Below are 144179 nucleotides of genomic sequence, written 5' to 3'. Positions count from 1 at the left end.
GTGGTGGAGGGAGTGGATGCTTGTGGACATGGTGCCAATCAAGTGGGCTGCTTTGCCCTGGATGGTGTCAAGCTTCTTGTTACTAATAACTTGTTACAGAGTCATAGAGATGTACAGCACGGAAACAAACCCTTCGGACCAACCCATCCATGCCGACCAGATATCCGAACCCAATCTAGACCTACCTGCCAGCACCCAGCCCAAATCCCTCCAAAACAAAAAGGTGATGGACATAAGGCTGGTAAAAATTCAATCCAATTCACATAACCAAGTCCCTCCTCCAATTAAGCATCTTCACTCCGGATCACTCTTTGACCTTCGAAGTCCTAATGATATTATGATCACCAGTTACTGAAATTCTCTCTGACTTTTAACTTCATTTCGTTTCCTGGGACGAGATTCATCAGAGACTCAATCCCCAGTGGGCAAGAAATGCAGAGATCAAGTAAACTCTTCTGAACACACTTCAAAAAATCATCCCCTTCTCTATCCTTGACGTTAAACACTGTATTGCTGCATATTCAGATAAATATTTTACTAATTAACTCTTCTCTATAGTTTTGGCATTTCTCAGTATTTCGTCTGCAAATCTGCTCCTCCATCTCCTTCCACTGCTGTATACCTTTAAGTAACCGTTGATCTCATTAAGGATTGGAATAGCTGGGTTAGTCTTTTCCACACTTTATTTTTCATTTAAATGTTCAAAGTAACTGATGATAACCTGGGACAGCAGAACCTTGTTGGATTTCGGACAATGGCCAGCAACACTTACTGGCGTCATTATCAGTAGTCCAGGAGTTCTGAACTCCCAGCATGGATTTTAGCTCTTTGTAAGAAACTCTCCTGTAAACGTCAATACCCTACTTTCACCTAAAACTTTGCTGTTAAAAACTCAACTTTTGCCTGCATATATCTAGTGACTCAGTGGTTAGCACTGCTGCCTCACAGTACTAGTGACCTTGGTTCAATTCCAGCCTCGGGTGACTATCTGTGTGGTGTTTGCATGTTCTTCCTGTGTCTGCATGGATTTGCTCCAGGTGCTCTGGCTTCCTCCCACAGTCTAAAGATATGGAAGTCAGGTGAATTGTCCATTGTATGGGTTAGGGGTCTGGGAGGGTTGGTGTGGACTTGTTGGGCCAAATGGCCTGTTTCCACACAGCAGGGATTCTATATTGGGAGTTTTCAAGTACATGAATTAACCTGTATGGTTTCTTACACCCAATCGAATGGATTCTGTTCTTAAATCTTCAAGAACATCCTCTTTTTCAGGTACTGCAATGTTTTGCTTAATCCAAATTGTAATCCCTCCTTCTTTTTAACCTTTTTATCTTCTCTGAATACTTATACGGAGAAAAATGAAGCATCTAATTCTTTCCCATTTCTGAGCTAAGATTATCAACACTGTCACATCACATATCCTTAAGATTATTTGTGCCTCTATTTACTTGTCATATGAATCACACTTGTGTATTTAAACACACACATTCCAAATCTAACACAGACCTTTTGTATTTTCTATAATCCTGCTTAATCCTGTATTATTTCTAACTCCCCCCTCAGTCCTTTGCATGTCTTGCTTCTGTTTTTTTTAATGCAACAGCTTAATGTGCAACTAATTAATCAATTTACATCCACCTACTCAAAACTGGTTAATCTGGCCTTAACGATAGTGACCTCTGTCCTGTTCAGCTGGGAGACACCTATTTTTAATGGAACTGTCTGCCAACTGAAGTGGTCCTAATACCCCATGAGTCAGATTCCGTCCCCCTGAACCATGCCTCTAAATAACTGACTAGCATCTCTTTAAGTTTCTATTTTTATTAGCACCGGCATTGGGAGTACGCAGAGTTTAAAATGTGTTGCTGGAAAAGCGCAGCAGGTCAGGCAGCATCCAAGGAGCAGGAGAATCGACGTTTCGGGCATGAGCCCTTCTTCAGGAATGAGGAAAGTGTGCCCAGCAGGCTAAGGTAAAAGGTAGGGAGGAGGGACTTGGGGGAGGGGCGTTGGAAATGCGATAGGTGGAAGGAGGTCAAGATGAGGGTGATAGGCCGGAGTGGGGTGGGGGCGGAGAGGTCAGGAAGAAGATTGCAGGTTAGGAAGGCAGTACTGAATTCGAGGGATTTGACTGAGACAAGGTGGGGGGAGGGGAAATGAGGAAACTGGAGAAATCTGAGTTCATTCCTTGTGGTTGGAGGGTTCCTAGGCGGAAGATGTGGCGCTCTTCCTCTAACCATCGTGTTGCCATGGTCTGGCGATGCGGGGGTCCAAGGTCCGGCACCACTTTTAAAAAAAAACAGAAAAATAAATCAAAACATAGAACATAAAGGCAGAAGAATAAAGAGAAAGTGTTCAATCGAGCTCTTCAACTCAAAGTATGTAAAACGAAGAGAAACGGGAAGAGAAAATGGAGAAAAACAAAAGTAAAGAAATACAAAGAGAATCGGAATGGAGTGGATGAGCCCCGTGCTCAGAAACCCTACCCTACTGCCATCGTCCAGCCTCCTGCTGGACCAACCTCCTGTTGCTGCCTGGCTTGCTGTGTTCCCAGCCTCCTGCTTGGATTCCAGCATCTACCTTTCCCTCACAGAATGTTCTGGGTCCTCCCTGCAACTAGAACCCTTGTACAAGAACCAAAGTGGCAACATTATTTTGAGGCTCTCTCATCGACAGTAGAACTGCCTGTCTGTGTTCCTGACGATCAAATTTCCAATCAATATTTTGCTGCATCCACAATGCAGTCCCTTCACCTCATGGTGACAGATTGGGGACTGCACCTTTTGAGGTTCTGGTTTCCTCACTGGTGTTAACGGGTAAACATCAATTTGCGAGTGCCACACTCCTGAAGAATTCCTGGGCTGCTACCAGTCCAATCCTTCCTAATAGCCATCCACTTTGAACTCGGTGAGACCATTGGGTGACCATCATATGGAACAAGCTAGAAATTTCCCAGGCAGATGGACTTGCTTCATTGAGCCTAGCTACTTCCAAAGCTCAGAGGCCAGTTCAAATTACTGCAAGTGCTTACAGAAAAACAAGGGCTTTCGGAGACATGGGACAAGTCCTGAAGTTACCACATGATGCACTAATTGCAGGCTCAAAATAGTAGCTGTCCCCTCACAACCTAATTTGAAACTTAAAATAAACTTCTTGGATCTAAGGTGATTATTTAATCTTATTGTTCTTAACACGGTCGAAACCAAACCAATTAGTTTTCTATTCACTCATCAAAGCAAGCTAACTCTTTTTCCAATTACACAGAACAAAGAAAACTTACAGCCCAGAAACAGGCCCTCCTGCTTCCAAACCACTTCACCCATGGCCACCAGTACATGGAAGTGAAGAGATAACTTGCCTTTGGTCTGCAAAATTGTTAAACCACAGGGTTAAGCTTGCAGATTGAGAGACAGTCCCTTGGCTTGAAGCATCAGAAGTGATGCTCAGCTCATCTTTGAAGACAGTCCCAGAAGATGCATAAACTAGAAGATGTCCCCACTGGCCTCCTCCCTGGCCACGTGAATTCCACAAGAGGTACATCTAACAGCTCCATTTCAAAACTATTGAGATGAATAGCAACTGATAATGGGAGGAAATTCACCCTGGGCCACAAGACTCATTCACCACCACATTTCTAAGGCAAATGGTTAATTCACCCTGAGGCTTTTGTTTCCCGTAGATGCTGAGCGTTTCCAGTATGTTTAATCTTTATTTAAATTTCCGGTGTTCCCAGTTATTTTGCTTTTTTGGTCATTTTAAATCCAAGGTTTTTGGTGGACACAATGTAGATTAGCAAGGACAGGGTAACAGTGAATAGGACTTACTTCTAGCAATAGTTTGTTTTAAACCAATGAGAATTAGTACAAGATCATTTCATGAATTGTGTTCCCTGACTATAATTGTTTGAGATCTTAATTCCTCACATTGAAGGCTGAGTAGTTCTTGCAAAGCACAGTCATATCATCTCACCTCTTGCATTTCTCGGTGTGACCTTTGCTATTGCAAATACAAAAAGACAATGTGTTAATCAGCTTCAACTTCCACTTTTCCCATTTCATGGGGTCATTTTATTCCTCAGCACCTCCCTCTGTCTCAACCGTAAAGAGGAATCTCTTTCTAACGGGTCCAAAGTGTCATCAAAGTTAAGTGAATAGACCTCACAGAGTGACTCATCGTACACAGGTACTGAGAAGGAGACATTGGAAAGACATCAGCATTGTATCTACCTTATCATGTCTGGCACTGTAATTGGAGGAATAATAAGTAAGGAATTTGAGTTGAGGGAATGGAATGCCAACTTAACAATTTCAAACAGCTGAATCCATGATCTGAAGCAATTGGTGAGGATTTTGAGTTATTGGGGGCACAGGGGAGAGAACAGCACCCTAATTCGATCAATTTCATTCCCAAGTCCTGATCTTGCAATTACCCTCAGATGCAGCTCTGTCTCTCGCTCAATGCCCCATCAAATCCTTTGATTTCACTGCTGTTTGCCTAACCCAGTCTGACTCCACATTGTTCTGCTCTAACGTGACAGTTGCGTTCCTGTGCAACCCCAAGCTGTTTAAAATCGTGTTATGGAAAATTGCTACAGAAAACCACGCTGTACAAGATCACTAATAGAAAATCACTTTACCCCTTCAGTAGAAAATTGGCGTCCGCAATTCGTCAATCGCGTAACAGCCGATTCGTGTTAACGAAATGCGCATTATACCAGAACGACTGTTGAGTTGATAACCTACGGCCCTCAATCTTGCTGGTGGTGAATACCTTATCCTTACCCCAAGGTTCTGGCTCCTGACAGTACTGTGAGGTGAAGCTCCAACCGCTGTCATGACCTGAGCTACATCGGAGTGTCATCAATAGTCAATACTATCTGAAACCTGTCACCCAGATAACAACTGATTAACCTTCTGGATCAAGGGCCCAGGGTCTGTAAAACTTCAGTGCAAAACAAAGCTTTTGAGCTGACCTGTAAAGCTTACAGGCTGACCCACAGAAAAATCTTTGTTGTGGCAAGACAATGGGAGAAGGTAAGTTAATTGTAGGTCAGCCCTATGGCCTCATTCTTTGTTGCACTGGGGTGATCTGTATTCCATGGATGGGATTCAGTGCCTTGTATCCATGACAACCTTCATGCAAACATTTCCTTTCTCTGGAGCATTGTGACTCAAGTGCGATTATATTCATCAGCCATTACTGTCAAAACCCTGTGTGGGACAAGGATGTTTGACAATTTAATTCTTAGTTGGCTGAACCTCCTGTGTATTATAATTGATAAGTAGAAAACGAAGCATTTCAGGAGATGCTTCTGCCTACATGAATTCTCAGACGTTCATGATAAGTGTTCCTTCCAGACCCGTGGGCAAATTAACTGTCAAGCTGCCTCAGTGATTCGCAGCAATGAGTCTTAATTCAACAATTTTGATTTTACACATCCAACAGACCAAATCTTGAGAGTTTTTTTTCTCTGACCCTCACCCCACCTCTAGTCCCACAGCAATGACAGGCTCTTATTGTGTAGCCATAAAATAACTACACGAACGTAAGATATGGCAGCAAGGGCAGGCCATTCGGCCCCTCAAGCCCGCCTGCCATCCAATAAGACCACGGCTGTTCTGCTGAAGATCTCAAAAACTTTCTCTTGCCAGTCCACCACAGAGTCATTCAGCATGAAAACAGACTCTTCAGTCCACCTTGTCCATGTTGACCAGGTGTCCTAAACTGAACTAGTCCTATTTGTCAGAATTTGGCCCGTATTCTTCTCAACCCTTCCTATTCATGTGGTCACCCAGATGACTTTTAAATGTTGTAATTGTAGCAACCTCCACCACATCCTCTGGCAGCTCATTCCACTGTGTGAAAACATTATCCCTTGAGTCCCTTTTAAATCTTTCCTGTCTCACCTTAAACCTATACCCTCTAGCTTTGGACTCTCCTATCCTGGGTGTAAGACCTTATCTATTTACCCTATCCATGCCCCTTGAATTATTGGGGCATGTGATTTTATAAACCTCTACAAGGTCACATCTCACCCTCCGCCCCTCCAGGGAAAACAGCCCCAGCCTGTTCAGCCTCTCCCTGTAGCTCAAATCCTTCAATCCCGCCAACATCCTTGTAAATCTTTTCAGAACACTTTCAAGGTTTCACAACATCTTTCCGATAGCAGGGAGACCAGAACAGAATTTCAGTATTCCAAAAGTGGCCTCACCAATGTCAGACTCCTCAAAATTTCAGAAATCTATTTACATTCTCTTTAAAAACTTGGCGTGATCTAACCTCCAAATCACTCTGGTATTGAGAATTTCAGACATTCCCTACCTTCTGGGAGCAGACACTCTCTCACAGTGGCTCAGTGGTTAGCACTACTGCCTCACACCTGGGTTCAATACCACTCTTGGGTGACTGTCTGTGTGGAGTTTGCACATTCTCCCTGTGTCTGCGTGGGTTTCCTTTGGGTGCTCCAGTTTCCTCCCACAGTTGAAAGATGTGCAGGTGAGGGTGGATTAGCCATGGGAAGTGCATGGTTACAGGGATAAGGTGGTCTGGGTGAGGTGCTCTGCAGAGGGTCAGTGCGAACTCAATGGGCCAAATGGCCTGCTTCCACACTGTAGGGATTCTACAATTTCAGTTGTTAATGAATACCTCCTTTTTATTCTGTCCCACTAGTGGACACTCCTCCTCTGTTAAACCCCCTCATTCTTCCTAACTCTCATTAACGAGGGCCTAACATCCATCCCAGGAAGCAGTCCAATGAATCTCATTTGAACTTTCTCCTAGACAAGTATACCCTTTCTAAAAATAGGGAGGAAAACTTTGTGCAATATTTTGTGTTCTGCCTCACTAACACCCTCTCCAATTGGTAACAAGATTTGCCTATTTTTAAGCTCCAGCCACTTAACAATGAAAGCCAAAATTCCGTTTGCCTTCTTAATGATTTGTTACACCCAAATGCTAACTTCTAGCGTCTCACGCACAGGTACACCCAGTGCTCACTGTACTGCTTTTTTTTTAAGTCAGTCTCCACGTTAATAACAGTCTGCCTTTTGATTCTTTCCTCTACAAGTCTATGACCTCATAGGTTACTATATTAAACTCCATCTGCCAGGTGTTTGCCCACTCACTCAGTCTTTTTATACCCCCTTGGTGTTCCCTTTGTTTCATTCTAACATGGCCTCCCACCTATTTTTCTATGACTGTAACTTGTTGGCATTCAAAGATGCACTGATGCTCATAATTACATCCCTCGTTGGCTGAAATCAAACTAACATTTCTCAAGTTTAAATGAGCAAGTGGAAGAGTTTTAAAAAGCATATTTAACACCAGCCCTCACCTGGGCAAGAACATCATTGACCCTGTCCTAGTTAGCCTCTGATAGAAGTATTGGAATTTTGTTTTGATGCCAATTGAGTGACATTCTATTAAATCACTTCAGAGGGCACTTATCAATTAATAGTAGGGCTCTGGGGAGTGTTGAACAGGGAGACCCCAAGGGGTGCAGGTACATAGATCCTTGAAACTGGCGTCACAGGTAGAGAGGATGGTGAAGAAGGCGTTTGGCAAGTTTGTTTTCAATGGTCAGAGCATTAAGTACAGGAGTTGAGACGTCTTGTTACACCTGTCCAAGATGTTGGCAAGGCCACATTTGGAGTAATATGTACAATTCTGGTTACTCTGCTACAGGAAGATGTTATTAAACTGGAAAGGGGTGCAAAAAAGATTTACAAGGATGTTACTGAGACTGGAGGGTTTGAGTTATAAGGAGTGGCTGGCTAGGCTGGAACCTGTTTCCCTGGAGCGTGGGAGGCTGAGGGGGTGACCTTATAGAGGTTTAGCAAACCATAAGGGGTATGGATAGGGTGAGTGGCAAAACCCTTTTCCCCAGGGTGGGGGGAGTCCAAAACCAGAGGGCATAGGTTTAAGGTGAGAAGGGGGAGATTTAAAAGGAACCTGAGGGGAATGTTTTTCACACAGAGGGCTGTGTGGGTTTGGAATGAGCTGCCAGATGAAGTGCTGGGGGCTGGTACATTTACAACATTGAAAAGGTTTGGGCAGGTACATGAATAGGAAGGGTTTCGAGGGATATGGGCCAAATGCTGGTAAATGGGATGAGTTCAGTTTAGGAAACCTGGCCAGCATAGACAAGTTGGGCTGAAGGGCCTGTTTCTGTGCTATATGACTCGATGACTCAGTGTCGTGGAATGATGTCACATATAGGTCAGACAAGATAAGGTTGTCAGATTAAAATGTGTTTTGCACATTTGATGATTAATTTTACTGACACAAAACATTTCCTTCTGGTCTCTAAAGCTGGATTCAAGCTCTCAAGTAGCATGAACATGTGCTTTCCCCAGTCTCGCTGTGACAATTTTCATGTCATGTTATTCTGTTTCTGATATGGGCAACTTTTCAAAAACGTCAATGTAGAATATAATTTGAGCATTGACTGAAAAAAAAATCAGCCTTCGATTCTAAGTTACCATTTTTTTGTCCCTTCACTCTTGGAACTGTTGACACTCATTACAGTGAGCTCCCACCATTCAGTACTTTGACTTAAATGACTCTGTTCCTTCCGTGACAACAAACCATCAAAAACAGAAAATAGAATGGAAGGAAAAAAAGCAAATTACTGCGAATGCTGGAATCTGAAACCAAAAGAGAAAATGCTGGAAAATCTCAGCAGTTCTGGCAGCATCTGTAAGGAGGGAATAGAGCTGACGTTTCGAGTCTAACTGACCCTTTGTCAAAGCTTTAAAAAAAGGGGAGAAATAGGGAGGTATTTATATGAGGCTGAGAGGAAGGGAATGGAGTAGAAATGAAATGAAGAAACACAGAGCATCGACATAGAGTTGAGGAGAAACTACTTTGCCCAAAGAGTTGTGAATCTCTGGAATTTGCTACCCCAAAGTACGGTGGATGCTGGGACAGTGAGTAAATTTATGGAGGAGTTGGACAGATTTTTAATTGGTCATGGGGTGAAGAGATACGGGGAGAAGGCAGGGAAATGGGGGTGAGGGACATAACAGCCATGATCGAATGGTGGAGCAGACTCGATGGGCCGAACGGCCTATTTCTGCCCCTGTATCTTGTGAACTTATGAACTAATTTGTCTGACATCATCAGGTGTACTGCATTTATCCCATGAGGACCTTGTCAGGAGCCAAGTTCATGTTCAGTTGATCGATAATGGGACTTAAAAGGTGTTTGCCTTGTATACAGAGGAATGAGGAGGGATGTGGTGAGGGTTTAAATATTCATGATTCAGTAGGGCAGAAAGGGAAAAACTATTCCTTCAGGCAGTGCATTATAACACAAGCAGTCAAATCTTAAAAACAGGTTGAAACCAAACAGGAAGGAAATCGTGATGCACTTGTTTCCCACAATGAGCAACAGCAAACAATCCCCAAGACACCATGGATGCTCAGCCAAGTGCTAAATTAATATCTTCTTTCTGGATTGGGGGATTAAGAGATTTGGAGTAATTTTGTGAAGAAATGGACCTGAGATGCAGATCAATGGCAATCTTATTGAATGTGGAACAGGCTTGGGATGATGAATTGATTGGTCATATGCCCCAGACAATAAGTGCTGGCAGTCTGTTCATGCAGACATCAAACACTCCCTGGGAAGATACAGTTCAGATTAGCAACAGAAAGAGTCATGGAGATGTACAGCTTCCTATACTCAATACTCTGACCAATAAAGAAAAGCATATCAAATGCCTTCTTCGCTATCATATCCACCTGCGACTCCACTTTCAAGGAGCTATGAACCTGTACTCCAAGGTCGCTTTGTTCAGCAACACTCCCTAGGACCTTACAATTCAGTGTATAAGTCCTGCCCTGATTTGCCTTTCCAAAATGCAGCACCTCGCATTTATCTAAATTAAACTCTGTCTGCCACTCCTTAGCACATTGGCCCATCTGATCAAGACCCCGTGGTGATCTTAGGTAACCTTCTTTGCTGTCCACTACACCTCTAATTTTGGTGTCATCTGCAAACTTACTAACTATACCTTTTATGCTCACACCCAAATCATTTATATAAATGATGAAAATTAGTGAACCCAGCACCGATCCTTGTGGCACTCCACTGGTCACAGGCCTCCAGTCTGAAAAACAACCCTCCACCATCACCCTCTGTCTTCTACCTTTAAGCCAGTTCTGCATCGAAATGGCTAGTTCTCCCTAGTATTCCATGAGATCTAACCTTGCTAACCAATCTACCGTGGGGAACCTTGTTGAACGCCTTACTGAAGTCCATGTAGATCATGTCCACCACTCTGCCCTCATCAATCCTCTTTGTTACTTCTTCAAAAAACTCAATCATGAAGGGTCCCCCAACATTGCCCTGGCAAGTCTCCTAAAGTCAGGGACAGCACAGGTTTGATAAAGAGTGAATCTTTTTCTGCACCTGTTCATCGCAGCAGCAAGAATTATATAAAGAATAAAGATGGCTACAATCCACCTCAAGAATATGACTCAGGCTCAAGCTCAAGTGTGGTCCTTTCTGCTTGCACCCTGCAGCCAATCCCATCTCCAAAGTACTGTACAGTACAATTACAACCCGTATATCCTAGATATTAAAGCTGCCTGAACTCGTTCACATACAACATGTACAGAGTTGACAAGGGAGACTGATTCTGAGTTTACAGTATCTCAAATCTCAATCCAAAATGACAGAGTGTATTGAATCAGCCTCTGAACCCTGTAATATAGTGAAGTGAAAGGCACTATAGTTTCAGAAGGCTATAGGCAAGTCTCCTGTTCGAAAGAGGCATCTGTTGGTAAGCTTAACCTGAGTGTCACTGCTCCTCAGACAAGGTTGCTAAGACATTGTTTTCTCAGCCAGTCATAAATCATACAGCATGGAAACAGACTCTTTGGTCTAACTAGTCCGTGCCTACCATAGTCCCAAACTAAACTAATCCCTCTTGCTTGCATGTGGCCCATATCTCTCTGAACCTTTCCTTTTCATGAACCTATCCAAATGTCCTTTAAATATTGTAACTGGACCTGCATCCACCACTTCCTCAGGAAGTTCATTCCGCACACGAATCACTCTCTGTGTGAAAACGTTGCCCCTCTTGTCCTTTTTAAATCTTTCTCTTCTCACCTTAAAAATACGCCCCCTAGTTTTGAGCCCCCCAAATCCAGGGAAAAGACCCTTGCTTTTCACATTATCTATACCCCATATGATTTTATAAATGTCTGTAGGATCACCCCTCAACCTCCCAAGCTGCAGTGAAAAAATTCCCAGCTTATTCAGCCTATCGCTTCCCAGGCAACATCCTGGTCAATTTTTTCTGAACCCTCTCCAATTTAATAACATCCTTCCTACAGCAGGGTGACCAGAACTGTACACTGAACCCACTCTATCAGCAGTGCACATACCATCCATCCAGTCCACTGACTTTCAAAACTCATTCTTGAGTAGGCTTCAACCACCAACCTGTTGGTTAACAGCCGCGTGCACTAAAGATACTATATAAAAAAAGAAAATGCACTTGATTGTGCTACGCAGAGATAAAAGTATCTTCTACAGACCTTGCCTGGGTGCAGAATTGTACTGCAGTGTCCTCGATTTGGTTTTTGTTATGAATTGTGTTAACTGCACTGAGCCAGAATGGTGTAAGAATGATACATCGAACCCAACACCCAAAGGCTAAGGGGACGAAGTGGGATCAACTGGAGTTCATGCTTTCTACAACGAAGAGCAGCCTTCAGATAGGAACAATGATTGGCTGAGCCCTGAAGGTCGTTATGTTTAAACAGTCCAGAAAAGGTTATCGCCTTTAGGTTAAGACAGCAAAGGAGGCAGTGAGAGATGAGAAAGGACAGGGAAAACCAAGTGCCAGAGAACGACTCAGAATCAATAAAAGCCACTTCTAACAGATAAAATTTATTCAACTGTCTTCAAAGTAATGGGAAGTGACAATGGAAAGGCACTAATTCGGTTCGAATCCTCAGTCACAAAGTCAGATGAATGCTGTCGGGCACAGACTTCACTTGAAGAGATTTAATTTTATCGTCAAAACATTTGAAGGCTGTTGATTAACTTTCATGAAACATTGTGTCTTCCTGAGTTAAGCAACTATATTTACACAATGTACACACGCTGACATTTCGCAGAACGGACAAAAATGAAATTACGGGTTTTTTTTTTAGTGTTCAGGCATCTTTTCAAGCTGATTGACCACACCTTCACTGACCTTCACTAGTTTCTGGCCTTTTCCCCTGAAAGGAGACTTAGTCCGACATGATTCAAGTGCAAGTTGAGCTACTGTGTGTTGGATTGAAATTCGTGAGCAGGAAGGTTATCAGTCAAAGCTCACCCTGCCCATTTTTGAACATTATGTATTCTGTGTCTTAAGCAATTTAAAACTCTCACCTATGTGTTCGAGACCCTCCTTGACATCACCCTCCATGCTCTCTGTAAACTCCTCCAGCTCTACAATTGTCCAGGAACGTTGCACTCCTCATCTTGAGCCACCTAACTTTACCGCATCCTGCCAATTTGTCAGCCACATCTGCACCTTCTGAGGGCCTGAGTTCAGGATCTCTCTCCTTAGGTTGACAAACCTCCTCAATGTTTAAGACATTTTGTTTTAGTCACTGGTTAGACATAGCCAGCACTTATTGCCCAATCCCCAGTTGTCCTGGAGAAGATGGGGGTGAGATTCCTTTTGGAAGTACTGCTGTCCATGTACAGTAGGACAATACCCTTAGGGAGGGATTCCAGGACTGTGACCCAACGACAGTGAAATATCAGCGATCTATTTCCAAGTCAGGATGATGAGTGGCTTGGAGGGAAACTTGAAGGTGGTGGTGCTCCAATGTATCTGCTGCCCTTGTCCTTCTAGATGAGTCTAGGATACCTTCTTAAAATATTTTGAGATGATCTGGTCTGGTCAGTAATGGACTTGTAATGTAGAGGTGGCACGGTAGCTCAATGGTTAGCACTGCTGCCTCACAGGGCCAGGGATCTGAATTCAATTCCAGCCTTGGGTGACTGTCTGTGTGGCATTTGCACATTCTCCTGTGTGAGTGGAAATTCCCTCTGGTTTACTCCCATAATCTAAAGATGTACAGGTTAAGGTGAATTGGCCATGCTAAATTCCCCAAGTGTTCAGGGATGTGTAGGTTAAGTGCATTAGTCAGGGGTAATTGTAGAGGTTTGGGTGGGGTACTCTTTGTTGTGCCGAAAGGCCTGTTTCCATGCTTAAGGATTCTATGTAACAGTCCCAGGTTAGGGAAATGTTTGTTTTTGCCTGTGAATTTTCATTCAACCATCTTTCCCACACTCAGGCACTGGATGTGCCAACTCCAGAGTGGGATAGAGTATCTGACAGGTCATGTAGTCTCAGCTAAAGGAACTGGTGCTAGCAGTCGTTCCATAATCACAGAGTGACCTCCATTGACACGTGGGCAAACCGTAGTGCTGCCCGGTAAACTGTCTACAAATCCCCGACCAGAATCCCGTCCCCAGGGAGGAAGCAGCTGGAGGCTGCGTCGTTGGTGGATGGAGGGGGAAACATCTCATCTGCCCATCGCTTTGAACACAACAGGTGCAGAAAGGAGCAGCCAATGGCAATCCCAAAACCACTGCACTTGGGTGCAGTGATGAGGTGGCCTTGAGGCTTATTTTACCACCAGTTCCCACACCCCCAAATGGGGTCCAACGTATTTCATTAATGTCAAGTGCTTTGGAACAACCTGAGGTCTTGGCAGGTGCTATATAAATGCAAGTCTTCCATTCTTTAGTTTGTTCATCAGTAGCGCTTGGAAAAAGAAAACCTGGTCAGGTTTGTACAGGATCCCATGTCCTATAATCCTACAATGCCCTCTGTGCCCAGTTTCTTGGAGGAACCAGTTCCGTGATCCCAACTCCCAGTCTTTAGTCGGGTTTGACAGTTCTGAATGGCTGTGCTCCTAGGAGGTTGTGTCACATGACCCTCCTTCCTCTGAAGTGCCTCATCCTCACACTCCTGGTTCAATATTCCCTGTCCTTGCAGTGTGCTGCTGTCCCACACTGAGCGACAAGGGAAGATTCCCACAAGAAAGATTCACACCCCATCATCACTGGTGCTCAGTCGGGGCTCTGTACCCACAACCTTCCTCCGATAACCTCCCTGCTGGAAGCAGTGGAAGCCAGGGATTTGGTCTCTCTGCAAAAGGCCGACTTTGATGAGGCTACCAAAGAAAAGCCAACACCACCGGGACGGGAGCCCGTTGTGGGTTAAACACGACTGGAGGGAAAAAGCCGGGACTATTTAGGGTTAATTTGATGTGACGCTATAGCATTAGGCTCGAGCTCTGAATGGTGAGGTGACATCACTGATATAGTGCATGTGCTTGATTTTATATTATCCTTCTTGTGAAAAAGAAAATCACAGAATGTCAGCATCACGAGCAATGCTGATGCTATCCCCAGACAATCTGCAAAGCTTCCTTGAGTTCTTCTTCAACTTCAAGTGATTTGGTCCAACTGACTGGCTTCCTTACCCACTTCTGAATTTTAGGGGTCGACCACTACATTATAGGATTATAGGATGTGGGATCCTTCACAAACCAGACCAAGTTATTCTCTTCCTTGGTGAACAAGCTAAAGAAAGAAAAGAAAGGAAGACTTGCATTTATGCAGCGCCTGCCACGGCCTCAGGATGTTCCAAGGTACTTGACAGTCAATTCAATATGGTGGATTTATTGGCACAATTGCATAGTAGATGTTATTGGCAGGCAATGGCCTGGTGGTGTTAAACTAGACTGTTAAAGCAGCGACCCAGATAACCTTCTAGGGACCCAGGTTCAAATCCAGCCCCGGCAGATGGTAGAATTTGAATTCAACAAACGATATTCTGGCATTAAAGAGTCTAATTATGACCATGAATCCAAAGTTAATTGTCAGAAAGCCCATCTGGGTCACTAATGTCCATTAGGGAAGGAAACTGCCATCCTTACCTGGTCTGGCCTCCATCTGACTTCAGACCCACAGCAATGTGGGTGGCACGGTGGCACAGTGGTTAGCACTGCTGCCTCACAGCGCCAGAGACCCGGGTTCAATTCCTGCCTCAGGCGACTGACTGTGTGGAGTTTGCACATTCTCCCCGTGTCTGCGTGGGTTTCCTCCGGGTGCTCTGGTTTCCTCCCACAATCCCAAGATGTGCAGGTCAGGTGAATTGGCCATGCTAAATTGCCCCTAGTGTTAGGTAAGGGGTAGATGTAGGGGTATGGGTGGGTTGCGCTTCGGCGGGTGCGGTGTGGACTTGTTGGGCCGAAGGGCCTGTTTCCACACTGTAATGTAATCTAATCTAAAAAAAACGTGATTGACTTTCAACTGCCCTTTGGGCAACTGGGGATGGTGAATAAATGCTGGCCCAGCCTGAGACACCCTCATCCCGTGACTTTGTAAAGAAAGTAAAAACAAACCTTGCGGCCAATTTCGCACACAGCCAACACCCTCAAGCAGCAATGTGATTTCAGTCAGATCCAAAGATTGACCGGTATTCATTGAGGAATACCTATAGGTGAGTTCTTTGGGGTTAACTCCTATGCCCTACTTTGAAATGATGCCCTGGGATCTTTTACATTCACATGAAAGGGTTGCTAGGTCTCAGTTAAGTGTCTCATCTGAAAAGTGGCATCTCCTGGTCATGCAGTGGGATGCTCAGATTTTACCCACAGGCTCCTGGAGCAGAACATGGATCCAAAAGTGTCATCACTTGAGAGGTGTGAGTGTTCCTCACTGACCTACAGTTACCATTTTGGGCTTTCAATTGTAATCCAACAGCCTCAAGGTCACAATTAAACTGGACTTCAAATCTCAAACTACTTGGGGTAAGACTTGAACTCACATTTTCTGGATTATTCATCTAAATCTCCAGATCAACAGTTCAATAATATAAATATATGAAGAATATGTAAGACTCTGAATAGTAACATAAAGGGTCGAAAAAACTGTGTGGTGAGCCCTATTTCCATCATTCACCTCAGATAATGAGCAGAACTCTGAAGTTTTACAATGCAGGAGGCCAGAGAAGCAAAGTGGCTGAAACAGAGGAGCTGAAACAGAGGGCGAGAAACAGAGGGGTTGAAACAGAGGGACAGAAACAGAGGGGCCAAAACAGAGGGCAAGAAACAGAGGGCGAGAAACAGAGGGGCTGAAAAAGAGGGGCTGAAACAGAGGGCGAGAAACAGAGGGCGAGAAACTGATGGTGAGAAACAGATGGTGAGAAACAGAGGGGCTGAAACAGAGGGCGCGAAACAGAGGGCGAGAAACTGATGGTGAGAAACAGATGGTGAGAAACAGACGGTGAGAAACAGAGGGGCTGAAACAGAGGGCGTGAAACAGAGGGTGAGAAACAGACAGTGAGAATCTGCTGGAGATAGTGAGGACTGCAGGTGCCGGAGAGTCAGAGTCAGTGTGGATCTGGAAAAAAGCACAGCAGGTCAAACAGCATCAGAGAAGCAGGAGTGTTGACATTTTAGGTCAGGATCTTGCCTCAGGAGGCCATTTGGCCCGTCATGTCTGAGCCAAAAATACCAAACTCATCGGAGCGAGTCTCTCCAACAGCTCCACTCATCATAGCTCCCACAGAAGTCTTTCAGCATCTACTTTCTCAAGTCCTCTCAGGATCTTATTTATTTATTTTAATTAGGTCACCTCTGACACTGCTAATCTCCAGGTGATATCGGCCTAGCCTGTCTAGCTTTCTCTTCCAGGCCCATTCACTCATTCCAGATATTAGCTTAGCAAACCTTCTCTGAACTGCTTCCAACACATTAATACCCTTCTGTACGTACAGTGACCAGTACTGTACACAATACTCCAAATATGGTCGCACCATTACTGGAATATAACCTTCCTGCTTTTTGCAGCAGAGAGCAGCGGGAGCTGGGCGGAAGTGAAGGCAGAGCACAAAGCCGGTCAGGAAGGTGAGTGATTGTTATTTGAGTGGGTGTGTTCTAAACCCCAGGTCCATACAAGGTCGGGTCTCCCTCCCTCCCTCCTCCTCTAACCTAAATTAAGAGTCTGCAGACTTGCCACAAAAAGAGGGTCTAAGGAAGTTTGGATTGAAGAGTGAGGCTTTAGCTCAGGAGTCTTTGACAAGGAGGTTGAGTGAAGTGATTACGCCACAGTTGAAGAGGGTGAAGACATGACTGCCCAGCTGGTTCAGTGCGCAACGTGCTTGATGTGGGAGGTCAATGACTCTGGTGTGTCTGGCTCGTATATGTGTGGAAAGTGTGAGCACATTCAGCTATTGACCGAGCATATTGCAGCACTGATGAAAGAACTCGAGGACCTTAGGCTTATCCGAGAGAACGAGATCTTTCTGGACAAGACCTTCAGTGAGGTTATTACACCGACCATACCAGAAGAGAGCAGACGATGAGGAAGGCAGAGAGGAGACAGGTGCAAGAGACGCCGGGGGAAGTACCTGTCAGGAACAAGTTGAATCTTTTGGAAACAGTAGAGACAGATGACACTGCCAGTCCACGAGGCAGCCAGGTCTGTCAATCAAAAGTTGGCGTGGAGGCAGAGCAGAAGAGTCGGACATCGCACAGAGCCGTGGTAATAGGGGAAGACATCGCGGACAGAGTGCAGGAAATCCTCAAGGACGAAGGTGAAGAGCCAGAGGTGGTGGTACATGTTGGCACAAATGATGTCGGGAAGAAGAGGAGGAACATACTACAGCGGGACTTTGGAGAACTAGGAAGAAGGCTAAAAAGCAGGACGTCCAAGGTGGTTATCTCCAGTTTGCTTCCAGTTCCTCGGGCTGGAGAGGCCAGAAACAGGGAGATAATGGACTTGAATGTGTGATTGGGGAACTGGTGCAGGAGGCAAGGATTTAAATTCTTGGATCACTGGGGTATGATTTGTGGTAAGCATAAATTATACAAGAGAAACGGTTTGCACCTTAATAGGTTAGGGACCAACATTCTGGCAGGCAGGTTTTTTACTGCAACACAGCTACGTTTAAACTAAGTAGCGGGAGGGAGGGGACAAGCTGGATGTTTAAAAAGGAAATTGAAGGGAAAGTAGAACAAGAGAAGTCAAGAAAGACAACTGTATCAATGAAGCAGAAAACTCGGAAAGGGATCATGCTGTAAGGTTGAGTGAAATAGGGGTTTATGGGAAGGGTGAGGGCAGTAACAAATTAAAAATACTATACATGAATGTACGAAGCATTAGAAATAAGATGGATGAGCTTGAGGCTCTTTTGGAAATTGGCAGATACGATATTGTGGGGATAACTGAGACGTGGCTTCAAGTGGACAGGGCCTGGGAAATGAATATTCAAGGCTACACGTGCTATCGTAAGGACAGACTGACGAGCAGAGGGGGTGGGATGGCCTTGTTAGTAAGGGAGGATATTCAGTCCCTTGTACGGGGGGACCTAGAGTCAGGGGATGTAGAGTCAGTGTGAATAGAGCTGCGAAATACTAAGGATAAAAAGACCCTCTTGGGAGTCATCTACAGGCCCCCAAACAGTAGTCTGGATGTCGGATGTAAGTTGAATCAGGAGCTGAAATTGGCCTGTCGCAAAGATGTTACTACAGTTGTTATGGGGGATTTCAACATACAGGTAGACTGGGAGAATCAGGATGGTATTGGACCTCAAGAAAGAGACTTTGTGGAGTGCCTCAGAGATGGATTCTTAGAGCAGCTGGTGCTGGAGCCGACCAGGGAGAAGGCAATTCTGGATCTGGTATTGTGTAACGAACCAGAATTGGTCAGGGACCTCGAAGTGAAGGAGCCATTGGGAAGTAGTGACCATAATACATTAAGCTTCAATCTGCAATTTGAGAGGGAGAGGGTACAGTCGGAAGTGACAATATTTCTGGTGAATAAAGGGAACTATGGAGCTATGAGGGAGGAGCTGGCCAAAGTTCAATGGTGCAATACCTTAGCAGGGAGGACCGTGGAGGAACAATGGCGGATATTTCTGAGTATAATGCAGAAGTTGCAGGATTAGTTCATTCCTAAAAGGAAGAAAGATCCCAGGAGGAGGCATGGGCGGCCGTGGCTGACGAGGGAAGTTAAGAAACATATAAAGTTAAAAGAGAGAAAGTATAACATAGCAAAGATAAGTGGGAAAACTGAGGACTGGGAAGCTTTTAAAGAGCAATAGAGGATGACTAAGAAGGAAATACGCAGAGGAAAAATGAGGTATGAAGGTAAACTGGCCAATAATATAAAGGAGGATAGTAAAAGCTTTTTTAGGTATGTGAAAGGCAAAAAAATGGTTAGGACTAAAATTGGGCCCTTGAAGACAGAAATAGGGGAATATATTACGGGGAACAAAGAAATGGCAGAAGAATTAAATGGGTACTTCAGATCTGTGTTCACTGGGGAAGACACAAGCAATCTCCCTGAGGAACAGTGGCTGAAGGACCTGAACTTAAGGAAATTTATATTTGCCAGGAATTGGTGTTGGAGAGACTGTTAGGTCTGAAGGTTGATAAGTCCCTGGGGCCTGATGGTCTACATCCCAGGGTACTGAAGGAGGTGGCTCGGGAAATCGTGGATGCGTTGGTGATTATTTTCCAGAGTTCGATAGATTCAGGGTCATTCCTAAGGATTGGAGGGTGGCTAATGTTATAACACTTTTCAAGAAAGGTGGGAGAGACAAAGCAGGAAATTATAGACCAGTTAGTCTGACCTCAGTGGTGGGAAAGATGCTGGAGTCTATTATAAAGGACGAAATTACAACACATCTGGATAGTTGTAACAGGATAGGACAGAGTCAGCATGGATTTATGAAGGGGAAATCATGCTTGACTAATCTTCTTGAATTTTTTGAGGATGTAACTCTGAAGATGGACGAGGGAGATCCAGTGGATGTAGTGTACCTGGACTTTCAGAAAGCTTTTGATAAAGTCCCACACAGGAGGTTAGTGAGTAAAATTAGGGCACATGGTATTGGGGGCATAGTACTAGATTGGATTGAAAATTGGTTGGCTGATAGGAAACAAAGAGTAGTGATAAACGGCTCCATTTCGGAATGGCAGGCAGTGACCAGTGGGGTACCGCAGGGATCCGTGCTGGGACCGCAGCTTTTTACAATATATGTTAATGATATAGAAGATGGTATCAGCAATAACGTTAGCAAATTTGCTGATGATACAAAACTGGGTGGCAGGGTGAAATGTGATGAGGATGTTAGGAGATTACAGGGTGACCTGGATAAGTTAGGTGAGTGGGCAGATGCATGGCAGATGCCGTTTAATGTGGATAAATGTGTGGTTATCCACTTTGGTGGAAAGAACAGGAAGGCAGATTACTACCTAAATGGAATCAATTTAGGTAAAGGGGCAGTACAGAGAGATCTGGGTGTTCTTGTACACCAGTCAATGGAAGGCAAGCATGCAGGTACAGCAGGTAGTGAAGAAGGCTAATAGCATGCTGGCCTTCATAACAAGAGGAATTAGCAAAGAGGTGCTTCTGCTCTGGTGAGGGCCCTGGTGAGACCACACCTGGAGTACTGTATGCAATTCTGGTCTCCAAATTTGAGGAAAGACATTCTGGCTATTGAGGGAGTGCAGCGTAGGTTCACGAGGTCAATTCCTGGAATGGCGGGATTACCTTACACTGAAAGACTGGAGCGACTGGGCTTGTATACCCTTGAGTTTAGAAGACTGAGAGGGGATCTGATTAAGACATATAAGATTATGAAAGGATTGGACACTCTGGCAGCAGGAAGCATGTTTCCGCTGATGGGTGAGTGCTGAACTAGAGGACACAGCTTAAAAATACGGGGTAGACCATTTAGGACAGAGATGAGGAAAAACTTCTTCACCCAGAGAGTGGTGGCTGTGTGGAATGCTCTGCTCCAGAGGGCAGTGGAGTCCCGGTCTCTGGATTCATTTAAGAAAGAGTTGGATAGAGCTCTCAAAGATAGTGGAATCAAGGGTTATGGAGATAAGGCAGGAACAGGATACTGATTAAGGATGATCAGCCATGATCATATTGAATGGTGGTGCAGGCTCGAAGGGCAGAATGGCCTACTCCTGCACCTATTATCTATTGTCTGTCTATTGTCTACTCTTGCATTTAATTCCCTTTATAATAAACTATGACATTCCATGAGCGTTCCTGATTACTTGCTGTCCTGCATTCTAACCGTCAGTGATTCATGCACTTGGACACCCAGGTCTCTCAGCATCTCAGAGCTCTGCAAACTCTCACCATTTGCTTAATGTACTTCTTTTTCATTTTTTTTTCTGTCAAAATGGACAACTACACACTTTCCCACACGATACTCCATTTGCCCAGATCGTTGCCCACTCACTGATAGCTTCTAAATGAGTAACGTGTTTTATTTGCAGTGTGTTAAAATGTCTCCTCCAAGTGTCAACACTGGCTCAGTTTTTTAACCTTCCTCTGAACAACCGAGCACAGTGAGCATCAGCAGCCAATAACATCCCTATAATCAAACATTGAAAACTTAAACCACTGAATACCACAGCTCCATATCTTGCTGGTCTTATAATAATTCTCAAGACTGAGTTCAACCCACCGCTAACCCACCACCCTCCTGAATTATTCGCGAAGGTTGCTGCTTCAGTCACATGTGGCCATCTTTCTCCCCTGGCACTGATTGCCTCTGCAAAACTGCAATGGCAGCTTTATTAGAGTCATAGAGGTGTACAGCATGGAAACAGACCCTTCAGTCCAGCTCCTCCGTGCTGACCAGATATCCTAAATTAATTCCGTCCCATTTGCCAGCACTTGGCTCATGTCCCTCTAAACCCTTCCTATTCATAAATCCATCCAGACGCCTTTCAAATGTTGAGCCTTCAACGCTTTCTCTAGAGACAAAAAAAAAACCTGGATTCCAAGGTAGACAGGCAGGAGCCTGGAAGAACACAGCAAGCCAGGCAGCAGCAGGAGGTGGAAGTGAGGACTGCAGATGCTGGAGATCCGAGCTGAAAATGTGTTGCTGGAAAAACGCAGCAGGTCAGGCAGCATCCAAGGAGCAGGAGAATCGATGTTTCGGGCATAAGCCCTTCTTCAGGAATGGGTTCGCCTGTTCCTTGGATGTTGCCTGACCTGCTGCGCTTTTCCAGCAACACATTTTCAGCATCAGGAGGTGGAGAAGTCGATGTTTCAGGTGTAATGTTTACAGTGTCACGTTTTTGCTATAAATTCTTATACTCCACAACCACCTGATGAAGGGGCAGCGCTCTGAAAGCTAGTGCTTCCAAATAAACCTGTTGGACTACAACCTGGGGTTGTGTGATTTTCTTTAAGTCTGTACACCCCAGTCCAACAGCAGGTCTCCAAATAAAGTTTCACACCATCCTTCCTATAACAGGGAGACCAGAATTGAACGCAGTGTTACAGAAGTACCTCACCAATGTCCTGTACTACTGCAACATGACCTCCCAACTCCTGTACTCAATGCGATGCGTGTGAATTGATTTACCTCAGATATCTGGACTAGGGATTGCAGCAGAATCACTGGGCAAGTGTTAGTATCCTTGAGCACTAGAAGCATGGGAAAAGCAGGCCAGTTTTTGAGAGGATCACATGTTTATTTTATGAGCACAGCAATACTTTGGATCAATTATTTATGAAGCAATTTAGTATTTGTGTTAAGCCTGTGCCAGAAGACAGTGTGGCAGCTCAGTTAACCACCAGGATGAGTGAAACAGCCACAGAGAATGATTCAATTAGGTTGGCTGTGACCAGGCAGCTTTCCTGTCCCTTCTCAAATTGGCGATATTTCCAGTTCAACAAGCTGTAGTACTCTCGTCTGGATGTGAGTATAAGAGGTACAGTTAGTAAGTTTGCAGATGACACCAAAATTGGAGGTGTAGTGGACAGCGAAGAGGGTTACCTCAGATAACAACAGGATCTTGACCAGATGGGCCAATGGGCTGAGAAGTGGCAGATGGAGTTTAATTCAGATTAATATGAGGTGCTGCATTTTGGGAAAGCAAATCTTAGCAGGACTTATACACTTAATGGTAAGGTCCTAGGGAGTGTTGCTGAACAAAGAGACATTGGAATGCAGGTTCATAGCTCCTTGCAAGTGGAGTCACAGGCTGATAGGATAGTGAAGAAGGTGTTTGGTATGCTTTCCTTTATTGGTCAGAGTATTGAGTACAGGAGTTGGGAGGTCATGTTGCGGCTGTACAGGACATTGGTTAGGCCACTATTGGAATATTGCATGCAATTCTGGTCTCCTTCCTATCGGAAAGATGTTGTGAAACTTGAAAGGGTTCAGAAAAGATTGACAAGGCTGTAGCCACGGTTGGAGGATTTGAGCTATAGGGAGAGGCTGACCAGGCTGGGGTGTCGGAGGCTGAGGGGTGACATTATAGAGGTTTATAAAATCATGAGGGGCATAGATAGGATAAATAGACAAAGTCTTTTCCCTGGGGTGGGGGAGTCCAGAACTAGAGGGCATAGGTTTAGGGTGAGAGGGGAAAGATATAAAAGAGACCAACTTTTTCACGCAGAGGGTGGTATGTGTATGGAATGAGCTGCCAGAGGAAGTGGTGGAGGCTGGTACAATTGCAACATTTAAGAGGCATCTGGATGGGTATATGAATAGGAAGGGTTTAGCATGATATGGGCTGGGTGCTGGCAGGTGGGACTGGATTGTGTTGGGATATCTGGTTGGCATGGACAAATTGGACTAAAGAGTCTGTTTTCGTGCTGTACATCTCTACGACTCTGACTCTACTGTAGGAGACATATCTCAAAGTGAGATCAGTAAGCATAGCGTTCCTTTATGGAGGTAGCTGGCTTCCTCAATCCTTGGGAAGGTGGCTGGCTGTTTGATCTATCATGTCCGCATTGGCTGCCAAGATATTGTCCGACTTCCCTACTCTTGGTCAGCGGCCTTCAGATGCAAATCCAAGCGCTTCTTAAATGTTCCAAGGTTTCACCCTCTCTATAGTCTTTCCTGGCAGTGGGTCACACATGCCCACATGCCTCTGGGCAAATAAACATTTCCTCAGAACCTCTCCAAATATTTTGCTTCTTTGATTAGATTTACGTCAATCGCTTATTGACCCCTCAACCAAGGATTTGCCCTTTTTTACCCATTTTATGATCATGATTCCTGTGCACTCCATTTGAGAAACTCTGAGTCTCCAAAATGTCTGCCTCAGACCATTTTGATCTGAAGTAGCTGTCACCATTGAAAGCTGTCCACCAGCTGGAATATAGATATACTGATTCATTAAATAGGCCAGGGAATTTGGAGAAGGAGGGAAGAGAGAAGCAGTGTTGATACATTCACGTGTTAGAAATAAGAATGTAATGGTGAGAGCAGACACTAGAAACTCTTCTTGTTACATTCAGAATTGGAAAACAACACAAGATTTTGCTATGAATTGTCTACAAATCACCCGAAATCAATAGTGCAGTAGTATATATACATGGGATTAGAGAAATTTGTCAGACAATCTGTAATGGGAGATTTTAAGTTTCTCACAGACCAAGCTAAACTGCTAAAAACCCTAAGGTTCCAAAGGTCAGTCCAAAATGGCAGGGAGGAACATGCTCCAGATGGAGTGCTTCTGCTCCGTCTATTTCCCATTTCCTCTTCTTTTTCCTTTTTTAATCTCTTTAGCTCACTCCCCCCCTGTCCTTTTTGGTGTCTTCCCTCTCTTGGTGTTTCATCACTTGCCACGTGGCAGGTCTCAGCCTGGTCTCTCGACGGGTCCTGGCCTGTTCTCTCAGCAGCTCATGGTGGGTTCCAACCTGGTCTCTGAGTGGGCCTTGGCCTGGTCTCTTGGTGGGTTTCAGCTCAGTCTCTTGGCAGCTCATGGCAGTGGTGAGAGGTGTACTTACATCTTTACACAGAGAGCGGTGGGTGTGTGGAATGCACTGCTGGCAGTGATAGTAGAGTCCGATACATTAGGGACATTTAAGCGACTCTGAGATAGGCACATGGAAGATAGGAGAAAGTGAGGACTGCAGATACTGGAGGTCAGAGCTAAAAATGTGTTGCTGGAAAAGCGCAGCGGGTCAGGCAGCATCCAAGGAGCAGGAGAATCGACGTTTCTCCTTCCTTCTTCAGGAAGGGCTCATGGAAGATAGCACAATGAAAGGTATATCTGATCTTAGAGTAGGATAAAAGGCCCAACATAGAATTTGAAAGGCCTGTACTGTGCTATTCTATATATGAATATCCTCATTATTAGTTCTTCTCACTTCACTGGGCGGCACGGTGGCACAGTGGTGAGCACTGCTGCCTCACAGCGTCAGAGACCCGGGTTCAATTCCCGCCTCAGGCGACTGACTGTGTGGAGTTTGCACGTTCTCCCCGTGTCTGCGTGGGTTTCCTCCGGGTGCTCCGGTTTCCTCCCACAGTCCAAAGATGTGCAGGGTCAGGTGAATTGGCCATGCTAAATTGCCCGTAGTGTTAGGTAAGGGGTTAATGTAGGGGAATGGGTGGGTTGCGCTTCGGCGGGGCGGTGTGGACTTGTTGGGCCGAAGGGCCTGTTTCCACACTGTAAGTCTAATCTAATCGAATCACTAAGTTTCCTATTCTCACACCCACTGGACAAACATCTGAAGGCCACAATATCCAACATGGAAATCAGAGTGGTAAGCTAGCAACTCCAACTTACAGTCTGCTCTCCATCAACCACCACCATCCCAGGGCACGCTGCATCACACAAACGCTATTCCACACAGGTTAATTGTTTTCTTAAGTGGAAGTTTGTCTTCTCTCAGTAAACACGTGCTTAGATCCCTAATTGTCAACACAATCCTGTCTCTAATTAGTTCATCCTTTAATTGTCCATATTCACTAGGTTTCTGCAAACTGAGTTAGTGATGCTACATATTGCTGTTAGACACTCCCCATCGTTTTGCCACTCCCACATTCCAATCACTTCATCTGAACCAACAACATCTTTTCTCCCCCAACACCCCTACTCCCACCATTGTATAAATGTCCCCTCTACACTTCACTTCAGCTCTGATGAAGACCCATCTCGACTCTCTCTCCATGGATGCTGCCTGACCCACTGTGATCGCCAGCCTTTTTTTTTGTTTCCAGTTCAGATTCCAGTATGTCCAGCAATTTGCTCCGAAATTGACCCATGAACTGTCTGTTAACTTGTTCTGTATTATTAAGCATGTGCCGTTCATACTTAATGTTCACTTGGGGCTCAAGAACCTTGGAGTGCAGGTTCATAGCTCCTTGAAAGTGGAGTCGCAGGTAGATAGGATAGTGAAGGAGGCGTTTGGTATGCTTTCCTTTATTGGTCAGAGTATTGAGTACAGGAGTTGGGAGGTCATATTGCGGCTGTACAGGACATTGGCTAGGCCACTGATGGAATATTGCATGCAATTCTGGTCTCCTTCCTATAGGAAAGATGTTGTGAAATTTGAAAGGGTTCAGAAAAGATTTACAAGAATGTTGCCAGGGTTGGAGGATCTGAGCTACAGGGAGAGGCTGAACAGGCTGGGGCTGTTTTCCCTGGAGCGTCGGAGGCTGAGGGGTGACCTTATCGAGGTCTATAAAATTATGAGGGGCATGGATAGGATAAATAGACAAAGTCTTTTCCTTGGGGTCGGGGAGTCCAGAACTAGAGGGCATAGGTTTAGGGTGAGAGGGGAAAGATATAAAAGTGACCTACGGGGGATCTTTTTCATGCAGAGGGTGGTATGTGAATGGAATGAGCTGCCAGAGGAAGTGGTGGAGGCTGGTACAATTACAGCATTTAAAAGGCATTTGGATGGGTATATGAATAGGAAGGATTTAGAAGGATACGGGCTGGGCGCTGGCAGGTGGGACTAGGTTGGGTTGGGATATCCGATCGGCATGGACAGGTTGGACCGAAGGGTCTGTTTCCATGCTGTACATCTCTATGACTCTTAGACGTCTGTCTTTATTTTCTGATCTTCAGTGAGATTGAGGGTGGAATATATTTTTTGATACAGTTTCTTCCCAACTGTGATGGAAGTGTAATGAATTATATATATATATATATATATTCCAGTTTGCTCAATAAATCATTGCATAATTGCGCCATCGAATTCCCATTTGTTTTCTTACATCTGCAACAGGAGCTGCAGCCGTTTTCTCTTCAGCAGCTTTTTCACGGTGACCTGCTTTTCTTTTACAGTAGCAGCTCACATTTCTGTCCGGGAGCTTTATATTTCAGCTCCGGACACTGTCTGGCACTGCACTTTGAGTGTCCAACCAAACAGCACGTTCGACGCAAGAACCTTCTGAAAGTGAAACTTAAGTCATCTGTGTCTTTGTGGAAGAGGTCACCTGAATAAAACAAACTGATGAAGGGGCAACGCTCCGAAAGCTAGTGCTTCCAATTAAACCCGTTGGACTATAACCTGGTGTGGTGTGATTTTTAATTTAATACAAACTAACTCAGACATTTTGGACAGGATTGAATCCAAAGGGACAACAGCGGTTAAAGAAGGCACCTCAACTCGACCTTTTTCATCACAATTAGAGATGGGGTAATGAATGTTGGCCTCACCATCAATGCCCACATCCTGTGAAATAACCAATAAAACAATTAATAGTGACTCAAGATGCTTGTGTTTTTACCAGCTTCACACATTCATAATACGTCTGTGCTTAAGAAACATTAAAAATCTACAGAAGATGGTGCTTATGCTATACCAGATGGACTGGTAAGTAGATTTGAATTAACATTCAGCTCACTACAGAACCAGCCACTGAATAGATTTAAGGTCCAACGTAATTTTATCAGAGTCTGCTGGAGGGGATATGTCTCACAGGATTCCAATACGTGACTGCACCAGACACTCAGCAACAGGCAACGTCTTCCGAGTAAAATCACTCTGAGCGATAAACTATGCGCATATCTGATTAAAACAAGGGACTCTACATGTCATCTCAGTGCCTAATGTCTCTCTGCCACCCCCCCCAGGATGGAATGGGGCCTGATAGGCTGTTCGGCATCTCACGTGGTCTCTCCTGCCACCAACCTGGGGAGTGACTGCACAGTAAACTGTTCAGAACTAATGAATGAAATAATCAGTGCATTTGGAGAGACCTCTATGAGGTGGCTACGAGGGATGGAGAGAGATAATCTGTGAGTCTCTTCTGTGTTCTGTGTTCCAGAGTTAACAATCTGTTTGAGCAACATCATTTATTCAAGATCATGTAAGTTTTTAACAAAAATAATCAAAGGGTCAAAATATCAGTTCATGATAGTGTGTATTTGTGTTCTGTTCATGAGCGACAGACAGTTGAAATTTACCAGCATAGTTATTATATGTAGATATAACCTTTAACTCTTTCCTGTCCTAGCATGACTCTACATGGATCTTGCCCTCATTTAAATTATTGATTGTATTGAATTGAAATTGTGCAAATCAAATCTCTCTACCATTTATTTAAATTGCTTAATTCAAAATGACTGGATGGTTTAACTTGTATTTGTGTGAAAATTACTTTGAATTAAGAGTCAGCTGTATTACAATGTGCCATTAGAATGGTTTATGATTGCCATTTATTGGTGTTCAAAGTGTGTTGGGTCTAATTCTGGACTTGTAGCAGTGAAGGATTTCTGGGACAGAATGCTGACTCTAATGGAAGCTGTAATTATAACAATAAACACACCTAAGATCTCCCCTCTTTTGGGGTTTGTTGTACGTACGATTCTAATTTTAGCTTGAAACCAGATTGCAATATTGCAAATCTACAAATGACAACTCGTTTCTTTGGGACACGAACTAAAAGGAAACAGGAGGTTTAAGTGGAATTGCTATGCCTTTGTTGAGTTGAGGAATACTATTTCTGACTGAGGAGGAAGTTGCTGTTGGAAAATCTTTATGCAACAGTGGCTAGGCTGAAGCTAAAAGCTTTGCCCTTTCTTCATGTCAGTCAGGAGCACAGCCGGTTATAAAGGACAGCCTGCACCCTTGCAGGGTTTCACAAACCAACATAAAATAAAGTGTATACCTGATTTGGTTGTAGACAGACTGAGCTTCAAGATGTAAGGATGGAACGAAATGTTCTGAGATCCAGTAGTTTAAAGAAGAGATAATCTGTCAAATTTTATTCCCTAGTCCTCCACAACCCCCTTACCAAATCCCCTTTGCTGGTTCAGAAAATGCGCATATGGGTGGCTCACCAGTAACACTCTCACCTCTGAGTCATGTTGGATCCACTCCAGAAACACAGAATCCAACGAAGACTTCGATGGGGGAGTGCTGGAGTGGAAGAGGCTCTGCATTTTGAACGTGGTCTGAACTTGAGGCTCCAGCTGCCATATCAGTGAAGAAAATGTTCCCAAAGAGCTGTCCCGCGCCAACAGTTATCACTGATGGAGGTTACCAGGTGATGATCACGTTGCAGTTTCTGCGATTCCATTTTGCACAACTCGATTGCTTTGTTCCCCAAAATATTGGCAACACTTTTTCAGGAGGGACGTGAAATTCTTTTGAACATTCCAAGATTCGGAAAGCCATGATGTGAAGGTACCGGAGTTGGACTGGGATGGACAAAGCCAGAAGTCACATGACACCAGGTTATAGTCCAGCAGGTTTTTATTTCAAATCACAAGCTTTTGGAGTCTTCAGCTGATGAAGGAGCAGCGCTCTGAAAGCTTGCGATTTCAAATCAACCTGTTGGACTATAACCTGGTGTCGTGTGACTTCTGACTTTGAAGATTAGGAAAAGCATTATGTAAACAATTCCTCAGTAAATCTTCAGTGTATGCTTCATAATGATATCCCCAAATGGTTGTTATTTAGTTTTGTATAAACGTTTCAAACAATATTTCACGGACTATGAGTGTTTTGTCCCCTCAGCGAGATAATTATTAGATGGACCCCCAGGAGCTGTTGGGATTGTTATCTGTAAAATCCTGAAATGTAGCATTGAGTCCAAAGCCGAAGGGAGGTCATGGATTTTAACCAGATGATTAGTGCAAATCAAAGGTTCAGCTCTAGGAAGCCAACAGAGCTTACAGTGTCAGGTCACATTACCAGCAGGATGTGAGCCACCTGCTGGTAAGGGGGGAGGGAATCAATGGGAGTCAATGTTTCTGACCAGAAGCCTGCTGGAGTACACGGTTTCAGGCATTAATAGAATTCAGGGCTTTGCATTACAGAACAAAGAAGGTTTACCAGGATGATGCCTGGACTGGAGGGCTTGTCCTACGAAGAGAGGTTGACTAAGCTTGGGCTTGTCTCGCTGGAGAAAAGGAGGAAGATAGGTGACCTGATCGAGGTGTACAAGTTAATGAGAGGAATAGATGGAGTCAATAGCCAGAGACTTTTCACCAGGGCAGGATTGACTGGCATGAGGGGTCATAGTTTTAAGATATTAAGAGGAAGGTATAGAAAAGACATCAGAGGTAGGTTCTTTACACAGAGAGTTGTGAATGCATAGAATGCATTACCAGCGGTGGTGGTGGAAGCAGCGTCATTAGGGACATTTAAGCGACTGCTGGACACGCACATCGACAGCAGTGAATTGAAGGGTGCGTAGGTTAGGTTAGTTTTTTTAGTTTAGGAATAATCCTCGGCCAACATTGTGGGCCGAAGGGCCTGTTCTGTTCTGTGCTGTACTTTTCCATGTTCTATGTTCTATGTTCCAGAACCGCACTTACCAACTTCATCCAGAAACCAAAGACAAGCAAGCAGATCACCAAGAATGAGGAAATCTAGGGGTGGGAGACCAATTCAAATCGGAAGTTCAAATCAAAATGATGTGCAGGACTCAGGGACCAATGGGAGTCAGACTTTAAGGTTCAGGGCCCCAATGGGAGTCAGAGTTTGAGGTTCAGGGGACCAGTGGGAGTCAGAGTTTGAAGTTCAGGGAACCCAATGGGAGTCAGGGTTTGAAGTTCATGGGATCAATAGGAGTGGGGAATATTTTATACTCACTTGTGGGACTGGTCAGCATTTATTGCCTGTCCCTAGTTGCCCTTGAGAAGGGGATTATGAGCTGAGTCTCAGAGCACCAATGGGAGTTAAAGATTAAAGAATGGTAGTGAGCCATTAAGGCCCAAGAGACAAATGAGAGTGAGGATCAAGGTAATAGTCCACTGTTATGAGAAACAATGTGATTATTTTGCTATTTGCTGCTATGCAGACAATTTAAAATGGCTGCCGAAGTTAATTTCTCCTGCTTTATTTCAACAGTTCGATAATATTTCTCAAAACTATTTCGAAGCCCCAAACATTCATTTACTTTTAGATCTGTCACTATCTTGACAGTTGTTTCATCACTTCTTTTCCATAATTTACAATGGATATTATATCCACTAAATCCTCCCAATTTAAGGACCTTATTTTCCCATTTTTCTTCTCCATGCATTGGGTTTTACATTCTGCTGCCGAAGCATTTGAAGGTGGAGGTGATGGGGAAGTTAGAAGGGGGGGGGGGGTAATCCTGTGGTTGCCGAGCAACCAGGAAGCATTTTACCCACAGTGAGGCGAAGGAATATCCATACCACATGGGAAACTCAGTAGTTTTAATTGCCCAGGTTGGTTGGTTTGCTTGTTCATTCATTCACTCTGTAGCTTTTTGAGTACAGTAACAGGGATGTGTTCTTACAGTTATACAGGGCCTTGGTGAGGCCACACCTAGAATATTGTGCACAGTTTTGGTCTCCTTTTCTAAGGAAGGATGCTCTTGCTCTCGAGGGAGTACAGCGAAGGTTTCCCAGGCTGATTCGGGAGATGGAGGGACTGACGCATAGGAGAGATTGACTGGGTCAGGATTGTTTTTGCTAGGGTTCAGACGGGTGGGGTGGGGGCGGTGGAATCTCATAGAGACCTTTAAAACTCAAACAGGACTAGACAGGGTAGATGCAGGGAGGGTGTTCCCCGTGGTGGGTGTGTCCAGAACCAGGGGTCACACTCTGAGGATTTGGGGTGGACCATTTAGGACAGAGATGAGGAAACATTTCTTCACCCAAAGCGTGGTGACCCTGTGGAATTCATGACCACAGGAAGGAGTTGATGCAAAACATTGAATGTATTCAAGGGGCGGCTAGGTATAGTACTTGGGGCAAATGGGATCAAAGGTCATGGGGAGAAAGCCGGTTTAGGCCATTGAGTAGGGCACCCAGCCATAATCATGATGAATGGGGGAGCAGGCTTCAAGGGCCGAATGGTCTCATGCTGCTCCTATCTTCAGTGATTCCATGTTTAACTGCCCAGGAGGCTGCTGTCAGATGGAGGCAGTCCCCTCAGGTCATCAAGAGCAACCACTGCAAAGGGTCATTCCCCTAACCTTGAGCCTCAACCCATGTCCAATTGAAATGCCGGCTCATTCTAAAAAGAGGAGGAAGAAGCCTTAAAGCAATTGCTGGGAGGTAGCTTTCAGGACCGTGCATGTGTTTATCCGAACATCTTAGCTGAAATGGGTACAGAAGCGGTTCCTTTAAAATCCAGCCCACGTTCTCTTGCAGGTTGCTTCTCTTGCTATGGTGCCCCACACTCTTAGTCCTTTCTCGTTGAGGCATTCTTCATTCCTACCTGAGGTTCACTAGTGAATGCTGACATGATAGTTGGATGTAGAGTGACCCAGGTAAAAACAATGACTGCAGATGCTGGAAACCAGATTCTGGATTAGTGGTGCTGGAAGAGCACAGCAGTTCAGGCAGCATCCAAGTAGCTTCGAAATCGGCATTTCGGGCAAAAGCCCTTCATCAGGAATAAAGGCAGTGAGCCTGAAGCGTGGAGAGATAAGCTAGAGGAGGGCATCAATGTGGACTTCAACAGTTTCCTCATTTCCCCTTCCCTCACCTCACCCTAGTTCTAAACTTCCAGCTCAGTAACTGTCCCCATGACTTGTCCGGACTTGTCCTACCTGCCGACCTCCTTTTCCACCTATCCACTCCACCCTCTCCTCCTTGACCTATCACCTTCATCCCCTCCCCCACTCACCCATTGTACTCTGTGCTACTTTCTCCCCACTCTCCTCTAGCTTATCTCTCCACGCTTCAGGCTCACTGCCTTTATTCCTGATGAAGGGCTTTTGCCCGAAAGGTCGATTTCGAAGCTACTTGGATGCTGCCTGAACTGTTGTGCTCTTCCAGCACCACTAACCAAAATGTGGAGTGACCCAGGCTGAACCCATTCTCACTCGACCTCCAGCCATGTATATTTTACCTCAGGAACTGGTGGACAGCAGACAGAAGTGGGATATCTTCCCCAACACCACCCCTCCTCCTGTAAAACAAGGGCAGTGAATCATCAGCCCTCCGTACCTTCACCTTGTTACCAAGATCAGCTAAAATAGCATAACTGCTACCCTGAGACCATCACCTCTGTTCAGCTCAGCGCTATAAAACCATTTCATTGATTTTGTTTCATTTGTATTGTTTCTGAGGCCATTCAAGGCTGCATCAAATTGCCACATCAGAATTGTGCCACTGATATGCTTTTTGTTATACTCCAATAAAACATTGAGCAGTTCCAAAGGGAAAGGTAATTGAAAAAAAAAGTAGATAAAATAGTATTAAAGGCAACATGGATGCGACATTGATTAAGGGGAAAAATAAGACAGTGAAAGTGCTGGGCTGAGGTAAGTTTATTGTGCACGATAGCCCCAGTTTTACAAAGACAACTCTCCTTGGTTATAATGATGACCTGGACTTAAAGGTCAGGTCAAGTGAACAAAAGAACATGATTTTAAATTCTGCAGATCGCACAAAACTTAGCAAGTCATAATTAGAGAACACTGTCTGTTCTGATATAATGAGAGAGTTCCATTCAGATTAGATTCCCTACAGTGTGGAAACAGGCCCTTCGGCCCAACAAGTCCACACCGACCCTCCGGAGAGCAGCCCACCCAGACCCATTCCTCTACATTTACCCCTGACTAATCTACCTAACACTACTGACAATTTTAGCATGGCCAATTCACCTAACCTGTACATCTTTGGATTGTGGGAGGAAATCGGACCACCCACATTCCCATGCGATCCCATAATATAAGAAAATCCCATAACATCAACACCGTATAAACCAATGGAGCTGGAATCTCATTATAGCCAGTAAGGGATGTTCGTGTTCTACAAGTAATGGTCTAAATTCTTCAATCACATTATAGCTAATTTGCATTGGAGAAATGCGTGTTATAGCAGAACTGACTGTAGTTACAAACTTGATGGACGTGCTATAAGGTAGACAGAGAGATAGCACGTTAAATTTAACAAAGTGAATTGATGCTTTAAAGAAAAAAGAATGTGAGAGAATATATAGAAACGGTACAATTTTAGACAGAGTGCAAGAGCACAAAGAGGTTTATGTACACCAATCTTTGATACTGAAGGGCAAGCTGACAGTGCTGCTCAAAAAGCACGCACCGTTCCCACTTCATAAACGACGGATTTGAGTGTAAAAGCAAGGACATTTTACTGAACCTTGAAAAGTTACTACAGGCCACAACTAAAGGCTGTATCAAATTCAGTGCGTGATACCAATCAAGGATTTAGGATCAAATCAGGTGGAAGTCAGGGACTAAAGACCAGGGAATAAGATATGAAGGCAGAAAAGGTACAGAGAACCTTTATGAGAATGGCAGGAAGTCTTGAGAGAGCATGATTGCTCCCTTCAGAGAGAGATTTGATCAAGTTGCTAAAGCCACAAAAAGCCCGATAGAGTAATTTAAGAGAAATTATTTCTACGGCCGTTTTCGTTGGAGTTTTGAAGAACAAGAGGTGCTGTTATTAAAAAATATAGGGTGCTGAGGGGACCTAATAGGGCAAATGCTGGGATAATATTTCCATTTGAGCAAGAGGTAGCAATTTAAAGATAAGAGGAGATGAGATGGAGATGAAAACTGTTTATTTTTTCTTTCAGTGGATTATAACTCTGTGGAATTCCCCATGGAGCATTGAGTCTGGATCATTGAATTTAATCATGGCTGAGTAAGATTTCTGAGAGACAAGAGAGTCAAGGGTTATGTGGTCAGGAAGACAGGAAAACGACTAAACCAAACTGGCCATGATCTTAGAGAATGTTGGAACCAACTGGAAGGGTCAAATGGGAGAAAGTGAGGACTGCAGATGCTGGAGATCAGAGTCAAGAGTGCGGTGCTGGAAAAGCACAGCAGGTCAGGCAGCATCCGAGGAGCAGGACAATCGACATTTCAGGCCTTTCATCAGGAATGATGCAGGGCTTATTCAAAGTTTGTGAGAAGATTTGTAGCTCGGGTGCTCGTTGTTGTGGTTCTGTTCGCCGAGCTGGGAATTTGTGTTGCAGGCGTTTCGTCCCCTGTCTAGGTGACATTCTGAATTAACAGTCCAGTGATAACACCCATAGGCTATCACCTCTTTTGAATCAATAAAGTCAAAAGAGACTGTGACATGAGAGCATAAAGCCTTCCTGCTTCCTGTGGTACTGAACCGTAGGAATCAGGAATGTGGCATTCTGTGTTGAATTAGTGACTCGCTCAGACAGCTGCTACAATTGACTTCTGATTGTCTAAGCCTTGGGATTATTCATTTAGCTGGTGTAACCTCTCACCTCCTCTGCTGAAAAGTCTGCATGTGTGACATTGTTCATAGAAACCAAGGGACTTCGCTGGAAAGCACTATCAGTGCTCACTCCGATCCATTACTGAAACTCACAAACAGGTGAGAATAATTGATTTCTTTAACTTCATGGCCAGAGCTTTCACTAGCGGGAGGGCACTGAAGAGAGATAAAATTACGGTGCACTGTGCACTCAAGTTTTTTTTTTCAAAATAGGGAAGGTCAAATTAAATTAGCAAATATTTAAAGTTTAAGTTCCATGGCAGCCCAGGTCATGTGTCATGTATATTGTCAAAAACGTTGCATCTCGTAAAATTTTGAAAAGGTTGTTAAACTGAAATATGAGCTTTTTCACTGTGTATGTGTGAGGTGCAGCTGTACACTTTGATTTGCCACTTAATTACATTCCTGAAGAAGGGCTCATGCCCGAAACGTCGATTCTCCTGCTCTTTGGATGCTGCCTGACCTGCTGCGCTTTTCCAGCAACACATTTTCAGCTCTGATCTGCAGTCCTCACTTTCTCCAACTTAATTACATTCCATAGTTTGAGAACAGAGTGTTTTGATGCACTTGCTAATACAACATATCAAAGGGTAACTCTCCTCGGAAACTTAATTTCAACAAATTGCCTCTTAAAGATTTTGCCTCAGGCAGTTCCATCTCTGGATGTTTACTTGGAGGGAATCACAGACAGGGACTTTGCATTCATGTTGGGTCTTTCACATGTTCAGGGCCAGTCAAATGATTACACACCCAGTTTCTTTCATTGAAGTAGCTGGCATTACACAGGCAGAAGCAGTAGATTAAACACAGCAAGATCCCATTAACAACAATAAGACAAATGCTTTCTGAATGAGTGCAGGAAGCTGAGGTTTATAGTGATTTATAAAATCACGAGGGGGCATGATTTGGAGACGCCGGTGTTGGACTGGGGTGGACAAAGTTAAAAATCACACAACACCAAGTTATAGTCCAACAGGTTTAATTGGAAGCACACTAGCTTTCGGAGCATCTCAACAGGGGGTTGTGTGAGGGGCGTGGATAGGATAAGAAGGCAAGGTTTTTTCCCCACGGTGGGGGAATTCAAAACGAGAGGACATCGGTTTAAGGTGAGAGAGGAAAGATTTAAAAGGGACCTGAGAGGCACCATTTTCACACAGAGGGTGGCACGTGTATGGGACGAACTGCCAGAAGAAGTGGGGGAGGTGAGTACAGTTACAACGTTTGAAAGGCATTTGGACAATTATATGGATAGGAAAGGTCGACAGGGGGAGGGGCCAAACACAGGCAAGTGGGACTAGTTCAGTTTTGGAAACCTGGTTGGCATGAGTTGGACTGAGATTGCTGTATGACTCTTTGACTATGTGACTCTAAATACATTTCTTTGTTTTTGTTTCAGTCAGTTTTGCTTTCTTTAGCCTGATGCTGACATTATCAATATCATGTTGTTATATATTTTGCTGTGTGTTAATGACAAAACCAACTGAGGAAATAACAAAGACCTTGTCCAAGGCTTTCTTTATTTGAAAGGCAGTTGTTTTAAAATGGCCCATTTCAATTTAAAAGTAGTTTTGATAGATTGAGGTGAATTAATTGGAGGATATGGAAAAGGCACTTGCAAAATTGGAAATATCAAAAAGTGACAGATTATTCTTGAGATGCACAACGAGTTGATCAGTGTCTGGAAAATGGAAGGCAGGATGTTGTTTCAGATGAGAGTTCATTCTTGCCTAGTTTAATAACAAGAAGGAACACTTGGCTTTGATAGGTATTCTCACTGCACTGCAGTGTATGGTCACTGTTGAAGTACAGGCAAATGGGGAAATGCGGCATTGGAAAAGCACAGCCAGTCAGGCAGCATCCAAGGAGCGGGAGAGTTGATGTTTCGAGCAAAAGCTCTTCATCAGGAATGATGAAAAGGATGTTTGTCCCCTTTCTGCTATAATGAGGGCACTGTCAATTAATGAGGCCTGGTGTTGGGGCCTGCACCCTCAGGTAACTTTCTCACAATTCTTGTTTCTTTGTAAACCTGCACCTCTCTGTTTGAGGATGGAGGAGATCATAATAACTCTGCTGTCCCCACTCTCTCCTGGGCAAACTGGGAAGTCAATTTGCACAGAGCAATATCCAGCAAAGCGGGGACACATCACTGGTTACTCCGTTTGCAAGATAATTTGCGCAGGAACGATTATTAACAAGAAAGACTCGCATTCATATCACATCTTTTTGCAGCCTCAAGGTTTCCCGAAAGTCAATACTGTACTTTTGAAGAGTTGCTACTGTTATAACAGAAGTATGAACACCTAGAGAACTCTCTGCTATAGTTCAAACGGCGTCATGGAGATTGGAATGAGTTGAGGTCCTGGTTTAACATCCAGTCAGAAATAGTGCCTCAACCATGTGGCAATCCCACGGAATTGAATGTCTAACTTTCTATGTTTATCCCCTTTCTACTACATTGAGGGAACTATCTATTCATGCTATTAGGGCCTGCGCCCTCATGTAATTTTCTCACAATTCTTGTTTCTTTGTGAATTTACACCTCTCTGTTTGAGGAGGGGGAGATCATAATAATTCTTGAATGACTACTGTTGAGCAAGGAAAACCATTAATGGTCCCTCACATTGAAAACTCCTGACACAACTTGTGCTTCAGCAAAAAAAGATTCAGCCCAGCTCTTTAGAGGTTGGCACTGCTGCCTCACAGTACCAGGGACCCAGGTTCGATTCCAGCCTCGGGCAACTGTTTGTGTGGAGTTTGCACATTCTCCCTGTGTCTGCGTGGGTTTCCTCTGGGTGCTCCAGTTTCCTCCCACAATCCAAAAGATGTCAGGTCAGGTGAATTGGCCATGCTAAGTTGCCCATAGAGTTAGGGTCTGGGTGGGATACTCTTCAGAGGGTCGGTGTGGACTTGTTGGGCCGAAGGGCCTGTTTCCACACTGTAGGGTATCTTTAAAAAAAAACACAGAAGATTCATGAATAAATTGGAGAAGATGGGACAAATGTTTCGTAAATTATTGGTGCGAAGATTAAGGATGGCATCAGTTTTTAATATGTAAGAATAAATTTGGGAAGCCTGGCTATTACATAGCAAAAGGCAGTGTAAGGTTGAGGATTATTCTGAATTAATGGACAGATTCGATAAAACTTCTGAAGAATAAAGGCTCACATTGCAACATTTTCCCAGGAAAGATTTGAAGGAAACCTGAGGAGCAATTTTTTTCACCCAGCAGGTGGTGCGTGTATGGAATGAGCTGTCAGAGGAAGTAATGGAGGCTGGTACAATTGCAACATTTTAAAAGGCATTTGGATGGGTGCATGAACAGTAATGGTTTGGAGGGATATGGGTCAAATGGTGTCAAATAAGACTAGATCAGTGTTTGTGATGAATGAGTTGGACCAAAGGGTCTGTTTCCGTGCTGCTGTACAACTGAATGACTCAAAACAGCCCCATCTTCTCCAATTTATTCATATTATTCATGAGTCTTCTGTGAATCTTCTCTGCCTTTCTCTAAAGAGCTGGGCTGAATCATTTTGTTTTGCTGAAGCACAAGTTGTGTCAGGAGTTTTCAATGTGAGGCCAAGCCAGATTTCTCACCGTGTATTACTGAAATCTCCTCGGTAACTATATCGCTCCTGTGGCATCTCTCATGTCTGATTCTCTCCTCATGCTGTTACCGGAGCAACTCAGCACTGAATGGATTCAGTCAAATCGCTGGTCTCCCTGATGCCCCCTGCATCTTTAAAAGGCTGCTGTCAGCTCAGAGAGGTCTATGTCATCCAGTTTAACCCCTCACGGGCGATATGGTTAGCACGCCCTCACACATACAACCTGAGTTATCGTTCAACCTCCCGGCCATACAAGTTTATCCATCCGAGGCTGCATTCCATCTGAACTCCCTCTCTATTTCACCATTACTCTGTTCCCAATATCCTATGGAGCCTCCCACCCTCCAGTACACTCTCCAATGAGAGAACATCACACACAGGTAAGTAATCAAACGCTTCCAAACATAAGCGAACAGAAAAAAATGCATCAAGGCTGCAGTTCACCCCACAATGCAAACCGTCACAACCAACAATTATTTAGCATTCATAATGGTCTTCTGCATCCAGCTCCCAACCACTGAAACAGCACATCCTCTCTGGTATGTACCTTCTAATGCAGCTGAACAAACTTATGCACAAAGAGAGCTTCCCAATATCCTCGACCTCCTCCTTGTCAGAGAGCTCCAGTTCCCTCAGCTCCTCAGCATCTATTTGTTGCTCCATTGCCTGCTCCAATTGTGCCGACCAGGATGACACCCCACGTTCAGTCCAGACCACACTGGAGGACTCCTCCAAGCAACAGAACAGTATCTCCTGTAGACCCATCGTCTCTCCCACATGGCCCACCCGCAACTTGTTAGGCCAACTGAGATAGTGAAGCATGACATCAATAAGGAAGGCCCTGCTATGTTTTGACCCCTGAGAACCACGCAAAATATCATCAACTCCAGTGTCATCTTTTGTGATACTCACATGACATATGTTGGCATGAGTTTCCCCTCTCCCCACAACACCCCTGGATGCTTCACAAGTGATGGACTGCAATTGGTCAGCAGATAGCTCGTTTTAACTCATGGATATTAACATCTGCCCCATTGAGATGCCAATGTTGCATTGGTAAGTGCTAAAGTCATGGTACAATTTGTCAATGCACAGCATTTAGAGCCTAACCATATTCATTCTGCATGCATTGCAAATGAAGTGATGACAGGGGACACAGCTCCTGATGGGCACCATTAGCCCTGGCCTCTACCTGGTCACCAGATAGTCCCCCAGAGCCTCTGAGTCCGCATTTGCCTTGCTTGACCTTTCCACCTATGTCCACAACCCAACAGCCCAGCCACATATGAAGACACATCATATTAAACTTCACCTCCAAATACTCTCCCATTGCCCTGACCTCAAACAGTATACACCTTGATTACACGCAGTCTGTTCTTCTGCAACACCCCAGTGGAGACCAAAGTGATGGTCACTGCTAATAGAATCATCCTTTCCATATCTTACAACGCCCTCTGATGCTGTCTATAGAACCCAATATTCCATGGGATTACCCCATTTATTGCCTATCAACCATCACTCTCCATGACCCCATCACTCTCCATTTCCCCAATCACTGTCGATGTCCCCATCGCTCTCCATGTCCCCATCTCTGTCCATGTCCCCATCTCTGTCCGTGTCCCCATCACTCTCCATGTCCCCATCACTCTCCATGTCCCCATCTCTCTCCATGTCCCCATCACTCTCCATGTCCCTATCTCTGTCCATGTCCCCATCACTCCCCATGTCCCTATCTCTGTCCATGTCCCCATCACTCTCCATGTCCCCATCTCTGTCCGTGTCCCCATCTCTGTCGGTGTCCCCATCACTCTCCATGTCCCCATCTCTGTCCATGTCCCCATCACTCTCCATGTCCCTATCTCTGTCCATTTCCCCATCACTCTCCATGTCCCCATCTCTGTCCATGTCCACATCTCTGTCAGTGTCCCCATCACTCTCCATGTCCCCATCTCTGTCCGTGTCCCCATCATTCTCCATGTCCCTATCTCTGTCCATGTCCCCATCTCTGTCCGTGTCCCCATCTCTGTCCGTGTCCCGATCACTCTCCATGTCCCCATCTCTGTCCGTGTCCCCATCACTCTCCATGTCCCCATCATTCTCCATGTCCCCATCTCTGTCCATGTCCCCATCACTCTCCATGTCCCCATCACTCTCCATGTCCCCATCATTCTCCATGTCCCCATCTCTGTCCATGTCCCCATCACTCTCCATGTCCCCATCTCTGTCCGTGTCCCCATCTCTCTCCATGTCCCCATCATTCTCCATGTCCCCATCTCTGTCCGTGTCCCCATCACTCTCCATGGCCCCATCTCTGTCGGTGTCCCCATCTCTGTCCGTGTCCCCATCACTCTCCATGTCCCCATCTCTGTCCCTGTCCCCATCTCTGTCCATGTCCCCATCACTCTCCATGTCCCCATCTCTGTCCATGTCCCCATCACTCTCCATGTCCCTATCTCTGTCCATTTCCCCATCACTCTCCGTGTCCCCATCTCTGATCATGTCCCCATCACTCTCCATGTCCCCATCACTCTCCGTGTCCCCATCTCTGATCATGTCCCCATCACTCTCCATGTCCCCATCACTCTCCATGTCCCTATCACTCTCCATGTCCCCATCTCTGTCCGTGTCCCCATCTCTGTCCATGTCCCCATCTCTGTCCGTGTCCCCATCACTCTCCATGTCCCCATCTCTGTCCGTGTCCCCATCTCTGTCCATGTCCCCATCACTCTCCATGTCCCTATCTCTGTCCATTTCCCCATCACTCTCCATGTCCCCATCTCTGTCCGTGTCCACATCTCTGTCAGTGTCCCCATCACTCTCCGTGTCCCTATCTCTGATCATGTCCCCATCACTCTCCATGTCCCCATCACTCTCCGTGTCCCCATCTCTGATCATGTCCCCATCACTCTCCATGTCCCTATCTCTGTCCGTGTCCCCATCACTCTCCATGTCCCCATCACTCTCCATGTCCCCATCACTCTCCATGTCCCTATCTCTGTCCATGTCCCCATCACTCTCCGTGTCCCCATCTCTGATCATGTCCCCATCCCTCTCCATGTCCCCATCACTCTCCATGTACCCATCACTCTCCATGCCCCATCACTCTCCATGGCCCCATCTCTCTCTGTGACCACGTCCCTCTCTGTGACCACGTCCCTCTCCGTGTCCCCATCACTCTCCATGTCCCCATCTCTGTCCATGTCCCCATCACTCTCCATGTCCACATCTCTGTCAGTGTCCCCATCACTCTCCGTGTCCCCATCTCTGATCATGTCCCCATCACTCTCCATGTCCCCATCACTCTCCGTGTCCCCATCTCTGATCATGTCCCCATCACTCTCCATGTCCCTATCTCTGTCCGTGTCCCCATCACTCTCCATGTCCCCATCACTCTCCATGTCCCCATCACTCTCCATGTCCCTATCTCTGTCCATGTCCCCATCACTCTCCGTGTCCCCATCTCTGATCATGTCCCCATCCCTCTCCATGTCCCCATCACTCTCCATGTACCCATCACTCTCCATGCCCCATCACTCTCCATGGCCCCATCTCTCTCTGTGACCACATCCCTCTCTGTGCCCCCATCTCTCTCCGTGTCCCCATCACTCTCCATGTCCCCATCTCTGTCCATGTCCCCATCACTCTCCATGTCCCCATCTCTGTCCATGTCCCCATCACTCTCCATGTCCCCATCACTCTCCATGTCCCCATCTCTGTCCATGTCCCCATCACTCTCCATGTCCCTATCTCTGTCCATTTCCCCATCACTCTCCATGTCCCCATCGCTGCCCGTGTCCCCATCTCTGTCCGTGTCCCCATCTCTGTCCATGTCCCCATCACTCTCCATGTCCCCATCTCTGTCCGTGTCCCCATCTCTGTCCGTGTCCACATCTCTGTCAGTGTCCCCATCACTCTCCGTGTCCCTATCTCTGATCATGTCCCCATCACTCTCCATGTCCCCATCACTCTCCGTGTCCCCATCTCTGATCATGTCCCCATCACTCTCCATGTCCCTATCTCTGTCCGTGTCCCCATCACTCTCCATGTCCCCATCACTCTCCATGTCCCCATCACTCTCCATGTCCCTATCTCTGTCCATGTCCCCATCACTCTCCGTGTCCCCATCTCTGATCATGTCCCCATCCCTCTCCATGTCCCCATCACTCTCCATGTACCCATCACTCTCCATGCCCCATCACTCTCCATGGCCCCATCTCTCTCTGTGACCACGTCCCTCTCTGTGACCACGTCCCTCTCCGTGTCCCCATCACTCTCCATGTCCCCATCTCTGTCCATGTCCCCATCACTCTCCATGTCCACATCTCTGTCAGTGTCCCCATCACTCTCCGTGTCCCCATCTCTGATCATGTCCCCATCACTCTCCATGTCCCCATCACTCTCCGTGTCCCCATCTCTGATCATGTCCCCATCACTCTCCATGTCCCTATCTCTGTCCGTGTCCCCATCACTCTCCATGTCCCCATCACTCTCCATGTCCCCATCACTCTCCATGTCCCTATCTCTGTCCATGTCCCCATCACTCTCCGTGTCCCCATCTCTGATCATGTCCCCATCCCTCTCCATGTCCCCATCACTCTCCATGTACCCATCACTCTCCATGCCCCATCACTCTCCATGGCCCCATCTCTCTCTGTGACCACATCCCTCTCTGTGCCCCCATCTCTCTCCGTGTCCCCATCACTCTCCATGTCCCCATCTCTGTCCATGTCCCCATCACTCTCCATGTCCCCATCTCTGTCCATGTCCCCATCACTCTCCATGTCCCTATCTCTGTCCATTTCCCCATCACTCTCCATGTCCCCATCGCTGCCCGTGTCCCCATCTCTGTCCGTGTCCCCATCTCTGTCCATGTCCCCATCACTCTCCATGTCCCCATCTCTGTCCGTGTCCCCATCACTCTCCATGTCCCTATCTCTCTCCATGTCCCCATCACTCTCCATGTCCCTATCTCTGTCCATGTCCCCATCACTCTCCATGTCCCCATCTCTGTCCGTGTCCCCATCACTCTCCATGTCCCTATCTCTCTCCATGTCCCCATCACTCTCCATGTCCCTATCTCTGTCCATGTCCCCATCACTCTCCATGTCCCCATCTCTGTCCGTGTCCCCATCACTCTCCATGTCCCTATCTCTGTCCATGGCCCCATCTCTGTCCATGTCCCCATCACTCTCCATGTCCCCATCTCTGTCCATTTCCCCATCTCTGTCCATTTCCCCATCACTCTCCATTTCCCCATCTCTGTCCATGACCCCATCTCTCTCTGTGTCCCCATTACTCTTTGTGTCCCCATCACTCTCTGTTACCCCATCACTCTCCGTGTCCCCATCATTGTCCATGTCCCCATCCCTCTCAGTTTCCCCATCTCTCTCAGTGTCCCCATCACTCTCCATGTCCCCATCACTCTCGGTGTCCACATTTCTGTCCATGTCCCCAATCACTCTCCAACTCCCCATCACTCTCCATGTCCCAATTACTCTCAGTGTCCCCATCCCTCTCCCTGTCCCCATCTCTCTCCGAGTCCCCAACTCTCTCCGTGTCCCCATCACTCTCCATGTCCCCATCTCTCTCCATGTCCCCATCTCTGTCCATGTCCCCATCTCTGTCCATGTCCCCATCACTCTCTGTGTCCCCTTCACTCTCCGTGTCCTCATCTCTCTCCATGTCCCCATCTCTGTCCATGTCCCCATCACTCCCCATGTTCCCATCACTCTCCATGTCCCCATCACTCTCCGTGTCCCCATCACTCTCCGTGTCCCCATCTCTGTCCATTTCCCCATCACTCTCCATGTCCCCATCACTCTCCATGTCCCGATCTCTGTCCATGTCCCCATCACTCTCTGTGTCCCCTTCACTCTCCGTGTCCTCATCTCTCTCCATGTCCCCATCTCTGTCCATGTCCCCATCACTCCCCATGTTCCCATCACTCTCCATGTCCCCATCACTCTCCATGTCCCCATCACTCTCCGTGTCCCCATCTCTGTCCGTGTCCCCATCACTCTCCATGTCCCCATCACTCCCCATGTTCCCATCACTCTCCATGTCCCCATCACTCTCCGTGTCCCCATCACTCTCCGTGTCCCTATCTCTGTCCATTTCCCCATCACTCTCCATGTCCCCATCACTCTCCATGTCCCGATCTCTGTCCATGACCCCATCATTCTCCATGTCCCCATCTCTGTCCATGTCCCCATCACTCTCCATGTCCCCATCTCTCTCCATGTCCCCATCACTCTCCATGTCCCGATCTCTGTCCATGTCCCCATCACTCTCCGTGTCCCCATCATTGTCCATGTCCCCATCCCTTTCAGTTTCCCCATCTCTCTCCATGTCCCCATCACTCTCCATGTCCCGATCTCTGTCCATGTCCCCATCTCTGTCCATGTCCCCATCACTCTCCATGTCCCCATCTCTCTCCATGTCCCCATCTCTCTCCATGTCCCCATCTCTCTCCGTGTCCCCATCTCTGTCCATGTCCCCAATCACTCTCCGACTCCCCATCACTCTCCATGGCCCCATCACTCTCCATGGCCCCATCTCTCTCCCTGTCTCCATCACTCTCCGAGTCCCCATCTCTCTCTGTGTCCCCATCACTCTCCATGTCCCCAACTCTATCCGAGTCCCCAACTCTCTCCGTGTCCCCATCAATCTCCGTGTCCCCATCTCTGTCCATGTCCCCATCCCACTCCATGTCCTCATCCCTCTCCCTGTCCCCATCACTCTCCATGGCCCCATCTCTCTCCGTGACCACATCCCTCTCTGTGACCCCATCTCTGTCCATGTCCCCATCCCTCTCCATGTCCCCGTCTCTCTCCGTGTCTCCATCAGTCTCCGTGTCCCCATCTCTGTCCATGCCCCCATCACTCTCCATTTCCCCAACACTCTCCGTGACCCCACCTATCTCCGTGTCCCCATTTCTGTCCACGTGCCCATCACTCTCTGTGTCCCCATCTCTCTCTGTGTCTTCTTCCCTCTCCGTTCCCCATCACTCTCCATGTCGTCATTTCTCTCCATGACGCCATCTCTCTCCGTGTCTCCATCACTCTCCGTGTCCACATCACTCTCCGTGTCCCCATCTCTCTCCGTGTCCCAATCACTCTCCGTGTCCCCATCACTCTCCGTGTCCCCATCACTCTCCGTGTCCCCATCACTCTCCGTGTCTCCATCACTCTCCGTGTCCCCATCACTCTCCGTGTCTCCATCACTCTCCGTGTCCCCATCTCTCTCCGTGTCCCCATCACTCTCCGTGTCCCCATCACTCTCCGTGTCTCCATCACTCTCCGTGTCCCCATCACTCTCCGTGTCCCCATCTCTCTCCGTGTCCCAATCACTCTCCGTGTCCCCATCACTCTCCGTGTCTCCATCACTCTCCGTGTCTCCATCACTCTCCATTTCCCCATCACTCTCCGTGTCTCCATCACTCTCCGTGTCCCCATCACTCTCCGTGTCCCCATCTCTCTCCGTGTCCCCATCTCTCTCCATGTCCCCATCTCTCTCTGTGTCCCCATTTCTCTCCGTGTCCCCATCTCTCTCCATGTCCCCATCTCTCTCTGTGTCCCCATCTCTCTCCATGTCCCCATCTCTCTCCGTGTCCCCATCTCTCTCCATGTCCCCATCTCTCTCCGTGTCCCAATCACTCTCAGTGTCCCCATCTCTCTCCATGTCCCCATCACTCTCCGTGTCCCCATCTCTCTCCGTGTCCCAATCACTCTCAGTGTCCCCATCTCTCTCCATGTCCCCATCACTCTCCGTGTCCCCATCTCTGTCCGTGTCCCCATCACTCTCCATGTCCCCATCTCTCTCCGTGTCCCCATCACTCTCCATGTCCCCATCACTCTCTGTGTCCCCATCTCTGTCCGTGTCCCCATCACTCTCCATGTCGCCATCACTCTCCATGTCCCCATCACTCTCCATGTCCCCATCTCTGTCCGTGTCCCCATCACTCTCCATGTCCCCATCACTCTCCATGTCGCCATCACTCTCCATGTCCCCATCACTCTCCGTGTCCCCATCTCTGTCCGTGACCCCATCCCTCTCCATGTTCCCATCTCTCACCGTGACCCCATCTCTCTCCATGTTCCCATCTCTCTCCGTGATCCCATGACTCTCCGTGTCCCCATCACTCTCCGTGTCTCCATCACTCTCCGTGTCCCCATCACTCTCCATGTCCCCATCACTCTCTGTGTCCTCATTTGTCTCCGTGTCCCCATCACTCTCCGTGTCCCCATCTCTCTCCATGTCCCCATCACTCTCCGTGTCCCCATCTCTCTCCATGTCCCCATCACTCTCCGTGTCCCCATCTCTCTCTGTGTCCCCATCACTCTCCGTGTCCCCATCACTCTCCGTGTCCCCATCACTCCCTGTGTCCCTATCACTCTCCGTGTCCCCATCACTCTCCGTGTCCCCATCTCTGTCCATCTCCCCAACACTGTCCATGTTCCCATCACTCTCTGTGCCCCCATCTCTCTCCGTGTCCCGATCACTCTCCGTGTCCCCATCTCTGTCCATGTCCCCATCACTCTCCATGTCCCCATCACTCTCCGTGTCTCCATCACTCTCCGTGTCTCCATCACTCTCCGTGACCCCATCCCTCTCCATGTTCCCATCTCTCTCCGTGATCCCATCACTCTCCGTGACCCAATCACTCTCCGTGTCCCCATCACTCTCCATGTCCCCATCACTCTCCGTGTCCCCATCTCTCTCCATGTCCCCATCACTCTCCGTGTCCCCATCTCTCTCTGTGTCCCCATCACTCTCCGTGTCCCCATCACTCTCCGTGTCCCCATCACTCCCTGTGTCCCTATCACTCTCCGTGTCCCCATCACTCTCCGTGTCCCCATCTCTGTCCATCTCCCCAACACTGTCCATGTTCCCATCACTCTCTGTGCCCCCATCTCTCTCCGTGTCCCGATCACTCTCCGTGTCCCCATCTCTGTCCATGTCCCCATCACTCTCCATGTCCCCATCACTCTCCGTGTCTCCATCACTCTCCGTGTCTCTATCACTCTCCGTGACCCCATCCCTCTCCATGTTCCCATCTCTCTCCGTGATCCCATCACTCTCCGTGACCCAATCACTCTCCGTGTCCCCATCACTCTCCGTGTCCCCATCACTCTCCATGTCCCCATCACTCTCCGTGTCCCCATCTCTGTCCATGTCCCCGTCTCTCTCCGTGTCTCCATCAGTCTCCGTGTCCACATCTCAGTCCGTGTCCCCATCTCTGTCCATGCCCCCATCACTCTCCATTTCCCCAACACTCTCCGTGACCCCACCTATCTCCGTGTCCCCATTTCTGTCCACGTGCCCATCACTCTCTGTGTCCCCATCTCTCTCCGTGTCTTCTTAATTCTCCGTTCCCCATCACTCTCCATGTCGTCATTTCTCTCCATGATGCCATCTCTCTCCGTGTCCCCATCACTCACCTTGGCCCCATCACTCGCCTTGGCCCCATCTATGTCCATGTCCCCCATCACTCTCCGTGTCCCCATCACTCTCCGTGTCCCCATCACTCTCCGTGTCCCCATCTCTCTCCATGTCCCCATCATTCTCCATGTCCCTATCTCCGTCCATGTCCCCATCACTCTCCATGTCCCCATCACTCTCCATGTCCCCATCACTCTCCGTGTCCCCATCTCTCTCCGTGTCCCCACACTCTCCGTGTCCCCATCACTCTCCCTTTCCCCATCACTCTCAGTATCCCCATCTCTCTCCATGTCCCCATCACTCTTCGTATCCCCATCACTCTCAGTGTCCCCATCACTCTCCGTGTCCCCATCACTCTTCGTATCCCCATCACTCTCCGTGTCTCCATCACTCTCCGTGTCCCCATCACTCTCCGTGTCTCCACCACTCTCCGTGTCTCCATCACTCTCCGTGTCTCCATCACTCTCCGTGTCTCCATCACTCTCCGTGTCCCCATCACTCTCCATGTCCCCATCACTCTCCGTGTCCCCATCTCTCTCCATGTCCCCGTCTCTCTCCGTGTCTCCATCAGTCTCCGTGTCCACATCTCAGTCCGTGTCCCCATCTCTGTCCATGCCCCCATCACTCTCCATTTCCCCAACACTCTCCGTGACCCCACCTATCTCCGTGTCCCCATTTCTGTCCACGTGCCCATCACTCTCTGTGTCCCCATCTCTCTCCGTGTCTTCTTCCCTCTCCGTTCCCCATCACTCTCCATGTCGTCATTTCTCTCCATGATGCCATCTCTCTCCGTGTCCCCATCACTCATCTTGGCCCCATCACTCGCCTTGGCCCCATCTATGTCCATGTCCCCCATCACTCTCCGTGTCCCCATCACTCTCCGTGTCCCCATCACTCTCCGTGTCCCCATCACTCTCCGTGTCCCCATCTCTCTCCATGTCCCCATCATTCTCCATGTCCCTATCTCCGTCCATGTCCCCATCACTCTCCATGTCCCCATCACTCTCCATTTCCCCATCACTCTCCGTGTCCCCATCTCTCTCCGTGTCCCCACACTCTCCGTGTCCCCATCACTCTCCCTTTCCCCATCACTCTCAGTATCCCCATCTCTCTCCATGTCCCCATCACTCTTCGTATCCCCATCACTCTCAGTGTCCCCATCACTCTCCGTGTCCCCATCACTCTTCGTATCCCCATCACTCTCCATGTCCCCATCACTCTCCATCTCCCCATCACTCTCCGTGTCCCCATCACTCTCCGTGACCCCGTCACTCTCCGTGACCCCATCTCTCTCCGTGTCCCCAACTCTCTCAGTGTCCCCTTCACTCTCCATGTCCTCATCCCTCTCCGTGCCCCATCACTCTCCATGACCCCATCACTCTCCATTTCCCCATCCCTCTCCGTGACCCCATCCCTCTCCGTGACCCCATCCCTCTCCGTGTCCACCTCTCTCTCCATATCCCTATCCCTCTCCATGTCACCATCACTGTCCGTGACCCCTTCCCTCTCTGTGTCCCCGTCTCACTCCATGTCTCCATCACTCTCCGTGTCTCCATCTCTCTCCGTGTCCTCATCACTCTCCGTGTCACCATCACTGTCCGTGTCACCATCACTGTCCGTGTCCCCATCACTCTCCGTGTCACCATCACTGTCCGTGACCCCTTCCCTCTCTGTGTCCCCGTCTCACTCCGTGTCCCTATCACTCTCCGTGTCCCCATCCCTGTCTGTGTCCCCATCCCTGTCTGTGTCCCCATCCCTGTCTGTGTCCCCATCTCTCTCCATTTCCCCAATACTTGTCAAGTCTCCATCTGCACACGTGCCTATGCTTTCTATCACCCCTCCCGCCACTGCAGACAAAGCCAGCCCTTTTTACAGTAATGCCTCCAATATATAGGATTCCCTTGCACCCTGCACCACCGGCAGGACACCCCAGAATCGTAATCACCCCAGATCCCTGACTCTGACCGGCTCTATGTGATTCCTCTGGCAGCTGGTGCTGGCCTGTTGGGGTTGACGGTTGCCCTTTTCTTGGATTCTGTTTGGATTGGTCACCTGACAGTGAGCATCCCCCAACTGGGCAGCTCATGGGAGGTAAGCCCTGGGCCTACGTGTGGACTGTGCCTGTGTCAGGCCGTACTGGGGGGACCCCCTGATAAACAGCAACCCTCCCTTGAGTGGAGTGAGGAGCAGCTGCTTCTTATTTCTCAAAGGTAACCGATGAAAGTGCCGTGTGTTTGCCAGGCTGGTGGATCCTCATCGACAAGCAGCTTGTCTGTGCAAAAAGGTTTGTCGGTATTGCAGCACCAATAACCTTTGACCTAACCTGAAGTGCCAAGAAGCTAGAAGACAAGGCAGAGATGCTGTACACATGCAGGTAGGTATGAGGTGAACTTCTATTTATTAAACCCAGGATCCTATGGGTTTCATTAACCGCTTTCTCATCTTGCACTGACACCTTCAGTAATCTATGGACACTCACCCTTAGGCCTCTACTCCTGCAGCTGTGTATTTTGAAATAATTAGTTTTTTAAAAAAATATGTTGACTCTTCTTGCACTTTCTGTCAAATGCATCACAGAGCTTGTGAATAGGATTTCATCTTGCCTTTAGTTGTTATCTATTTTGCCAGCCTGGGTCTGCGTGAGACTATGAGAAGCCAATGCATCACAGAGTTAATAGAAATGTGTGGACGTGAGAGACAGACAGAGATGTTATGTGTTAGCCAGTGAAGTATAGTACGTCAGTGAGACTGGGCTGCAATCTCCAGCCCAGCATGAGCCGCTTTTATCAACACACATTTATCCTGAAGATAGAAGATTCCCTTTCATCTCCCTGCATTTCAGCAAGTCACAGAACTGTGGATTAGATTAGATTACTTACAGTGTGGAAACAGGCCCTTCGGCCCAACAAGTCCACACCGACCCGCCGAAGCGTAACCCACCCATACCCCTACATCTACATCTACCCCTTACCTAACACTACGGGCAATTTAGCATGGCCAATTCACCTGACCTGCACATCTTTGGACTGTGGGAGGAAACCGGAGCACCCGGAGGAAACCCAAGCAGACACGGGGAGAACGTGCAAACTCCACACAGTCAGTCGCCTGAGGTGGGAATTGAACCCGGGTCTCCGGCACTGCGAGGCAGCAGTGCTAACCACTGTGCCACCGTGCCGCCCACCGTGTTGGTAGCACAACAGGCTGCCAATGAGCCCATCAGATCTGATTCTAAATCTAAGAACAAGGAGTAAAACAATTCAGTACTGAGATGAGGAAGGACTTCTTTACCCAGAGGGTTGGGAGCCTGTGTGATTCTCTCCCAGAGGAAGCTGTTGGGGCCAGTTCATTGGATATATTCAAAAGGGAGCTGGATGTGACCCCTGTGGTTAAAGAGACAGTGCGGCACAGGAATGGGCCGTTTGGCCCACTATGTTGTGCTGAACATGATGCCAAATTAAACTAGTTCTTTCTGCCTGCCCTTGTGCATTTCCCTCTATTCCTCGCCTTTTCCTGTGTTTACCTAAAAGTCCCTTAAATGCCCTTGTCATCGTCTGCCTCGACCAGCACCTCTGGCAGCGCGTTCCAGACTCCTGTCACTCTCTCGTTAACATTTTTGTCTCCTTTGAACCCTCCCCCTCTCACCTTAAATGCATGCTCCCTAGTATTTCAACTCTGGGAAAAAGATTCTGACTGTCAACCCTATCTGTGCATTTCATAATTTAATGAACTTCTATCAAGTCTCCCCTCAGCATCCACCACTCCAGAGAAAACAACCCGAGTTTTTCTAGCCTCTCCTTATAACTCATACCCTCTAATCCAGGCAGCACCGTGGTAAACCTCTTCTGTACCCTGTCCAAAGCCTCCACATCCGTCTTGTAAAGTGGCGACCAGAACTGAACACAATACTCTCAGTGTGGCCTAACCAAAGTACTTATAAATACGACATCCTTACTCTTGTATTCAATTCCCCGACTAATAAAGGCAAACATGTCATTCACCTTCTTTACCACCCTATCTACTTGCATGGCCATTTTCAAGGAGTTATGGACTTGAACCCCAAGATCCCTCTGTACATCAATGCTGTTCAGAGACTTTATGCTTTTCCTTATCATTGGATATCCCGAGGTGCAGCACCTCCCACTTACCCAGACTAAACTCCAATGGCCATTTCTCTGCCCACATTTGCAACTGATCTATATCCCACTATATCCTTTGACAACCTTCTACGCTGTCCACAATTCCACTGACCTTTGTATAGTCTGCAAGCTTACAGAGCGCTGCTCTGTCATGAGGCGACCGGACAAAAAGAGCAGCGTTCCAGAAGTTGTGATTGGAAATAAACCTTTTGGACTATGACCTGATGTTGTGTGACCTCTGACTTCACCACTGCGTGCAGAAGGTCACAAAAACCAGGAAAGAACACTTCATCCTCTTCACATTGACCGGAGAGGCAGGGAAGACGAGGATGTGAATTTGTCAGACTTCCTGGATTTCCGAGGGTACAGGGAGTAAGTGGTCACACGGATGTGGCCCTTCCATTACTTTTTGTCTTTTTTTCTTTTCTTTGTTTTTATGTGCAAGTGGCCCTTCTGGTTGTAAAGGTGGGCAGTCAGATACTCTAGAGTGCAAGGGTTTAGTGACTGGAATGAGGGCTAAGTGCATCTCATTGAGTATGAGCTTCCTGGTTGGTGCTGTTAACCTGGGCCAATTTGTCAGCCCCATCTGACAGATGTAAACTGGCGTGTCAGTGATTCTCTTCACTCTGAGCTAGCTGGGTCAGAGTCCACGTACTGTGCACGTCTAAATAAAGGGTGACTTGGTGATGGGATACCGGCCTCTGGGCAGTTATTTCAAATGGGTTCATTCGCTTGATGCCCAGCTGCCGTGTAAAAATAGATAGTTCGCCCTCTTGGGGGTCAATACGCAGCAGCAACCTATATGCAGAAAAATGTTAGATGGCTGCACGCCTGACATATATCATCACCTCAACAGGGACACACAGGCATCTTTGAAGAATGGACCCTGTTTGCAGGTTAATGAGGGGAACTCATCACTGACCCAGGTAGTGACTCCCTGACCACAGAGGAGCCAGTGGCTCAACAGAGAGAGACTCATAGCCACGAGAAATATCACACAGCACACCATTGGTAACCTCATAGAATCCTTACAGTGGGGAAACAGGCCATTAAGTCCACACTGACCCTCTGAAAAGTATCCCACCCAGACCCATTACACTACATTGCCAATGACTAATGTACCTAACCTACACATCCCTGTAGGGCAATTTAGCATGGCCAATTCAACTGGCCTGCACATTTTTGGACTGTGAGAGGAAACCAGAACACTCAGAGGGAGCCCACACAGACACAGGGAGTACATACAAACTCCACACAGCTGGTCGCCCCAAGGGTGGGATCGAACCCAGGTCCCTGGTGCTGTGAGGCAGCAGTGCTAACCACTGAATCACCCTGCCGCCTCACTTGATGTGCTGGCTGCACTGTCTGAAACCCTTTACCAGTGCGCATTTTACTGCGTCTTCCATCACATGACGTGAGGTGTGCTGGCTAACTCAGATGCACGTTCAACCCTCTTTGAGTGTGCAGCAAGTCAGCAACCCCTCTGTGATGTGCTGCCTCCTAAAATGATTGAACTGAGGAGTCATCAGCACCATGCTTGTGAGTTTCCTGCCTCAGGAGTGACCATGACTGGCACAATCAGGAATCATGAGGCCATTCTGAAACTGACATAAATCCAGTTTTCTCATCCCTCCAATTATGGAGCATGTATGTTATGCTTTTCATAGAATCCCTACAGAATGGAAGCAGACAATTTGGCCCATCGAGTCTGCGCTGACCCTCTGAAGAGCATCCCACCCAGATCCACACCCCTATCCCTGCCTTTTTCATGGCTAATCCATCTATCCCTTGACTCTATGAGCCTATCTACCTAACCTTCACATCTTTAGGTTGCAGGAGGAAACCGGAGCACCCGGAGGGAACCCACGCAGACCTGGGGAGAATGTGCAAACTCCACACAGACAGTCGCCTGAGGCTGGAATTGAACCCGGGACTCTGGCGCTGTGAGGCACCAGTTTTAACCACTGAGCCACATTTTTGTTTGTAACTGACCTTAATCACCATCTCTGATTTGGATTCTTGACCCTCCCACCCCCACCCCAGTCTCTATGTTTCTGTTAACACTATAGCTCCATTGCCTGTCCTCATTCATGGATTGCCATTTAATTCTGTACTTTAAATTTGATCTGTCATGTGTTTGACACTTTCACCAGTCTACCCATGTTCCCTTGAGGGCTGTTCTCAGCTTCCTCACTGTTCACCCCACATTTCCTACAAACCTCACGAACAAACTCAAAACCCCCTTTAATTTTCTGTAGCAGCGAGGATTGTGGACTCAATATGAATATTTAATATTGCACAAGGGAAGGTGCACTTCCAACTCACAATGTCAACAGATTTGACTGAAAGGTCAGTGAACATTACTGCCCTCACCTTTGGTCCTTTGAGTGATATGAGAATTAGTACAAAGAGCTTAAACACAGAGCATGGGTTTCAGAGAAATTAATACAACTGTCACTCAAATCTTATATTTTTTCTAATAATTTAATACAATCTTATTTGTTGTTTGTACTGACAAGAAGCTCCATCCATCTAAGGATTCCACTTATGGCTTTTTATTTCAATTTTTTCCTTCGGGAAATTTGAAAACATTCTTTGCACTCAGACTGCCTCCTTCCTCAAAAGTTTACCCAGTCAAATAAAAACAGCTAGAATCGCCAGATAGAATTGAGTGATTCAGTGGGAATGAATAGAACTCATAGTATTAAAACCCATTATTGTCTGACAGTGATTCAGATCTGAATCATATTTTCAAGCTCACAATGAGAATCCTGGCTCCATCAGGATTTCTGCTTTGCAATGCCTTTACTGAGCTGCTCTGTTGAATGCTGATTGACGTTATGTCTGCTCTTGCTTTAATCTCATAAAAGGAATGCACATTTCTGTAGCCCACTTTAAGACTTCTGGATGTCCAAAAGCCAACATTGCATCCATTGAAGTTCTTGACAGAATGAGATACAATTTAAATGCAATGACTCATGAGTAATAGTGTGTAGGTGGGAGTTGTTGAGTGTCAACAAATCTGAGCTGCGTGACTTTCATTCACAGGATGATCTGTCATTTTGTCACCCAACAGAAACATACATATGGTTCCCGCTTCTCAGGTGCTAGCTGTGACTCAGTGGTAGCACCTGCCACCGTGAAATCAATACGTTCTGCAGGCAGTCTAGGCTGTTGTGTAAGTAATCCAGTCTATCACTCGGAAGATTGTTGCACAGACATCCGTAAAATGAGGGATGCAATCTTACAGGGGTCTGATTGACGTGAGATTTGAGTCCTGGAGAAGGATTACACCTGAAATGTCAACTTCTCCAGCTCCTGTTACTCCCAGGCTTGTTGTGTTCTTCTTGCATGTCTACCTTGGATTCCAGCAGTGTTGTTTGTCTCAGTGCTGAGATTGATGGCAGAATCGGGAGAGAGGTCTAGCGAGATTGGGATTAACTCGCTTTTATGCTTTTGCTACATGGTGAGGCATGTGACAGCCAGTCAGCAACACGCTGCCAATTAATGCGAATTACAGCTTGGTAAATGCCTTATTAATCTCACAACTCATTCCATTCATCCTCACCTTCACGTCTCCCCAAACAAGTTAGACCTTGAGAATTCTCCACCTCAAGGTCACAGTTGATGTGTCATGTACCTGATGGCTGCACCAAACAGCCTCTCCGAGCTCAATCAATGGCCCACAGCCAACAAATCCCTTTGCTTTCCCTCCCAGAGCCTTGACTCCCTCACTCCTTTGGCACCAATCCCCTACCGTGCCTCTTTACACTGTCTTTCACAATCACTGATGGAACACCCAGAACTTTATTCACCCCAGAGCCCTGACCAACGTCAAGGAATTGTACCTGGACAGGAGGGATCAGATCCCGCACCACTGCCTTTGCCGCTCCCTGCCCAATACACCAGACTGCTGCTGCTTGTCCCCAGGACTGACAGTTGCCTGCTCCCAGGCTGTAGTCAAATGTATTTCCTGACAGTGCCTGGGCAGCTTGATGACCTTGGCCATGCCCATGTGCCATCCCTCATCCAGGGCTTGGCCATGCCCATGTGCCATTCCTCATCCAGGGATATTGGCGTCCAAGGTTTCCCAACCCCACATGACCCTCTTGGCTCTTCTCGGGTCCAGTTACAGGATGCTCAGGAAGCAAAGGGCTCACTTTGGAAAGCTACTGCCAGGTCACTTTATTCACCAGGACATGGAAGGAGCTGGCCGAGGAGGCTGGTACGATGACTACATTTAAAAGGCCTCTAGATGGCCACATGAATAGGAAGGGGTTTGGAGGGATATGAGTCAAGTGCTGGCAAATAGGACTAGATTAATTTCGAATATCTGGTCAGCATGGACAAGTTGGGCTGAAAGGTCTGTTTCTGCACTGTATAACTCTGTGACTCTATGACAGGGACATAGTTCAAAGACTTGGGGCCAGGCTGCATCTCTGGGCCACTCGCTCTCCTAGCATTTGCTCACTCAGTACCTGCCTGCTCACAGTCTTGTTATGTCATGCCTCTAGCATCTCTTCATCCATTCACAAGGCACATAGGGTGAGTGTGCAGCACGGTGACTCAGTGGTTAGCACTGCTGAACACAGCGCTAGGAACCCGGGTTCGAGTCCAGCCTCAGACTGTCTGTGTGGAGTTTGCACATTCTCCCCGTGTCTCTGTGTTCCTCCCACAGTCCAAAGATGTGCAGGTCAGTTGAATCAGCCATGCTAAATCACCATAGCATTCAGCGATGTGTAGGTTAGGTGCATTAGTCAGGGGTAAATGTAGAGTAATAGGATAGGGGAATGAGAATGGGTGGATTACACTTCGGGGAGTCAGTGTGGTCTTGCTAGGCCGAAGGGCCTGCTTCCACACTGTAGGGATTCTATCTATGTGTCAAATGTTGCTCAGAGATGAATTGCACCATGGTTTGCAAATCTGGCATTGGTAGCTCAGATGCAAAAGCAAGTGTCAGTGACATAAAAGGAGGTGGATGCTTGTTATCATTTATGATACTTCCGAGAGACGGGGATAACATCGCTGCAACATATGTCGTGTAAATATGACGATGTTTCAGACAGAGCCAAAGGTTATCCGTACAGCCGTATTAACAAGCTCTTTTGTATTGACAAAAACAGACAGCTTATTGGACAAGTTGGTGTGGATATGTCCCAATTGCGTTTGCACATCACGCTGTACAGAACGCACTGAGATGCCAATCTCACACCCACTGTGTTGTGGCAAACACTTCACAGCACTTAACGGCTGTGCCTGGGAGTGAATGGGGGTGGTCCTCAGTCAAGCTGATGGGAGGGGTGGGGGTGATGGCGGGGGCCGGGTTGGGGAGGTGTTGGCGGGGGGGAATGTCACTTTCAGTCAGCGGGTTGCGATCCCATCAGAGTACAGGGTATGGCCATGGTCATCAATCTGCCCTGGCACGGTGCCAGAGACCCAGTTCAAGGGTTACATCTGACTGCAGCCTGGGAGCAGGCAACTGTCAGTCCTGGGGACAAGCAGCAGCAGTCTGGTGTATTGGGCAGAGAGCTGCAAAAGCAGTGGTGCGGGATCTGATCCCTCCTGTCCAGGTACAATTCCTTGACGTTGGTCAGGGCTCTGGGGTGAATAAAGTTCTGGGTGTTCCATCAGTGATTGTGAAAGACAGTGTAAAGAGGCACGGTAGGGGATTGATGCCAAAGGAGTGAGTGAGTCAAGGCTCTGGGATGGAAAGCAGAGGGATTTGTAGCAATGGGAATAAGGGCAGTGGACCGTCCAGGTGGGTGGAGGGGGCAGTGGTAAATACAACAGTATCACAGGGTATAGTAGGCTATTGGAAAAGCATTATTGACAGCATTGAGTAGCATAGTTCAGGTGTAATATCAGGGTTCAGGAGACTGACAGGACAGTTGGAAGTGGAGTTAAACATAGTTGGTTCTCAATGAGAGAAGTAGAGGTGGGAATGGGCTATGAAGGTTGTAGCAATGTAAAACATTCCCTGCCACCATGTGCCATTCTCTCGAGCTGAACTGGAACTGGAAAATGGCAGAAACAATCTCCAACCGGAACAGATTCAGTGTCACTTTGATGGCAAAAAGTGTGGGGTCAATGTTGCTGGACACCAGGATAGTGAGGGAGCAAAGACATGAAGCCTTCATTTTCAATTGCCCGCTACATTTCATTTGCAAACATCCCGATTTGCAATGCATTTAGGGTAAATGTGCTGATGGATCAAATACTGTTCAAAGGTGAATTGCACTAAGGTTTTGGTGCTTGCAATTCTAGCATTACAAGCAGGAGGCTGGAAGAACACAGCAAGCCAGGGAGCATCAGGAGGTGGAGATATCAACGTTTCAGGTATATAACCCTTCTTCAATTCTAACACTGGCAGTTCAGATGCAAACGTTAGTGGCGATGACATAAGAGGAGGTGACTGCTGGGCAAAGTAACCCAAAGGTTGTGGTACTTCCAAGTGGTGAGTGCAACAATACTGCATCATCTGTCATATAAGTATGACAATGGACTCAAATGATTGCAATAGGAAGTGGAATGGTTAATGTGGGTCTGAGATAGGAAGGTGGTCAGGCCACAGTAGGCACTCCCTTTTTGACGAACTATGTTGGATACAGTGCTGGCAAAGCACCTTCACCAAATTGGTGCGGATATTCTGAACCAGCCCATGTCGGAGCAGAAGATAGGGCTCTCGGAGAAACGCTGCACCGCTTGGATCTGAATGGCCCTCCAGTATAGTCTGGGCAGTGAGCGCTGCACTCTGCTCAGTTGGAGCAGCTACTGAAGTGACGTGAGCAGTCCTCTCAGGAAGAGCATGAGGACACTGAGAACGCTGAAGCTCTCTTTGTGGATTGGGTACCCCAAACTGGACAGAACCTGATTGACACCAGGTTCCAGTAGACAGGAACTGGGTGCAGCAAAGTATTTTTAAAATTCACTCGCAGGATGAGGGCATCAATTGGTTAAGTCAGCATTTACCATCCATCCCTAATTGCTCAGAAGGCAGTATAGAATCATTGCTGTGGGTCTGGAGTCACATGGAGGCCAGACCAGGTGAGGATGGCAGTGTCCTTCCCTAAAGGGCCTTAGTGACTCAGATGGGTTTTTAACCAACAATTGACAATGGATTCATGGTCATCATTAGAATCTTACTTCCAGATTTTACTGAGTTCAAATTCCACCCTCTGCCATGGTGGAATTCCAACCTGGGTCCCCAGAACATTGTCTGGGTCTCCGAATTAACAGTCCAGTGAAAATACCACTAGGTCATTACCTTTCCTATAATCATGGATTAGAAAATACCCATTGGTGTTGGCATTCTGAGGGAGAACTGCAAGCTCAGTTGCTTTTATTTGTGTGTTTGCTTTTGGTAGCTATTATTTGAAAGCTTATGTTTGGAATTGTCAAATGGTTGCTAGCTAGTGATGTTCCCCCACTGGACAATGAGAAAGTGAGGGTCTCCAGTACGCAGTGGGGACAGTGTGGTGGTGACTTAAAGAGTATTTCAATTGGCTGTAGCTAAGGAGAGGTAAATTGTGTGATCTGGTGGTTAAATTGTGACTTGGGTGAGAGATAGGTGTCATGGACCAGACCAAATCCCCTCAAAATAAATTATGAAGATAGCCTAGACCCTAACTTTTTCTTATTTTAAAGGCAAGTGTTAGGCTTTGTGTTCTGAGTGCAATTTAGTCAAACTACCAGATTTGAAGCAAAACACACTTTATTCATAAACTGTAGCTAAAATACAACAAAGTAAAAAAGAAATTGGAATAATTAACTCTGTTGGAAAACTTAACAGAATGAAGACTATTTAACTACTAAACATGAACTGTTCCTATATTGTAACAACTCGTAAATACACCTTTGACAAAGGCAAATTCTGTAAAATAGATTGTCTCACATGCAATTGTCTCCAGAAGGAAAAACGTCAAGAAAAGTCTCTGAGAGACAGAGTAGCGGGGAGAGATGCACTGCAGCTTCCAAATGCAACTTCCAGACCCCAGCAACAATTGCTTCTGAAAAACTAAAACTGAACATTCTGGTTCTGTGGGAGCTTGACACCACCCATTCAGGCTGCCTCTATTGTTCCAACATTTAAAAAAAAAACAAGTATAAGAAGCTACTTGATTGGCTTTGGGGCAGACAGCCCGGCATTCTCTGTCACAATCTTTTCTCATCAAACAAACTGGACGAAATGCACTTCTTCAAGCCGCAGTATTGTCACAAATTGGATTTAGACTCTCTACCAGGGAGATTTTTTGCCACACCGATCACAGTTAGCAAGGGGCTGTTGATGGGCCCTCTTCCTGTCTGTCCAGTTTTCTCATGACCCTTTCTCTGTTTTTTTTTAAATTTGACAGTCTATACTGGATCATCCACTTCAGAGATAGGGCTCCCACAAGTTACCTCAAATCACCGATCAATTCTGCTTCCTAATTGAGTTTATTGGCTCAACCAAATTACCTCAGGTCATAAATTGGCAGCACACCATCAGGAAACACTGCAATGACAATTTTTGTCTCTATTTAATTCATTTTCAAACTGCTACATTTACAGTTGCCTGCAAACATTCGCACTTGATGTTTTGGTACACCTGTTAAATTTAGATCACTCAACAATGGTGTTCTTCCTCAGAGTAAAGTAGATGACAAGTGTTTTGATTGCTTCCTTTAATGTGACATTTCCCTCTTCACTGCCCTGCCTGACTAGGCTTTCACCAGTTTCGTGCAGTAGTGTACTCACCTGCTCACCTTCACAGCAAAGTGATATCTGGCAAATCCCTTAGCAACAATTCAATCACGGCTTTGGCCTACAATCTGTTCTCAGCTTTCACTTGCTGCCACCATGCAGAATACTTACAGAGTCTGCCAAATCAAGGAGAGCACTAACTTTATTGGAACATACTGTAACCTAGGCCGCATCTTCCCACGCGATTGTACAAGAAAGCGAGCAAGATCACATGTTGTTGCATGACTTCCTGCATTGACGGACGCAGCACCTGATTAGCAGGACTGCACAGCTGGAAGTGGCTCCTTATTTAACTTTCTGAATTTGCACATCCACAAATTTCTCCGCCATTGCTGGCCATCCTTTCACTGATTTCATTGATGTGAGCAGTCTTGGGAACTCTAGAAACCTGGATAGTAAGCTCTAGAATTCCTCACCGTCTCTTCTCCATTGAGACATTTGTTAATGGCTACCTACTTGAGCAAGCTATTGGCCACCTTTCCCCATATCTGCTGATGTGGCTCAGCTTCAAGGGTGAGGTGAAGTATTCTGTGGAAGCATCTTTGGACATTTTACTATTTTGAGGGTACGACACAAAGGCAATCAGCTTCTGTTATAACTTGATTTTTGGATGGAAAAATATCTGCCAATATTTCACTAAATTGTTTATGCTGGGTTGTGTTCTTCTTTCGTGTTCAACTTGATCTCTCACTTCACTCTAGCTGCTATCATCTTCCTGAACTATTCCCTCCCCTCCACCTTTCATTCATTACTCACCATCCCTTGACATTTCTATCCTTACTCTGAAATCTTCCCTCTCATCACTCCGACAATCACCATTGAAGCGTACTTGATGGTAACAGGTCTCCTCACTGACTGATGTATGTAACTTGGTCATCGAGCCTCTGACTCTGGCTCTCCCTCGAGACAGCACACCCCTCTCCTTCTTATCCTTCCTTCCAGCCTGCCACAAGAACAATTCCATTGAGCTGCCACACATGGTGGCAATCCTCTGTAGCAGCAACAAAGTGTTACTGATGGCACAAGACCATCTTTAACCAGCGTTGTAAATGATGTCAGAAGTCACATGAACACCAGGTTATAGGCCAATGAAATCGCAAGCTTTCGGAGTGCTGCTTGTTCACCAGCTGAAGAACTGTAGGATTCCTGATTGCATGGTGAGTGGGGGATCAGCGTTGGTGGGTTAGGCCCAGTGTTCAAGCGTTGGCATCTAAAGAGTAGCGACCCCCACGTTGATGGGTCTAGCCCAGGCACCAGGGAGGTGAAGGAGAAGGTGAGGCAGAGCAGTTATCGTTGGCGAGCTGGTCCAGAGCTCAGGACACTACTTCATTTATCCTTTTTATTCTTAATCTATTAAACATGGAGCCAGATTGTGTTGATGTTTGAGGTTTTTCATACAATGCCTCCAGCACTGATGACCGTACTTTGAAACGACTTTGATCTTTACCTCTTGAGTTCCTTCTGTAGATCTCTCTGCCTCTCTCTCTCTGTTTCCTCCTTTAAGAAGTTCTGTTAAATCTTTGGCCAAGCTATTGGTGACCACTGAAGGTCACCTTCTGTGGTTTGCTACCATGTTTTGTCTAATGATGCCCCTGTGAAGCATCACGGGACTGTTTATTCCCTCAAAGGTACCATATTAATGCAAGTTGTTGTTGATTTCCAATGCCTCCTCCAATAAACATACAGCCGCTCCATCTCCAACACCTCTGTGCTTCCCTGCAACAGGGCAGATTGAAAATGTGTTCACCTGATCAACTAAGTACCTTGGGTGAGGCTGGCTCTGAAAGACAATGTTTCACAGAGGGGCAGGCTCTTCGGCCCAACAAGTCCACACCAGCTTTCTGAAGAGTATCCCACCCAAACCCATTCCCCTACCTTATTATTCTACATTCACCCCTAACTAACACTACGGGGCAATTTAGCATGGCCAATTCGCCTGACCTGCACATCTTCGGACTGTGGGATGACATCAGAGCACCCGAAGGAAACCCATGCAGACATGAGGAGAATGTGCAAATTCCACACAGACAGTCGCGTGAAGCTAGGATCGAACCCGGGTCCCCAGCACTGTGAGGCAGCAGTGCTAACCACTGAGCCCTTGTGTCGCCTTTTGAGTATTTTACTGTATTATTCACTGTTAAACACAAGTGACCAATAAATAAATCATTTGTTCGTCATTGTTAACTCTGTCTTTAGCATTCTGAGCATATCATCTTTGGATTTTAGATTTCCAGCACCTACCTGAGTTTTCTTTAGTTTCGGTACATTCATGCACACTCCTGAACTCTGAGTCATCAGTCGAAAGCTCAATTATCTGTTGATGTATTTTTCCCGATGAAGCATCTTTACCTGCTGGTAAACACAAATCCTGACAGGAAATCTCTAAGGAGCCATCCTCAGTGACCCACACTGACATCTGCTGCATGGATGGATGCCTGTCAGAGATGGAAAGGCATGCATTAACTCTGACAAGGTAAGGACATGCTGCAAGCTATCATTATAAAAACCCATTCTCATTTACTGTTGAAATCAAGTCAACACGACTGAGTATTGCATGTCATGTGGGTCACTGAGTTTTAATTATGTCACCAGGTAGTTGGATAATTCCCAGCCTCCCACCACTGATGGCCAGAGATTCTGAATCTTCACTGAATTTAAAATACTTGTCCTTCAAAAGCTTTGAGATCCATCCATGACCAAGACTGCACCTACCTCTCTTATCTCCTTCATTGTCACAATATCTTTCCTGAACTCTTCCAAAGTTTCAAAACATCCTTCCGATTGGAGGGAGACCAGATAATATTACAAAAGTGGCCTAACCTGTACAGCCTCAACATGACATCCCAGCTCCTATACTCAGTGCACTGACCAATATCTTTGGGATATTTTTGCTCTTCTGATGTTACATTCTTTAGCATCCCCAGTTTGATTTCTTCCAGCATTGATGGTCATACTTTGAACAACTTTGATCTTTATCTCTTGAGTTCCTTCTGTAGATCTCTCTGCCTCTCTCTCTCTCTCTCTGTTTCCTCCTTTAAGAAGTTCTGTTAAATCTTTGGCCAAGCTATTGGTGACCACTGAAGGTCACCTTCTGTGGTTTGCTGCCATGTTTTGTTTAATGATGCCTCTGTGAAGCATCACAGGATTGTTTATTCCCTCAAAGGTACCATATTAATGCAAGTTGTTGTTGATTTCCCATGCCTCCTCCAATAAACATACAGCAGCTCCATCTCCAACACCTCTGTGCTTCCTTGCAACATGGCAAATTGAAAATGTGTTGACCTGATATACTAAGTACCTTTGTTGAGGCTAGCTCTGAAAGACAGTGTTTCACAGAGGGGCAGGTGAATAGGAAACATTGCAGCAGATTCATGCACCACATGTTAGCATTGTAGGCTGGGACAGCATTTCTTGCCTGACCCGAACTGCACTGGAGAAGTGGACGGTTAGGATTTGGCGCTCTCACTGCCGCGCCTAGGTTTGATCCCCAATCACGGAACGTTTCATTCCCTGGAAGTGGAGTCTCAGGAAGCAGGATAGCGAAGGAGCCGTTTGTAATGCTTCCCTTTATTGGTCAGTGCATTGAGTATAGAAGTTGGGAGGTCATGTTGCGGCTGTACAGGACATTGATTAGGTCACTTTGATAATATTGTCTAGTCTCCCTCCTATCGGAAAGATGTTGCGAAACTTTGGAAGAGTTCAGGAAAGATTTACAAGGATGTTGCCAGTGTTGGAGGACTTGAGCTAAAGGGAGAGGTTGAATAAACTGGGGCTGTTTTCCCTACAGTGTTGGAGGCTGGGGAGTGACCTCATAGAGGTTTATAAGATCATGAGGGGCATGGATGGAGTAAATAGACAAGGTCTTTTCCCTGGGGTGTGGAAATCCATAACGAGAGGGAACAGGTTTAAGGTGAGGGGAAACATTTAAAAGGGATCTAAGGGGCAACTTTTTCACACAAACGGTGGTACATGTATGGAATGAGCTGCCAGAGGAAGTGGTGGAGGCTGGTACAATTGCATCATTTAAAAGGCATCTGGATGGGTTTATGAATAGGAAGGGTTTGGAGGGTTTGGAGGCTGTCCTAGCCTCAGGTGCTGGTAGGTGAGACTAGATTTGGTTAGGATATCTGGTTGGATATCTAGTTGGACTGAAGGGTCTGTTTCCGTGCTGTACATCTCTATGTCTCCATGCTGCAGTTCGTGTGGTGTAGGTAGACTCGCAGAATATTTACCAGTGACCCTGAAGGAACAGCGATATATTTCCAAGTCAGTGTGGTGAGTAGCTTGATGGGGAACTTGCAGGGGGTGGTGTTTCCATGTATCTGCTGCCCTTGTCCTTCTTAGTAACAGATGCAGCATGGTTTCTCAGTGGTTAGCACTGCTGCCTCAGAGCGCCATGGACCCAGGTTCGATTCCAGCCTCAGGTGACTGTCTGTGTGGAGTTTGCACATTCTCCCCGTGTCTGTGTGGGTTTCCTCTGGGTGCTCTGGTTTCCTCAATGTGCGGATTAGGGTGAATTGGCTATGCTCAATTGCCCCGTAGTGTTCAGCAATGTGTAGGTGAGGTGCATTAGTCAGGGGTAAATCTAGAGTAATAAGATAGGGAATAGATCTGGGTGGGTTACTCTTTGTAGGGTCAGTGTGGGCTTGTTTGGCTGAAGGGACTGTTTCCACCCTGTAGGGATTCTAATTCTAATTGTAATTCAAAAAATAATGCCATGGGTTTGGAAGGTGGTGTCTCGGGAACCTTGATGAGTTACTGCATTACATATTGTAGATGGTTCTCTCTGTCACTGATGAAACAAAATGATATTTAAATGAGGTGGATGGGGTGCCAATTCTCCAGGTTCTAAAATATCCCCTTAAATGGCTGCCATTACAACTATATTGGTCCATCTTTAGTCTAATTTGCCAACTCACTTTAGCTAAGCCTGCTTTCATGCACTCTGGCAAGAACTGGATTGGCTGAAGACTGGAATCCGTGATGCCAGGGACCACGAGACAGGGCCCAAGATTGACTTTCCACTCAGTATTTCTGACTGACAGTAGACGCTTACCCTTCAGTCTTGCCTTTTGCACTGATGTGATGGGTGTCCCCTTCGTTTGAGGGAAACATTGAGTGGTCGGCAGGCAAGCTAAGTAGGTGTCAGGAGTGAGACAGAAGGTTGTGAAGGTGGAGGAAGGCCTTAGAATGATGCAAACAATGAAATATAGAATCATACAGCATGGAAACAGACCCCTCGGTCCAACCCGTCCATGCCGAACATAGTCCCAACTAAACTAGTCACACCTGCCTGGCCCATAGCCCTCCAAACCCTTCCTATTCATATACTCATCCAAATGCCTCTTAAATGCTGTCATTGTACCAGCCTCCACCACTTCCTCTAGCAGCTCATTCCATACACACACCACCCTCTGCGTGAAAAACATGCCCCTTAGGTCTCTTTTATATCTCTCCCCTCTCACCCTAAATCTATGCCCTCTAGTTCTGGACTCCCACACCCCAGGGAAAAGACTTTGTCTATTTATCCTATCCATGCCCCTCATGATTTTATAAATCTCTATAAGGTCACCCCTCATCCTCTGATGCTCCAGGGAAAACAGGCCCAGCCTATTCAACCTCTCCCTGTAGCTCAAATCCTCCAACATGATGTGAGTCTTTACAATGTCTGCTGTGACTATTTACATGGTAATACTGTACATCAACAGATGGTGAGCTGCAGACAAACACACTAAGCTTATTATAGGTTTCCCATGTGATATTTGACACTGTGCACTCCCAGAGCTCCTCTGAATAAATTTCGGATCATTGTCCTGACAATTGTGATGATCCACAATCATCACAACTTTTCATTCCTGCTGTAACCTCTTTTTCTCTCCTACTCTGCAGTTTCCTCTCCAAATTCATTGCTGTCATCTTTCCAACAGAAAAAGTTTGGTTCATACTTTCAGATTGTTTGAAAAATTGACCTTCTTAGTTGCAGCACCGCGCATGGTGCAAAACGAATGTTTAGCTGACAGCCAAGGGTCCTTTAATCAGGGAGCAAAGAGTCCGTGTATTTCCTAAGGGGTGGAAAAATGTAGCACACTTTGAGACAGGGCATCTTAGGTGGTTAATAGTGTGAGTGAAGTGACTGGAGATTAACAGTCATGTGGTGAAACCAACCAGCAATATTCTAATAAGAGTCAGCAAGCCGCCCAATGAAACTTGGCTGGATTTCCAGTCATGTCAATGGCTGTCTTTGCTCAAGCAGTGACTCTTAAACCATCCAATCTTTCCAGGTACCACTCTATCATTAATCATGTTGGGTAGTCTTATGGTGATTGGTGTTGTGGTTTATTTGCGATGACTGTGTTAGTGTGCGTTTTTCTGTCTTGATGTGGAGGTGCCGGTGTTCGACTGGGGTGGACAAGGTTAAAAGTCACACAACACCAGGTTATAGTCCGACAGGCTTATTTGGAAGCACTAGCTTTCGGAGCGCCGCTCCTTCATCAGGTAGCGAGTGGGGCAGGATCATAGGACACAGAATTTACAGCACAAGATCAGAGTGGCGTGCAACTGATACGACGTTTTGAACAAACCTAGATTGCTGTTAAATATTTCATTTTTTAGAATGGGTTGCAGGTACCAATTCATTAATAATTAAATAGCAGAGCTTCTTTCCAGTCACATTCCCGAGATAACTTAAGGCTCTATTGAAAAATAAAAGTGACATCTCAGCTCAGACATAATGTGACTTGAAAAAAGTTCTGGGACTTACAAAACCTGCAACCCATTCTAAAAGATCAAAGACTTACCAGCAATCCAGGCTTGTTCAATATATTGTGTCAGTTATATGACATTATGATCTTGTGCTATAAATTCTGTGGCATATGATCCTGCCCCAGTAGCTACCTGATGCTGGAGCAGCACTCTGAAAGCTTCTACGTTCAAATAAACTTGTGGGATTATAACCTGGTGTTGTGTGATTTTTAGCTTTATCTGTATTGATGTGGAGGTGCCAGTGTTGGACTGGGGTGGACAACGTCAGAAGTCACACAATGCCAGGTTATAGTCCAACAGGTTTCTTTGAAATCACAAGCTTTTGGAGCACTGCTCCTGTCTCAGGTGACTTCAACGAAACCTGTTGGACCATTACCTGATGTCATGTGACTTCTGACTTTATCTGTATGAGTATGTGTTGACAATGGTTTGTGGTCAGATATATTCACAATGAAGTGTTTTGTAGTGGATTGGCATTGAATTGTGCTGGGCTACATTGGTTGATCATCGAACAATGTGAGTCAATGATAAATATGCCCTCAGTGTGGAGCTGCAGTGAGGGTATGCATTTCCACGGCTAAGAGCCATGACCTGAGGCTGCTTTGCCCCCTCCCCGTAGCTCCAGGGTGGCATGACCAAGTGTTGCTCCCTCACTGGATTGAAGCCTTGCTGTTCTGGATGACTAACTTGTGCCTTGAGCATCTCTTAAACTCCCAAATGTACAGCACCACTCGGAATGAGAAAAGGATTTGGCATATTCCAGGCTCAAATTGGAGATACTCTGTAATTTATGTCTGCATTTACGTTTCAGAAGCTAGAAGATTGATATCAGCTGGAGAGAGAGAGATAAAGCAACAATTAGCTCTCAAGACCCCTGCACCAAACCACAACCAGGATGGAGAAAAAGGTAAGCGTGTAGCTGCTATGATATTGATGTGTTCTTCTGAGGGATTGATTCAGGGGTAACACGGTGGCTCAGTGGTTAGCACTGCTGCCTCACAGCGCCAGGGACCTGGGTTCGATGCCAGCCTCGGGTGACTGTGTATGCAGAGTTTGACCATTCTCTCCTGTGGGATTCCTCCCAGTGCTCCCATTTCTTCCCACAGTCCAAAGGTCAAGTGGATTCACCCATGTTGAATGGAAGGGAATAGGTCCGGGTGGAATGGCCTTCAGAGGGTTGGTGCAGACTCAATGGGCTGATTGGCCTCTATGAGCTCTGTAAGGAATCTATGTTAGAATTAACACATGCAAGACTGAGCACTTCCATGAGAGAACAGTAAGAATGGCCTCCAAACCTGTCAAAGTATCATTCCTTCTACTCCACACTGTACCCACAGCCTCCAAAGTTCTCTGTCTTACTCTAGTTTTTGCCCCCTGTGCTGAAGGCAGGTGTGATAGGAGGTGCTTTCCATGCTTTGTAGTAAGGGCCTGTTGGCACCTGGTTGAGACCTGCTGCATTTTGCAGCTCAGGTGCTCAGCTCACCCACTGTCAACCTGTCATGGGATGATGGCAGGGCTGTTTGCTGGTTCTGAGAGGGTGACGGTTCATTGGCCTGGACCAGCCAGCTGACGGAGCTGGGGTTGGAGGTGAAAGTGGGGATGGGTGAGCAACAGTTCACGGAAACTGACACTTCCTACCACAGCCTTGCACCCTCCTCTCACCTCCGTCCCAAGGCCCCAAACAATCCTTCCAGATCCGGTAGAGATTCACCTGCACTTCACCTAACCTTCATTCTGCTATTGTATCAGCTGCTCCTGATGTGGTCTCCTCTATATCGGGGAGACCAAACGCAGACGCGGGGACTGGTTTGTGGACCGTCTGCGCTCTGTACACATCAACCAACCCAACCTTCTAGTTGCCACCCATTTTAATCCCACTCCCTCAGGCGGCATCTCCATCCTTAGGCTCCTGCACTGTCAGAGTGTGGCCAAACGTAAACTGGAGGAACAGCACCTGATATTTCGACGGGAGATCTTACAATCCAGTGGTCTCAGTTTTGACTTTGCCAGCTTTAAAATCCCTTCTCCTCCCCCAGCCTTATCCCATGTCCAGCCCCTTCCCTCGCCTCCCAGACCTGGCCCTAACCAGTCCATCTTCCCACTCACCTATCCACCCCCACCCCTCCCCCGACCAATCACAATAAAACCCTACTTGCATCTACCTACCACCAGCCCACCTACACTTCCCCCAGCCCCACCTCCCCCACCCCCCACCCCCCATTTACATCTGGGCTCCCCTCCCCCTCCACATCCTGACAAAGGGTTACGGCCTGAAACGTTGACTCTCCTGCTCCTCGGATGCTCTCTGTCCTGCTGTGCTTTTCCAGCTCCCATTCTGATTCCAGCATCTGCAATGCTCGCTCTCTCCAAGTCATTCACGACCCAATGCCCGGTGAAGTGTCAGCTGTGTCTCAGTCACAGAACCCTTGGAGTATTAAAGCAGGCCATTCGGCCCATCGAGTCCACAACGAAGAGCAGTCCTCTCACCTCCCTTTCAGAAAGTGATGGATCCAACCTCCACTCCAGCCTCTTGGACAGCCAGCACAGTACAGCAGGCTGCAAAGACGAGAGATGGTATCTCCTAGGTGAGAGATTACACCGGGTTGGCTGTGGGCTCTCTAATATAGTTGTGAAACATCCCGTTGTAACCCTAAAAATGAAAGATTATATCTCCTCGAGCGACTGATCAACATCCAAATCACATTCGCTGTCACTGGAAAGGTTACAGTAGTGACTTAGCATGATAAGTACTCCATAGGGTGTGAGGTCCTCTGGGAAATTCCAGAGCATGAAAACTTCCACGTGAGTGGAATCCTTTCTTGAAGCTGCAAACTGCAACTGGAGTTAGAGCAGGATGTAAAATACAGGTGACCTGGACACCAGGTGTCAGTATAGCATTGATGCTGACATTGTCCGTGCGTTCCGAATGTTCTTCAGTGTAGGATGAAGGGAACAGGGAGGGATGTGGTGAAGATGGTTGTGCGTGTGAGAAGGAAGCCATGATGCGGAGGTGCCAGTGTTGGACTGGGGTGAACGAGATCAGAAGTCACACAATACCAGGTTATCGTCCAACAAAGTTTATTTGGAACCACAAGCTTTCGAAGCGCTGCCCCTATGTCAGGTGAAGTCAACTGAGGAAGGAGCAGCGCTCCGAAAGCTTGTGGTTCCAAATAAAGCTGTTGGACTATAACTTTGTGTCATGTGACTTCTGATCTCATGAGGGAGCATGAGAAGCTGTGTGGAATCCATGGGATATGAGCTGATTCTCTTAAAGCCTGCACATAGTCTCCCCAGACGGATCTTCTCCAGTTGTTGTACCCTCCCTCCCTCTCATCCTTCGATTCCCTGATGACCACTAATGTGCTTCTCCCTCCAAGTACAATGTGATCAGTCGCAGACAGCTGTGGTGTGTGTCAGTCCCATCTGGAGAACAAGACAAAATCTCCACTTGTTCCTTCAATGTTTTCTCTGAGCGTCACTGGTGAGGCAACTGGGAAGGGTCCGAGCTGAGAACACACTGACTGCGTATAAGTAAAGCTAACCCTTGATACTGAGCAAATGTGCAGCCGCATGTCAGTTACAAAGGGACCACACAATACAACAAGTGGATTGTCCACAGAAGCAACAGATGGAAGCTTCTAGGGTCCTGCATGTCAAGGGCTTTGGTAAGATGTGCGGCAGAGTACAGTCTATTTCTCAGCTACCTTCCCCCCCCCCAAGCCCCAACCCCCTCCCATTTATCTCTCAGCCCTCCAGCCCACAAACATCGATGATGAGGTTATGCCTGAAACATCGACTCTCCTGCTCCTCGGATGCTGCCTAACCTGCTGTGCTTTTCGAGCACCACACTCTCGACTCTGACCTCCAGCATCACGTTTTTCTATTTCACAGTCATCCTACTCCACCTTTTATGCTTTTGAAAAAGCGGCATGTTGAAATTCTCGCTAGGCAGTGGCGAGATGTCACATGATTGGGATTACTGCTTGTTATTATTTATAATTCATTAAAATCATCATTATTGTCTGATGTACCAAAATACAGTGAAAAGTGTTGTTTCCACAAAGAGTTGCCACTCTCCGGCACCATCTTGGGTTTCTGTTTACATTGCATGTTATGACTGCAATAGCTTTGATACATTTGGCAGAGCAGGACATCTTTTCCGTTTTCTTCTCCATACCCAATTGGTGTTTGTGTAAACGTTCACTCGGCCGTGAACTCTTTGACCTTCCTTCCTGACCCGATGCTCCTCCGGGCGCTGCAGTTGGGCGTTGGCTTGGGAACCGTGACTCCTCCACTGCTTGCTCCTCCTGTAGCTGTGTCCCCACTGTGTCCTCGCCTCGCCTCTGTAAGATGCGGCACCCCAGCCCTTCCACCTTACCAAACACCTCGAGCTCGGGAAACCCTGGCGAGGAAACCAGAGCGGGCGCCTGATGAATTCCGTTTGCCACTTGCCCCAAGCGACCTCCATGCCAAAGGTCACATGGGGCACCAGCCACACGCCCTTTTTGTCCATGTACATTGACACCTTCCAACCCACCAGGACCACTATCCCAATGCAGTGCACTCTGGAAGCTCCCCTGGAACTGCAGGGACACTTTAAGCACAGGTCTCACATCCTGGGCCAGGTTACATCTCAGGGCTGCTGTCCTGAGGTCACAACGATCAAGGGTCGTGTGCAGGCTGGTGACCTCCTGGCATTGCCCTGTCTGCTTGTCAGGGGGGCTAGCATTGAGGGTCCTCACTGTCCCAAGGATGCTGGGCCTAGATCTCCATGGCAACTACCACCCTATCCCTGGAGACAGTCGCATGAACCGCTGCACTGCTGCAGCTCCGAGGCACTGAGGGCCATTGATTGGGGGTGATGGAGAACAGGGAATGTAGGAACCCGAGGATTCTGGGCCTGGATCTCCATGGCAACCACCACTCTGTCCCTGGAGACAGTCACATGACTCGCTGCACTGCTGCAGATCCTGGGCGCTGAGGGCCATGCCCTCCCCCACTCCTTCCCGCCGATCCTGTGTCTCCCTGTGCCCATGGATGAAGGTCCTGATTCCCGATTCCAGAGGGTCCTCTCCGAACCCGGGCCTGAGCGGGTTCCTGGTCTCTGCCAGCTCTCTGCGTGCCAGAGGCCTGGGGCACAACTTCCTCCGTTGGCTGCGGAGCTGTGGGCAGTGAGGGGTCAGCTAGATTGAGATCCCACACTCTCTCCCCCCAAGGAGGTGTCAGTACCTGGGCTGGTGAGGGGTGCAGGAGGTAACCTTGACGATGCTTCCCATGAAGCCTCAGTGCTCTGGACCTGAGAGGTGGAGTTTGAGGCTGCAGAGGCCAAAGCTGGCTCATGGAGATCGCAAAACAATATTGAAAGAAGGCTTCAAGGTCAGTGATTGGATGTGCTGTGCAATAACTGGGACTGATACCGTGCAGGAAGACTGTGTGGGAGTTGCAGTGGACTGAAGAGTGGTACTTACTCGGTATTTTTGCCAATGGGGTGTATGTGTCCATTATTTCCCATCCCTTCAGATGGTGACAGTGAGCTGCTCCCTTGGGATGGTATGGAGCTGGCGGGACATGGATTTTTCCACAACTCTTCTGCCTGGTCTCCTCCTGCGAGGGCCGGGATCCCCGCCCTTTAGGGAGTCAGGACCTGGGTATTGGTCATTCCCTTGAGTCCGTCAGGCTGTCTCTGCCTTTTGTGTGGGCTGCTTTCTCCTGTGTGGGGAGGGGGTGATTATAATGGGTGACGTGGCCGTTAGTGCTGGTACAGATGTGCTGCAGGACAGAGTAGACAGTAGGAGAACGTGAGGACTGCAGATGCCGGAGTTAGAGTCAAAAAAGTGTGGTGCTTGGAAAGCACAGGAGGTCAGGCAGCATCCGAAGAGCAGGAAACATCGACTCTCCTGCCCCTTGGATGCTGCCTGACCGAGTAGATAGTATAGGATAATTGATGTGGGACACAGGGTGCAAAGAGCGACTGTGACAAGATGTTGCTGGCAGTAGAATAAGACCATAAGACATTGGAGCAGAAATTAGGCCAATCAGCCCATCGAGTCTGCTCTACTATTCAATCATGACTGATAACTTTCTCAACCCCATTCTCCCACTGTCTTCTTGTAACCCTTGATCCCCTTGACACTCAAGAGCCTATCTATCTCCATCTTAAATATACTCAATGACCTGTCCTCCACAGCCTTCCATAGAAGTAAATTCCATAGATTCCCCACTCTCTGACTTACCTTGGTTCAAAAAGGTCTTCCCTTTACTCTAAGGCTGTGCCGTCAGGTCCTGGTCTCTCCTACCAATGGAAACATCTTCCCAGCATCCACTCTATCCAGGCCATTCAGCATGGCCAATCCACCTAACCTGCACATCTCTCGACTGTGGGAGAAAACCCACACAGACACGGGGAGAATGTGCAAACTCCACATAGTTACTTGCCCGAGGATGGAATCAAATCTGGGCCCCCAAGCTGTGAGGCAGCAGTGCTAACCACTGAGCACCTTGCCCTCCGACATGATGTCACTGAGATCTCTACTGGCAACCTCAAATGACACAGTGATGTAAATGTTTAGGGCTGTAGTGACTTTGATGGCCAACAGACCAGCATAGAGTGGCTTCCATCAGCAGGAAGTGGGGCCTGTTGAAAGGAACTCAGTTCAATTGCAGAAGCTCCTCTGATAAAACTACCCCTCAGAGACAGCCAGGAGGTGAGTCTTGACCCTGTCGACTGGGAATTAGAATGAAGAGTGAGTCAGCAATGGTGTATAATGGTCCAGGGTGATTGAGTGATGTGAAGGTTTACCTGGTCTGACACAGTTAGAGTTTATAGCCAGCTGCCTTATGACCAGGCCCAGCTCAGTGACAAGTTTGTAATTATTTCTATCAAGGAGATAGCACAGTAAGGAATATGGAATCACTCCCACATTACCACATAAACTTGCATATAATTGTAATTTCGGTATAAATCAACATTTCTTCATTATTACTGAACTGAACATTTTCATGCATGTACCTACATTACTTGGTTCATTGCTTAGTTTCCTCTTCTTTTAGAAGACCATAGAATCCCCACAGTGTAGAAACAGGCCATTTGGCCCAACATTGATGCTCTGAAGGCTATCACGCCCAGACCCTATTACTCTACATTTACCCCTGACTAATGTACCTACCTTGCACACCCCTGAATACTATAGGGCAACTTAGCACTGGCGCCCATCAGAAAAGGCAGGAAATGGATTTGAACTGGATTTAGAAAGCAGGTTTTGAATCATACATAGGCTCAGAGGATTGACTTTTAATGAATGGGAGGTCACCTTAGTCCTTCGCGAACCACAAAGCTGCTCTCTCATTAGAGAGACAATTGGACGTGGTCTGACCTGAGGTCACCATGTCTCAGGTATGGGGAGAGATTGAGAATCATGGTAACCTCACCTGGGGCAGGAAGTGAACCTGTGCTATTGTGTTACTATGCATTACAGACCAGCTAATTGAGCTAACCAACCCAGCCAGACCATTCTTGACTTAATATCGAGTTTAACATTTTACAGCCCTCTGGAGTAAATATTGAGTTCAACACCTTCAGGTTGTGAATCCTCTCCCACTCCTTCCTTTTGTTTTAGTTTTACTTGTTATATTCTCTGTCCTCTCTCCCCTCCCCCCCTACCCCCCACCCCAGTGGGCCTGTCTGTCCTTCCCAGTCTGGCAGTTAGACACACCATCGTTCTGCCATTCTCACATTCCACTCACTCAATCTGAACTATCAACATCCTTTCTCCCCAGCACCCTACGCCCCTCCACCCCCCACACCTCCCCCCCCCCCCCAACACCCATAACATAAACACTGCCCCCTCCCCACTTCACGTCTGCTCTGATGAAGAGTCATCTCAACTCGAAACGTTAGCTTGCTCTCTCTCCATGGATGCTGCCTGACCCACTGTGATTATCCAGCATTTGTTGTTTTCAGGACAAATTCCAACATCTGCAATAATTTGCTCTGACTTATTTTATTCCTCCTGAGGTTAGGACAAAGAGTGTGGAATTACCCTTCTCAATTTCAATCAGTAGCTCCTGTGGCCTGGATTCAGTCCAGATTTTCAGCCACTATTTCTCGCCTCTCCCTTCCCGGATCAGGTTCCTCAAAGCAAATTGCATAGTGTACTTTCGGACATTTTAGTTGCAGTCAATGTACTGTCTGTATGAGGACATGCAAAAGGACTACAGCAAGCTTTGTTTTAACTGGCATCTTATCAACTGGCAGTCTTGATAAACCAGCAAAAGAAAAACCCTCAAATACCCCTGAGAACAAAAAATGCCGAAGATCACATCAGCTCAGCCAACATCCACAGAGAGAGAGAGAGAGAGAGAGAGCAAGCGAGTAACTGAGTTCCTTCCAGGTCTAGATGATTCCTAGTCAGAGCTGACATGGCGTGTGGAGGGTGCACCGTTTATGCAATGGGTGGAGGGTAGAGTGCTGACAGAGAGGGGCAGAACAATGGTGTGTGTACCTACCAGACTGGAAAAAGACAAAGAAAAAAAACTGCAGATTCTGGAATCCAAGGTAGACAGGCCGAAGGCTGGAAGAACCCAGCAAGCATCAGGAGGTGGAGAGGTCGATGTTTCGGGTGTAACCCTTCTTCAGGACTGGAAAGAGTAGACAGTCCCTCTGGGGTGGGGGGAGGGGAGAAAGGACGTAGTGACGGAGAATGTAACAAGTAAAGTTAAAAGAGAGGGGAGGAGTGGGCGTGGGCTCACAATCGGAAGGTGTTGAACTCAATGTTAAGTCCAGAAGGCTGGAAAGTGCCTAGTCTGAAGATGAGATGTTCCTCCTCCAGTTTGCACTGTGATTTTGAGACTTTATAAAGCTCTGGTTAGGCCCCACTTAGAATACTGTGTCCAATTCTGGGCCCTACACCTCAGGAAGGATATACTGGCAATGGAGGGTGTCCAGTGGAGATTGACACAGATGATCCCTGAAATGGTAGATCTACCATATGATGAACGGCTGAGGATCCTGGGATTGTACTCATTAGAGTTTCGAAGGTTGAGGAGAGATCTAATAGAAACTTAAAAGATAATGCATGACTTAGAAAAGGTGGACACTGGGAAATGAGGGGACAATTCTTCAGCCAGTGAATGGTAGGCCTGTGGAATTCACTGTCATGGAGCACAGTGGAGGCTGGGACGTTAAATGCCTTCAAGGCAGAGGTTGATAAATTCTTAATCTCACAAGGAATTAAGGGATAAGGGGAGAATGCGGGTACGTAGCATTGAAAATCTCATCAGCCATGATTAAATGGCGGAGTGGACTCGATGGGCCGAATGGCCTTACTTCCACTCCTATGTCTTATGGTCTTATGGTGATTCCCTGGAGCAATGCAGCATGCCGAGGGCAGGCAAGCAGTAATTTCCTCCTCAATTGCCACAATCTACCGTGCTATCGAAGTCTAATAAAATCTAATTGTGATAGGCACAGCTCCTGCATTATGTTTCTGTTACATACCCTGTGTTTTTATGTTGATTTTTGGAGGTGGGTTTTTATAATAGAGTTTTTGAGGGATGTTGTTGCCTGGAAGATTAACTTGGTCAGGGATTACTTGCGGTAATGCATATCTCTTGGTTATCCAGAATATTTGATCAACTCACATGCTGCAGTTCCAATAGGTCTGATAAAAAGTTTGTTGACTATCATTGTACAGTCTTGTGAATGAATGAAAGACAGTCTGATGGTCTTGTCTGGAAACACTAAATGGATTGGATCTCTCTGATTACTGTTTAAATCAATCTCTCCACTTGTATTTTTCATCCCAGACTGAAACAAGTTCACCACAGAAACAGAGTGTCAAGAATCGCTCCAAATCCACCGACGAGGTTCTACAAGCCAAGAAGGTGCTGCTGCGTGAAACATCTCCCAGTTGCATTCAGCGTCTCTCTTTGTGTAGCGGCCAGTGATTTTCATTATGGAAATTCAGATCTGCCTCTTCCTATATTGTCAAAAAGTGTGGCACTGAAAAAGCGCAGCCGGCCAGGGGGTATCCGAGGAGCAGTAGAGTCGACATTTCAAGCATAAACCCTTCTTCAGGAATGTGCACGAGGGGCATCACCTTCCCAATGAAGTGCTTATGCTCAAAACATCGACTCTCCTGCTCCTCGGATGCCCCTGATCCGGCCGTGATTTTCCAGCGCCACACTCTCCCCTCGGACTCAACAACATCTGCAATCCTCATTTTCTTCATATTTTGCCACAGGATCATAGAGTTGTACAGAACAGAAACAGACCCTCTGGTCCAACTCGTCCATGCCGACCAGATATCCCAAACCAATCTAGTTCCACCTGCCAGCACCCGGCCCATATCCCTCTAAACCCGTCCTATTTATGTACCCATCCAAATGCCTTTTAAATGCAGTAATTGTACCAACCTCCACCACGTCCTCTGGCAACTTGTTCCATATACGCACCATCATCTACATGGAGGTTATCCACCAGCTCCCTTTTCAATCTTTCCCCTTTCACCCTAAACCTATCCCCTCTAGTTTGGACCTCCCCCCACCCTGGGAAAAAAAGACCTTGTCTATTTGCCCTATCCGTGCCACTCATGATTTTATAAACCTCTATAAGATTGATCTTCAACCTTTGACCCTCCAGGGAAAACAGCCCCAGCCTATCCAGCCTCTCCCGATAGATCAAACTCTCCAACCCTGACAACATCCTTGTAAATCTTTTCTGAATCCTTTCAATATCCTTCCTATAGCAGGGACACCAAAATTGCCCTATTGGGCAACTCTTTCATGCAGAGGGTGATGTGTGTATGGAATGACCAGCCAGAGGAAGTGGTGGAGGCTGGTACAATTACAACATTTAAAAGGCATCTGAATGGATATATGAATAGGAAGGGTTTAGAGGGATATGGGCCAAGTGCTAGTAAATGAGACTAGATCAGTGTGGGATATCTGATTGGCATGGATGAGTTGGGTTAAAGGTCTGTTTCTGTGCTGTACATCTTGATGACTCTATGACCTTGATGTCTGCACTGTGTGGGTGCAAGACCTCTGCTAATGTCTAAAAGTATCAGAACGTTTCTCTCAAATCTGGAATTATAGATTTCTGTGTGATCAGATGTTGAATGTATACATGGAGGAGGAAAACATGAACCTTCAGTCTTTCCAAAATGTAATCGGGCATCACGGATCTCAGTGGTTAGCACTGCTGCCTTACAACGCCAGGGACCCGGGTTCAATTCCCACCTCGGGCGAGTGTCTGTGTGGAGTTTGCACATTCTCCCCATGTCTGCATGGGTTTACTCCAGTTTCCTCCCACAATCCAAAGATATACAGGTTTGGGTGGATTGGCCATGGGAAATGCAGGGGTTATAGCGTTGGTGGGATGTTCTTAGGAGGGCTGGTGTGGCCTTGGTGCGCCAAATGGGATTTTATGGAAAGCACTTCTCACCTGATCTAAACTTGATCTTTGATGATGATGGAGTAATTGTTTTCTTCTTTTCATTGAATAGGCTTTTCACACACCTCAGATATCCTTGCCTGGCCGACCAGAATTAGAGAGATTGAAGGTAACACATTTGTATGTGGTCTCCTGTATGCACGTCATTCTGATTAATGCCATCATAAAACTGCACAGAATTGAGAGCACAGACCATTCGGCCCAACCAGCTGATGCAACCATTTGTGCTTCATAGGAGTCTCATCAAACAGGTTTCAGGTTGTACTATCAGTAAAACCTCCTCATGATAACCTGCAATAGGTACATCGTGAAAGCTGCAGAATTATTCATCCTTGCATTAGAGAAGGTGACCATTTGATTGATAGTGTTCATGGTAGCTTTTTGAAAGAGTTAGTCCTTGTTTTTTTTCCCCTGTGATGGGGCGGCATGGTGGCTCAGTGGTTAGCACTGCGACTTGTAGCACCGGGGTCTCAGGTTCAATTCCAGCCTCGGGCGACTGTCTGTGTGGAGTTTGCATGTTCCCCCTGTGTCTGCATGGGTTTTCCCCTGGGTGCTCCGGTTTCCTCCCACAGTCCAAAGATGTGCAGGTCAGGTGAATTGGCCATGCTAAATTGCCCCATAGTGTTAGGTGCATTAGTCCGAGGGAAATGGGTCTGAGTGGGTTACTCTTCGGAGGGTCAGTGTGGGCTTGTTGGGCTGAAGGGTCTGTTTCCAACCTGTAGGGAATCTAATCATCTTTAAGAAGCAAGTGGAATTGCAATGTGATCACCTCAACAGAAGAATAAGCATTATGGAGGAAAATAGAATTAATTTGATTCTTGAAGCAATTGGGCAAGCAAACTGCAGAGACAAAATTAGAAATGACTGGAAAAGCTCAGCAGGTCTGGCAGCATCTATGGTGAGAAATCAGAGTTCACAGTTCAGGTCAAGTGACCCTTCCTCAGAAGTGGCAAACAGCAGACGCAGTTTGGAGATTTATTTTTCTCTTGAGGTTACGCATCTTATGAATATGAGTGCTGCTTGCAAGTTATCCCAAAAAGCAAGCACTTCCTTAACTGAGACAATCTATGTGCCACTTTCAAAAGTGTGGTTGGGTAGGTAGTCCCAGGATCTCACGCTGAACTAACAATGGGTATATGTCCAAGTTGAGATGCTGTGCTACTCAGACTTTTCTTGATGGATAGTGCAATGTAATTATTCAGAGAGATGTTTTCTTCGTCTCCTGCTGTTGTGGGGAAAATCACCAGCCTCAGAGTCAGAGTCAGGGTTCAGTGACAGAGTTTATTGTACAAGGAAATACCAGAGCTCCAGGGACAGAAAGACTCCAACAGCACAGTGGGCAGCTGTGAGTCTTCTCTCAACTCAGAGCACAGATACTTTTATATATTTTGTACCATAATAGGTCAGTGATGGGGTTACTGTCTTTGTAACATAGTTTGCTTATTGTAAACATTGCAGAATCATTGATAGTTTCAGTGCAGTCATTGTCAGTTCCAGCGCAACCTTTGTTTGTTGCAGCTTGGTCGTTGTCAGTTTTAGCGCAGACATTGTCAGTTTCAATGTCTGCGTGGAAGTCTACTGCTGTTGTAATGGGCACTAATCCCTCTTCCTGAGAAGGACGATTACTGCAGCCCTGGCTATTAGCACTTTGTATTGAGTCCATATCAAACTGTTAGTATTGCTATCAAAGATGTTGGCTGGACTCAGACACTTCGGCAGGCAGTATACGCTTCTCGTGTGCACTCTTTCCCCCACCCACCTTAAACTAATCAACTAGGTTGTGAGAGCATTCTGGTGGCCCCAGGCAGTATCTGTTTGCTCTGTTGTCTCTCTCCATTCTGTGGTCTGGCGGCCATCTTGTGCATCAGTGGCCAACTTATGGCTCAGCGGCCATCTTGTGTGTCTGTGTGCCTAGTGTCATCCTGCCCTGTGCCATTTCCTACTTCAATGCCATAGCTTTGGTGGAAATTTTGGATTATGGAATGAGCAGCCATTTCTGTAACTTTTGCAGTGGTTTTGTATTAAGTATATAGTAGGATATGAGGAGAAGTGCAGCAGCAGTTAATGGTATTTGGAATTAAATACCTATAATAGAGAGAATATGTTGAGATGAACAATATTAGATTTTGGGATCACAGTGGGCAAATTTATGGGAATTGACAAAATAGATTTGGCTGAAGTACAAAAAGCACAATTTTAAGTTTTGGATTGACTTAGCTGAGGGACAGAAATGCAAATCCAAGAGAGTTGTACAGTTCAGTCATAAAATAAAGGCGATCTCATCATGTGTTATTTATGAAAAGCAGCAGAACAATCTGTAAAGTCAATCCAGATTCAGGACGTTTAAGTCATGAGGAATGATTGAGGAATTTGGTCTTGTTTTCTGAGGAGACTGGCAAGGTTTAAATGTTCAAACAAAATTTCCGTAATTGTAACCAAAGGTTCAAATTGTGCACTATTTCAGTTGGTTTACGTGCCGGTCATCTTGACAAGCAAGGGCACCAGGGTTACGGGGAGAAGGCAGGAGAATGGAGTTGAGAAGCATATCATACCTGGTGGAGCAGACTCGATGGGCCCAATGGCCTAATTCTGGTCCAAACTTATGATGTTATGGTCTTGTCTAATTCAACCAAGAATACAAGAACCTTTTGCATGTCAGTTCTGACTCAATCAGTCACACCCTTGCCTCGGAAAAGGAGAGAAAATCATTGGACAGCCAAAGGTCAGCCTGAGAGAATGAATAGCTGGTAATGGGGACTACTGGTGGTTGACAACAGGTTGTTTAGATTCCCTACAGAATGGAAACAGGCCCTTCAGCCCAGTAAGTCCACACTGAGGGAGTGTTGCTGAACAAAGAGATCTTGGAGTGCAGGTTCATAGCTCCTTGAAAGTGGAGTCGCAGTTAGATATGACAGTGAAGAAGGCGTTTTGTATGCTTTGCTTTGTTGGTCAGAGTATTGAGTACAAGAGTTAGGAGGCCATGTTGCAGCTGCACAGGACATTGGTTAGGCCACTGTTGGAATATTGCGTGCAATTCTGGTCTCCTTCCTATCGGAAAGATGTTGTGAAACTTGAAAGGGTTCACAAAAGATTTACAAGGATGTTGCCAGGGTTGGAGGATTTGAGCTGCAGGGAGAGGCTGAACAGGCTGGGGCTGTTTTCCCTGGAGCGTCGGAGGCTGAGGGGTGACCTTATAGAGGTTTATAAAATCATGAGGGGCATGGATAGGATAAATAGACAAAGTCTTTTCCTTGGGGCAGGTGAGTCCAGAAGTAGAGGGCATAGGTTTAGGGTTAGAAGGGAAAGATATAAAAGAGATCTGAGGTGTAACTTTTTCACTCGTGTATAGAATGAGCTGCCAGAGGAAGTGGTGGAGGCTGGTATAATTGCAACATTTAAGAGGCATTTGGATGGCTATATGAATAGGAAGGGTTTGGAGGGATATGGGCCGGGTGCTGGCGGGTGGGACTAGATTGGGTTGGGATATCTGGTCGGCATGGACAAGTTGGACCGAAGGCTGTGCTGCACATCTCTATGACTCTCCAAAGAGTAGCCCACCCAGATCCACTCCCCCCCATATTTACCCCAACTATTTCACCTAACACCATGGGCAATTGAGCATAGCTAATTCACCTGAGCTGCATATCTTTGCATTGCAGGAGGAAACTGGAACAAACCAACACAGGCACAAAGTGAATGTGCTAACTCCAAACAGACAGTTGCCCAAGGCAGGAATTAAACCCGGGTCCCTGGCGCTGTGAGGCAGCAGTGCTAACCACTGAGCCACCCTGCTGCACCATGTTGTGTGTGTTAACAGTCCATGTGATGGAAAGGCCTGGTGTGTGGGGATGGGGGACAGCATGGAGAAAGTTGATCAAGCCCTAACATTGTTGAACACGATGTTGAGTTCAGAAGACTTCAGAGTGCCCGAGTGAAAAATGAGGTGATGTTCTTCCAGCTTGCGCTGAGCTGAGCAAAGAAATGGTTAGTATTGGTCCCTCAATCAGAGAAGGAGATGATGGGGTCATTATCACTTTGTCAATGATAGAAAATGTTGATTGAATATGGACGGTAATCAGTAATGCCGATATAACTGAAACAGTAAGACAAAGTCAGGCAGAGCGCATACCCAAAGAATAATAGAGTTGGGCAAAGATATTAAGGAGTAGTTAAAGCAGGAGGTGTAATTAGGTATAGGAGAAATTAGAGTGATTTCTAAAGATAAAAAGGAATGCAACAAGTAGACAATGTTTTGTTATATCAATGAATCCGGTTCATTGGGTCACTGCCCAAAATCACATATTCGGACGTGTAAGTGATCTGTGCATTCCTGCTTTCTGTAGTTGGACAGTAGGAGACAGCTGGGAGAAAATTGGCCCTGCAAGCTCCATATGTAACAGCCTGAAATAATTAAAGCTCCTAATTAATGCTACTTTGGATCCAATTCTATGGACAGATGTAACCTTCTGCTGTTCATTTATCTTGTATCTGAGGAGATTGTCGAGGCATTGATGGTGATCTTTCAGAAATCACTGAAGTCAGGGAGGAGGGTGCCAGGGGACTGGACAATGGTTAAAGTGATACCTCTGTTTCAGAAGAGAGGGAGGCAGACGATAGGAAACTGTAGGCCGGTTAGCCTGACCTCGGTCATTGGTAAGCCTTTCCAGTTCATTATTAAGGATGAGATTGCAGAGTGCATGGTTAAATAGTCAGAGGAATCAGGTCTTCATCAAGGGAGGTCATGCCTGACAAATCTGTTCGGATTCTTTGAAGAGGTAACCAGCAGGTTAGACCAAGGAGAGTCAGCGGGTGTGATCTCTTTGGATTTCCAGAAGGCCTTTGAAGAGGTGTTACACAGGAGGCTGTTAAACAAGATAGGAGCCCTTTGTGTGAGAGGCAAAAGGTGCTGGCATGGATAGAGGATTGACTGAGTGGCAGAAAGTAGAGAACTCGGATAAGGAGATCTTTCTCAGGATGGGTAGCCGATGGAGTGTTCCAGGTGTCCATGTTCGGACTACAACTTATTCATGTTGTACATTAATGATCTGGGCAAAGGAACTGAGGGCATTGTTGCGAAGTTTGTAGATATCACAAAGGTTGACAAAGTGGCAGGTAGTATTGAAGATGCAGGGAGGCTGCAGAAGGGTTTAGGCAGGTTAGGAGTATGGGCAAAGGTGTGGCAAATGGAATAAAATGTGAGAAAGTGTAGGGTTATGCACTTTGGTAGGAAGAATGGAAGATTGACTATGTTCTAAATGGGGAAAAGCTTTGGAAACCTGAAACACAAAAGAATTTGGGAGTCCTCATTAAGGATTCTCTTAAAGTTAACATGCAGATTCAGTTGACAGTTAGGAAGGCAAATGCAAAATTAGCATTTGTTTCCAGAGGGCTAGAAACAAGAACAGAGACATACTGCTGAAGCTTTCTAAGGCTCTGGTTGGATCACGTTGGGAATATTGTGAGCAGCTTTGGGCCCCTTGTCTAAGGAAGGATGTGCGGGCATTGGAAGGGTCCAGAGAGAGTTTACTTGAATGATTCTGGAGATGAAGAGTTTGTGATACGACGAGAGGTTGAGGACTTTGGGTCTGTATCTGATGGCATTGAGAAGGCAGAGGGAGCATCTGGTTGAAACTATGGGATATTGGAGAGAATGGGTGTGGAGGAGATATTTTGACCTGCTGGAGACACCCAAAGGCACAGCCTCAGAGTGAACCAATGGCCTTTCAGAACTGAGATGAAGATGAATTTCTTCAGCCAGATGGAGGTGAATCTATGGAACTCATTGGTGCAGACGACTTGAGTGTGCTTAAGACAGAGATAGATCAGTGAGGGGATCAAGGGTTATGGCGAGAAGGTAGGAGAATGGGGTTGATAAGTGTGTCAACACGATTGGGTCTGTTCCACCATTCACTGTACTGAATAGCCTAATTTGGCTCTCATACCTTACTGTCTTGTAGGAAACTGATATTGTCAGTGAGACATGTACTGCATGACGACCTCAGCATTTTTAATATCCTGTTTACAGACATTTGAAAACAAAAGTCTGAATTCCCCCCACCCATCACCACATGAAAGGAGGTTACATTTTCCTCTTGCTTCTTTATTTAGCTCACTAAGCACAGTGTTGTTCTCTTGCAACTGCTGTCCTTTCCCTCTTAGGTGATCATGGTTGCAATTTTGGTACCTGCCATCAAACATTTCATGTCATCCATCTTGTACTGGTTACATCTGCTGCCACTGTGACAGTCAGAGTGAGAGGGAATGCTTGCAGTAAAGGATCAAGTGCCAGTTCAGAAAGTTGCTTTGTTTGGAATGGTCTTGGGCAACTTGAGTGTTGTTGGAGTTGTTGGAGTGTTGTTGGGCAAGTGAGGAGTGTTCCATCACCCTCCCGCCTTGTGCCTCATAGATGGTGGGCAGATATGGAGAGGGAGAAGGTGGGTCACTTATGTCAGAATTCTCAGCCCTGATCTGTTTCGGGGATCATGGTAAATACAATCCTGGTCAAGTTAGGGATGGCATGATGGCTCAGTGGTTAGCACTGCTGCCTCACAGTGACAGGGATCCAGGTTTGATTCCAGCCTCAGGCGACTGTCTGTGTGGAGCTTGCACATTCTCCCTGTGTCTGTGTGGGTTTCCTTCCACAATCCGAAGAGGTGCAGGTTAGGGTGAATTGCCCATTGCGTTCAGGGATGTGTAAATTAGTCAGGGGTAAATGTAGAGTAATAGGGTAGGGGAATGGGTCTGGCTGGGTTACTCTTTGAAGGGGTGGTGTGGGCAGAATGGCCTGTTTCCACACACTGTAGGGGTTCTACATTTATGCTGTTTATTCAAAACAAACCATAAGTTGACCTGGAACAAAAACTAAAGTTGTTGGAAAAGCTCACTTAGGCAACACCTGTGGAGAGAAATTGGAGTTAACATTTCAGGTCCGGTGACCCTTCCTCAGAACTTCACTCTGATTTAACCCTGAAACATTAACTCTGATTTCTCTGCACAGATGCCACCAGACCTGCTGAGCTTTTCCAGCAACTTCTGTTTCTGTTCCTGATTTACAACATCCACAGTTCACTTGATTTTCATTTCATAAATTGAACTGGCCTCCGAAAATGGGGTGAGTCCAACCAACAGATGTTTGAGAGGGCCAAAAACTTGACACAGTCTTTTTTGAATTCAGAGTTGAGAGTGTGGTGCTGGAAAAGCACAGCAGGTCAGGCAGCATCTGAGGAGCAGGAGAATCGATGTTTCAGGCATAAGCCCTTCATCAGGAATGAGGCTCGTGGGCCAAGGGGGGGGGTTGAGAGGTAAATGGGAGGGGGGTGGGACTGGAGGGAAGATAGCTGGGAATGCAATAGGTAGATGAAGGTGAGGGAGAAGGTGATAGGTCAGGGAGGAGGGTGGAGCAGATAGATGGGAAAGATGATGGACAGGTCGAGAGGACGGTGCCGAGTGGGAGGATTAGGATTGCGATAAGGTGGGGGGAAGTGAAATGAGGAAACTGGTGAAATCCATATTGATGCTGTGTGGTTGAATGGTTCCAAGGCGGAAGATGAGGCGTTCTTCCTCCAGGCGTCGGGTGGTTAGGGTTTGGCAATGGAGGAGGCTCAGGGCCTGCATGTCATAGAGTCATAGATTCATAGAGATCTACAGCACAGAAACAGACTCTTCAGCCCAACCTGTCCATGCCGATCAGATATCCCAATGCAATCTAGTCCCACCTGCCAGCACCCGGCCCATATCCCTCCAAACCCTTCCTATTCATATGCCCATCCAAATGCCTCTTAAATGTTGCAATTGTACCAGCCTCCACCACATCCTCTGGCAGCTCATTCCATACACATACCACCATCTGTGTGAAAAACTTTCCCCTTAGGTCTCTTTTATATCTTTCCCCTCTCACCCTAAACCTATGTCCTCTAGTTCTAGACTCCCCGACCCCAGGGAAAAGACTTTGCCTATTTACCCTATCCATGCCCCTCATAATTTTGTAAACCTCTATAAGGTCACTCCTCAGCCTCTGACGCTCCAGGGAAAACAGCCCCAGCCTGTTGAGCCTCTCCCTATAGCTCAAATCCTCCAACCCTGGCAACATCCTTGTAAATCTTTTCTGAACCCTTTCAAGTTTCACAACATCTTTCCAATAGGAAGGAGACCAGAATTGCACACAATATTCCAACAGTGGCCTAACCAATGTCCTGTACAGCTGCAACATGACCTCCCAACCTCTGTACTCAATAGTGTGACCAATAAAGAAAAGCATACCAAACACCTTCTTCACCATCCTATCTACCTGCAACTCCACTTTCAAGGAGCTATGAACCTACACTCCAAGGTCTCTTTGTTCAGCAACACTCCCTAGGACCTTACCATTAAGTGTATAATTCCTGCTAAGATTTGCTTTCCCAAAATGCAGCACCTCACATTTATCTAAATTAAACTCCATCTGCCACTTCTCAGCCCATTGGCCCATCTGGTCCAGATCCTGTTGTAATCTGAGGTAACCCTCTTCGCTGTCCACTACACCTCCAATTTTGGTGTCATCTGCAAACTTACTAACTGTACCTCTTATGCTCACATCCAAATCATTTATGTAAATGACAAAACGTAGTGGACCCAGCACCGATCCTTGTGGCACTCCACTGGTCACAGGCCTCCAGTCTGAAAAACAACCCTCCACCACCACCCTCTGACTTCTACCTTTGAGCCAGTTCAATATCCAAATGGCTAGTTCTTCCTGTTTTCAATGAGATCTAACCTTGCTAATCAGTCTCCCATGGGAAACCTTGTTGAACGCTTTAATGAAGTCCATATAGATCACATCTACTGCTCTGCCCTCATCAATCCTCTTTGTTACTTCTTCAAAAAACTCAATCAAGTTTGTGAGATATGATTTCCCACGCACAAAGCCATGTTGACTATTCCTAATCAGTCCTTGCCTTTCCAAATACATGTACATCCTGTCCCTCAGGATTTCCTCCAACAACTTGCCCACCAGCGAGGTCAGGCTCACTGCTCTCTCGTTCCCTGGCTTGTCCTTACCACCCTTGACAGAGTGGGAGGGAGTGTTGAAGCGGTCAGCCACGGGGCAGTGGGGTTGGTTGGTGTGGGTGTCCCAGAGATGTTCTCTGAAGTGATCCACATGTTGGCATCCGCTCTCCCCATTGTAGGGGAGACCACATCAGGGGCAACGGATACAGTAGATGACATTGGTGGAGGCACAGGTAAATTTCTGTTGGATGTGGAAGGATCCTTTGGTGCCTTGGATGGAGGTGAAGGGTTTGCATTTCCTGCAGTGACTGGGGAAGGTGCCGGGAGTGGGGTGTGGGCTGGTGGGGGGGGGAGGTGGATCAGACAAGGGAATGATGGAGGGACAGAAATGTAACTATACTTCCACCAATGTCATCTACTGTATCAGTTGCCCTCGATGTGGTCTCCTCTACATCGGGGAGACAGGACGCCAACTTGCGGATCATTTCAAAGAACCCCTCCAGGACACCCGCACCAACCAACCCCACTGCCCTGTGGCTGAACACTTTAACTCCTCCTCCCACTCCCCCAAGGATATGCAGGTCCTGGGCCTCCTCCATCGCTAAACCCTAAACAGCTGATGCCTGGAGGAAGAACGCCTCATCTTTCACCTTGGGACCCTGCAACCACACGGGATCAATGTGATATTCACCAGTTTCCCCATTTCCCCTCCCCCCACCATAATCCAGTCACAAGCCTCCAACTCGGCACCACCCTCTGGACCTGTCTATCATCTTTCCAATCTATCTGCTCCACCCTCCTCTCTGACCTATCACCTTCACCCCCCTCATCTACCTATTGCACTCTCAGCTACCTTTCCCCCCAGTCCCACCCCCCCCCCCCCCCTCCCCTTTATCTCTCAGCCCCCGGCCCACAAGCCTCATTCCTGATGAAGGGCTTATGCCTGAAACGTTGATTCTCCTGCTCCTCGGATGCTGCCTGACCTGCTGTGCTTTTCCAGCGTCACCCTCTCAACTCTGATCTCCAGCATCTGCAGTCCTCACCTTCTCCCCTTTTCCTGAATTCAGTAAGGTTGATGCAATTCATAACGCCTACTGCTGCTGTGAGCATTGACTGGTAAAACCAGCAGAATGATGGATCTCAGTTGTATTGCTAACAGTCACAAAAGTACGTTAATCATAGCAACATATGCCAGAGGCCAAATAAAATGTATTCCCAACGAAAACACAATGCTGACTCTTAAAGTTGATCTTAAATCACGCATAGCCGCTGATAGTCTGGAAGGTAAAACGTGCCACAATCAGACTCAGATCTATAGCCCAGCCGCTCCCAACTGAGCCAAGCTATCAATAAAATTGGAACTGTTAAAGATTCACCTGCGCTCTCTGTCCTTGGCTTGTTTTGCTATCTTTTTTAAGGTGTAGTGTTTTCGGCTCATTCCAGGAAGCAACTGAGACCGCTGAAAGTTCAGACAATGAAGAAGCATCAATCAAGAAAGTTCAGGATTGAATAGGAGACCTCATTACAGCTGATCCATTATTGTCTAGCGTTTATTCTTTCGCTGACTGGGCATCTGGGAAATCACCATCAATGATGGAACTGTGCCACCAGTCAGTAAAAGCAGCAGGAGACGCAACTCTTATCAACCAAGGTTTACTTGTCAGACTGTACCTCTAACTGTGTGTGTCAATTAACATGGTCATCCTTAATCGTCTCGTTAGAGCTGACAGCAATTACGCTGCCAGCCTGTTCCGTTTGTAGACGCATTTATTGAAGTTGTGTTTTAGTGAGTGACAAAATGAACTGTTCAACAAATCTGAAACTCTTGTGTGCATAAGTAACACGATGTGTGCTAAAGTGTGAATGGACATGCATGCTCAAACTATGTACCCCAAACCTAACTATCTTTGTCCAGGGATCAATGTGTCAATGACGTTCTTCAGTTTGTAACTCAAATCAGGAATTTTCAGCTCCAAGTTCCCTGCCCAGGTTTTCAATTGCCATAAGCAATGTTTGTAACATTACGATCATTGCTCATAAATTTAATTTAAATATTTAAAAACTGCGGGCAACATAAATGAGAGTTTTAGATCTGAACTCCCAGCAGATGATGATCTTCTCCAGAAGCATGGAGTCAGAAAATACCTTTGAGATGGACATGAATAAATTGGTGTAAATAAAGTCTCATCATTGGATTTCATTGCCACATTCTGGATTGTATAATTAAAATCCATTATCCGAATATTGACATCCTATAGGATACAATGCTTTCATTTGCATTTTCTCTTGGTTAATTCCAATTAATGATTTTTGTTTCGTCATTTTGTCAATGCTGTCTTCATTCTGTCCCTGAATTGTTGCTCCATCTGTAGAATAAAACCAAGAATTGGGGAATGTCTTTTCCAAATGTCTCTGATCGAGCCAGTCCCTCACAATGACAGATAAAAGAGATCCCATTCTAGTCTTACACCCGCACCTTAACAACATGGTCATCCTTCCCTAAAAGGAAAGTGATTTTGGTGCGGCTTCCTTCTTTTTGGTGTGTAAGTGTCGTTGAAACAATGGAATTGTTTAGGTGACTTTCTTATGGAGATGGTTATTTGTATTTGTCTATGTGTGTCAATACTGAGTCCAGTGCACCTTATTTAATGAGAAGGATGTCCACTATTCATGTAGAGATTGATGAGGGATTGTAAATGGTCACCTTGACCTTTGGCTGGGGAGGGCACTGTTCCTGTTGGAAGCACTAGTTGGGAACTGTAAGTCATAAGCACTCTATTGTTGAAAAATGTGATGCTGGAAAAACAGAGCAGGCCAGGCAGCGTCTGAGGAGCAGGAGAATCGGCATTTTGGGCAAAAGCCCTTCTTCAGGCTTACACCCGAAACGTCGATTCTCCTGCTCCTCGGATGCTGCCTGGCCTGCTGTGTTTTTCCAGCATCCCATTTTTCCACTCTAGTGTCCAGCATCTGCAGTCCTCACTTTCTCCTGGTTGATAAACACTCTATTGCTGCACCTTTGACAGATCCAAACAAACAACTCAAAGGTCAAGCCTATGTATTCCTCAGCATGATTTCAATGTAGTGAGGAGGTGATCAGGAAATGAAGCTTCTGGAATGTTCCTGGTGTGTATAACATAAATAAAAAGCATGACTTCACATGAATGTGTTGCGTGGCCTATTATATTCTTGGGAACATGTAATGGACTAAGTAGCAGAAAACCTGTATTAATATAAACCATTCCTATTAAACTTGGTATATTTCATGGTATGTTGATGAACTTTGTATCTGAATCTCCAATGTCAGATTGGTCTCTCTGATAACCCCTTACCACTTTTCTCCACAGTACTGAAGGTACATTTTTGTATCACACCTTCTAGCCATTGTAATGATCTCAGGGAGTTTAGGGCAAGTGATTGAACATATCTTTACAGCTAGATGATATAATCAGGAAGCAACTCTTCACACAAAGGATTGTGGGTAACTGCAGATTTATCAAGGAGCTGGTGACACAGAAACAGATACAGCTCTCAACAAAACAAAGTCGTACAGATGTGGAAATCTGAAAGAAAAATGTTGGAAATAGCAGGCAGTTGTGAAGAGGAAAAGTTCAAATGTATAGAGTTTTCAGCTCCATCGACATGGGAAATGGAGGTTAAAGTCAGGGTCAGGGTTAAGGTTAGGGTTAAGGCTAGGGTTAGGGCTAAGGTTAGGGTTAGGGCTAAGGTTAAGATTAGGGATTGGGTTAAGGTTAGGATTAAGGCTAGGGTTAGGGTTAAAGTTAGAGTTGAGGTTAAGATTAGGCCTAGGGCTGGGGTAAAGGTTAGCCTTAGGATTAGGGTATTGGTTCAGGTTAAGGCTAGCATTAGAGTTAGGGTTAGGGGTAGAGTTAGGGCAATGGCTTAGGTTCAGGTTAGTGTATTGGTTAAGGTTAGGATGAGGTTAGTAGTAAGGTTAGGTGGAAGGTTGGGTACAGACTAGGAGTGCGTTAGTTTTGGTTCAGGTTACGGGTAGAGCTAGAGTTAGGGTAAGGTTTAGTTTTGGGCGAGGCGATAGGGTCTGTTTGGGTCGAGTGAATTACAATGGTGACCAGAATGCTCACGACGTGACTCTGTTCCTGGCCTCAGTTAGTTTTTCCCTCGTGGGAACAGGGCCTGAATCAAGCCACACAGGACGAGAAAGGGAGAACTGCAGATGCTGGAAACCAGAGTCAAACAGTGTGGTGCTGGAAAAACACAGCCGGTCAGGCAGTATCTGAGGAGCAGGAGAGTCGACATTTCGAGTATAAACCCTTCATCAGGAATCTTCACAGTCCAATCAGGCAGACAAACAACCAGGCTCTTTAAGCCAACAGCAAAATATTGCAACAGCTGGAAATCTGAAAATCCGAAAGAATGTTTGAAATGTTCCCAGTCTGGCGCCACTTTGTGGAAAGAAACAGATCACATCAATAACCCTTCATCAGTGTTTGGCCTTCCCTGAATGGAATTTCAGTATAAATAAGGATCTGTTGTTACAATGATGTAGGGATTTGATATGAACTTGTTTGGTGCAGTGTTAGTGTCCCTCTCTCTGAGCTAGACAGCCTGGGGTCAAGTCTACCTGCTCCACAGGGGTGTCTGAACAGAACAAAAATCTATTGGGATTTGCTGTGACACTTGCCTAAGACAGAATGCAACACAAATTCACTAAACTGATTCCTGAGATATATAGATTTGAGTAAAATGTGCCTGTCCTCCCTGATTCGGAGAATGAGGGGTGTTCCCACTGAAATGTGTCAAACCTGTAGTGGTCTTGACAGGTTTGGCAATAAAGGACTTTTTACCTTGTCTGGAATGTGGGACCAATGTCTCAGTTTAAGAGGGTACCAAATTAGGATTAAGATGAGGAAGCAGTACCTCGCTTAGAGTTTGTCAGTTTTTGGAATTGAGTAAGCAGAAGGTATGGACTTTCAGTATTTTAACAAAATTAAGACTGAAACTGATAGATCTTTGCACTCCCAGGGAATAGGTGAGGGTGGCACGGTGGCTCAATGGTTAGCACTACTACCTCACAGCACCAGGGTCCCAGGTTTGATTCCAGCCTCGACCAACTGTGGAGTTTGTATGTTTGTCTACGTGGGTTTCTTGTAGGTAGCTCCAGTTTCCTCCCACGATCACAAAGGTGTGCAGGTTAGGTGGATTGGCCACGGCAAATTGCCCATAGTGTCCAGGGAGGTGCAGTGTAGGTGGATTAACTGTGGGAAATGCAGGGATAAGGGAGGGGGTGAGTCTTAGATTAGATTACTTACAGTGTGGAAACAGGCCCTTCAGCCCAACAAGTCCACACCGCCCCGCCGAAGAGCAACCCACCCACACCCCTACATTTACCCCTTACCTAACACTACGGGCAATTTAGAATGGCCAATTCACCTGACCTGCACTTCTTTGGACTGTGGGAGGAAACCGGAGCACCCGGAGGAAACCCACACAGACACAGGGAGAATGTGCAAACTCCACACAGACAGTTGCCTGAGGTGGGAATTGAACCTGGGTCTTTGGCGCTGTGAGGCAGCAGTGCTAACCACTGTGCCACCGTGCCGCCATCTTGTTGGGATGCTGGTGTGGACTTGTTGGGCCTGCTTTCTCACTGTAGAGATTGTATGATTATGGGATAAGGTGGAAAATTGAGTTCTGGTGGAAGATCGGCCATTGTCTTATTGAATGATGGAGCTGACTCAGGAGAGCGTGTGACTTATTTTCGGTCCTACTACATGCAAATAAGCATTGTGATGTGAAGGTGTTCAATAGGCCAATTGGCTTTCCTGTTATGATCCAGGGAGCAACGTACATTAATAACAGCCTTCAGGTGGAATGCACTTTAATCATTTGTTCCAGTGATCATTCTCAGCATGAGAGTCTGGAATCTAAGTACCAGTGAGCTATTCGACTGTGAAAGTATTACATCTGGAATCCAATCTTCACCCAACACTAGCATCTATACATTTTCCAAGCGCAATCTTTGAACAGTGGAAAGAAGATTCAGATTAATTTTCTTTTTCTTCTGTCACCTTGTCCAACACTTTCTGAAATCAGTCATCACAGCACAGATTCAAGATCAAACTAGGCATAGCCTCAAGGTTAGGGGGAGCGGATTTAGGACTGAATTGAGAAGGAACTTTTTCACCCAGAGGGTTGTGAATCTGTGGAATTCCCCACCCAGGGAAACAGTTGACATCATTTCAGTAAGCATTTTTAAAGCTGAGATAGATTTTTTTGAACAATGAAGGAGTTAAGTGGTTACAGTGAGAGGGTGAGTGGAGCTGAGGCCATGAAAAGATCAGCTATGATCTTATTGAATGGGGGAGCAGGCTCAATGGGCCAGACGGCCTACTCCTGCTCCTGGTTCTTATGTTCTCATGTTCAGTCATGGGTGAAACCACGTGGAGTCAAGTCTGCAAAAAAGACAGCTTCCTGAAAAAAGCCTTCCAGTTATAGACGGAATGACAGCCCTGATTGAGGAAAGAGACCGTGAAAATACACAGAATCTCCACAACTGCAGACCAGAGTCTTTTTAGAAGATGTTCCACTGTGTTTTTATTTTGGCTGGGAACATTGGAAATTTGTAAAGGCGATGCATTCCGGGCACGTGGACTACCGCAATGCCCTTTGCTCATGAACGCTTTGGATGCAACGTAATGATGCAGCTAAATGCGTGGTTTCTCATTCTGATGCTCACTTACTCATCATGCAAAGCAGTGAATTCTGCAGCCATGAAAAATCTGGCCTTTCATGCTCAGCAAGGTGAGATAATCCAATGTAGGCCAGTGGAATGTGTTTTATTTCAGAGTCCCAGCGTCAGTAGACCAGATTGCAAGAATTAAATTGAAAGGGCAATGCAGAGAGAGGCCATGGGGCATAATTTATACGTGCTCGACACCTATCTCCTCTTACCTCACACAAGCAACCTTTCTGCCCATTCCTATCTCCCTCATGTCTAGACTCCACTCAAACACTTCTGTGTTATTCACCCTCAACCAATCCACATTCAGATCAATCTCTACATAAAGAAGTCTTTCCTAATGTCCCAGTTGTCCATGAGATTTAATGAGTTAATCATAGAACCTAGCACTATGGAAGGTTCTGTAGTTCAGTGTGTAAAGTGAGCGAATTCTATCTTATTTTTATGATACAGATGGACCCCACAAGCATTGTGGAAGTATCCTTTATCCAAACATCCAAAAATCAAAAGTCTCCGAAATCTGAAGATTTTTTGTGAATTCTTTTTCTCATTAACAAGGGTTGTTTGGCGTGCAAACAGTTAACTCACTCGGTACATGTCACTCAGATACGACATGGGGGGGGGGTGGGGGGGTTGCGTGGCCAAGCACATTCTTACTCAGAAGTCTGCTCCTCTGGTAAGATTTTTAAAAATTTCACCATTAAACTGTCACTTATTTTGAAAACCAAAAAATTCCGAATTCCAAAAAGCAGCTGGTCCTGAGCATTTCGGATAAAGGATCTTCTACCTGTATTAGCGCTTAGTGAAACGTTTCCAGAATTTTAAGGACCTCCATCAGGTCATCTCTTGAGCTTTACTTACCGACTAGCAAAGGTTCTCACCTGGTGAATCTTTCCTGATAGGTCACACCTCGCAGTTCTGTTAGCATCCTTGTAAAGCTATGGTCACCTTTCGCAGTGCCTCTGTATCCACGCTACAGAATGGAAACAATGTTTTTGGTCATGCATAACGTATAAATTATCGCCATTATCTCTCGGCACACTCACCAATAAACATCAATTCCCAACTTCAGAAGAGTTCCGACTGCTGCACCCAGATGAGAACGTTCTCTGAACAATGCAGCAGTTTCAAGCAACCCCCCCCCGGTGTACCACATTTTCAAACAAGATGTTGAGAATTTCATACTCTGGATTGGAACTTTCTAATTGGCATGCAGTGCGATTCATTGTCAGTAAGGAGCATTGTGAGAACTGAGGACTCACAGGATGGCAATTTGCTTCTCGACTGGAGAATGTGGGCAATATGAAACCATTTCCTCAGCCTCGGCTTTGTATGGTAGCCGGGGCTGCCAGGTGAGAAAGAGAAAGACAAAGGTACAGCATTGTTATGGCCAATTGATATCCACATTTCCTACCTGCCCTCCACTGTTCTTATCCTCTGTTGACATACATGGCCCTTGATGTGAATTGATCATGTGAACATACACATGATTTAGGAGTTGGGGATGGTCACTCTGACCTGGGTGTGCATACTCTGCCATTTGATCAGACAAGAGCTGATCAATAGAAAGCATAGAGCCATAGAAATGATACAGCACAGAAGGGCTGCCATTTGGCCCGTTTTGTCCATTCTGACCCAGATGTCCTTTCTCATCCCATCTTCCTGTACATGGCCAATAGCCTTGCAGCTTACAGCACTTTGGATCCAGGTATTTTAAAAGAACGTTTGAGTCTCTGCCCCCACCACCAACTCAGGCAGCGAGTTGGACACCCACCACCCTCTGTGTAAAAGCAAGTTTCCTCAAGTCCCCGCTAATCCTTTTGGCACTTAGTTTGAATCTATGACCCTTGGTTTTTGAACTCTCTGCCAAGGGAAACAGGTTCCGCCTATCTACTCTATCTCTGTCACTCACAAGTTTGGATACTTCAAGCCTTCTCTGTCCAAAGGAAAACTACTCCAACCTATCCCAGCTCTCCTCAGAGCTACAATTCCCCAGCATTGGCAGTATTCCAGTGAATCTTCAAGACACTCTCTGCCCACAACAGTTAATACTGAAAAGGGTTAACTGACAGCATAGAATAAGTTCCACCCATCAAGATGTAAAACACTTTCTGAGAGTAGGTCATCGGGTCATAGAGATGTACAGCATGGAAACAGACCCTTTGGCCCAACCCGTCCATGCCGACCAAATATCCCAACTCAATCTAGTCCCACCTGCCAGCACCCAGCCCATATCCCTCCAAACTCTTCCTATTCATATACCCATCCAAATGCCTTTTAAATGCTGTAATTGTACCAGCCTCCACCACTTCCTCTGGCAGCTTATCCCATACACATATCACCCTCTGTGTGAAAAAGTTGCCCTTTACATTATTTTTATATCTTTCCCCTCTCACCCTAAACCTATGCCCTCTACTTCTGGACTCCCCCATCCCAGTGAAAATACCTCGTCTATTTATTCTATCCATGCCCCTCATGATTTTATAAACCTCTATAAAATCCCTCAGCCTCCAACACTCCAGGGAAAACAGCCCCAGCCTGTTCAGTCTCTCCCTGTAGCTCAAATCCTCCAACCCTGGCAACATCCTTGTAAATCTTTTCTGAACCCTTTCAAGTTTTGCAACATCCTTCCAATAGGAGGGAGAATTCACCAGAATTGCACACAATATTCCAACAGTGGCCTAACCAATGTCCTAGGCAAAAGTGAGGACTGCAGATGCTGGAAATCAGAGTTTAGATTGGAGTCATGCTGGAAAAGCACAGCAAGTCAGGCAGCATCCGAGGAGCAGGAAAATTGACGTTTCGGGCAAAAGCCCTTCATCAGGAACCTTTCCTGATTTTCCTGATCCTCGGATGCTGCCTGACCTGCTGTGCTTTTCCAGCACCACTCTGATCTAATCAATGTCCTGTACAGCCGCAACAATGACCTCCCAACTCCTCTACTCAATGCTCTGAGCAGTAAAGGAAAACATACCAAACGCTTTTTTCACTATCCTATTTACCCGAGACTTTACTTTCAAGGAGCTATTAAACTGCACTCCAAGGTCTCTTTGTTCATCAACACTCCCTAGGACCTTACCATTAAATGTATAATGTATTAAATGTATGGGGAGTTTGCAGAAGGATCTAAACAGTTTGGGAGAGTGGTCCAGGAAATGGCTGATGGAATTCAATGTGAGCAAATGTGATAAACATTCACCCCGTTGCTTCTGAAGAATATACTTACTTCTGCCCAAAGGATAGTCAAGGGCCTGGCCTGGCCTGGCGCTGTCTTTCAAACAAGAGAGCTTCAAAGACTCATGACCTGCTGTCATTAGGGTCATTAGCGCCGACTGCCTGCCCCTCTTCCGCGGTTACATTAGAGCCCGGGTGTCTCTGGAGAAGGAGCACGCGGTGTCCACCAACACCCTGGAGTTGTTCAGGGAGAGATGGGCGCTGCAGTGAGTGGAGTGTATTATTTCCCCGTCCAACTCTATTTTGATTTAGTCCTGACCCTCCCCTTCACTGTTTTGCTCACACAGCATTGCCCTTTGATGTGAAGGGCAGTGCTTGTCACTGGCCACTTGGGTGTTTTCCTATCTTCCTGGTGGTGGAAATTGAATAAAGATTCGTGCACTTTGTGTCTCTCACTGTGTCTCACACCTGCACACACACACACCATGGGGGCTGGGGAAAAAATAAGCACTACCGCAGTTAGGTGGTGTGGGACCCTAGTTTTGTGAATTGATATTATTTTGCAACCTTTAGCCTAAATATACATCAATGACTGGTATCCATGTGCTTCCTATGTGCATCTTTTCAATCTTTAATACATTGGGAATACCCCACACCCTATAGCAGTACCAATGCAGAGATGTGTCAGGATGTAAGAACATTGAGGTGTGTCCATTGATTAGCACTCGCTGTCTCAAATGCAGATATTTTCCTATCATTACTTTATGAGATACATATCATCAACATTTTATGTATGTCCCTAACAACTCTCCAACTGAGTGGCTTGCTCCACCATTTGAGTGTTTAAGAGTCAACCACATTACTGTGGGACTGAGATTACATGTAGGTCAGACTAAGGTAATAGTGGTGGATTTCCTTCTTTTAAGGGCAGAAGTGGATCAGATAGCTTTTCACAACAGTTGACAATATATCCCAAGTCACCATTATTCAGACTATCCTTCAATTCCAGAATTATGAATTGAATTTAATTATCATGAGCCTGTTGTCCTGGGATTTGAACACATATCTTCACAGCACAAGACTCTGGATTATTTGCCCAGTGATGTTACTGTTACATTAACCAATAATCTGTCCTGGTCCTCCCACATCGATGGGGCGGTGAAGAAGGGGCAACAATGCCTCTTCCTCAGGCAGCTCAGGAAATTTGGCATGTTCATAAGGACCCTCACCAACTCTTACAGACGCACCACTGAAAGCATACTGTCTGGTTGCATAATGGACTGATACGGCAACTGCTCTGCTCAGGACTGTAAGGAACTACAGAAAGCTGTGCGCACAGCCCAGACCATCATAGAAGGCATCCTCGCATCCACAGACTGCATTTACACATCTCATTGCTGCAGAAGGGCGGCCAACATCACCAAAGACCCATCGCACCCCGGTAATGATCTCCTACAACCTCTTCCGTCAGGCAGAAGATGCAGAAGTTTGATCACACACACCAACAGGTTCAAGAACAGCTCCTTCCCCACTGTTATCAGGTTGCTGAATGGACCTCTCTAACTTCAAATAATATTGATCTTGCTTTGTGCACCTTCCATGCAGCCATAACCTTGTCTGTCTCACTCTGTCTAAGCACTTTGTATTTGTCCTGTATGTCCTTGTTTGCTATAATCTAACTGTACCACTTGCAAAACAAGTGTACTTAGTACACACTGTACTTAGGTACCTGTGACAATGATAAATCAAATCAAATCAAATCAAACCAAAACAAATCTGTCCAAAGGATCAGCAAGTCTCATATTGGCCGATAATCATTCAATGCAGATATTCCCATTCCTTTGAGCAGCTGGGAATGTAAGTGATTGCCCATTCAGTGACATGTTTGGAAAATCCTGCTGTTTGGAATATCTTGTCTTTCTGTTATTATTCACGTTTATCTGTGATTCGCTTGATATAATCTTGCAAACGAGATTCTGGTTACCAGCTAGGTGAAAGTGAGGACTGCAGATGCTGGAGAGTCAGAGTCGAGAGTGTGGTGCTGGAAAAGCACAGCCAGTCAGGCAGTAGCCAAGGGGGAGGAGAATCGACGTTTCGGGCAAAAGCCCTTCACCGATTACCAGCTGGTGGACTGAAAATCCTCCAGTGATGGATCACCTGAAATTGCAGCCGAAGACTGGGTCAGTCCCCATTAAAGTCTCCCAATGGCCTGAAAATACAGCCTCATGATTCAAGATGCACACTTTTGACTGGAAATCTGAAACTGGTGCAAAGGAAGGATTTGATATTCCACTACTTATACGTAATTGATATTATACATAAACCCCATCTGGTTCACTCATATCCCTTAGGGAAGGAAACTGCCATTCCTACCCAGACTGGTCAACATGTGACTCGAGACGCACAGCAATGTGGTTGATTCTTAACAACTAAGGTTGAGAGTGTGGTGCTGGAAAAGCACAGCAGGTCAGGCAGCATCTGAGGAGCAGGGCAAAAAGCCCTCAGCATACTCCTGCCCCACCGAACTCAAATCCTCAGTCCTTGATACTGTCCTATCACTCAGGGTCCAGGAAAAATCATCTACTCTTAACAATTAGGGATGGGCGATAAAAGTTTGTCAAGCTATTGATGCCCCCATCCCATGAATAAAAACAAAACATTTAGCGAATCTCAAGAAGTAAAAGATGGGAAAATCATCCGACTCTGTCAAACAGTTTTATTTGAGATGGAAAAGAAAATGTTTAACTATATCTTCTTCGTCAATGATGTAAACTCAAAGAATGGGAGTTATCCAGTCTGGAGGGCTTGCGTTAGAAGGACAGGCTGGAACTTTTTTCACTGGGACGTAGGAGGTTATGGGATGAGCTGACAGGGGTTTATAAAACCATGAGGGGCATGGATAGGGTGAATGGCAGGTCGTTTTTTTCACGAGGATAGAGGAGTTGAAAACCCGAGGGCATATTTTTAAGGACAGAGGAAAAAGATTTAAAAGGGACTCGAGGGGCAACGTTTGCACGTGGCTGGTAGTTTGTTTGTGGAATTGTAACTGGCAGAGGAAGTGGTGGATGCAGGTACAGTTACAGCATTCAACAGACTTTTGGATAAATGCATAAATAGGAAAGGTTTAGATTAGACTAGATTCTCTACAGTGTGGAAACAGGCCCTTCGGCCCAACAAGTCCATACCGCCCCTCTGAAGAGAAACCCACCCAAACCCATTCCCCTACCCTATATTTACCCCAGACTAACACACCTAACACTACGGGCAATTTTGCACAGCCAATTCACCTGACCTGCACAGTTTTGGACTATGGGAGGAAACCGGAGCACCCGGAGGAAACCCACACAGACACAGGTAGAATGTGCAAACTCCACACATACAGACAGGAATTGAACCTGGAACCCTGGTGTTGTGAGGCAGCTGTGCTAATCACTGAGCCACCACGGTTATTGGGCTAAGCGCAGGCAAGTGAGACTAGTTTAGTTTGGGAAACTGGGTTGGCACGGACGAGTTGGATTGAAGGGGTTGTTTCTGTGCTGTGTGACGCTGAGATTGTAATGGACTCATTAGCATCAAATCTTAAAGTGGCATCAAAAAGGAAACATCTCCAAGAGGCTAACTTGCCTCATTACCTGAGTTAAGTGGTTGACACATTGCCAGCGCTGACTAGTGAAGCTTGTCAGACCTGAGTTGAACCTGCCTACAGCCATTTTACAGCGGACAAGAGTCATCCCATTAAACATTAATGGGGAGTTTCAGGCCTGCAGCTCAGGGACGCAGATGAGTATAGTCCTTCCTCATAGGAGCTAGAACATAAGCTCCTACCCCAGCCTGCCATTTAACAGAGATCAGCAGAATTCCAAACCGGGCCAGCTCTACTGAGCTGAGACCACAGTTTAAACTTTATCGCTGATAAATTTTGGCCCAAGCTGACTAAACACCTGGAGCTCGGCCAACATTTGCTTGCACTCCTGATTGGGACTCAGCAATTCCAGTAATGCTGAAATCAATGCTTGATCACACCACAAACGCAGTGCAGAACCTTGCCAGGCTAATTGATCCTGAGAGATCAAGTGTGGACTGCAGATGCTGAAGAGTCAGAGTCGAAAAGTGTGGCGCTGCAAAAGCACAGCAGGTCAGGCAGCATCCGAGGAGCAGGAGAGTCAACGTTTCGGGCAAAAGCCCTTTGTAGGCCTCAAACATGCCTTGTTCTCTGTGGGCTGTAAATACTGTTTAAATACGGTTGGCAGCAAAATCTCACGATGCTGAATGCAGTGTGGTGGAAGGGTTATTCAGTAAGGCCTGAAAATCTCTCAACATTTAGCCTGAGGACACAATTTTATGAATTGAGTGAAGCTTAAAAGGTAGGAGATTGTTTACCTGGCCAAATGGCATTATAACTCAGGTCACTGTAGCACAAGTCATGCACTATTTTGAGTGACTGCGGTGGAGAATTGAGGGATTGTTAGATGTGAATGGGGACAAACAGGAATCAGCAACAAATCAGGAGAACAGCAATCCGCAATTCTGGAGGACTCAACATTGAGTTTTCCAATTGTAAATACCCTCCCTTCCCATCCCCCTGACTCCCTTCCCAGCCTCTCCCCCCCCCACCCTTTCCATTCCTCTGATTGACCCTTCCTTCCAGCTACCGACCGGATTCATTCTCCCATCAACCAACCAGGACGTACCGTCTACCTCTGTTCACCTGTCTCTACCTCACTACCCCGCAGCTCCCTCCACTTCCCACCCGCCTGCCCAGCTTCATCTGCAGCTCCCCCTACACCCACCCCCAGTCCTGAACAAGGGTTACACCTGAAACGTTGACTTCTCCAGCCTCCTGATGCTGCCTGTCTTGCGGTGTTCTTCCAGCCTCTTGCCTGTCTACCTTACCACCTTAACCAGCAAGGGAAAATCTGGAGAGCTCACAAATTGAAAACAACAAATAACATTCATATAGTACCTTTCACATAATGAACCATTCTAGGATATCACTTGTTCACTGATTTGAAAACTCAGGAGGGCATTTAACACTTGCATGTCCAGACCACTGGTCTGCTACTTTATCAGTATTTCACATTTGTATGCAGCCCTGTGAGATAGGCGCATCTGCTAGACCAGTTATCTTTAAAGTTATAAATGTTCATTGGTATATATAACACTGAAGAAAATTGAACGAGTTTGCCAACATTTACATTGTACCTGGGTCAATTCCAAAGTTTCTTCGTCTAACTCTGTCACCTTAAACTTCAAAGTGACATTGAGGTACTGATCTAATTAGATTAGATTAGATTACTTTACAGTGTGGAAACAGGCCCTTCGGCCCAACAAGTCCACACCGCCCCGCCGAAGCGCGACCCATCCATACCCCTACATCTACCCCTTACCTAACACTACGGGCAATTTAGCGTGGCCAATTCACCTGACCTGCACATCTTTGGAGTGTGGGAGGAAACCGGAGCACCCGGAGGAAACCCACGCAGACACGGGGAGAACGTGCAAACTCCACACAGTCAGTCGCCTGAGGCAGGAATTGAACCCGGGTCTCTGGCGCTGTGAGGCAGCAGTGCTAATCACTGTGCCACCGTGCCGCCCACATTGAAGCAGGGTTGATGAGCTGAATATTCTACTTCTGTTCTTAAGATTCCATGATCACATTCCTTTCTTCCTTATATGCCTATTATAATTTTGTTATCTTCGTCTGTACTGTCCTCCCCAAATACTCCCTGTTGGATAGAGATGCAGATTCTCAGTGCTCTATTTGATTTATTGGTGAGTACTCCCCACTGTGTGGAAACAGGCCATTCAGCCCATTCTGACTCAGTCCCACTCCCCTACCCTATCCCTGCAACCCTGTATTTCCCACATATCTCTGTGACAGTATGTACAATTTAGAAATGGTCCAATCCATCTAAAGTGCACAACTTTGGACTGTGGACGAAACTAGAGCACCCAGCAGAAACGGGGAGAATGTCCACAGAGACAGTGGCCTGAGGCTGGAATCGAACCCAGGTCCCTGGTGCTGTGAGGCAGCAGTGCTAACCACTGAGCCATCATGTGATTATTTCAATGCTTTCTGGGTTTGCTGCACTGATAGATCTGGGCCATCCGGATAACACATTCCAAGAGTTAAGTGCTCCAAAGAGGTACTTTCTATGCCCTAAGATTCCAGATTGTAGGTCTTTACTTTGTGTGATAATGTGAAATGCTTGATGGTGAACTTACGGCACTCGCCATTTGGATACAGAATTGGCTCAAAGGCAGAAGACAGAGGGTGGTGGTGGAGGGTTGTTTTTCAGACTGGAGGCCTGCGACCAGTGGAGTGCCACAAGGATCGGTGTTGGGCCCTCTACTTTTTGTCATTTACATAAATGATTTGGATGTGAGCGTAAGACGTATAGTTAGTAAGTTTGGAGATGACACCAAAATTGGAGGTGTAGTGGACAGCGAAGAGGGTTACCTCAGATTACAACAGGATCTAGACCAGATGGGCCAATGGGCTGAGAAGTGGCAGATGGAGTTTAATTCAGATAAATGTGAAGTGCTGCATTTTGGGAAAGCAAATCTTAGCAGGACTTATACACTTAATGGTAAGGTCCTAGGAAGTGTTGCTGAACAAAGAGACCTTGGAGTGTAGGTGCATAGCTCTTTGAAAGTGGAGTCACAGGTAGATAGGATAATGAAGAAGGTCTTTGGTATGCTTTCCTTTATTGGTCAGAGTATTGAGTACAGGAGTTGGGAGGTCATGTTGCGGCTGTACAGGACATTGGTTAAGCCACTGTTTGAACATTGCATGCAATTCTGGTCTCCTTCCTATCAGAAAGATGCTGTGAAACTTGAAAGGGTTCAGAAAAGATTTACAAGGGTGTTGCCAGGGTTGGAGGATTTGAGCTATTAGGAGAGGCTGAACAGGCTGGGGCTATTTTCCCTGGAGGGTCAGAGGCTGAGGGGTGACCTTATAGAGGTTTACAAAATTATGAGGAGCACGGATAGGGTAAATAGGCAAAGTCTTTTCCATGGGGTTGGGGTGTCCAGAACTAGAGGGCATAGGTTTAGGGTGAGAGGGGAAAGATATAAAACAGACCTAAGGGGCAACATTTTCACACAAAGAGTGGTAAGTGTATGGAATGAGCTGCCAGAGGAAGTGGTGGAGGCTGGTACAATTGCAACATTTAAAATACATTCGGATGGGTATATGAATAGGAAGGGCTTGGAGGGATATAGGCCGGGTGCTGGCAGGTGGGACTAGATTGGGTTGGGATATCTGGTCGGCATGGACGGGTTGGACCGAAGGGTCTGTTTCCATGCTGTATGTCTCTATGACTCTATATTCATCAAGATCGAGTCTATCTTCTGCTGAAGACTTTGTGTGTGTATCCTTCCCTGTAGGGAATTCATAGCTCAGACTAACACCAATTAGAAGGATAGGTAGCAATGAATCTCCAAGAATTCCAAAGTTTCTGAGTGCCACTATTTCAAAGTTGTTCTCACTTCCTTCATTTCCTAGGCCTCTCTGTCACTCGGTTTCAGTCCCATATTCTCTGGATCTATTTTCCTCTTCTCTTTTCTCCTTCCCTTCTCTTGCCCTACTTTTTTTTTTCTCTTTTACACTCATTCCATTCAAATTTTCAATTATTTGCTCTTATTTTTGTTTCTTATTCACTCTCCTTTTTCTTTGTTTCTGTTCCCCACTATTATCTGTTGCTTTCTCACTCAGTTTGAATCTCGGTCTCATTCTCTTCTTGTTCTTCACTCCCATTCTTCGCTCTCTTTCAATATTCTCTGTGTTTCTCTCTCCCTTCCTCACCCTTCTTTGTGTTTATCACTGTCCCCTTTTGATTTGTTTTGGTTTGATTGATTGCAGTCACGTGTACCTAAATAGAATGAAAACCTTTGTTTTACGAGCAGTACAGGCGGGTCATGGCAAAAAAGGACATAGAGATCAAAAGGTGCTTAGACAGAACGTGACTTACAGGTTACGCTGCACAGGAGTGCGCAAAGTAAGATCAACATTGTTTGAAGTTAGAGAGTCCATTCATCAGCCTAATAACAGTAAGGAGGAAACTTTTATCTCTGTCTCTCCGTCCGTGTATTTACATACTCTATTTCTTTCTGTATCTTTCCTCCTCTTGTAGTTCTGCACCACCATCCATGCCAAAATATTGATGAGTAAAATTTTCCCAAAATAGACACAGTGTCGGTCCATGTTATGCTGTCCTCTTTTGACCTCAGTACATTAAAAGCCTTCCACTAACTGCGTTAATATTGACATGATACCTGGTATTCAAATGCTTTTTATGTTTAATAATTGAAGTTAAGGAGAAATGATGCTGTTTCATAGTTAACCATTCAATACTTCTGAAGCTGATACATGGAAACAGACGTCAGAACAAATTAATATATAACAGCAAACCATACACGATTAAACTGTGTGTTTCTATAATCTGACTAAATGCCAGTGGAAGTGCTTCCTCTCAAAGTCCTTGAGAGCTGCTCTTTTCTCACTCACCAGGATGATCAGGTTAATGTGGTTCCCATCAGTGAGATCCTTTTCCGATGTGTAGCTGGCATTAACTCAGGAGCTTGGAGCCTTCCCGAAAAGCCACTGGCACCGAGTCAGTGTCTGGAAGCGGGGCGAGCGTCGCTATATTGGTTTAACTCTATGTGAAGATGGCTTGCGTTGTCATAGCCACTCATTTGCATTGGAAGACCACACTGACAAGAGTTGACAAGGGCCTCTTCTGAAATACTGCGTCCAGTTCTGGTCACCCTCATCTACAGGAAGTTAAAAATCACACAACACCAGGTTATAATCCAACAGGTTTATTCGGAAGCAGTTGCTTTCAAGCGTCCTGCTCCTTCTTTGGAGTTCATTAAACTGGAGAGGGCTCAGAAAAGATTGACCGGGATATTGCTGGGAATGAAGAGTTTGAGATGTAAAAATAGACAGGTAATTTATTTCACTAGAGCATGAGGGTCGAACTTATTGATGGTTATCAAATCATAGGTAAGGTAAATGATAAGTGTCTTTTCCCGACAGTGGGAGAGTTGTAAATTAGGGGGTGGATTTTTAAGGTAAGAGGAGAAAGATTTTAAAAGGACATGAGGGGCAACATTTTTACACAGAGGATGGTTTGTGTGTGGAATGAACTGCCAGAGGAAATGATGGGTGTGGGAACAGTTACTCGGTTAGAAAGGCATTTGGATAGGTTCATGAATAGACAAGGTTTGGAGGGATATGACCCAAATCTGGGCAGGTGGGACCAACCTTAGTCAAGGTATGAAATGTACATGAGATAACATCAAGCTAACTTTTAGAGAGAAGATGCAGGTTTCTAAGGGCTATGTTCTCAGCATCTTTGCTGGGAATCTGGATGGTGTATAGAATAGAACAGAATAGAATAGTTAAGAATAGAAAATTATTGTTGCATTGACTTTTACATGAAGAATATAGCAAAACGTTTTAGAAGTCACCCCACCTTGGCACCTATACCAATATCAAAAAACAGTAAAATTAAGACAGAATTCATCACAATTCGTTTAACGGCTGCTGGCCTCAGCGGTAGACAATTTAGGAATGGTGGGATTCTCTGAAGACACAGGGGAGATAAGATGACCATTCTGGGATGAGACCACCTTTCGGGCCATTGGAATAACTGGACGCCAAAGATAAAAGAGGTCTCCACGTAAGGATGAGACTGCCAAAATAGAACAAGATCACCAAAACGGACTGAGACTGTCACACCGGGCCAAGACTGACACACCGGGCCAAGACTGACACACCGAACCGAGTCTGTCACACCGGGCCGAGACTGACACACGGGGCCGAGACTGTCACACCGGGCCGAGACTGACACACCGAACCGAGTCTGTCACATCGGGCCGAGACAGACACACCGAACCGAGTCGGTCACACCGGGCCAAGACTGACACACGGGGCCGAGACTGTCACATCGGGCCGAGATAGACACACCAAACCGAGTCTGTCACATCGGGCCGAGACAGACACACCGAACCGAGTCTGTCACATCGGGCCGAGATAGACACACCGAACCGAGTCTGTCACACCGGGCCGAGACAGACACATCGGGTGGAGACTGGCACACCGAGCAGAGATTAACACACCGGGCCGAGATTAATACACTGGGCCGAGACTGACACACCGGGCCAAGATTAACACACTGGGCCGAGACTGACACACCGGGCCGAGATTAACACACCGGGCCAAGACTGACACACTGGGCTGAGACTGACACACAGGGCCTAGTCTGCCACAATGAACCGAGTCTGTCACACCAGGCCGAGATTAACACACCGAGCCGAGTCTGTCACACCAGGCCGAGATTAACACACCGAGCCGAGTCTGTCACACCAGGCTGAGATTAACACACCGAGCCGAGTCTGTCACTCCGGGCCGAGATTAACAACCAGGCTGAGATTAACACACTGGGCCGAGATGGCCACACTGGGCCGAGAATGACAAACTGGACCAAGACGGACACACCGGGCAGAGTCTGACACACTGGGTCGAGACTGTCACACTGGGCCGAGACTGTCACACTGGGCCGAGAGTGGCACACTGGACTGAGTTTAACACACCAGGCCGAGACTGTCACATTGGCCCAAGACACACACACCGGGCCGAGATTAACACACTGGGCCAAGACTGGCACACCGGGTCAGGACTGACACACCAGACCAAGACTGGCACACTGGGCTGAGTTTAACACACCGGGCTGGGTCTGTCACAGTGGCCCGAGAAAGACACACCAGGCCGAGATTAACACACCGGGCCGAGATTAACACACCGGGCCGAGACGGACACACCAGGCCGAGATTAACACACCGGGTCGAGACGGACACACCAGGCCGAGACTGGCAAACTGGGCCGAGTTTAACACACCAGGCCAGATCTGTCACATCGGCCCGAGTCTGCCACACCGGGCCAAGACAGGCACACCGGCTAAGATTAATGCACCAGGCCAAGATTAACATACCGGACCCAGACTGACCCACTGGCCCGAGATTAACACACCTGGCCAAGTCGGACACACCAGGCCGAGATTAGCACACCAGGCTGAGACTGATACACTGGGCCGAGACTGTAACACCGGGCTGACACTGACACACCGGGCCCAGACTGGCAAACCGGGTCAAGTTTAACATACCAGGCTGAGACTGACACACTGGGCTGAGACGGTCACACTGGGCTGATTCTGACACACCGGGCCGAGATTAATACACTGGCAGAGATTAACAGACCGGGCCAAGTCTGTAATACCGGGCCGAGACGGTCACACTGGGCCGATTCTGACACACCAGGCCGACATTAACACAGCGGGCTGAGACTGACACACCAGGCCGAGTCTGTCACACCGGGCCGAGACAGACACACCGGGCCGAGATTAATACACCTGGCCGAGACTGACACACTGGGCCGATTCTGACACACCGGGCCGAGACTGGCACACTGGGCCGACATTAACACACCGGGCCGAGACTGACACACCGGGCCGACAGTAACACACCGGGCCAAGATTAACACGCCGGCCGAGACTAATACACCAGGCTGAGACTGGCACACCGGGCTGAGACCTACACACTGGGCTGAGACCTACACACCGGGCCGAGACTGACACACCGGGCCCAGACTGGCACACCGGGCCGACAGTAACACACCGGGCCGAGACTGACACACCGGGCCCAGACTGGCACACCGGGCCGACAGTAACACACCGGGCCAAGATTAACACGCCGGCCGAGACTAATACACCGGGCTGAGACTGGCACACCGGGCTGAGACCTACTCACTGGGCTGAGACCTACACACCGGGCCGAGACTGACACACCGGGCCCAGACTGGCACACCGGGCCGACAGTAACATACCGGGCCAAGATTAACATGCCGGCCGAGACTAATACACTGGGCTGAGACTGGCACACCAGACCGAGACTAACACACTGGGCCGAGATTAACACACCGGGCCGAGATGGTCACACTGGGCCGAGAATGACAAACCAGACCGAGACGGATACACCAGGCCGAGTCTGACACACCGGGCTGAGACTGGCACAATGGGCCGAGAGTGGCAAGCTGGACCAATATTAACACACCAGGCCAAGATTATCACACCGGGCCGAGTCTGACACACTGGGCTGAGACGGACAAACCGGGCCGAGACTGGCACACTGGGCTGAGACCTACACACCGGGCCGAGACTGACACACCGGGCCGAGTTTAACACACTGGGCCAAGACTGACACACAGGGCCTAGTCTGCCACAACAAACCGAGTCTGTCACACCGGACCGAGATTAACACACTGGGCCGAGATTAACACACTGGGCCGAGATGGTCACACTGGGGCGAGACGGACACACTGTGCCGAGAATGACAAACCGGACCGAGACGGATACACGAGGCCGAGTCTGACACACCGGGCCGAGACTGGCACAATGGGCCGAGAGTGGCATGCTGGACCAATATTAACACACCAGGCCGAGATTAACACACCGGGCTGAGACGGACAAACCGGGCAGAGACTGGCACAATGGGCCGAGTTTAACACACCGGGCCGAGTTTAACACACCGGGCCGAGACTGACACACCGGGCCTAGTCTGCCACAATGAACCGAGTCTGTCACACCGGATCGAGTCTGTCACACTGGGCCAAGATTAAGACACCAGGCCGAGTTTAACACACCGGACCGAGATGGTCACACTGGGCCGAGACGGACACACCAAGCCGAATCTGACACACCGGGTCGAGACTGTCACACTGGGCCGAGAGTGGCACACCGGACCGAGATTAACACACCAGGCTGAGATTAAAACACCGGGCCGAGATTAGCACACCGGGCCGAGATTAACACACCGGGTCGAGACTGTCACACCGGGCTGAGACTGGCACACTGGGCCGAGTTTAACACACCAGGCCGAGTCTGTCATATCGACCCAAAACAGACACACCAGGCTGAGATTAACACACCGGGCCAAGACTGACACACTGGGCTGAGACTGTAACAATGGGCCAAGTCTGCCACATCGGGCCGAGATTAACGCACCGGGCCCAGACTGACCCACTGGCCCGTGATTAACACACCCGGCCAAGTCGGACACACCAGGCCGAGATTAGCACACCAGGCTGAGACTGATACACCGGGCCGAGACTATAATACCGGGCTGACACTGACACACTGGGCCCAGACTGGCAAACCTGGCCGAGTTTAACACACCGGGCCTAGATTAACATATCAGGCCGAGACTGACACACCAGGCCGAGACAGTCACACCGGGCCGACACTGGCACACCAGGCCCAGACTGGCACACCGGGCCGACAGTAACACACCGGGCCAAGATTAACACGCCGGCCGAGACTAATACACCGGGCTGAGACTGGCACACCAGACCGAGACTAACACACTGGGCCGAGATTAATACACCGGGCCGAGATGGTCACACTGGGTCGAGAATGACAAACCAGACCGAGACAGATACACCAGGCCGAGTCTGACACACCGGGCTGAGACTGGCACAATGGGCCGAGAGTGGCAAGCTGGACCAATATTAACACACCAGGCCGAGATTATCACACCGGGCCGAGTCTGACACACCGGGCTGAGACGGACAAACCGGGCCGAGACTGGCACACTGGGCTGAGACCTACACACCGGGCCGAGACTGACACACCGGGCCGAGTTTAAAACACTGGGCCGAGACTGACACACAGGGCCTAGTCTGCCACAACGAACCGAGTCTGTCACACCGGACCGAGATTAGCACACTGGGCCGAGATGGTCACACTGGGCCGAGACGGACACACCAAGCCGAATCTGACACACCGGGTCGAGACTGTCACACTGGGCCGAGAATGACAAACCGGACCGAGACGGATACACCGGGCCGAGTCTGACACACCGGGCCGAGACTGGCACAATGGGCCGAGAGTGGCAAGCTGGACCAATATTAACACACCAGGCCGAGATTATCACACCGGGCCGAGTCTGACACACCGGGCTGAGACGGACAAACCGGGCCGAGACTGGCACACTGGGCTGAGACCTACACACCGGGCCGAGACTGACACACCGGGCCGAGTTTAACACACTGGGCCGAGACTGACACACAGGGCCTAGTCTGCCACAACGAACAGAGTCTGTCACACCGGACCGAGATTAACACACTGGGCCGAGATGGTCACACTGGGCCGAGACGGACACACCAAGCCGAATCTGACACACCGGGTCGAGACTGTCACACTGGGCCGAGAATGACAAACCGGACCGAGACGGATACACCGGGCCGAGTCTGACACACCGGGCCGAGACTGTCACAATGGGCCGAGAGTGGCACGCTGGACCAATATTAACACACCAGGCCGAGATTATCACACCGGGCCGAGTCTGACACACTGGGCTGAGACGGATAAACCGAGCCGAGACTGGCACACTGGGCCGAGTTTAACACACTGGGCTGAGTCTGTCACATTGGCCCGAGACAGACACACTGGGCCGAGTTTAACACACCGGGCCGAGATTAACACACCGGGCCGAGATTAACACTCTGGGTCGAGTCTAACACACTGGGCCGAGACTGTAACACCGGGCCGAGAGTCGCACACTGGATCGAGTTTAACACACCGGGCCGAGAATAACACACGGGGCCGAGTTTAACACATTGGGCCAAGACTGAAACACCGGGCCTAGTCTGCCACAATGAACCGAGTCTGTCACACCGGATCGAGTCTGTCACACTGGACCAAGATTAAGACACCAGGCCGAGTTTAACACACCGGGCCGAGATGGTCACACTGGGCCGAGACGGACACACCAAGCCGAATCTGACACACCGGGTCGAGACTGTCACACTGGGCCGAGAGTGGCACACCGGACCGAGATTAACACACCAGGCTGAGATTAAAACACCGGGCCGAGATTAGCACACCGGGCCGAGATTAACACACCGGGTCGAGACTGTCACACCGGGCTGAGACTGGCACACTGGGCCGAGTTTAACACACCAGGCCGAGTCTGTCATATCGACCCAAAACAGACACACCAGGCTGAGATTAACACACCGGGCCAAGACTGACACACTGGGCTGAGACTGTAACAATGGGCCAAGTCTGCCACATCGGGCCGAGATTAACGCACCGGGCCCAGACTGACCCACTGGCCCGTGATTAACACACCCGGCCAAGTCGGACACACCAGGCCGAGATTAGCACACCAGGCTGAGACTGATACACCGGGCCGAGACTATAATACCGGGCTGACACTGACACACTGGGCCCAGACTGGCAAACCTGGCCGAGTTTAACACACCGGGCCTAGATTAACATATCAGGCCGAGACTGACACACCAGGCCGAGACAGTCACACCGGGCCGACACTGGCACACCAGGCCCAGACTGGCACACCGGGCCGACAGTAACACACCGGGCCAAGATTAACACGCCGGCCGAGACTAATACACCGGGCTGAGACTGGCACACCAGACCGAGACTAACACACTGGGCCGAGATTAATACACCGGGCCGAGATGGTCACACTGGGTCGAGAATGACAAACCAGACCGAGACAGATACACCAGGCCGAGTCTGACACACCGGGCTGAGACTGGCACAATGGGCCGAGAGTGGCAAGCTGGACCAATATTAACACACCAGGCCGAGATTATCACACCGGGCCGAGTCTGACACACCGGGCTGAGACGGACAAACCGGGCCGAGACTGGCACACTGGGCTGAGACCTACACACCGGGCCGAGACTGACACACCGGGCCGAGTTTAAAACACTGGGCCGAGACTGACACACAGGGCCTAGTCTGCCACAACGAACCGAGTCTGTCACACCGGACCGAGATTAGCACACTGGGCCGAGATGGTCACACTGGGCCGAGACGGACACACCAAGCCGAATCTGACACACCGGGTTGAGACTGTCACACTGGGCCGAGAATGACAAACCGGACCGAGACGGATACACCGGGCCGAGTCTGACACACCGGGCCGAGACTGTCACAATGGGCCGAGAGTGGCACGCTGGACCAATATTAACACACCAGGCCGAGATTATCACACCGGGCCGAGTCTGACACACCGGGCTGAGACGGACAAACCGGGCCGAGACTGGCACACTGGGCCGAGTTTAACACACCGGGCTGAGTCTGTCACATTGGCCCGAGACAGACACACTGGGCCGAGTTTAACACACCGGGCCGAGATTAACACACCGGGCCGAGATTAACACTCCGGGCCGAGTCTAACACACTGGGCCGAGACTGTAACACGGGGCCGAGAGTCGCACACTGGACCGAGTTTAACACACCGGGCCGAGACTGACACACTGGGCCGAGTTTAACACATTGGGCCAAGACTGAAACACCGGGCCTAGTCTGCCACAATGAACCGAGTCTGTCACACCGGATCGAGTCTGTCACACTGGACCAAGATTAAGACACCAGGCCGAGTTTAACACACCGGGCCGAGATGGTCACACTGGGCCGAGACGGACACACCAAGCCGAATCTGACACACCGGGTCGAGACTGTCACACTGGGCCGAGAGTGGCACACCGGACCGAGATTAACACACCAGGCTGAGATTAACTCACTAGGCCAAGATTAACACACCGGGCCGAGATTAACACACCGGGCCGAGATTAACACACCAGGCTGAGATTAACACACCGGGCCGAGATTAACACACCGGGTCGAGACGGACACACCGGGCTGAGACTGGCACACTGGGCCGAGTTTAACACACCAGGCCGGGTCCGTCATATCGACCCAAGACAGACACACCAGGCTGAGATTAACACACCGGGCCAAGACTGACACACTGGGCTGAGACTGTAACAATGGGCCAAGTCTGCCACATCGGGCCAAGATTAACGTAGCGGGCCAAGATTAACGCACCGGGACAAGACTGACTCACTGGCCCGAGATTAACACACCCGGCCAAGTCGGACACACCAGGCCGAGATTAGCACACCAGGCTGAGACTGATACACCGGGCCGAGACTATAATACCAGGCTGACACTGACACACTGGGCCCAGACTGGCAAACCTGGCTGAGTTTAACACACCGGGCCTAGATTAACATATCAGGCCGAGACTGACACACCAGGCCGAGACAGTCACACTGGGCCGATTCTAACACACCGGGCCAAGGTTAATACACTGGCAGAGATTAACACACCAGGCCGAGTCTGTCACACCGGAGCGATACAGTCACACTGGGCCGATTCTGACACACCGGGCTGAGACTGGCACACCGGGCCGACATTAACACACTGGGCCGAGTCTGACACACCGGGCCGAGACTGGCACACGAGGCCGAGACTGGCACACCGGGCCGACATTAACATACCTGGCCGAGGCTGACACACCAGGCTGAGACTGGCATGCCGGGCCGACATTAACACACCGGGCCAAGATTAACACACCGGCCGAGACTGACAAACTGGGCTGAGACTGGCACACCGGACTGAGATTAACACATCGGGCCGAGATGGTCACACTGGGCCGAGACGGACACACCAAGCCGAATCTGACACACCGGGTCGAGACTGTCACACTGGGCCGAGAGTGGCACACCGGACCGAGATTAACACACCAGGCTGAGATTAACACACCAGGCCAAGATTAACACACCGGGCCGAGATTAACACACCAGGCTGAGATTAACACACCGGGTCGAGACGGACACACCGGGCCGAGACTGGCACAATGGGCCGAGTTTAACACACCAGGCCGAGTCTGTCACATCGGCCCGAGACAGACACACCAGGCTGAGATTAACACACCGGGCCGAGATTAACACACTGGGTCGATACGGACACACCAGGCTGAGACTGGCATGCCGGGCCGACATTAACACACCGGGCCAAGATTAACACACCGGCTGAGACTGACAAACTGGGCTGAGACTGGCACACCGGACTGAGATAACACACCGGGCCGAGAGTAGCACATCGGGCCGAGACTGGCACACCGGGCCGACATTAACACACCGGGCTAAGTCTGACACACCGGGTAGAGACTTGCACACCATGCCGACATTAACACACCGGGCCGAGATTAACACACCGGCCGAGACTGACACACCGGGCTGAGACTGGCACACCGGACTGAGATTAACACACTGGACCGAGATTAACACACCGGGCCAAGATTAGCACACCGGTCTGTGTCTGACACACTGGGCCGAGACAGGCACACCAGACCGAGATTAACACACCGGTCTGTGTCTGACACACCAGGCCAAGACTGACACACCGGACTGAGATTAACACACCGGGCCGAGACAGACACACCTGGCCAAGATTAACACACCGGGTCGAGTTTGAAACACTGGGCCGAGACTGGCACACCGTGCCGACATTAACACACAAGGCCGAGATGAACACATCGGCCGAGACTGACACACCGGGCGGAGACTGGCACACCAGACCGATATTAACACACCGGGCTGAGATTAGCACACCGGGCCGAGACTAGCACACCGGGACGACATTAACACACTGGGCCAAGACTGGCACACCGTACCGACATTAACACAACAGGCCAAGACTGACACACCGAACTGAGAATAACATACTGGGCTGAGACTGGCACACCGGGCAGACATTAACACAATGGGCCGAGACTGACGCACCGGGCTGAGAGTAACACACTGGGCTGACTCTGTCACACTGGGCCAAGACTAACACACCGGGCCGAGTCTGACGCACCGGACCAAGACTGGCACACCAGGTCGAGATTAACATACAGGGCCGAGACTGACACACCGAGCCGAGACTGGCACACCAGGCCGAGACTGGCACACCGGGCCAAGATTGGCAAACCCGGCTGAGATGGACACACCGGGCCGAGATTAACACACTGGCCCACGACTGACACACTGGGCCGAGACTGACACACTGGGCTGAGACTGGCACATCCGGCCGAGACTGACACACCGAGCCAAGACTGAGACACCGAGCTGAGACCGTCACACCAGGCCGGCATTAATACACCAGGCCGAGACTGGAACACTGGGCCGAGATTAACACATTGGCCGAGCCTGACACACCAGGCCGAGACTGGCACACCGGGACGAGAGTAACACACTGGGCCGAGACTGAAACACCGGGCCGAGACTGACACACCGGGCCGAGACTGGCATACCGGCCGACATTAACACACCGGGCCGAGTCTGACACACCGGGCTGAGACTGGCACACCGGGCCGACATTAACACACCGGGCCGAGTCTGACACACCGGGCCAAACTGGCACACTGGGCCGACAGTAACACACTGGGCCAAGATTAACACGCCGGCTGAGACTAATACACCGGGCTGAGACTGGCACACCAGACCGAGACTAACACACTGGGCCGAGATTAACACACCGGGCCGAGATGGTCACACTGGGTCGAGAATGACAAACCAGACCGAGACAGATACACCAGGCCGAGTCTGACACACCGGGCTGAGACTGGCACAATGGGCCGAGAGTGGCAAGCTGGACCAATATTAACACACCAGGCCGAGATTATCACACCGGGCCGAGTCTGACACACCGGGCTGAGACGGACAAACCGGGCCGAGACTGGCACACTGGGCTGAGACCTACACACCGGGCCGAGACTGACACACCGGGCCGAGTTTAACACACTGGGCCGAGACTGACACACAGGGCCTAGTCTGCCACAACGAACAGAGTCTGTCACACCGGACCGAGATTAACACACTGGGCCGAGATGGTCACACTGGGCCGAGACGGACACACCAAGCCGAATCTGACACACCGGGTCGAGACTGTCACACTGGGCCGAGAATGACAAACCGGACCGAGACGGATACACCGGGCCGAGTCTGACACACCGGGCCGAGACTGTCACAATGGGCCGAGAGTGGCACGCTGGACCAATATTAACACACCAGGCCGAGATTATCACACCGGGCCGAGTCTGACACACTGGGCTGAGACGGATAAACCGAGCCGAGACTGGCACACTGGGCCGAGTTTAACACACTGGGCTGAGTCTGTCACATTGGCCCGAGACAGACACACTGGGCCGAGTTTAACACACCGGGCCGAGATTAACACACCGGGCCGAGATTAACACTCTGGGTCGAGTCTAACACACTGGGCCGAGACTGTAACACCGGGCCGAGAGTCGCACACTGGATCGAGTTTAACACACCGGGCCGAGAATAACACACGGGGCCGAGTTTAACACATTGGGCCAAGACTGAAACACCGGGCCTAGTCTGCCACAATGAACCGAGTCTGTCACACCGGATCGAGTCTGTCACACTGGACCAAGATTAAGACACCAGGCCGAGTTTAACACACCGGGCCGAGATGGTCACACTGGGCCGAGACGGACACACCAAGCCGAATCTGACACACCGGGTCGAGACTGTCACACTGGGCCGAGAGTGGCACACCGGACCGAGATTAACACACCAGGCTGAGATTAACACACCGGGCCGAGATTAACACACCGGGTCGAGACGGACACACCGGGCTGAGACTGGCACACTGGGCCGAGTTTAACACACCAGGCCGGGTCCGTCATATCGACCCAAGACAGACACACCAGGCTGAGATTAACACACCGGGCCAAGACTGACACACTGGGCTGAGACTGTATCAATGGGCCAAGTCTGCCACATCGGGCCAAGATTAACGTAGCGGGCCAAGATTAACGCACCGGGACAAGACTGACCCACTGGCCCGAGATTAACACACCCGGCCAAGTCGGACACACCAGGCCGAGATTAGCACACCAGGCTGAGACTGATACACCGGGCCGAGACTATAATACCAGGCTGACACTGACACACTGGGCCCAGACTGGCAAACCTGGCTGAGTTTAACACACCGGGCCGAGATGGTCACACTGGGCCGAGACGGACACACCAAGCCGAATCTGACACACCGGGTCGAGACTGTCACACTGGGCCGAGAGTGGCACACCGGACCGAGATTAACACACCAGGCTGAGATTAACACACTAGGCCGAGATTAACACACCAGGCTGAGATTAACACACCGGGCCGAGATTAACACATTGGGTCGAGACGGACACGCCAGGCCGAGACTGGCACACTGGGCCGAGTTTAACACACCAGGCCTGGTCTGTCACATCGGCCCGAGTCTGCCACACCGGGCCAAGACAGGCACACCGGCTAAGATTATTGCACCAGGCCAAGATTAACATACCGGGCCGAGATTAACACACTGGGCCGAGTTTAACACATTGGGCCAAGACTGAAACACCGGGCCTAGTCTGCCACAATGAACCAAGTCTGTCACACCGGATCGAGTCTGTCACACTGGGCCAAGATTAAGACACCAGGCCGAGTTTAACACACCGGGCCGAGATGGTCACACTGGGCCGAGACGGACACACCAAGCCGAATCTGACACACCGGGTCGAGACTGTCACACTGGGCCGAGAGTGGCACACCGGACCGAGATTAACACACCAGGCTGAGATTAACACACCGGGCCGAGATTAACACACCGGGTCGAGACGGACACACCGGGCTGAGACTGACACACCGGGCCGAGATTAACACACCAGGCCGGGTCCGTCATATCGACCCAAGACAGACACACCAGGCTGAGATTAACACACCGGGCCAAGACTGACACATTGGGCTGAGACTGTAACAATGGGCCAAGTCTGCCACATCGGGCCGAGATTGCCACATCGGGCTAAGATTAACGCACCGGGCCCAGACTGACCCACTGGCCCGAGATTAACACACCCGGCCAAGTCGGACACACCAGGCCGAGATTAGCACACCAGGCTGAGACTGATACACCGGGCCGAGACTATAATACCGGGCTGACACTGACACACTGGGCCCAGACTGGCAAACCTGACCGAGTTTAACACACCGGGCCTAGATTAACATATCAGGCCAAGACTGACACACCAGGCCGAGACAGTCACACTGGGCCAATTCTAACACACCGGGCCAAGGTTAATACACTGGCAGAGATTAACACACCAGGCCGAGTCTGTCACACCGGGGCGAGACGGTCACACTGGATCGATTCTGACACACTGGGCTGAGACTGGCACACCGGGCCGACATTAACATACCTGGCCGAGACTGACACACCAGGCTGAGACTGGCATGCCGGGCCGACATTAACACACCGGGCCAAGATTAACACACCGGCCGAGACTGACAAACTGGGCTGAGACTGGCACACCGGACTGAGATTAGCACACCGTGCCGAGACTGGCACACCGGGTCGACATTAACACACCGGGCTGAGTCTGACACACCGGGTAGAGACTTGCACACCATGCCGACATTAACACACCGGGCCGAGATTAACACACCGGCCGTGACTGACACACCGGGCTGAGACTGGCACTCCGGACTGAGATTAACACACTGGACCGAGATTAACACACCGGGCCAAGATTAGCACACCGGTCTGTGTCTGACACACTGGGCCGAGACAGGCACACCGGACCGAGATTAACACACCGGTCTGTGTCTGACACACCAGGCCAAGACTGACACACCGGACTGAGATTAACACACCGGGCCGAGACAGACACACCTGGCCGAGATTAACACACCAGGCTGAGATGAACACATCGGCCGAGACTGACACACCGGGCGGAGACTGGCACACCAGACCGATATTAACACACCGGGCTGTGATTAGCACACCGGGCCGAGACTAGCACACCGGGACGACATTAGCACACTGGGCCGAGTCTGACACACCGTACCGACATTAACACAACAGGCCAAGACTGACACACCGAGCTGAGAATAACATACCGGGCTGAGACTGGCACACCGGGCAGACATTAACACAACGGGCCGAGACTGACACACCGGGCTGAGAGTAACACACTGGGCTGACTCTGTCACACTGGGCCAAGACTAACACACCGGGCTGAGTCTGACGCACCGGACCAAGACTGGCACACCAGGTCGAGATTAACATACAGGGCCGAGACTGACACACCGAGCCGAGACTGGCACACCAGGCTGAGACTGGCACACCGGGCCAAGATTGGCAAACCCGGCTGAGATGGACACACCGGGCCGAGATTAACACACTGGCCCACGACTGACACACTGGGCCGAGACTGACACACTGGGCTGAGACTGGCACATCCGGCCGAGACTGACACACCTGGCCAAGACTGGCACACCGAGCCGAGACTGACACACCGAGCCAAGACTGAGACACCGAGCCGAGACCATCACACCAGGCCAGCATTAATACACCAGGCCGAGACTGGAACACTGGGCCGAGATTAACACATTGGCCGAGCCTGACACACCAGGCCGAGACTGGCACACCGGGACGAGAGTAACACACTGGGCCGAGACTGACACACCGGGCCGAGACTGGAACACCGAGCCGAGATTAACACACTGGGCCGAGACTGACACACCGGGCCGAGACTGGAACACCGAGCCGAGATTAACACACCGGGCCGAGATTGACACACCGTGTCGGGACTGACACACTGGGCCGAGACTGTAACACCAGGTCAAGACTGGCACTCTGGGCCGAGACTGGAACACCGGGCCGAGATTGACACACCGTGTCGGCACTGACACACCAGGCCGAGACTGGCACACTGTGCCAAGATGGTCACTCTGGGCCAAGACTGACACATGGGGCTGAGAGTGGCACTCCGGGCCGAGATTAACAAACTGGGCTGAGATGGACACACCGGGGCAAGACTGAAACACCGGGCCGAGACTGACACACTGGGCCGAGATGGTCACACTGGGCTGAGACTGGCACTCCGGCCCGAGACTGACACATCGGACCGAGACTGACACACCGGGTCAGGACTGATACACCGGGCCGTGATTAACACACCGGGCCGAGATTAACACACCGGGCCAGGAATGTCATGCCGGCCTGAAACTGACACACCGGGCCTAGACTGACACACCGGGCTGTGATTCTCACACCGGGCCAAGACTGGCACACCGGGCTGTGATTCTCACACCGGGCCAAGACTGGCACACCAGGCCGAGACAGACACATTGGGCTGAGACTGTCACGCCGGGCCAAAACTGACACACTGGGCCGAGACTGGCAGGTGGGGCGAGACTGTAAAACTGGGCTGAGATTGTCATACCGGGCCCAGTCAGACACACTGAGCCGAGACAGACATACCGGGCCAAGACTGGCACACCGGGCCAAAACTGTCACAGCCGGCCAAGATTAACACACCGGGCTGAGACTGACACACCGGGCCGAGACTGACACACCGTGTCGGCACTGACACACCAGGCCGAGACTGGCACACTGTGCCGAGATGGTCACTCTGGGCCAAGACTGACACATGGGGCTGAGAGTGGCACTCCGGGCCGAGATTAACAAACTGGGCTGAGATGGACACACCGGGGCAAGACTGAAACACCGGGCCGAGACTGACACACTGGGCCGAGATGGTCACACTGGGCTGAGACTGGCACTCCGGCCCGAGACTGACACATCGGACCGAGACTGACACACCGGGTCAGGACTGATACACCGGGCCGTGATTAACACACCGGGCCGAGATTAACACACCGGGCCAGGAATGTCATGCCGGCCTGAAACTGACACACCGGGCCTAGACTGACACACCGGGCTGTGATTCTCACACCGGGCCAAGACTGGCACACCGGGCTGTGATTCTCACACCGGGCCAAGACTGGCACACCAGGCCGAGACAGACACATCGGGCTGAGACTGTCACGCCGGGCCAAAACTGACACACTGGGCCGAGACTGGCAGGTGGGGCGAGACTGTAAAACTGGGCTGAGATTGTCATACCGGGCCCAGTCAGACACACTGAGCCGAGACAGACATACCGGGCCAAGACTGGCACACCGGGCCAAAACTGTCACAGCCGGCCAAGATTAACACACCGGGCTGAGACTGACACACCGGGCCGAGACTGACACACCGGGCCGAGACTGACACACTGGGTTGAGATTAACACGCAGGTTCGAGACCGACACACCGGGCTGTGATAGTCACACCAGGCCGAAACTGACACACCGGGCCGAGTCTGTCACACCGGGCCAGAACTGTCACACCGGGCCGAGATTTACACAGCGGGCCGAGATTTATACACCGGGCCGGGACTGACACACCGGGACGAGACTGACACACCGGACCGAGACTGGCACACCGGGACGAGACTGTAACACTTGGCCAAGACTGTAATACCAGGCCAAGTCAGACACACCAGGCCGAGACAGACATACCGGGCCGAGACTGGCACTCCGGGCCGAGATCGGCACACTGGGCCGAGACGGTCACACTGGGCCAAGACTGACACACCGGGCGAGACTGTAACACCGGGCTGTGAGTGCCACCCTGGGCCGAGACTGACACACCGGGCCGAGACTGGCATACCGGGCCGAGACTGGCACACCTGGCTGAGATTGGCACACTGGGCCGAGACTGACACACCGGGCTGAGACGGAAACACCAGGCCGAGATTAAAACACCGGGACAAGTCTGACACACTGGGCCGAGACTGTAACACCAGGCTGAGACTGGCACTCAGGGCCGAGACTGGAACACCGGGCCGAGATTAACACAGCGGGCCTAGATTAACGCACTGAGCCGAGATTAACATACCGGGCCGAGTCTGACACACCAGGCCGAGACGGACACACCGGGCCAAGACTGACACACCGGGTCGAGACTGTCACACTGGGCCGAGAGTGGCACACCGGACTGAGATTAACACACCAGGCCGAGATTAACACACCGGGCCGAGATTAACACACCGGGTCGAGACGGACACACTGGGGTGAGACTGGCACACTGGGCCGAGTTTAACACACCAGGCCGGGTCTGTCACATCGGACCAAGACACACACACCGGGCCGAGATTAACACACCGGGACAAGACTGGCACACCAGGTCAGGACTGACACATTGGGCCGAGACTGACACACTGAGCCGAAAAGGTCACACTGGGCCACGACTGACACACTGGGCTGAGATGGACACACTGGTCCGAGACTGGCACAACGGGCCGAGATTAACACACCGGGCCGAGTCTGACACACCGGGCCGAGACTGACACACCGGGCCGAGAGTAACACACTGGGCCGAGTCTGTCACACCGGGCCGAGACTGTCACACCGGGTTTAACACAACGGGCCGAGATTAACACACCGGGCCGAGACAGGAACACTGGGCCGAGATTAACACACTGGGCCGAGACTGGCACACCGGGCCGAGACTGGCACACCAGGCCGAGATTAACACACCGGGCCAAGATTAACACACCGCACCGAGATTAACACACCGGGCTGAGACTGGCACACCGGGCCGAGACTGGAACACCGGGCCAAGATTAACACACCGCACCGAGATTAACACACCGTCCGACATTAACACACCGGGCCGGGTCTGACACACTGGGCCGAGACTGGCACACCGGGCCGACATTAACACACCGGGCCGAGTCTGGCAAACTGGGCCAACATTAACACACCGGGCTGAGACTGACACACCGGGCCGAGACTGGCACACTGGGGTGAGACAGACATACGTGGCCAAGATTAACACACCTCGCCGAGTCTGACACACCGGGCCGAGACTGGCACACCGGGCGTAGTCTGCCACAACGAACCGAGTCTGTCACACCGGGCTGACTTTAACACACCGGGCTGAGATTAACACACTGGACCGAGACGGACACACCGGGCCGAGTCTGACACACTGGGCCGAGACTGGCACACCATGCCGACATTAACACACCGGGCCGAGATTAACACACCAGCCGAGACTGACACACCGGGCTGAGACTGGCACACCGGACCGAGATTAACACACCAGGCTGAGATTAGCACACCGGGCCGACATTAACACACCGGGCCGAGATTAACACACCGGACCGAGTCTGACACACCGGGAAGAGACTGGCACACCAGACTGAGAGTGGCACACCGGACCGAGATTAATACACAAGGCTGAGATTAACACACCGGGTCTAGACGGACACACCGGGCCGAGACTGGCACACCGGGCCGAGACTGGCACACTGGGCCGACATTAACACACCGGGCCGAGTCTGACACACTGGGCCGAGACTGGCACACTGGTGTGAGACAGACATACGTGGCCAAGATTAACACACCTCGCCGAGTCTGACACACCGGGCCGAGTCTGGCAAACTGGGCCAACATTAACACACCAGGCTGAGACTGACACACTGGGCCGAGACTGGCACACTGGTGTGAGACAGACATACGTGGCCAAGATTAACACACCTAACCGAGTCTGACACACCGGGCCGAGTCTGGCAAACTGGGCCAACATTAACACACCAGGCTGAGACTGACACACTGGGCCGAGACTGGCACACTGGTGTGAGACAGACATACGTGGCCAAGATTAACACACCTCGCCGAGTCTGACACACCGGGCCGAGACTGGCACACCGGGCGTAGTCTGCCACAACGAACCGAGACTGTCACACCGGGCTGACTTTAACACACCGGGCTGAGATTAATACACTGGACCGAGACGGACACACCAGGCCGAGTCTGACACACTGGGCCGAGACTGGCACAACATGCCGACATTAACACACCGGGCCGAGATTAACACACCAGCCGAGACTGACACACCGGGCTGAGACTGGCACACCGGACTGAGACTGGCACACTGGACCGAGATTAACACACCAGGCTGAGTGTAGCACACCGGGCCGACATTAACACACCGGGCCGAGATTAACACACCGGACCGAGTCTGACACACCGGGAAGAGACTGGCACACCAGTCTGAGAGTGGCACACCGGACCGAGATAATACACATGGCCGAGATTAACGCACCGGGTCTAGACGGACACACCGGGCCTAGACTGGCACACCGGGCCAAGACTGGCACACTGGGCCGACATTAACACACCGGGCCGAGTCTGACACACTGGGCCGAGACTGGCACACCGGGCTGACATTAACACACCGGGCCGAGTCTGGCAAACCAGGCCAACATTAACACACCGGGCTGAGACTGACACACCGGGCCGAGACTGGCACACTGGGGTGAGACAGACATACCTGGCCGAGATTAACACACCTGGCCGAGTCTGACACACTGGGCCAAGACTGGCACACCGTGCCGACATTAACACACCGGGCCGAGATTAACACACCGGGCCGAGACTGGCACACCGGACCGAAATTAACATACCAGGCCGAGATTAGCACACCGGGCCGAGACTGGCACACCGGGACGAGACTGGCACACTGGGCCGACATTAACACACCGGGCCGAGTCTGACACATTGGGCCGAGACTGACACACCGGGCTGACATTAGCACACCGGGCCGAGACTGGCACACCGGGCCGAGTCTGACACACCGGGCAGAGACTGGCACACTGGGCCGAGATTAACACACCGGGCCGAGTCTGACACACCGGGCAGAGACTGGCACACCGGACTGAGAGTGGCACACCGGACCGAGATTAATACACAAGGCCGAGATTAAAACACCGGGTCTAGACGGACACACTGGGGTGAGACTGGCACACCGGACCGAGATTAACACACCTGGTCGAGTCTGACACACTTGGCCAAGACTGACACACCGGGTAGAGACTGGCACACCGGACCGACATTAACACACCGGACCGAGATTAACACACCGGGCCGAGATTTACACAGCGGGCAGAGACTGACACATCGGGCTGAGACTAACACACAGGGCTGAGTATGTCACACCGGGCCAAGACTGTAACACCAGGCCGAGTCTGACCCACCGTGCCGAGAGAGACATACCGGGCCGAGACTGGCACACCGGGCCGAGATTAACACACCGGGCCAGGAATGTCATGCCGGGCTGAAACTGACACACCGGGCCTAGACTGACACACCGGGCTGTGATTCTCACACCGGGCCAAGACTGGCACACCGGGCCGAGACAGACACATCGGGCTGAGACTGTCACGCCGGGCCAAAACTGATTAGGAATGATCAGCCATGATCATATTGAATGGCGGTGCAGGCTCGAAGGGCTGAATGGCCTACTCCTGCATCTATTGTCTATTGTCTATTGTCTATTGACACACAGGGCCCAGACTGGCACGTGGGACGAGACTGTAACACTGGGCTGAGACTGTAATACCGGGCCGAGTCAGAAACACGGAGCCGAGACAGACACACCGGGCCAAGACTGGCACACCGGGCTGAGACTGACACACCGGGCCGAGACAGACACACCGGGCCAAGACTGGCACACCGGGCTGAGACTGACACACCGGGCCGAGACAGACACACCGGGCCAAGACTGGCACACCGGGCTGAGACTGACACACCGGGCCGAGACTGACACACCGGGCTGAGACTGACACACGGGGCCGAGTCTGTCACAACGGGCCAGAACTGTCACACCGGGCCGAGATTTACACAGCGGGCTGAGATTTATACACACGGCCGAGATTTACACACCGGGCCAAGATTTACACAGCGGGACGAGACTGACACACCGGGACGAGACTGTAACACCAGGCCGAGTCTGACACACCGGGTGGAGACTGGCACGCCGGGATGAGACTGTAACACTGGGCCAAGACTAATACACCGGGCTGAGACTATCACACAGGGCCGCGTCTGACACACCGGGCCGAGAATGTAACACCAGGCCAGAACTGTAACCCTGGGCCGAGACTGACACACCGGGCTGAGACTGACACACCAGGCCGAGTCTGACACACCAGGCCAAGACTGGCACGCTGGGACGAGACTATAACACTGGGCCGAGACTGTAATACCAGGCCGACTCAGACCCACCGTGCCGAGAGAGACATACCGGGTCAGGACTGACACACCGGGCCGTGATTAACACACCAGGCCAGGGATGTCACGCCAGGCCGTGATTCACACACCAGGCCAAGACTGGCACACCGGGCCGAGACAGACACATCGGGCTGAGGCTGTCACGCCGGGCCAAAACTGACACACCGGGCCGAGACTGGCACGCGGGACGAGACTGTAACACTGGGCTGAGACTGTAACACCGGGCCGAGTCTGACACACTGAGCCGAGACAGACATACCGGGCCAAGTTTGGCACACCGGGCAGAGTCTGTCACACCGGGCCAGAACTGTCACACCGGGCTGAGATTTACACACCGGGCTGAGATTTACACACCGGGCCGAGACTGTAATACCAGGCCAAGTCAGACACACCAGGCCGAGACAGACACACCGGGCTGAGACTGGCACACCGGGCCTAGTCTGACTCACCGGGCTGAGACTGAAACACCAGGCCGTGATTAACACATCGGGTCAGGAATGTCACGCTGGGCCGAGATTAACACACCAGGCAAAGACTAATACACCGGGCCGAGACTGTCACACCGAGCCAAGTCTGTCACAACTGGCCGAGACTGACATGCCAGGCTGAGACTGGCACACCGGGTCAGGAATGACACATCGGGCCGAGACTGTAACACCAGGCCGAGACTGTCACACCGGGCCAAGACTGTCACGCCGGGCCTAGACTGACACAATGGGCTGAGACTGACACACCGGGCCGGGACGGACACACCGGGCTGAGACTGACACAATGGGCTGAGACTGACACACCGGGCCGGGACGGACACACCGGGCTGAGACTGTCACGCCGAGCCGAGACAGACATACCGGGCCGAGACAGTCACACCGGGCCGAGTCTGTCACACAGGCCAAGACTGTCACACCGGGCTGAGTCTGACACACCAGGCCGAGACTGACACACCGGGCCGAGACTAATACACAGGGCTGAGTCTGTCACACCGGCCGTGTCTGTCACAGCGGGCAGAGACTGTCACACAGGGCCGAGACTGATACACCGGGCTGAGACTGATACACCGGGACGAGACTGTCACACCGGGACAAGACTGTCACACTGGGCCGAGACTGTAACACCAGGCCGAATCTGACACACCGGGACGAGACTGTCACACTGGGCGAAACTGTCACACCGGGCCGAGACTGTAACACTGTGCCGAGACTGTAATACGGGCCGAGTCAGACAAACCGGGCCGAGACTGACACACCGGGCCGGGACTGACACACCAGGCCGGGACTGACACTCCGGGCCGGGACTGTAACACCAGGCTGAGTTTGGCACACCGGGCCAAGACTGGCATGCTGGAACGAGACTGTAACACTGGGCCGAGACTGTAACACCGGGCTGAGACTGTCACGCCGGGCCTAGATTGACACAGCAGGACAAAACTGTCACAACGGGCCGTGATTTACACACCGGGCCGAGACTGACACACCGGGCCGAGACTGACACACCGGGCCGGGACGGACACACTGGGCCGGGATGGACACACCGGGCCAAGACTGACACACTGGGCCGAGACTGACACACCGGGCCGGGACGGACACACCGGGCCGAGACTGACACACTGGGCCGGGATGGACACACCGGGCCAAGACTGACACACTGGGCCGAGACTGACACACCGGGCCGGGACGGACACACCAGGCCAAGACTGACACACCTGGCCGGGACGGACACACCGGGCTGGGACGGACACACCGGGCTGGGACGGACACACCAGGCCGAGACTGACACACCAGGCCGGGACGGACACACCGGGCTGGGACGGACACACCGGGCTGGGACGGACACACCGGGCCGAGACTGTAAAACTGGGACGAATCAAACACACCGGACCGAGACAGACATACCGGGCTGAGTCTGTCACACTGGGCCGAGTCGGTCACACCGGGCCGAGTCGGTCACACTGGGCCGAGTCGGTCACACCGGGCTGAGACTGGCATGTCAGGACGAGACTGTAACACCGGGCCGAGTCTGTCACACTGGGCTGAGACTGATACACCCGGGCCAAGACTGACACACCGGGCCGAGACTAATACACTGGGCCGAGACTAGTACACCGGGCCGAGACTGTCATACCGGGCTGAGTCTGTCACACCGGCCGTGTCTGTCACAGCGGGCCAAGACTGACACACCGGGCCAAGTCTGTCACACCGGGCCGAGACTGTAACACCAGGCCAGAACTGTCACACCGGGCCGAGACTGTCACACCGGACCAAGACTGACACACCGGGCCGAGACTGTAAAACTGGGCCAAGTCAGACATACCGGGCCAAGACTGACACACTGGGCCGAGACTAATATACTGGGCCGAGACTGACACACCGTGCCGAGACTGACACACTGGGCTGCGACTGTAACACCATGCCGAGGATGTCACACCGGGCCGAGGCTGACACATCGGGCGGAGACTGACACACCGGGCCGAGACTGACACACTGGGCCGCGGCTGTAACACTGGGCCAAGACTGGCACGCCCGGCCGAGTCAGACACACCAGGCCGAGACATACATATCGGGCCAAGACTGACACACCGGGCTGAGACTAATACACCGGGCCGAGACTGTCATACCGGTCTGAGTCTGTCAGAACGGGCAGAGACTGTCACACTGGGCCGAGACTGGCACGCCGGGCTGAGTCTGTCACACCGGGCCGAGACCATCACATCGGGCCGAGTCTGTCACAACGGGCCGAGACTGTCACACTGGGCCAAGACTGACACACTGGGTCGAGACTGACACAACGGACCGAGACTGACACACCGGGCCGAGACTGACACACTGGGCAGAGACTGACACACTGGGCTGAGTCTGTCACACCGGGCCGAGACAGTCACACCGGGCCAAGACTGTAACACAGGGCCAAAACTGACACATCGGGCTGAAACTGACACAATGGGCTGAGACTGACACACCGGGCCGAGACTCTAACACCGGGCCGAGACTGTCACACCGGGCCGAGACTGACACATCAGGCGGAGACTGACACACCGGGCTGAGACTCTAACACCGGGCCGAGACTGACACACCCGGCTGATACTGACACACCGGGCCGAGACTGAGACAATGGGCTGAGACTGACACACCGGGCCGAGACTGTAACACCAGGCCAGAACTGTCACACCGGGCCGAGACTGACACACCGGGCCGAGACTGTAACACCAGGCGAGACTGTAAAACTGGGCCGAGTCAGACACACCGGGCCGAGACAGACATACCGAGCAGAGACTGACACACCGGACCGAGACTGACACACCGGGCCAAGACTGACATACCGGGCTGAGTCTGTCACACCAGGCCGAGACTGACACACTGGGACGAGACTGACACATCGGACCGAGACTGACACACCGGGCCGAGACTGACACACTGGGCCGAGACTGACACACTGGGCCGAGACTGACACACCGTGCTGAGTCTGTCACACCGGGCCGAGACTGTCACACCGGGCCGAGACTGTCACACCGGGCCAAGACTGTAACACAGGGCCAAAACTGACACATCGGGCTGAAACTGACACAATGGGCTGAGACTGACACACCGGGCCGAGACTGACACACCGGGCCGAGACTGACACATCAGGCGGTGACTGACACACCGGGCCGAGACTCTAACACCGGGCTGAGACTGACACACCCGGCTGAAACTGACACACCGGGCCGAGACTGACACACCGGGCCGAGACTGACACATGGGCCAAGACTGTCACACTGGGCCGAGACGTTCACACAGGGCCAAGACTGACACACCGGGCCGAGACTGACACACCGGGCCGAGACTCTAACATCGGGCCAAGACTGACACACCGGGCCGAGACTCTAACACCGGGCCGAGACTGACACACTGGGCCGAGACTGATACATCGGGCGGAGACTGACACACCCAGCTGAAACTGACACACCGGGCCGAGACTGAGACAATGGGCTGAGACTGACACACCGGGCCGAGACTGTAACACCAGGGCAGAACAGTCACACCGGGCCGAGACTGTCACAACGGGCCGAGACTAACACATCGGGCGGAGACTGACACACCGGGCCGAGACTGTAACACCAGGCGAGACTCTAAAACTGGGCCGAGTCAGACACACCGGGCCGAGACAGACATACCGAGCAGAGACTGACACACCGGACCGAGACTGACACACCGGGCCGAGACTAATACACCGGGCCGAGACTGACATACCGGGCTGAGTCTGTCACACCGGGCCGAGACTGACACACCGGTCCGAGACTGACACACCGGGCCGAGACTGACACACCGGGCCGAGACTGACACACGGGCCGAAACTGACACACGGGCCGAGACTGACACACCGGGCCGAGACTGACACACCGGGCCGTGACTGACACACCGGGCCGAGACTGTCACACCGGGCCGAGTCTGACACACCGTGCCAAGACTGTAACACCGGGCCGAGACTGACACACCGGGCCAAGACTGTAACACCGGGCCGAAACTGACACAATGGGCTGAGACTGACACACCGGGCCGAGACTGACACACCAGGCCAAGACTCTAACACCGGGCCGAGACTCTAACACCGGGCCGAGACTGACACACCCGGCTGAAACTGACACACCGGGCCGAGACTGAGACAGTGGGCTGAGACTGACACACTGGGCCGAGACTGTCACACCGGGCCGAGACTAACACATCGGGCGGAGACTGACACACCGGGCCGAGACTGTAACACCAGGCGAGACTGTAAAACTGGGCCGAGTCAGACACACCGGGCCGAGACAGACATACCGAGCAGAGACTGACACACCGGACCGAGACTGTCACACTGGGCCGAGACTGTCACACCGGGCCGAGACTGACACACCGGGCCGAGACTGTCACACCGGGCCGAGACTGTCACACCGGGCCGAGACTGACACACCAGGCCGAGACTGACACACCGGGCCGAGACTGTAACATCAGGCGAGACTGACACACCGGGCCGAGACTGACACACCGGGCCGAGACTGACACACCGGGCCGAGACTGTCACACTGGGCCGAGACTGACACACCGGGCCGAGACTGACACACGGGCCGAGACTGACACACTGGGCCGAGACTGTCACACCGGGCCGAGACTGACACACCGGGCCGAGACTGTCACACTGGGCCGAGACTGTCACACCGGGCCGAGACAGACACACCGGGCCGAGATTGACACACCGGGCCGAGACTGTAACACCAGGCGAGACTGACACACCGGGCCGAGACTGACACACCGGGCCGAGACTGACACACTGGGCCGAGACTCTAACACCGGGCCGAGACTGACACACCGGGCCGAGACTCTAACACCGGGCCGAGAGTGACACACCCGGCTGAAACTGACACACCGGGCCGAGACTGAGACAATGGGCTGAGACTGACACACCGGGCCGAGACTGTAACACCAGGCCAGAACTGTCACACCGGGCCAAGCCTGTCACATCGGGCCGAGATTGACACACCGGGCCGAGACTGACACATCAGGCGGAGACTGTAACACCAGGCGAGACTGTAAAACTGGGCCGAGTCAGACACACCGGGCCGAGACAGACATACCGAGCAGAGACTGACACACCGGACCGAGACTGACACACCGGGCCGAGACTAATACACCGGGCCGAGACTGACATACCGGGCTGAGTCTGTCACACCGGGCCGAGACTGACATACCGGGCCGTGTCTGTCACACCGGGCTGAGACTGACACACGGGCTGAGACTGACACACTGGGCCGAGACTGACATACCGGGCTGAGTCTGTCACACCGGGCTGAGACTGACACACGGGCCGAGACTGACACACTGGGCCGAGACTGTCACACTGGGCCGAGACTGACACACGGGCCGAGACTCACACACCGAGCCGAGACTGACACACCGAGCCGAGACTGACACACGGGCCGAGACTGACACACCGAGCCGAGACTGACACACGGGCCGAGACTGACACACCGAGCCGAGACTGTCACACTGGGCCGAGACTGTTACACCGGGCCAAGACTGACACACCGGGCCGAGACTGTCACACTGGGCCGAGACTGTCACACCGGGCCGAGACTGACACACCGGGCCGAGACTGACACACCGGGCCGAGACTCTAACACCGGGCCGAGACTGACACACCGGGCCGAGACTCTAACACCGGGCCGAGAGTGACACACCCGGCTGAAACTGACACACCGGGCCGATACTAAGACAATGGGCTGGGACTGACACACCGGGCCGAGACTGTAACACCAGGCAAGAACTGTCACACCGGGCCGAGACTGTAACACCGGGCCGAGACTCTAACACCGGGCCGAGACTGACACATGGGCCGAGACTGACACACCGGGCCGAGACTGACACACCGGGCCGAGACTGACACATCAGGTGGAGACTGACACACCGGGCTGAGACTCTAACACCGGGCCGCGACTGACACACCCGGCTGAAACTGACACACCGGGCCGAGACTGAGACAATGGGCTGAGACTGACACACCGGGCCGAGACTGACACACCAGGCCAGAACTGTCACACCGGTCCGAGACTAACACATCGGGCGGAGATTGACACACCGGGCCGAGACTGTAACACCAGGCGAGACTGTAAAACTGGGCCGAGTCAGACACATCAGGCCGAGACAGACATACCGAGCACAGACTGACACACCGAGCAGAGACTGACACACCGGACCGAGACTGACACACCAGGCCGAGACTAATACACCGGGCCGAGACTGACATACCGGGTCAAGACTGACACACCGGGCCGAGACTGACACATCGGGACAAGACTGTAACACCGGGCCGAGACTGACACATCGGGCTGAGAACGATACACCAGGCCGAGACTGACACACCCCCGGGCTGAAACTGACACAGCGGGCCGAGACTGTCACATCGGGCCGGGCCTGTCACATCGGGCCGCGACGGACACATCGGGTGGAGGCTGACACTGCGGCCGAGACTGTAAAACTGGGCCGAGACAGACATACCAGGCCGAGACTAATACACCAGGCCAGAACGGTCACACTGGGCCAAGACTGTCACACTGGGCCAAGTCAGACATACCGGGCCAAGACTGACACACCGGTCCGAGACTAATACACCAGGCCGAGACTGTAACACCAGGCCAGAACTGTCACACCAGGCCGAGACTGTCACACCGGGCCGAGTCTGTCACACCAGGCCGAGACTGACACACCGGGCTGAGACTGACACACTGTGCCGAGACTGACACACGGTCCGAGACTGACAAACCGTGCTGAGCCTGACACACTGTGCCGAGACTGACACACCGTCCGAGACAGACATACTGGGCCGAGACTGACACACCGGGCCGAGACTAATACACCGTGCTGAGACTGTCATACCGGGCTGAGTCTGTCACAGCGGGCAGAGACTGTCACACTGGGCCGAGACTGTCACACCATGCCGAGGATGTCACACCGGGCCGAGACTGACACATCAGGCAGAGACTGACACATCGGGCCGAGACTGACACACCGGGCCGAGACTCTAACACCGGGCCACGACTGTAACACCAGGCCAGAACTGTCACACCGGGCCGAGACTAATACACCGGGCCGAGACTGACACACCGGGCTGAGTCTGTCACACTGGGCCGAGACTGTCACACCATGCCGAGGATGTCACACCGGGCCGAGACTGACACATCGGGCGGAGACTGACACACCGGGCCAAGACTGACACACCGGGCCGCGACTGTCACACCGGGCCGAGACTGACACACTGGGCCGAGACTGACACACCGTGCCGAGACTGACACACCGTGCCAAGACTGACACACCGGGCTGAGTCTGTCACACCGGGCCGAGACTGACACACCGGGCCGCGACTGTCACACTGAGCCGAGACTGACACACCGGGCCGAGACTGACACACCGTGCCGAGACTGACACACCGTGCTGAGATTGAGACACGGGGCTGAGTATGTCACACCGTGCCGAGACTGTAACACCGGGCCAAGTCAGACACACCGGGCCGAGACTGACACATCGGGCGGAGACTGACACACCGGGCCGAGACTGACACACCGGGCCGCGACTGTCACACCGGGCCGAGACTGACACACTGGGCCGAGACTGACACACCGTGCCGAGACTGACACACCGTGCCAAGACTGACACACCGGGCTGAGTCTGTCACACCGGGCCGAGACAGTCACACCGGGCCAAGACTGTAACACAGGGCCAAAACTGACACATCGGGCTGAAACTGACACAATGGGCTGAGACTGACACACCGGGCCGAGACTCTAACACCGGGCCGAGACTGTCACACCGGGCCGAGACTGACACATCAGGCGGAGACTGACACACCGGGCTGAGACTCTAACACCGGGCCGAGACTGACACACCCGGCTGATACTGACACACCGGGCCGAGACTGAGACAATGGCCTGAGACTGACACACCGGGCCGAGACTGTAACACCAGGCCAGAACTGTCACACCGGGCCGAGACTGACACACCGGGCCGAGACTGTAACACCAGGCGAGACTGTAAAACTGGGCCGAGTCAGACACACCGGGCCGAGACAGACATACCGAGCAGAGACTGACACACCGGACCGAGACTGACACACCGGGCCAAGACTGACATACCGGGCTGAGTCTGTCACACCAGGCCGAGACTGACACACTGGGACGAGACTGACACATCGGACCGAGACTGACACACCGGGCCGAGACTGACACACTGGGCCGAGACTGACACACTGGGCCGAGACTGACACACCGTGCTGAGTCTGTCACACCGGGCCGAGACTGTCACACCGGGCCGAGACTGTCACACCGGGCCAAGACTGTAACACAGGGCCAAAACTGACACATCGGGCTGAAACTGACACAATGGGCTGAGACTGACACACCGGGCCGAGACTGACACACCGGGCCGAGACTGACACATCAGGCGGTGACTGACACACCGGGCCGAGACTCTAACACCGGGCTGAGACTGACACACCCGGCTGAAACTGACACACCGGGCCGAGACTGACACACCGGGCCGAGACTGACACATGGGCCAAGACTGTCACACTGGGCCGAGACGTTCACACAGGGCCAAGACTGACACACCGGGCCGAGACTGACACACCGGGCCGAGACTCTAACATCGGGCCAAGACTGACACACCGGGCCGAGACTCTAACACCGGGCCGAGACTGACACACTGGGCCGAGACTGATACATCGGGCGGAGACTGACACACCCAGCTGAAACTGACACACCGGGCCGAGACTGAGACAATGGGCTGAGACTGACACACCGGGCCGAGACTGTAACACCAGGGCAGAACAGTCACACCGGGCCGAGACTGTCACAACGGGCCGAGACTAACACATCGGGCGGAGACTGACACACCGGGCCGAGACTGTAACACCAGGCGAGACTCTAAAACTGGGCCGAGTCAGACACACCGGGCCGAGACAGACATACCGAGCAGAGACTGACACACCGGACCGAGACTGACACACCGGGCCGAGACTAATACACCGGGCCGAGACTGACATACCGGGCTGAGTCTGTCACACCGGGCCGAGACTGACACACCGGTCCGAGACTGACACACCGGGCCGAGACTGACACACCGGGCCGAGACTGACACACGGGCCGAAACTGACACACGGGCCGAGACTGACACACCGGGCCGAGACTGACACACCGGGCCGTGACTGACACACCGGGCCGAGACTGTCACACCGGGCCGAGTCTGACACACCGTGCCAAGACTGTAACACCGGGCCGAGACTGACACACCGGGCCAAGACTGTAACACCGGGCCGAAACTGACACAATGGGCTGAGACTGACACACCGGGCCGAGACTGACACACCAGGCCAAGACTCTAACACCGGGCCGAGACTCTAACACCGGGCCGAGACTGACACACCCGGCTGAAACTGACACACCGGGCCGAGACTGAGACAGTGGGCTGAGACTGACACACTGGGCCGAGACTGTCACACCGGGCCGAGACTAACACATCGGGCGGAGACTGACACACCGGGCCGAGACTGTAACACCAGGCGAGACTGTAAAACTGGGCCGAGTCAGACACACCGGGCCGAGACAGACATACCGAGCAGAGACTGACACACCGGACCGAGACTGTCACACTGGGCCGAGACTGTCACACCGGGCCGAGACTGACACACCGGGCCGAGACTGTCACACCGGGCCGAGACTGTCACACCGGGCCGAGACTGACACACCAGGCCGAGACTGACACACCGGGCCGAGACTGTAACATCAGGCGAGACTGACACACCGGGCCGAGACTGACACACCGGGCCGAGACTGACACACCGGGCCGAGACTGTCACACTGGGCCGAGACTGACACACCGGGCCGAGACTGACACACGGGCCGAGACTGACACACTGGGCCGAGACTGTCACACCGGGCCGAGACTGACACACCGGGCCGAGACTGTCACACTGGGCCGAGACTGTCACACCGGGCCGAGACAGACACACCGGGCCGAGATTGACACACCGGGCCGAGACTGTAACACCAGGCGAGACTGACACACCGGGCCGAGACTGACACACCGGGCCGAGACTGACACACTGGGCCGAGACTCTAACACCGGGCCGAGACTGACACACCGGGCCGAGACTCTAACACCGGGCCGAGAGTGACACACCCGGCTGAAACTGACACACCGGGCCGAGACTGAGACAATGGGCTGAGACTGACACACCGGGCCGAGACTGTAACACCAGGCCAGAACTGTCACACCGGGCCAAGCCTGTCACATCGGGCCGAGATTGACACACCGGGCCGAGACTGACACATCAGGCGGAGACTGTAACACCAGGCGAGACTGTAAAACTGGGCCGAGTCAGACACACCGGGCCGAGACAGACATACCGAGCAGAGACTGACACACCGGACCGAGACTGACACACCGGGCCGAGACTAATACACCGGGCCGAGACTGACATACCGGGCTGAGTCTGTCACACCGGGCCGAGACTGACATACCGGGCCGTGTCTGTCACACCGGGCTGAGACTGACACACGGGCTGAGACTGACACACTGGGCCGAGACTGACATACCGGGCTGAGTCTGTCACACCGGGCTGAGACTGACACACGGGCCGAGACTGACACACTGGGCCGAGACTGTCACACTGGGCCGAGACTGACACACGGGCCGAGACTGACACACCGAGCCGAGACTGACACACCGAGCCGAGACTGACACACGGGCCAAGACTGACACACCGAGCCGAGACTGACACACGGGCCGAGACTGACACACCGAGCCGAGACTGTCACACTGGGCCGAGACTGTTACACCGGGCCAAGACTGACACACCGGGCCGAGACTGTCACACTGGGCCGAGACTGTCACACCGGGCCGAGACTGACACACCGGGCCGAGACTGACACACCGGGCCGAGACTCTAACACCGGGCCGAGACTGACACACCGGGCCGAGACTCTAACACCGGGCCGAGAGTGACACACCCGGCTGAAACTGACACACCGGGCCGATACTAAGACAATGGGCTGGGACTGACACACCGGGCCGAGACTGTAACACCAGGCAAGAACTGTCACACCGGGCCGAGACTGTAACACCGGGCCGAGACTCTAACACCGGGCCGAGACTGACACATGGGCCGAGACTGACACACCGGGCCGAGACTGACACACCGGGCCGAGACTGACACATCAGGTGGAGACTGACACACCGGGCTGAGACTCTAACACCGGGCCGCGACTGACACACCCGGCTGAAACTGACACACCGGGCCGAGACTGAGACAATGGGCTGAGACTGACACACCGGGCCGAGACTGACACACCAGGCCAGAACTGTCACACCGGTCCGAGACTAACACATCGGGCGGAGATTGACACACCGGGCCGAGACTGTAACACCAGGCGAGACTGTAAAACTGGGCCGAGTCAGACACATCAGGCCGAGACAGACATACCGAGCACAGACTGACACACCGAGCAGAGACTGACACACCGGACCGAGACTGACACACCAGGCCGAGACTAATACACCGGGCCGAGACTGACATACCGGGTCAAGACTGACACACCGGGCCGAGACTGACACATCGGGACAAGACTGTAACACCGGGCCGAGACTGACACATCGGGCTGAGAACGATACACCAGGCCGAGACTGACACACCCCCGGGCTGAAACTGACACAGCGGGCCGAGACTGTCACATCGGGCCGGGCCTGTCACATCGGGCCGCGACGGACACATCGGGTGGAGGCTGACACTGCGGCCGAGACTGTAAAACTGGGCCGAGACAGACATACCAGGCCGAGACTAATACACCAGGCCAGAACGGTCACACTGGGCCAAGACTGTCACACTGGGCCAAGTCAGACATACCGGGCCAAGACTGACACACCGGTCCGAGACTAATACACCAGGCCGAGACTGTAACACCAGGCCAGAACTGTCACACCAGGCCGAGACTGTCACACCGGGCCGAGTCTGTCACACCAGGCCGAGACTGACACACCGGGCTGAGACTGACACACTGTGCCGAGACTGACACACGGTCCGAGACTGACAAACCGTGCTGAGCCTGACACACTGTGCCGAGACTGACACACCGTCCGAGACAGACATACTGGGCCGAGACTGACACACCGGGCCGAGACTAATACACCGTGCTGAGACTGTCATACCGGGCTGAGTCTGTCACAGCGGGCAGAGACTGTCACACTGGGCCGAGACTGTCACACCATGCCGAGGATGTCACACCGGGCCGAGACTGACACATCAGGCAGAGACTGACACATCGGGCCGAGACTGACACACCGGGCCGAGACTCTAACACCGGGCCACGACTGTAACACCAGGCCAGAACTGTCACACCGGGCCGAGACTAATACACCGGGCCGAGACTGACACACCGGGCTGAGTCTGTCACACTGGGCCGAGACTGTCACACCATGCCGAGGATGTCACACCGGGCCGAGACTGACACATCGGGCGGAGACTGACACACCGGGCCGAGACTGACACACCGGGCCGCGACTGTCACACCGGGCCGAGACTGACACACTGGGCCGAGACTGACACACCGTGCCGAGACTGACACACCGTGCCAAGACTGACACACCGGGCTGAGTCTGTCACACCGGGCCGAGACTGACACACCGGGCCGCGACTGTCACACTGAGCCGAGACTGACACACCGGGCCGAGACTGACACACCGTGCCGAGACTGACACACCGTGCTGAGATTGAGACACGGGGCTGAGTATGTCACACCGTGCCGAGACTGTAACACCGGGCCAAGTCAGACACACCGGGCCGAGACTGACACATCGGGCGGAGACTGACACACCGGGCCGAGACTGACACACCGGGCCGCGACTGTCACACCGGGCCGAGACTGACACACTGGGCCGAGACTGACACACCGTGCCGAGACTGACACACCGTGCCAAGACTGACACACCGGGCTGAGTCTGTCACACCGGGCCGAGACTGACACACCGGGCCGCGACTGTCACACTGGGCCGAGACTGACACACCGTGCCGAGACTGACACACCGTGCCAAGACTGACACACCGGGCTGAGTCTGTCACACCGGGCCGAGACTGACACACCGGGCCGCGACTGTCACACTGGGCCGAGACTAATACACCAGATCGAGACTGACACACCGTGCCGAGACTGACACACCGTGCCGAGACTGTAACACCGGGCCAAGTCAGACACACCGGGCTGAGACAGACATTCCGGGCCGAGACTGGCACACTGGGCCGTGGATGTCACACCGAGCCGAGATTAACAAACTGGGCCAAGACTGGCTCACCGGGCCGAGACTGTCACGCCGGGCCGAAACTGACACACCGGGCCGAGATTGACACACCGGGTCAGGAATGACACACCGGGTCGAGAGTGACACATCAGGCTGAGATTGACACACTGGGGCGAGACTGACACACCAGGCCGAGACTGTAATACCAGGCCGAGTCTGTCACACCGGCCGAGACTGACACACTGGGTTGAGATTGACACACCGGGCCATGAGTGAGACACTGGGCCAAAACTGTCACACCGGGCCGAGACTAATACACCAGATCGAGACTAATACACCAGGCCGAGACTAATACACCAGGTCGAAACTCACACACGGGCCGAGACTGACACACCGAGCCGAGACTGACACACCGAGCCGAGACTGACACACCGAGCCGAGACTGACACACGGGCCGAGACTGACACACCGAGCCGAGACTGACACACGGGCCGAGACTGACACACCGAGCCGAGACTGTCACACTGGGCCGAGACTGTCACACCGGGCCAAGACTGACACACCGGGCCGAGACTGTCACACTGGGCCGAGACTGTCACACCGGGCCGAGACTGACACACCGGGCCGAGACTGACACACCGGGCCGAGACTCTAACACCGGGCCGAGACTGACACACCGGGCTGAGACTCTAACACCGGGCCGAGAGTGACACACCCGGCTGAAACTGACACACCGGGCCGAGACTGAGACAATGGGCTGGGACTGACACACCGGGCCGAGACTGTAACACCAGGCAAGAACTGTCACACCGGGCCGAGACTGTAACACCGGGCCGAGACTCTAACACCGGGCCGAGACTGACACACGGGCCGAGACTGACACACCGGGCCGAGACTGACACACCGGGCCGAGACTGACACATCAGGTGGAGACTGACACACCGGGCTGAGACTCTAACACCGGGCCGCGACTGACACACCCGGCTGAAACTGACACACCGGGCCGAGACTGAGACAATGGGCTGAGACTGACACACCGGGCCGAGACTGACACACCAGGCCAGAACTGTCACACCGGTCCGAGACTAACACATCGGGCGGAGATTGACACACCGGGCCGAGACTGTAACACCAGGCGAGACTGTAAAACTGGGCCGAGTCAGACACATCAGGCCGAGACAGACATACCGAGCAGAGACTGACACACCGGACCGAGACTGACACACCGGGCCGAGACTAATACACCGGGCCGAGACTGACATACCGGGCTGAGTCTGTCACACCGGGCCGAGACTGACATACCGGGCCGTGTCTGTCACACCGGGCCGAGACTGACACACGGGCCGAGACTGACACACTGGGCCGAGACTGACACACCGGGCCGAGACTGACACACGGGCCAAGACTGACACACCGGGCTGAGACTGACACACCGGGCCGAGACTGACACACCGGGTCAAGACTGACACACCGGGCCGAGACTGTCACACTGGGCCGAGACTGTCACACCGGGCCGAGACTGTCACACCGGGCCGAGTCTGACACACCGGGCCAAGACTGTAACACCGGGCCGAGACTGACACATCGGGACAAGACTGTAACACCGGGCCGAGACTGACACATCGGGCTGAGAACGATACACCAGGCCGAGACTGACACACCCCCGGGCTGAAACTGACACAGCGGGCCGAGACTGACACACCGGGCCGAGACTGACATACCGGGTGGAGACTGACACACCGGGCCGAGACTAATACACCGGGCCGAGACTGACACACCGGGCCGAGACTGTCACACCGGGCCGAGACTGTCACACCGGGCCGAGACTGACACACCGGGCCGAGACTGACACACCGGGCCGAGACTCTAACACCGGGCCGAGACTGACACACCGGGCCGAGACTCTAACACCGGGCCGAGAGTGACACACCCGGCTGAAACTGACACACCGGGCCGAGACTGAGACAATGGGCTGGGACTGACACACCGGGCCGAGACTGTAACACCAGGCAAGAACTGTCACACCGGGCCGAGACTGTAACACCGGGCCGAGACTCTAACACCGGGCCGAGACTGACACACGGGCCGAGACTGACA

The 144179-nt window shown here is 49.9% G+C and overlaps 1 long non-coding RNA gene across 1 annotated transcript; it reads left to right on the top strand.

Annotated features, from left to right (window-relative positions):
• Positions 1-27954: 27954 nt before the first annotated feature.
• LOC140492230 (uncharacterized) lies at positions 27955-91388 on the top strand. Its single transcript, XR_011963518.1, has 5 exons — positions 27955-28120; positions 68954-69049; positions 77947-78024; positions 79647-79703; positions 90023-91388. It is a non-coding gene; the product is annotated as an uncharacterized lncRNA (long non-coding RNA).
• The last annotated feature ends 52791 nt before the right edge of the window (positions 91389-144179 follow it).

This window comes from Chiloscyllium punctatum, chromosome 20 (genome assembly GCF_047496795.1).
Source record: "Chiloscyllium punctatum isolate Juve2018m chromosome 20, sChiPun1.3, whole genome shotgun sequence".
Classification (NCBI taxonomy): Eukaryota; Metazoa; Chordata; class Chondrichthyes; order Orectolobiformes; family Hemiscylliidae; genus Chiloscyllium; species Chiloscyllium punctatum.
This window is presented reverse-complemented; position numbering and strand designations above follow the sequence as displayed.